General features: G+C 43.8%; 1 protein-coding gene across 1 annotated transcript; it reads right to left on the bottom strand.

Annotated features, from left to right (window-relative positions):
• Positions 1–41,988: 41,988 nt before the first annotated feature.
• Positions 41,989–141,167, bottom strand: PRDM6 (PR/SET domain 6). Its single transcript, XM_084881381.1, has 8 exons — positions 140,803–141,167; positions 139,703–140,291; positions 130,141–130,448; positions 74,455–74,582; positions 70,522–70,646; positions 58,445–58,787; positions 50,045–50,221; positions 41,989–43,059 (listed from the first exon to the last, which is right to left on the bottom strand). The coding sequence occupies exons 2-8, from the start codon at positions 140,274–140,276 to the stop codon at positions 42,945–42,947; spliced, it is 1,770 nt and encodes a 589-aa protein (XP_084737507.1). The 5' UTR covers positions 140,277–140,291; positions 140,803–141,167; the 3' UTR covers positions 41,989–42,944.
• Between the last annotated feature and the right edge of the window lie 3,012 nt (positions 141,168–144,179).

Genomic DNA, 144,179 nt, shown 5'->3' with positions numbered 1-144,179 from the left:
GGCTGCATTAAGAGCAGATTAGCCACCTGTAAAGAAAGCATTAATGAATTAGGAGACAGATTTGGGGAGATTAGAAAATAGCACAGACAGCTTAACAAAGAAATATAGAAATATGAAGTTAAGTTTAAGAAGCATGCAAAGCAAAAGTCCAGCATACATAACAGTTCTAGTAATATGGAATAGAAAAAATGGGGTCATGGAACTAAATTATTATAAGCCCTGAATAATTTTAATAGAACATTTGTTAGAATTATAGTTCAAAACTAGAGGGCACGCGTTTCAGTAGCAGTTAATGAAGAACATCAGGAGACTGAGAAGACAGCTCCCATAAAACGTTCAAGAATGCAGAGTCCCAGGTTGCCATTAGTCTTCATTTAGATAACTAAGATTATAAAACTAATTATCCTCACTCAGTTTGTAAGAAATGCAAAGAACTTTCCTGTGTTAAAGTTTCTTTTAGTATCTCCAAGGACCGATGATCTGTAACCTTGAAACATTGAATGTTTGTTTTAGGGAACTACATGTGTTGGATTGTTTGTAGTAGGGAATTCTTTGTTTACTTTAAATTGCATCCTATGTCATAGGAGGTTCTGACTATAGCTTCAGCCGTTTTGATGTTTCTCATTTTCATGTTAATTTAGGAGAAACACTCACGTTACCATTACTAGTTAACATTTTGAATAACCTCTGAAAAAACAGAAATATCTACAAAGGTAGGAGAAAAAAAATCACCCAAAGATACAACAACCCTCAGACTAAAAACATAGCATATGCACGGATAACCATACAGTCTCAAAATATATGAGACAAAAGAGACAGAACTGCAAGATGAAATTAATAAATGCACACTTCCAGTATGTGGGTTGTGTTTTTTATCCTCACCTGAGGATATCTTTCCCATTGATTTCTAGAGAGAGTGGAAGGGAGGAAGGAGATGGAGAGAGATGGAGAGATGAAGAGAGAGAGAGAGAGAGAGAGAGAGAGAGAGAGAGAGAGAGAGAGAGAGAGAGAGAGAGAAACATTGATGTGACAGAGACACATCGATTGGTTGCCTCCTATATGGGGATAGGGAACCTGCAACTAGGTACATGCTGAAATCGAACCCCCAACCATTCAATCAGCAGGCCGATGCTATAACCACTGAGCAACTGGCCAGGGCTCCAGTATGTTAATTTTAGCACATTTCTCTTAGAATCTGATAGACAAAGAAAGCAAAAAATTAGGAAGATATAGGATAGACCCATGGTTGGCATGTGGCTCTTTGGCCCCTTGAGTGTGGCTCTTCCACAAAATACCATGGCCTGGGTGAATCTATTTTGAAGAAGTGGTGTTAGAAAAAGTTTAAGTTTAAAAATTTGGCTCTCAAAAGAAATTTCAATCACTGTGCTGTTGATATTTGGCTCTGTTGACTAATGAGTTTGCCGACCACTGGGATAGACGAACAATTAGCAAGCTTGATCTAATGAGCATGTAGAGAGCCCTGTACCACCAATACTCGGCATTCCTTTCAAGGACACCTTTTTTACGAAAATTGACCAAACACTAAGCCACAAAGCAAGTGTCCAAAACACCAAACGATCATGATCAGTGCCATCCAATAGAAAGAGAGCGTGAACCTTGTAGGTAATTTGTGTTTCTAGCAGCCACATTTGAAAGTGTGAAAAGAAGCAGTTGAAATTAATTATAATGGTAGATCTTATTTTATCTAATGATCCAAATACTATTTCTTTTTCAAACTAAGTCTTAGAAACACAGCACTTCTCAATTTGAACCAGCCCTGTTTCAAGAGCTCATGAGCCACACGCTACTAATGACAGAGGTAATGGATAGAGCAGCCCCATGTCCCAGACACCACTGTCAGACCTCTATGGAATACAGTGGGAAATCAAAGGGTGGCTTAAATGATAACAAATCCTGGTGTTTGGAAGTTTCAATAACAAATATAAACGAACTGCAAATTCAGATGTTTGAAAAATTTCAGAAACGCTAAGTAATTCACAGCCAAAATCAAACAAAAATTATGAAATATTGAGAACGGAACAAAAATGAAAATATAAAATTTGGGGGATAAAATGGATAGCTTTCACTCTCCAGAGACAGGCATGTCACTTCCATGGGAACGTGGTGTCTGACACAAGTGGCTTTTCACATTCATGGGGAAGAACAGGCTGTTCGTTCAATGGCATTGGACAATTGGCTTTTTACACGGGGAACACATACATAATTGGGATCTATTTCACACCCAACACAGAAAATTAATTTTTGTGAGACAGTCAGAAAATCTTTCCACTTGGAAATGGGACAATCTCAACAAATGGCTTAAATTATGGATGAAAAATATTAAAGCAGGACAAAAGAAACTATCTCTAGCCAAAAATTACCTTCAATGACTACATCCTTATTTCTCCCATTATTATGTGTGATTGAGCAGGTAGATGAAAAGGGCTGTACGCTATAGGCTAGGAGGGATCTAGGACTTGTGAACAGGTAACAGAGAGGGAAGGGCTCAGTCCTTGGATCACCTGGAACTGAGTGTGTGGCCTCAGGCAAGAAACAGCCAGTCACTTAGTCTAGGTTTCCTGGTCAAGTGATAATAAGAATGCCTACTCTTCAAGGTGCTAGTAGAGATTTAAGTGGACCACGTCCATTAAGGGACTCAAAATTGTTGATTCATTTTCTATACAGTGGAAGGTCCAGAGTGCACTGAGGGCACCTGTCCCAGTGCCCGGCACTCCCTTGCAATACTGGGAGGCCTGAGGAGTCTCACAGGGGCACCGAGTACCCCAGGGCACTCTGTGATGGACTCAAGGTCAACACACTTTTTGCATCTTTTAGCTGATAGACCTTAGGGTAGTTAACATCTCTAATCTCAGTATCAATATCTGTAAGCAGGGTTAATGACAGGACCCATGTCTCAATAAGGTTCTGAGTTCCAGCAACAGACACCAACTCTGGCCAATGTGAGCAGAAAGGGGTTGTGTTACAGGTGTTGAGGCATCATAGATGCCCCAGGCTGCAGAGCCAGGAGCCATATCCCAAGTCATGCGTGAAACTGGTCCGAGGAGATGCCACTGCTCACCCCAGAGCTCGCCAGCTGCTCGCACTAGAACAGCTTCTGCTGCTGGGCCTGGCTGTGGCTCTCCTGACCAGGACACGGCCCATGCCTCTCTGGCCTGAGTTCTCCGGTCCAGCTCCAGGACAGGTACATGCGATGGATGGAGCCTGCACCACCTGTCTGCATCCTAGCTGCACAGGAGGCTGAGAAAGTACATTTTCAACATCTGTAGAGGGAGGAAACGGATCTCCGACATCACTCAGACCTCAGGCTGGGAAACGCTCCAAGCGAAAGGGAGTTCAGAGGTTTCACTGTGAGGATAAAATGAGCTCACGAATATGAAGCAGCAGCCCGGTGCAGGGCTGGGCTGGGAGGCTCACTGACAGCAAACGGGGCATGAGAGCATTTTTGGAAGCACAAGAAAGTAGTTTCTGACCAGGAAATGGGGGAGATGTGTTAGAAAAGTTCTTGTGCTCCTACCGGCCAAGTGAACCAATGTTCCCAGAGACTCTGAATAAAACATGAGGGACCTTGAATAACGCTGCACGGGGTAAGGTTAGGGAAGAAGTCACAGAGAGTCCTGTGCTTGGCTTTCTTTGGGAGGGGACTCATCTGGGATGAGCCGGCAGAGAGAAATCCTGTTTCTACCGGCCCCAGACGGCCAGGCAGATAGGATGACATGGCCGTTCTGAACACAAGAAGTATTCTCCTTATTCCTGTGAGTGTTCTTTTCAAAACAGAACTTACAAGATTTTTATGGAGATCCTTTTAGCAGAAACATGGAAGCTTCTGTAATTGAGCTTTTTGTTTTCTTTTTGGTGAAAGAATTGAATCCACAAAAAATGATACTTCTGCCCTAACCGGTTTGGCTCAGTGGATAGAGCGTGGGCCTATGAACTGAAAGGTTCCAGATTCGATTCTGGTCAAGGGCATGTATCTCGGTTGTGGGCACATCCCCAGTAGGAGGTGTGCAGGAGGCAGGTGATCAATGTTTCTCTCCCATCGATATTTCTAACTCTCTCTCCCTCTTCCTTCCTCTCTATAAAAAAAAAAAATCAATAAAATATATATATTTTTAAAATGATACTTCTTTCCAGATGCTGTTCTTTCTACAAATAAGCTTAAAGACACATTCACTAGAGACTTTTCACTGTCAGTTCTTCAAACACTCTCCTACATCACGAGGTAACAAAGATAGGGGCCCTTCAGGGTCACAGTGAAGGGTCATGTAGGTGTCTGTAATTTTTATTAAAATCCTTTCTGCCGAGACATATTTCTTCAACTCTGGTCTGATTTTCTGCAAATTCTGGGATTGAGCTTTCTATTAGACCATAGTAGGTTTAAGGGAGTTCTACTTTTCTGTTAGTTTCCTCAAAATCTGATGTGGAATTGCACGACCCAAAGAGGAGTCCAGCAAATATTATGTGCTTTGGCCATCTGTGTGCTGTGTCTGGGGTCACAGCCTGCACTCTGCATCCTGGGGCCTGGCCCATACACTCGGGCTGCGAGAGTGATTATCATTAAACACTATTTATTAAGCAGCGCTATGCTGGGGGCACTGGGCTATGTAAGTAAGTGGAGCAGTCACAGTGCACAGCCTTAGGGAGCTTACAGTCAAACCGGAAATGTTTCATAGCCAGCGCGCGCACTGGTGAGGCATAACCCTAAAAGCATCCACTCACACCACAGGGCCCGGCTTTTTTCCCAGCCAGTGGTTCACTCGTCTGCTTCCCAGGCTCTAGGCTGTCATTTAGAGGCAGCTAAACCCAAGCTCACTTAAAAGGACCATTCTGGGGGGGAAATTCATTAAAAATTCCTGTGCTAAATCAGCCCTTACCCCAGAATCTCCACAAGCCCAGTCATTTCCCTTCCACAAGATCCAGTGAGCTCCACGCAGGTTACCAAGGGGATGTCACATTGCCTCTCCGGTCCGGAAGCTCACAGAGGCACGCCCAGGTATCCTGGGTTGGAATAGAGGCCAATGGGGATAACACTGCAACACACGTCTTGATACGTAACACAGGACATGCAAATGAGCACCTGGAAGACAACACCTCATTCTGGCTTGTGGGGTCCAAAGAAGGCCTCAAGGGGAAGAGGGCATCTGAATGAGGTCTAGAAGTTGAATTGGGTCTCTGATGGGCAAGGACCAGGGCAGGGAGGCACTGCACACTTTGGGGTGGGGGCTGGAATAGTTGAGGGGAATGATGACTCCATGGGTCAGGGTGTGGAGCAACTCTCTCCCACAGGGCCTATTTCATCCACTTTAAGACCCTCAGCTCTGTGTGTTGGAGGCAGAATTGGGGTGCATTCCTTGCAGGGCCAGGAGTCAGCCCTGCTCGCCTTCATCCCGCTGCTCTTGCCTCTCCTTCTGTTTCATTTGGGAGACATTCCACCCCAGGAGCTCAGGAATGACAACTAGAATGGCCACAACCCAGCCTGCAGCAGAGCCAGACGAACAAAGACTTTGGGGATTGTTTAGAAATTCAAAACCATCCAGCCATCCCTGCCGCTCTCAGTCAGATGACCCAAAACAAGGTATGGCCGCACGCTATGAAACACGTGTGGTCATTTTCTCCCGTCCTGGGAGTCGACCGAGAGGCCTCTGGGGCTTGGCAGTGGCACTGACAGGAAGAGAAGCCTGTGTCAGCCTCAGGAAGTTTGGAGGGACCTCAAGGGGAGAGACAGCCCAGGCCCTGCCTTTAGTTGGAGAGCACGCAGTCCCACATCAGAGACAGCTGCTTCTCAGAGTGTCTCGGAGAGATCCGGTTCATACACCGATGTGTCTAGCCTGCTCCTGGAAGCTTCTCTTTAAGCTGCCCCTACCACAGGTTATGTCCCCTGTACTCTGTCCATTGATTTGGGGTCACACGTCCAGGAGGCACCTGACTGCCCTCCACTCCACACTGCCATCATCATCAAGGAAAAGGGAGACCTTAAGCAAGGGTCATCATGGAGGGGAGGAACTATCCGCTCTGCACCAAATTCCTACTAGTTATATCCTACAATTTCCTCTGCCCATGGTGATCTCAGAAGAAAGCACACGATCCTAGATACATGTTTCCACCAAAAGGAAGCTATTATTATCTCCCTCTTTTTCTTAAGAACAAGGCAAACGATGCCTTCGTCCAAAGGCTTTCACGACCTCACATACGAAACCAGCCAAGTTTGAAAGAAAACATTTCAGCTACATAAAGTGAGGCCTCTGCCGCGTGAGCAGCCAAGTTCAGGAAGGACCCATTCTTGGGCGAGTTACTCGAGATTCTCCCTGATCTTGCCGTCAGTCTGCAGTCTGCAGCATAACTCACAGTTCCTTTTTTAATGTGGGCACTTACTCCAACCAAACATGCTCGGCTTCTATCATGTGGTAACAGCACGTTTGGATTACAGTTACGCATGTTATTTAGAAAAAACTGGGTAGTGTTATTATAAATGAGATTCCTCTGGAAGCCTGGTAAGTTGTATAGTGTGATTTCATCTGTCCGCATAGGAAACTGAAACAATTCTACAGCTTTTGTGACATTCAATGAGGAGCTGAACCGAAACTGCTTGGAATTTTTTTAAAAAAATATATTTTATTGATTTTTTACAGAGAGGAAGGGAGAGGGATAGAGAGCTAGAAACGTTGATGAGAGAGAAACATCGACCAGCTGCCTCCTGCACACCCCCCACCGGGGATGTGCCCGCAACCAACATACATGCCCCTGACTGGAATCGAACCTGGGACTTTTCAGTCCACAGACTGACGCTCTACCCCTGAGCCAAACTGGTTTCGGCTGCTTGGAAATTATCTGGTTAAAAAACAAATTACATTTGGGGATTTGTTGTTATCATTGTTATGATTTAAAAAAAAATAATTATTCTGACTGGACTTGTTTCTTCAATCTCTACATTAAAACCCACACAGGAAGTTCTCCACCAGTGAATGTGCAATTCAGATCTGCTACCCAAGATTTTAACCATCAATAAGATTTTTCTTCCTTTGAGAAGTAAATGCATATGGATCATTTCATCTGGGACAGCAGGAACAGAAGTGGGCCTCTCATCATGTTTATAATATTAACTTTATACCCTTTAAGTAGTTAACTAAGTAAAAGTCTATGGCAGGTGAGTAGACAAAAATCAATCATTTAATTACTTTAACAGTCAAGTGCCCAGCCACATTGGATGAGTGAAAGAAAAGATTAAATCAAGTTTTTCCTTCACACTGTGAATATTGCATATTTACTATAGGAAATTACTATTAAAAAAAATCCATAATTCATACTCCCAAAGAGCAACAAGTTACAAGGTTAGTAAATTTGTGTTAGCTGTTCTCTACTCATGGTTATTGGGTTGTGGATGTTTGCAACCTGTATTCAAATTTTCACATTATGACTTAACATTACATGACAAATTTCCAAGCCTTTATTAATTCTTTTCACGTTTTATTTTAAAATACAAAATATTGCAAATAATTTACTTAAAGGCATTAGATTGTTTCCCTATTTTTTAAAAAATGGTATTGGACATGTTTGTGCATAAAGCTTCCTCCTTCTTTAGGATTTTCATTGAATACATTTTTCAAAAGTGAGAATACAATACTGATGTGTTTTTCATCTTATTATAAAACTGTTTAAAGTCCCTAATTATTTTATTTAAGTAGAATCACTATCCCTGCTATAGAGAGCACTCCCTCCTGTGCCGTAAGAGAAAAAATGATCTCAAGGTTACAATGTATAACTTCACAATTTCAGAGGCTTCTCTTTCCAAACTATCCCTACTTTCACATACTAATATGACTGCACTGTTCTTTTTCAAGTTCAGGATTCCAATATTCTGTTTCAGAATTAGCTAGGTTTCAATTCAGTGTCTCGTGTAAAGAAGAGAATTCATTAAAGACTTGAGGGGAGGAGGGAAGAGAGAGACAATTTCTCTTGGTGGTATTAGAGTATTATTTATGTGGTGGGCGCTGAGTGATTTTATTTTGATTTTGCACCATTGTGCTGCACAGTTCCCTGAGAGGGTGTGACAGGGGTATGGGAATGTCTGCGTGCACACATCTCACATCCGCGGGGCCATGTGAACAGAGCGGCGCCAGGGGCCCTGGGTGTCAGCTGGCTGCAGAAATCATGCTGCTGAGATTTACTTCCTGAGCGACTGTAACAGAGACTCCAGAGGGACAAATTCAAGAATGACTAGAAATTGTAGACCAGATCACACAACTGTCATAAAACTATCATCAGTTAATAAAACCAGGTTTAAAAAAAAAAGTTCACTTTTTTCCCCCCTTCAAAAAAAATATTGATGTTGGAGGTCTTTGGAACTTTATCTGATCCTCCTTCTGTCTGCTGCCTTTTTCATTTCCTGTTTCTTTCCTTTTTTTTTTTGCAGCTAGTGTAGATATTTAAAACAAGCTCCCAATGTGTTAAAAACAAATAGTCATTCCCTAAAAATAGTTGAGCGTCACTGTCCTCACTCCCAGGGCCTTGCTTCTGCGAACAAAAATGCAGTCGCCCGCCCCCGCCCCTCCTCCCCTCTGCTCCCACAGAAACCAGGCAGGGGAACATTTGTAGGAAGATGGCCAAGAATTAACATGAGACTATTCTGAATGGAAAGCAAATCTGTAGTAAGGATGAACGCAACAGTGTCTGCAAAATGCTTCCTCCGTGAGCTTGGTTTAAAAGCAAATCCTTATTTATGGCTCTGCGGAGAAAAATGAGGACACAGATAAGCCAGGATAGAAAATCTGTCTCTCTCTTCCACCCTCCCCTCCCACACACAATCACTCCAGCCTGTCTGTGCACCGCATTACCTAACAGCAAGATGATACTCAGGGGCCTCTCTGAGGCACCGAGAAAGGGGTGTCAGGTAGCAGGCTTCACACCATCAGCACCATGAGCACCAGCAGCACCAGCAGCAGTGCTATCAGCACCATCGGCACCATCGGAACTCTTAAACTCACAGACATTGAACAAGCCTACAATGTGGGACTTTCTGCATGACAGGTGAGGAAGGAGAGGTACAGGTACTACTGTGAGATCCCAGAAGAGGATCACACCTTGTGGGGCCCCCGATGGATGCCTATTTTAATCTAGACCTGGAACTTGCTAGCAGTGAGCTAGCTGGGGAGAGGGTAGAGAAAGAACATTCCAGTCCCAAGACCAGTGCCTTTAAAGATCCCAGGCCTGGTTGTCTGCAAACTGTTCAGAATGTCTGAGACAGAAGGGAGAGAGTATGAGATGAGCTGTAGAGGTCAGCAGAGATGACATCATGCAAAGGTCCCCCAAATCATAAGAGACCTTTGAACTTGATCCCAAGGGCAACAGGAAGCAATCAAGTAGATACGGGATGCAAGCAGGTTTGCACTTGGGGCCCCAGAGTACTTTGAAATAGTGGTTAAATTCTTTTTCGTCCTCGCATTTTCTTTGTTACCTTTTTCCTTCCCAAACAGGTATCTGACTGTGCTTGTAATTATTTTAGGAGAGTTGTTTACTTGCAGGGCAGTAAGAAGATACACCTCGCAAGAATTCTGGCTTTTATTTACAAAGGTTTAAGCACTTAGGAGAATGTGAGATTTGCAAAGGAAGTAGAAAGGGGTTGTAGGGAGAATGAGGATAGAGACATTGGCTTCCCTTCAGGTAGAAAAATATAGATACCTTTGGGGATGGGGAAGAGAAGAGAGTGTCAGTAGTGCATAGAATGGTGGGTACCTGGGGATAAAGTTGTAGCAGCAGCAGCAAGACCTTAGAGAGCTCCCGGAAGAGAAATAGAGACGTGGGCAAGGGTCATCCCAGAGAAGCCCTGTTGGATTCCTCTACAACCTTGACCACACAAGACCCTGGAAGCTTGGCAATTCCAGTATGTTCTATCTGCCCAGAAAGAAAGACCTTCAAAAAGCAAGAGAAAGGTGCTCCATGAGAAGTAAAGTGCTACTGTATTCCTCACACTGCTGATGTTGTGGACCATGATGCACCAGGGGGACATATGGGAAGGCTTAGCCTGGCTCCTGTGTGGAAATGGACTGGAAAAAGGCAGATGAAAGATGATAGCGGTGGCCTGTATCAGACTGATAGAAGTGAGAATGAAAAGAAGTAGATGGATCCGCAAAATATTTAGAAAATAGAAGAGCAACTACTTGGTGATGGGTTAGATGTGATGGTGAGTGAGATGGAGGATTCAAGGATGACTCCCAGGTTTCAGGCCTGAGCCACTGGGTGGGTGGTGGTGTAACATATGAGTCCGTTTCCTATAGTGACTGATGGAACACTTGTAGATTTTGCCACGAGGTTGTGCGGCAGTCATACAGGGGGTGGAATATTTTACCAATCGCTTATGAATAAAAAAGAAGTAAATGTTCCCAAAGGCAGAAACTGAAGCTAATAGTTAAGGATAGATAGTCTCAGATGTCAACACGTTGCTAGAGATACCACCAATCAAAGCCCTTTCCCTCCACTATCTCAGACACAGAAAATGAAATATCAGTGTTGAAAGAGGCCTCAGGAGTCCCATGGCTGGAAGGGTTCCCTCAAGCAGGAATCTTCTCTCAGCCTCTGCTTTTGCACTCCCAGCACCTCAGCATTTGAGATCTTTAAAATGACGCTACATATGGGATTCGTTCCAAATTATAAGAAAGTTCACCTTTTCTTACGTGGAAAACTGCTCCATGCACTTGCTGCTCCCAGTTTTGCCCTCTGGAAAGGAGCTGCACAGAAGGCCAATTCCTCTGTCACATTACACTTGAATGTTGCTGCCATGTTTTCTCCGTCTTCCTTACTCCACGCTAAAACTATTCTTCTCCTTCATCTATTCTTTTCACCGGTCAAGTAGTAACAGAAATAGAAACAAAGATGAGCTGCATGTTGTGAGTGCTGTAAGAAGTGGGGGTGTCTTCCCTGCTGAAAGAGGGTGTCTTTGTCCTCTGCCTGTTGAATGAAGATGATTCTGAAGTAATCAAAAGGAGGCAAAAAGGATGCTTGGAGCCCACCCCCTGTACAAGGATAGCCACCCCACCGTGACTGTGATGTGAATAAGAAATATTATACCTTTCTTGTGTGTTTAGTCATTCAGAATTTGTATTTGTCTTAACTCTTACAGAAATTGGTAGGGAATGTCACATGTGGCCAAAACAAAAACCTAAAATATGTGCCAATGGCTTAGCAGCCAGTTCTAGGAGTTCGAGAAGTGTTAGGAAGGGTCAAAATAATGGTACTTGTTGGCTACTCACTGGCTTTAGTGAGGTATTACAAGAAAGAGATCATCGCTTTGGAAGAACTGGCCAATTTTCAAGCAAGGTTGGAAGGACTAGAGAAAGTCAAGGGATCAAGGATAGAAATGTCAATTGTTTCCAAACCCCAAAGTATAAGAGATGAAATTAAATGCTTTGGTGATAAAGGCCCCAATATGACTTCCCAGTTGAACAAAGAGACTCAGTCCTATTGCAAAAACCAGATTAAAGGTATATTAACCAACATATTGTGGCCTGAACAAAACTGCTGAGAGAGAGAGAGAGAGACAGAGAGAGACAGAGAGAGAGAGAGAGAGAGAGAGAGAGAGAGAGAGAGAGAGAGAGAGAGAAGAAGAAGAAGAAGAAGAAGAAGAAGAAGAAGAAGAAGAAGAAACAGATGACAAAGAAAAGAAATATGAAGTTTTGAGAATAATATCTAAGTAAGAATTCTGAGTGTGGATACTACCACAAGTACCTGACTAAAGCAAATAGACTGGACATCTCCTAAATTTCTAAGAACTTTCCATTGCCAATGAAACTCTGAGTCTGGACCAAAAAACAAAAACTCTTGATTATTTAACCTTTAAAACATCCTTCAGGTCCCTGAACTTACACTGTCAGAAAGCAAAACAGCCTGTAAGAGAGACTCCTCAAGGCCCAGTTTAGGTGAGCTCTTAGAGGTTAATGGACAAGGAACATTTTCAGAGGATGGAGCCAGAGTGCTTAGGTGGAGAACAGTGAACAAGGGTTTCTCAAAGAAAGCGTGACCACGAGGAGCCCCATCTAGACCTGGTAGAAAGCATTATCCATCACCCAGAGATCCTGGGCTTTGAGCCAGATGCCGTCACTGGATGGGACTCAAAGTTATCTCCTTGGGAAAGAGGGGGGTATAGAGGAAGAAGGAAGTGGGTAAACTCGTGATCAGAATGATGGATCGTGGCAGAGACTGCTGTGTTCACCAAAACTTGTTCCCTTTCTTCCTGGGTATATTTCCCAGAATCCCTTGCATTTAGGTATGGCCACAGGGTTGAGTTCTTGACAATGGCATGTGAGTGGAAATGATGTATGTCACTTCCCTACTAAAGAGGTTCAGAAGAAAGGAGTCTCTCTCCTTATCTATCTGTCTATCTGTAGATAGAAGGCTGTTGGGTCCCTGAATAACTTCATGGAAGGCCATCTGATGGCAATATCTACCAGCAAGATGAAAACTTTAATTGACTTGGATCTCTGAAAATCCAGAGTTTTTTCTGTTGGTAGGTCTTACCTTCAGTAGACTTACTTGAACAGCAAATAGGTCTTACTTTAACAAACACAATGCATCATCTCACTTACTATGCATCTAGTAGATAGAGAAATTCAAGAAACTAAATCACATGTTTAGGAAGACTCACTAAGTAAGGAGGGCATCTAATGCTACAACTTATGTCTATCTGGCTTTTCATCACCTGCTATTCTGTTTCTCTCAGAGCAGGCTTCTCGGTGCTGTACCTCCTAGCTCTCCCTCCTCAGGATGTTCTTTGTTTGTCCACACTTTTTTCAGAACCGAGCACAGTAATTTATGTCATAATTAGATTAGGGATGAGTTGACCTAAATTATGTCTCCCTTCTGAAACCATCATCTAGTAAGCAGTCCAGGAACTCTCCAGTTACCACAGTGGCCACGCCTCAGCCAGGAACACTGACTTGAGTCAACCAGCACTTCCAGCCCTTCTCACCTCTGCAAACCCCTTCCACCAACTGGCACTTGAAACATTATTTTTAACCTAAGGGCAAGTATTTTAACCAGCCCTGTTTAATTTCTTCTTGGTAATTTCAGCCCAATGTTTTAGCCTGTCCACATTTTTCTTGAATCATCCAGATGATGGTCCAATCCGGGACCAACCCACACTTTTGAGAAAAGCAGTAACTTTGGATTCTTCCCATGACTTGTCACTGCGCTGAGGACTTTGTGTGCTCCCTTCAATTAAACCTTTCCTTGGGCCCACTTTGCAGATGCAGAATGGACGTTTTAGAGAGCGGAGCCCATCCTCAGCCCTAATCACGAGTGGTCTGAATTGGTAGTTAGTTATATGGCCACCTTTTCCCCTTAAAGTGGGAGAGAACTAGTATTTACTAAGCACATACTTTTTGCAAGGTGCTTTAGTCACCCCATCTCACTTAACCTCCACATCTGTCTATTGGCACAGTGAAACTTGGAGGGAATAATTTTAAGAGATTAGTATTATTTCAGGAGGGTCTGAATGTAGTAAAAGAGTATTTCTAAATAAGTAGTGGAGGCAGAAAAAAGCTAGTGAGGTATCTTGAGCCCAAACTAGCTAGGCTGGGAATCTATGAAACAAAGAGCTTTTCCCCTATGGACACTGAGTAAGTGCTCAATATTCTTTGTTAAATTGAGTAAATAGCCCTGGCCAGTGTGGCTCAGATGGTTGGGTGTCATCCATGCACGGAAGGGTTGCTGGTTAATTCCCAGTCAGGGCACATGCCCGGGTGTCAGGCTCGATCCTCTGTCATACTACTCTTCATTAGTCTCTCTCTCGTCTAGAAGACAGTGGAATTTAGAGGCTCCAAGGAGCAGTTAAGTACCTTCTTGTCTTTGCTTTGGAGGCTGAGATTAAAGCTGGCAGGGAACAATTAGAATGCAATTTTAGGAGCAGCCATTCACAGCCTACATCATACTTCCTGCTCACAAATCTACCAGCTGAGCTATTCACATGCTGTCATTTCAGGCAAAATTGTTTATACATCACATAATGCTAGTCTATGTTGTGTCTGTCGGAGCCCTGGCGAGGACTCCGTCCTGGATTGGATGGTTGGACCCAGGCACATGGTCAACACAAAACACGAGAGATCCATATTTGGGCATGAGTATGCCTTCAACACTAATGGGGTTTGGCACTCCCGTGGCCCTGGAAATCCAGCCCACAGATCAAGTCACACATCAGGGAAAATCAAAACAGAATTAAGTTGGCAACTATTTCTTTGCATAGACACAGGAGGCATTCTGAGTTAAGTCTGTGAAACCCTGTTTTTCATGTTCACATCAGCATTTGGGCATGGCCAAATGTTATCAGTGCCCTATTTTATACAACTTTTTCCCATGCACAGATGGAGGCCCAGATACAGACCCAAAGCATGGGAGCACATGACCCAATGGTACATTTTTTTCCCTAAAGAACTTTGAGATCACTGGATAAACACCCATCTGCCTACGACAGTTTACATATGTTCCTGCTCAGTGGAGGGGAATAAACAGGGTGGGGCCCGTGATTCTCAGAAGTAGAAGAACAAAGCACCAACTCTCGGGCTAGAATGCGGATTACTGGCTCCTCATTATCCTTGGCCTGGCCTTCCATGGACCCCGAAACTTGAACCTTCTCAGATGCAGCATCCATATTCCTTTTTGTGAACCCGAAATCTCAATCGTCATGATTAACTCTTTGTTTGCCTGATTCTCTTTCCTTCTGGTCTTAGCTACTGTGACCCTTTCTCTTTCATGCTCCACATTTCCAGACTCTAATCCCCCTCTGAGTTCCAGGTCACAGGTCACTTCCTAATGGAATCTCTCGCTCCTCTCTCTCTAACCTTGTAGCACGTCATGCCTCCATGAAGATGCGTGTCATCTTTACTCTGTGCCCAACTGTAACCTAAGAGGATTCCGGTGTTACTAGAGGGAGTGTTAGACAAAAGGAATGCAAAGTTCCAGGACCTGCTGGTGTCTCTGACTCCAGAGAGAAGAGTTTGTGCTTCTTGGTGCTCCGGATGCTCCCACCCTCTCCAGCATCTACCCTGCACCACCTTTTCCTAAAACATACACTTTCCCCCTCTTAGGTTTTGGAAGGGGGTGTGGGGAGATACTGATCTGGACTGGAAAAGGAAAAATAAAATAGGAGCAGCTCTGGAATGAAGCTGCAAGAGTTTTCTCCCTACCATCTGCTGGGCCTGAGGGCTTGCCTAGTGGCCAATTTAGAAAATGAAAGGATCAAGGCCACCCAGGGAGGGAGTGACTACAGATCTTAGATGAGACCAACACAGAGAGATTTTGGGCATTCCAGGAGAGCTAGAGAATCAGAGGCTGCTCAACTGCAGCTGCTTTAACTACATCAGAGGGCTTGAATGAGAACCTTAGATGGGAAGACCCTTTCCCTCCCCAGCGATGGGGAACAACGCCGATGGACACTTAAGTGGGAGATCTCTGGCTTCTCATATATTTCAAAGACTTCTTATCTAACTATACCCACACACATGTCCTGCCAGCTAAGCCCATTTCTTCATCCCGTGCTAACAGTATACTTAGGAGGTGAGGGTCTGATGAAGGGAAGGACTGGTATTCAGGCAGGTCCAGGATAAAAGTAATTTGGCTGGCCTTTGTCTCTGGTTCCTGGGAGGGAGCCTGACAGGAGGATCTGTTATTTGTGTGGGCTCCTCCACACCACATCCAAGTGTATGCCAATATGGTGGCTCAAGATGGGGCTGATGATGCCAGAAAGACCAAGCGTAAGATTAAAGGGTCGGGGCTTTGAGCCATGTGATATCAGCCCCATCAGTGAGGATGGGGACCGGATGTTGAGCCAGGTGGATAATGGTTTGCTCAGTCATACGTAGTGAAATGCTGGTCAGAATTCTGGACATGGGAGCCGGGGCAAGCTTCCCAGGTGGTCACTCTTCCATGTACTCGAGAGTGATGCTCACTGAGAACACAAACACTCTGCCTGACCTCATCCTGTCTGTCCTTTCTCTTGGCGGGTTCTGATTTTATCCTTATACTGTATAAGGATACTTGTACAGTATCTGTCTGTCCTTTCTCTTGGCGGGTTCTGCTTTTATCCCTATACTGTATAAGGATACTTGTACAGTATCTGTCTGTCCTTTCTCTTGGCGGGTTCTGCTTTTATCCCTATACTGTATAACACTGCAGTCCTAAGAAAAGCACTTTGCCGAGTTCTGTGAGTCATTCTAGAAAACTATCAAACCCGAGGAGGCAGTGGGAACCCTCTCATTTGTAGCCAGTTGATCAGAAGTGCAGTGTCTAAAGTGAGGGTAGTCTTGCGGAAGACTGTGCCCTGGACTGTGAAGCCTCACTCCAGGAAGAAATCATTGCTGTTAAGTCTCACTCCAGAGTAGATAGTCACAGGGCAAGATTGGGGACAGAATATTATTCCTAAATCTAGGGGCCTGAGTTTCTCATAAAAGAATCAGGACCCAAATAACAACTCCATGTTTCCATTTGTCAGAGGCCGGGCTGTGTCTGAAACACAGTGTGGTTCCCTGTTGTCACCAGTGCACAGTCTTAGTCTGTGCTTGTTGAATGAAGTAAATAGGTCTATGACTTTCATTAATTTTAATGTAATCAAAGTTTTCTAAAAAGCCACATGGCTTCTATGCTTGTTAAAAATAGAGTGGCAATATATACATCAAAATACTAACAATAGTTATTTCTGAGTAGAAGAGTTGGAATTTTCCAAAATACATGTTATTTTTTTTTTTTTTTTTGCTTGTTGCTTTGTTTACATAATGGTTTGCTTTAATAACCTATTAGATAAGGTTGGTTGGGGTCAGGTAGTGGCAAGTGTCTGGGAATAGAAGAATGTTTTCCAAAGGCTAACTAAGGCATTGGGCTCTTTCTAGCACTTCTTATGCATAACTTACGTAATAGCAATTTTCTCCTGTTGGTGTCAGGCTCGCTCTGTGATCTTGGACAAGTCATTTCACCACATGTTAAATTGGGGCTTAAGCAAGATGACTGCTAATATTTCTTTCCACACTAAAATTCTAAGTGCATATCTAAAGACTTAAGCTTATGGGCTCAGATCTCCAAAACATCCACAGATGTTGAGGTGAGGGAGAGGAGTTCTTGAATAGGTGAGCCCCTGTTGGGGACATTTGCATAAAGCTGATTTAGCAAGTGAAAAATGGGCTGTGACAGATTAATGCTGGGAGGCTTGATCTGCTCAGTATCTGGCCCACACAGCCTGGTCTGATCAGATCTTCAAAGTCATATGGTCCCTATTTGGTTTTACAATAAATAACTCAGACTTATGAGTTAGACATCAATTAATGAAATCATCTAGCTCAGAGGAGAGCAAGCCTTCGGGGCAGTCATCTTGGAAGCATAGACCATCCAGCAGTTTTGCCAACCCTGGGGCTTTTAGTCCTACCGGTGATAAAAATGGTAGGATTTCCCCCGATTCCAGATGACCTTTGCTCTGAAATATACCAAGAGCTGCCGTGGAGGTCAGGGAGGGATTGGCTCTCACAGACTTTACTGATGACAAAAGGCAATTCTAATTCTCCGCAGGGGTTGGACCCAGGAGTGGGAAGTATGGGGGGTCCGCAGGTAAAGGGCAAGAAACTGCTGATAAAACGAGGCTCACTTAACGTTTCCAGCCATCATGAGAGGCTAGAGGGAGGACTCCAGGTGGAATTGTTTTGGAAACAACTAAAGCAGCATCTTGAAGCATCATGTTTCTGGTTGAGAAAGAAAATATTGACGTGTTCAGATATATTGAGAACCAAACCCACCACGGGTCCTCAATAAATATCAAGCAATCAATCAATTCTCCAGCCACAGAGAAGCTTCCTGTTCCAAGCATGGAGTCATGGAAGGCAGCTTGGCCCGAGACCTAGCCCTTTTTTCCAAGTGATGTGGCTCCAAACTCCAGGAAAAGTTCTGGATGTTTTTTTTTTTTTTCTTCTTCTTCTTCTTTTTCCCACAATAACTGAAGGCACAATCCCTGGCAGCCCTGGCCACAGTGATTTCCGGATCAGGAAACCAAAGCTGTGACGTGCGGCTGTGCCCTGGTCAAGCTTTTACAGCCAATGCAAAGGGGATGGTTGATGGCCACCAGGAGGCTGTTTGCAAGTGGCTGTCCCTGTTTTCAGAAATGCTCTAAGTAAAAATGGATGTGATGTTGAAAATGAAAATCTATTGTTCTGTACACTCTAGTGGTGGAAGCACTTGCTGGAAGACAGCCATAAGTTGCATTTATCTGAGTTAATTTCACATCGTTCAGTGTGCTTCAAAGGTGCCGTTCTGCATTTTTTATTCAGTGATACATAGATTATAACTTTCACTTCTAAGTGTTGGGAAAGAGACCATGAAAAATACACCGTAATGGTTGACAAGCTACTAACAATTTTTCAGCATGGGCTATTGCAAAGACGAATACCACTGGAGCTGGAACATTTGGAGTTACTCACTTTGCAACTTGTAATACTGAGGTTTCCCCAAATGTGAAATCACTTCTGAGGGTTCCACTTTTTACGCTGCCCTTTAAAATGATGCATGTTTTAATGGTACCTTCCGCACATGATTTGAAAGACTGTTTCAGTTGTAACTTTATAGACCTTTGGATGGATCATTTGTCTTTGGAAAAGGGAACTAAAGTTATGTGATCGTGTATGGTTTGTATTTAATAGCCATGTATCAAATCTCTATATACTTCTTAGCATGGAGGGAGAGTGATGTGATATTAACTATGTGAGGGGTTTTTTCCTTTGCATTTTTTAGCCCTGTGATCCCGCGAGTGTCTCCCATTAGGACCATTAGCCACATGGCCCTCACTGGAGGGCAATTTCAGAGGGGATGGTGAACAAAGGGGCAACTTATGAGTTTTTCAATTCAAAAGCTGCTTATGCTTGAGTGACAGAAGAAGTGATTGTAATCAGACTGAACCAATCTCTCTGGGGCCCTATCCTTCACCTCCACCTAAAAAAGTGATCCCTAGAGTTGGAGGAAGAGAGAGAGAGAGAGAGAGAGAGAGAGAGAGAGAGAGAGAGAGAGAGAGAGAGAGAGAGAAAGACTGAGAGGTTCATGAATGGCCAGAAGGTGGGATTGGATACTTTGCCAGGATGAAGGATGGTTAACCAGGTATAGAGAATTGGGCTGGTTTTCCACTGGGGGTACCTAAAGGTGACTGACACCCCACAAAACTCCTTTCATCACCATGCCTCTGGAAAGCCAGCTAGATGGGATGCAGCCTTTAGTGGGATTGAGAGAGGGAAGAGAAAGAAATTGTCTAGGGTCCTGAGACCAGGGCAAGCAGCCACTGCAGCAAGAGATATGTCCTGGGGTTTCCATCCAAAGGCCTGATCATTCATTATAGCAGATGCCAACGTGAACGGTGCAGACAAGCTAACACCCAAAATACAAAGTGCATCTTAGCAGAAGCCAGAAAATATAAATACAAAAAGGTTTAAGCGACTCCCACCTCCTCAATATTTCACCCCCTGAACCAGATACCATGTTGCTAAGAAAGACTCTCTCACATCAACTCACATGCTTTATTGCCTAAGGAACATTCCCCCCAAACCTCCCCAGACACCTTGTTGCTAAGGTAGGCCCCTGGACCCAGAAGCCCTGTCAGGAGAAGGGGTTGTGGAATCCTCCAATCTGTAGCCAGTTGGTCAGAAGTGCAGGTGGCCTGGAGCCCCGAGTTTGCAGCTGGTCTAACCTTAAAATCACGGATCAAGTATTAGGATGGACTAGATTGTGTTTTGGCTGTCAGATGAAGAGAGACATGAAATCTAAGAACACAAGTCCATAGCCTGATTAAATTCCTCCTCCACCAGTGCAGTGTGAAATAAATATTTTCCTTATTGTCTTGCACAAACATAAACAGGGCAGGAAACAGAGACATCGTAAAACTTGACTTAGTTAAGGTCAAACACTAAAGGTTTGTCTGGGGAGCAGAAAGTCTCAGAAGGCTGGCCTGCAGTCTCAGCCCCACTACGCACTAGCCATTAATTAGGTGAGTCGTCTGGGCTTTTGAGACTGTTTTCTCATCTGTAAAGTGGGACTGATGCTACTCTACTTCACAGTGACTTGCACAGGGTCATGGTGAAGGTCAAATAAGAAAAAGTATGTGAATGGTCCTCTTAGGTATTTGAACTTTTTTTTTTTTTTTCAACAGAAACATGGAGAGGTCAGTTCCAAGAGCCAAAAAGAATACTGGGTGGCATGCACTTAAGTTATTCAAATGGTCTGTCCTCAAGATCTGGCATGCAAAAGCTCAGTTGAGATTTCAACTAATTTCTTAACTGGCATACAAGGAGAACGGTTGGTAGTTTGACCATTTTCGGTGTAAGATCTAAACCAGTAAGTGTAGAAAGCATAATGTCTCCTTCCCCCCAAATGCCAGGGAAAACCCCTTGAAATTGGTATTAGCCTACTTGTATTTCATTGGTGTTAACCTATTCGTGTTTGTTTTTATTTTACAAGGCTGATTTCTGAGTCCTTTTCTCCTTTTTCCTAACTAGTCCTTCCTATCAGAAGAATGTATTAAAAAGATGATGTCTAACCTAAATAAAAGATGTCAATCCTCTTACGTTTCATCTCATGGAAAGTAAGTTAGAGGCCAACAACCTACGAGATGCTGCAAAGAAACGGAACCATAAAAACGAGGACCTGGTGATGCATAAATACACTATGGGAGGGCATTTATGAATATGGAATTATTCAGGACTGGCCCCACGGCCTATGGGGCCCACACAGATGCATGCCTGGGAGAAACCAGTGTTTTCCTACAATTAGAAATATTACAAAACTGCTTCTTGCATGTGTAATCTTTATAATACATTTCATTTCATTTTACTATATAATGAAACTTTGGTACATACTAGTACATATTACTGTACTAGTAATTACAATAATCGCATTACAAGGGGTTTTCAAGAATGATTGGTCTACACACATTTCTTGTCTTAAATACTGACTTTGGAATCAGTATATCTCCATATAATATGGATCTCATTACATATTTTAATTGTCAATTCTTGCTAAGTTAAAGAAAAATTAAACATGAAAGAATCATGCGACCCTCTAAGGCAGCATCATCTTATCTATATTTATCTATCTTTGGCGAAGGCTATGATTCCAAATGCTTTTGGAAGTGAATATCCACACTAGGTTACAGACCTTTTGATGAGATTTGTACCTCCACTGCTAACCTGCTATTTCACGTTCAGCTAACCCAGTTCCAGGGCTCACACTGTATTTTCAAAATCCACAGGCACTTGGCTTCCAGAGGTGCTGGCTCCATGCGTGGAACAGAAGGTAAGGTGAGTAAGACATCAGACACACAAGTGAGGCCTGACATGGGCAGAGGTGTCTGATGTGAAAACCAATCCATTTTAATCACACCCCAAATTAGAAAGACCAACACGCCCTCCTTGGGAAGGGATAATGCTCACAGGAAGTCCAAAGATAATCGTAAACGGCCTCTTTGCTTTTGCTAACAGTCTCTGCAGACACACATGCATCTTTGGTGAGAACAGTTTTTGCAAGCGCAATGAAGAAATTATTATTGACATTTTCAACATGCAAAGTTGTGATAAAAATCCATTTTTCTGAGACCTTTCAGACTGTTTGCTCCTACACGCCAATTCCGGAATTAGAGAGTGGCTGTGACAGGTCTTCCCAGCCCGGGGGACACTTGAAGGAATGGAACTCCCACGGGTTTCCTACGTTGGCTGCTGGTGCAGAGGAGCTTCCCTATTAGAAGGTGGCAAGTGGACAACGATGGCAGGTGGTAGTGTTAACTTGGTTCCTGAAGTCATCACTCATGGCAAAAGCACAGAAGTTTCTTCTCCAGAAATGCAGAGGCTAGAATCCACCCACGGTGTCCCCTTGGGAACAGGTGTGCAGAGGACACCTGGTCCAGTGCTTCCTCACTGATGACATTTTACAAATAACTACTTAGAACGCAAGTTTCCACACTCTCTTCTGTGGAGCCCTAAGGGGCACGAAGGAGGCCGGTGGGTCCCTTTCCCCAAAACATTTCCACTGTCACCTGTTATATATATTGTGATATTTTAAAATATGTATATTTTTTATTGATTTCAGAGGGGAAGGAAGAGGGAGAGAGAGAGAGAAGTATCAATGATGAGAGAGAATCATTGTTTGGCTGCCTCCTTCACGACCCCCACCAGGGATTGAGCCCACAACCCGGCCATGGGCCCTAACCAGGAATCAATCAGTGACCTCCTGGTTCATAGGTTGACACTCAACCACTGGGCCATGTTGGCCAGGCTATATTGTGATTTTGTTTAAGATTTTCATGTTTCACAGGTTCCACTGTTTCAGGAAGTTTAAATTTTACTAATCTAAACTGCAGTCCTAACTATTAATTTTTTTCTCCTTCACTTGGACCTATGTAATTACCCCTTCCCCTTCCCCCCAGGTGATGCGTTTCAGAGGTTGGTGATGCATAGACGTGGAGAGAGTCCTTGAATCCATTTTCAACGGAGCCTTTTCACTTAATACTGTCTGGGCCGTGAATTATGTGAGAACAAACCAGAAACACCTGTGTGACCAGGCATTCCTTAAATGTCTGTCATTTCTCCCCTGACACGTCTCACTCTCGCCAAATACTACAAACCAATGATGTCCAATCGGTCTTCTGCATAGTTTTGATATCTCTGTCCTTGAGTTTCCTTCAAATAAGGTAAGTCTTGATAATGTGCAGTTAGCCTCCTTCGAATTTTCAATCCAAGAACTTCCTAGCCTTCCCTCCTGGCTGGTTGGAAACTTCCTTGTCAGCCCATTTTGGGTGGGAATTAGAGATATAAGAGCAATTGTCACAATTTTTCTAGGCTTGCATTTTTCTAGTCGTGGCTTTGCATTTTCCCCGCAGCAGGAATGATAAAGGTCTCTGCGCATGTACTCATGGCTCTGAGGGTTGGAGAGGGAGCCCAGCCATTGCTGGCCAGTTTTATGCCACTTTTGTCCTTCCGCTTCTAACACATAGCTCTGGGCGCATGAGGAGTCCTGTTCAATGTTATTATTCTACCGAGTGACCCCGGAGAGGCAGAAAACTCCCTGTGTACTTACAGGGGTGGGAATGTCCGGCCAGGCCTCAGGCTGTATTAGGATTGCAAAATCATTTGGTCTGGCCCTGCTGAGGCATTAGGGGTGAGGTAATTAAATGTTTGACCAAAGAGAGCAAGCTAATTTTTTAAGGTGATAATTTTGAATGGCCCGCGAATGATGTTATAAATATCCAAATGGCCTCTGGCAGCAAAAAGGTTCCCCATCCCTGGGAGGGGAGCGCTTCCCCCAGAGGAGACCCGTTCTCAGGAAGGAGACGCTCTCTGGCTTTAGTGAGGGACATCAGGCACTGCCCCTGAGCTCAGTCACCTACAGGACCCCCCACCCTTCCATTCCAAGAACATGCCATTCCAAACTACAGAGCGGAGCCCCTAGGAGCAGAGGCACGTTGATGTGACTGCCACAGCTCCTGAAGAGGAAAGTGTGGCCAGGCGGAGAAGGAGGGGTGCCGTCTTATCATCAAGGCTCCTTTGATGAAATCAAGCACACTTGACTGGCCGATGAACCTCCCAGGGCCACCCTCAGCACCAACAGGCACCCACTCCTGCTCTGTCTGAGAGCCTCCCAGAGCTGGAACTCACAGCACCCAGCATTGCTCAGGGCCCCCAGCTCAGCAAGGCCCCCCAAAGACAGGCCTCTACTCTAGCAAAGCCTGCAAGGCCCATGCTCCCGACCCTCGCAGGGACGGAGCTGACCCAGCTGTTCCCACCCACTGCGCCAAGCCCAGGGAACGCGTTCGGCTGGACGAGGTATTGGGTGTTTCTGTCGGCTTCTCAGGTTGACCCACTGACCAAACACGCTTCCCTGCCCCTGCTTGGGATCTTGCAAGTTTATAATCCATACAGAAGAAACGTTGTTATATAAACCTTGCCAAGACTATAGGCCTTTTAAATTCTCCACTAAGAAGCCAGAGAAATTTATGGCAGTGTTGCTGGATGGGGAGGGAGGCCAAGTAAACGCACGATGTTGATCTTAGGTCTGTTTAAACTTCTCGTGCCTCCTGGCACTTTAAGCAGTAGTGGAGAGAAATCATTTACTCATAGGTGCATTAAGCGTTTGGAAACGCAAGGGGACCGGGGAGCAACGTAATTGATGTGACATGTGTGGTCCCGGTCTGTGGAGGGCGGGATTTCCCGCCAGCCCTGCGGCCACGCCTGTCACGGTGGCACAAAGGCCCAACAGCACCTTCGCGGGGTAAATAGAGGGAATTACTCGAAGGCTCGATTTTCCTACCAGTGAAGTCTTGGTGCTTAACCAGGCCTCCCCCGGAGCCCCCACAAAAGGACACACAGCTTGGAAATGGGGCGAGTCATCCTGTAAGGAAGATCCGGTTGGCCCCAATATATAGTAAGCATGTGGCTTCTTAATGCAGATTTTCTCTGCTCCTTTGTCATTAGTTCTGGGTCCCCTCCTGCTTTCTGTGTCGGCAGTGACTGCAGGATTAGCCCCGGGCGGCACCCAAGTTCAGACCCTTTTAGGACAGGAGTGGGAAGAGAAGGATTTGAACCCTAAGGAGGAAAATCAGTTCTTAGCCCATGACTCGGCCTTCGTTTGCTCACCGCATGTCTTTGTGGGAGAATCTGAGAGTCAGTCCACATAGCACGCTTTCTGCCGGAGGCTGTACATCTCCGCGCTTCCCCAGGCGATGCTGCGGGAGCTCCTCTCCCGCCCGGAGCCGGACGTGCAATGAAGGAGCCTGTTTTCACGCTCCGGGTTACCTTGATTTAATACTCGACAAAACACAATCTGATATGAGAACTGGTAACGGACGAACACAGGACTCCAGTAAACAATCATATGAATGGAAGGTCCTGGCCGGCCGTGAGGCACAGCCTCCCTGGGAAGCCTGCTCACCGCGCCCCTGAGGCTCCCGGCTGCCGGACCTTTCTGGACGGGACGCCTATCCCTTCTCTCCCCTGCCCCCGCCATCTCCGCTTCAGCGCTCACTTGTGTGTAATCCGAGTATTTTATAGAAGGAACACTTGCTGGAGCTGAAACTGGAGGAAAATATGCCTCCATAGAATTTATAATGTAAGCACCCCACATGTCAGACTAGGATTTACTGGAGTAACATCTCCTAAGGGTCCTCCGTATCCTGACGACCACGATCAGTGACGGAGATCTTTACAAGGAAAAGAAAAGGATGCCTTAGAAATGTTTCCAAGCTGAAGAAAGCTGAACTTACTTAAAGGCGATAGGATTATTTATAGATACAAGGAAGAGAGAGAGAGAGAGAGAGAGAGAGAGAGAGAGAGAGAGAGAGAGAGAGAGAGAGAGAGAGAGACGCCTCGGCTCCTAATTCCCTGCAGCAGGAGTTACTTTCTTCTGCTCCCCATCCCCTCGTCCCCACCCTCCTCCCATTAAGTCTCTTGGGTTTGTGTATCTTTAATGCAGACACTTTCTTCGCTCAGGAAGTTATTCTCCTCACGCCTTGTGAGGTCTTGGAACAAAAATTAGTTGGGAAAGAAACAACTGCTCTTTCTCTGTCCAGAAAAAAAACACATCACATTGAATCATGTAGCTCAAAAAACATTTGTTTGGGGCAGGAAGGGGGGGGGGCGGGGAGAGATAGCATGGGGGGGGGGGGAAATGCAGTGGGAGGAGACGGGGGGGGGGAGGGGGGGGGAAAAAGGGGGCCCTGGGAGGAGACTCTCATTTCCTACATGTGTAATTGTTCTCTGTGGGGCATGCATGAGCCCGCGGTCACTGCCCGCAGACGTGGTGTGCAGAGGAACACAAGCAGCTGACTGGACCCAGCCTCTAAGTCAGGACGGTGCTTATGCAGGGGAGGGGGGTGGAGTCTCACTTTTTTGTCTAATTTCTTCACGTTAGGCCTCATGCTCACTCCCACAGCCCCCTCCCCACCCCAAACGTTCAGGCTTTTCTCAACAGCGCGCACACAAAATAATGGGTGACAAGTCCCTTTTGCGCTCAGAAAGTTCACGGCTCCGGCTCGCCCGGTGGAAGGCGGGGAAGCAGGGTTGGGGAAGGCCCTGTTTATTGGTCCATAAATCACGGTGGCCACATCTGACCCCGCTGCCAGGGTGCCTGGGGTCAAGGGAGCCTTTCGCGGCTCAGAAGCTCTGAGACTCCTCTCTTTGCAGGGCTCTTAATCAGCCCTCCGAAGGCAGAAACAACATCAAACAACCACGATGTCGGAGAAGGATTGGCGGCGTGAATGACTCAGCCTCTGCTTGAGAGAAAGAATGTCCTAGAGATTCCGTCCTGCAGTAAGCGATTTTCCTATTTGCAGGCGGATGGGGGTCTGACAAGGGAGAGAGAAGAGATCGTTCCAAATGATACAAATGATTGAAAAGCAAGAGCAACGAAGTAAATATCCACCCTCTGAGCGCTCTCCTCTTTGGTAATGGCTGCTTCTCGCCTCGCAGCTGCCTGCCCAGGTCAGATCCCAGATCTCTGTGCTTCAATATTTCTTATCTGTAAAATGATGATAATTACAGAGAAAAGACATGCACTGTGTTTGGAATAGCCAGGTATGTACTAAGTGCTCAGTACAAGTGAGCTATGATCATAACATCTGTCAAATGGCTAGTCTGAGACCTAGGCACTCGATGGAAACTGGCTTCCCTGCACACAGTTTTGAATTATCCAGGACAAACCAGTATAAATAATTACAAGAAAATGACTTTTGATGTCAATCAGATTTTGGGTTCAAATTCTAGCTTCTCCACTCACTAGTGATTTTAGACAAATTATTTTCAATGTGCCATGGTTTTCTTATCTTTAAACTAGATAACAATGCCTGTATCATAAGGTTGCTATGAGGAAATACTCAGCAACTCCATAGGAAAAGGTTTCATTGGATGGTGATGTCTGGGTTAGAAGCTGTCAGAAGCTAAAGCTACAGGCTCAGTGTTCCTTGGTCTGAGAAAACAAGCATGGACTGAACTCCCACTACCGGCAGGTGCTGGGTACTGAGCATTCAAAGGTGATTATCACACAGTCCTGCCTCAAGGAGCTTCATGTCTACGGAAGGAGACATGTAAGAAACATCAGTGTAATTCTCTGTGGCTCAGTATTGTCAAAGCATGCTCAGAAGACCAGATAAGACTCAAAAAACATCCTGTTTCCTGATTCACCTTTCTCCAAGTCTTCATTAAAGCTACGCCTGGACTTCACTTGGTCAAGGCAGGTTCCCTGAATGCCAAGCTCTTACACACTATGAAGGCACCCCGTGTTTCTCAGTTTCTAGCATTCACCAATATTCAATGGCCTGCTCATTACACTCCCTCTGACCTCAGCCCACTATTATTTCAGGGATGTATTAATCCATTCACTTGGAAAATACAGTATAAATCTTTTATACAGAAATATTTTATGCCCCCCCCCCCCAAGTTGCTCAAGGGTAAATGAACTGATTATGATGGTGACTTAAGTATTCTAGGACATCCTGGGGGCGAGTGTCTAGCCTCTGGTGTGAAAAACTTCTGTTTTTCAGATCATCTCTATTGAGTAAAGAATTTGAAAGCCCCCATATAAACCCTCACATATAAGGTCAAGTGATTTTCAGTAAAGGAACCAAGATCATTGAATGGAAAAAGGGTAGTCTTTTCAATAAACAGTACTGGGAAAACTGGATATCCACATGCAAAAGAGTAAACTTGAACCCTTATAACCATATATAAACATTAGATCAAAGACCTAAACATAAGAACGAAAGCTATAAAACTCTTAGAAGAAAACATAAAGAAAGCTTCCTGACACTGGATTTGGTGATGATTTCTTAGACATGACACAGGCAACAAAAGGAAAGAAATAGATAAAGTGGACTTCATTAAAATTTTCAAATTTTGTGTGTCAAAGGACACTATTAATAGAGTGAAAGGCAACCCAGAGAATGGGAGAAAATATTTGCAAGTCATATATCTGATAAAGGGTTAATATATAGAATATATCAAATTCTTATATCTCAACAACAAGAAAACTAACCTGACTTAAATATGAGCAAAGGGCCCTTGCTGGTGTTGATTATGGTTTTTACAAAAATCCAACTCTGTCCTCAGTAACCCTTATAGTCATAAAAGTGACACATGCACTGTTAAAATTACACATAAGGCTGTCATGGCTAACTTTCAGCTAACAGGATACAGTTATTCTTTATATTTGCATGTTGATATTTATAATAAATTTGTATTTTTCATCTTTGTTATATGTACCTTTTTATTTGTTAGGTGGCATGCAAGCACTTGTATGCCAGATACTGTTCCAAGGGAATACATTTAATCTTCAGACTGGTCCCAGCAGGCAGGTACTGTTACTTCTCTCTTTGTTTTATAACTGAGAAAACTGAGTTAAGGAGAGATTAAGTGTCTAGCTCATGGTCACATAATTCTTAAGTGTTGGATTTGAAATTTGAGCCCAGGTAATCTGGCTTGAGTCCATGAATAATTTGACCCCTGTTGCATTTTATTTCAAAGTGTCTCTCTCCCTCTCTCTCTCTCTCTCTCTCTCTCTCTCTCTCTCTCTCTCTCTCTCTCCCTCTCTCTCTCCCTCTCTCTCTCTCTCTGTCTCTCTCTCTCTCTTTCCCCCCCTCTCTCTTCCTCTCTCTCACTTTCTCTCTCTTTCACACATACACATACACACACACACTCCAATGTGGTACACTGAAGTACTAGACCAAGTAATAAAAATATATATTTTGTGTCCAGCCAGTGTACCTCAGTGTTGAGTATCAAACTATGAATCAGGAGGTCACAGTTTGATTCCTGGTCATGGCACATGCCCAGGTTGTGGGCTTGATCCCCACTAGGGGGTGTGCAGGAGGCAGCCAATCAATGGTTCTCTATCTTATCATTGCTGTTTCTCTCCCTCTCCCTCTCCCTTCTTCTTTGAAATCAATAAAAATATATTTTTAAAAAGTTGTTCTTCAAAATATAGTACCTTTAAAATATATATATGTATATGTGTGTATATGAATACATACACATATACATACATATTTTGGAATAATGTTATAAATTTAAATGATCACCAGACTCAAGTGAAAATATAAAGTATATATTATATGGGCTGGGGTGCGTAACAATGCAAGTATATGATGCCTGAAAATTATATTTTATAAGATCATCTACCCATTTATCCCTTATCTCTAGTTATGAAACACTAGGAGCCCAGGGTGCGATTCGAAATCGCCCGGCTCCGCCCACCCTCGAGTCATCCATCTGGCCCTGCCTTGCTCCCCGGCCCCACAGCAGCTGTGGCCTAGTCCAGCCCTGCCTCCCTCTCCAGCCCTTGAAGCAGCACAGCCACTGCTGATCAGGCCCTCCCCCAGCGCAGGCGCACGGAGGTCCCTGCTGCCCCCACCTTGACAACCTCCTGTCTGGTTGACCTGTTATAGAGTCCCAGTTAATTAGCATATTTATCTATTTTTTATATAAATATATTATTATATTATTAAACTTTATCATGTAGGGTTAGAAAACAACTCAAAGCCTTTCCCTTATTTTTAAAGGAAGCATAATAAACAGCCTTCCTGGAAAACCAACGAAGTACTTGTTAATACTCTCCATTAAGAAATGTCCAATCTCCTGCTAAGGGACGAGAGAGACAGAAAGTACAGAGGCCTCAGTTAACACATCACACTGCAGCCAATACACTTGTAAAGCCAGCTATGGATTTACTGGTTGATATCATGTTTGGCAAGAGAGCAGAACAAGCTATGGGAGAAGCTCCCCCTTCAAGTGGCACCGTGGGTGTTACGTCATAACGACGACAAAGTGTGGAGGAACAAGGACTTTCACGTTAGCAGGTGAAGAGCATAAATGCCAGAGCCAGAACGCTTCAACCCACACCCCAGCTTTGCTACCTGCTAGCAGCATGGCAGTGGGAATGGGACTGCCCCTCCCTGTGCCTCGGTCTCCTCGTGTATAAAAGTAACAACAGAAGCGCCTCAGAGCTGCTAAGAGGGTTAAGTAAATCAATAATGCCAAGCACGTAGGACAGTGCCTGGCAGAGGGCACCTGCCATATACATGCTTGTCAAATCAGTAACTAAAACGTGTGCTACGGATAATTCACCCTGCAGTTGGCTAAAACTGCTGCTGTCCAAGGCAGTGCATACATGCCCACATATGAGGGAGAACTGTGGGGTAGCTGTTGTTCTCATGAACACTGCAAGCGAATATCGTACAGAACAGACTTTTTTGGTTAATCATTACTTGGTGAGCTGTGACAGAAAAGGAAAGTTAGTTTGAGTATTGATTTAAGTCAATACTTAAACTACATGTGCACCAAAAATACAAGAGTAAAATTATGGTCCATTAGTAAATAAGTGTCAATTCATACCCAGCTTTATTCGCCAAGAACAGCCTCCAAATCTTAATCACATGTTGAAGGAAATAATGAAAATTTTAACTACAATCAACTCATGAGCACTGAACGTCGTTTCAGTGCACTGTGTAAAAGAGCAGTGAAATACAGGCCTGCCGGTTCTCCACACAGAGCCATCTACAACACAGCTACCCCATGGAACAAAGAATCACAAAATCTTCATGGCACACAACACACAATGCTGTTCACGTAGGGGGACCACTGGGGATTGGCTTGGCAGCACCGGAGAAGCTGGCAGGGCTCACACAGGGTCTGGGGGTTGGCTGGGTATCAGCTAAGTGTCTCTCCTCCTCCCAAGGCCCGTTCTCATGGCAATGAAAGAGGTACGAGAGAGCAAGCAGGAACACACAAGACCTCCCGAGGGCCGGGCTCGGAACTGGCACAGTCACTTCACACACTCCATTGACCAACAAGCTAAATGCCAGCTCCTAGCGGAGGTGTGGAGAAGCACTCCGCTAGTGTGGTCCAAATGCAAGCTCCCAGGGCAAAGAGTGAAAACAAGAGAGGCAACGGAAAGGGCCATTTCGTCACTTAAAAACACTCTCCTCTTCCCCCAACATTTATTCTCTGAGAAATGCAAAATGTACCTAAAATTGGTGGGCTATATTTTTATGAAGGGCTCATAATGCATTCTGATTCTATGATACATCCTACAATATCGTGAATTTTAAGTTTAAAACCATCATTTCTCAGTAAGACAAAACTGGAACGCACATGTCTAACTGCCAAGAGCTTTTCTGACACTTGATCATTTTTGTCATTTTTTTGGAGAAAAAAAAAATCAATGATGTAATATTGGATACATTTTAAAACCATAAACAAATGCTGCAGCAGAACAGGAAAAAATAACTTTCACAGCCACAGCACCCAGAGTGAGGGATTAGGAAACCAGCCTTCAACTCTCACATTAAAATTTCAAATTTCCAACTTTGAAACAGTGTACGCCCATCAGTTAGATTTCTGACACAATGCCCAATGAAATTTTCAGTGAAAAGATCCGTAATTCCTGGCTTTGTGTCTAACCTGAATGTCAAGGACTCTCTGACGAAGCCATCAGCTACCTGCTGCCCTTGCCAATATCTTAGAATTGGAAACTAAGCGTTTCTAAATTAAAACAAAGAAAGAGGAAAGGAACGGATGAGATGTGGAAACTGATCTATGACTCTAGCTATTCATCTTGGAGCCACATGATGAGATTACCTTTCAGGAAAATAATTTGGGGAAAGATTACAGATACCATCATCCCTATAGTTTATGTGGAAAAAAAATATGGTGACTTTTTAAATGTTTTATTTGTTGTTTAAAGCTTATAAGAACTCTTTTAAAATACTATACCTAAAATTGGCAGGATACACATATGCCCTTTGCCATTATGTTGTCTACACAAAATAAAAGTTTAAGAAAGAGGTAATCGCTAGCAAATGTCTGAAAAGCAGCTTGCCAACCCTGAGAGTCAGCAGAATACAGATTCTGTATAGATCCAGGCACTTAATTGACTCAAGAACAGTTATTAGGAAGGTAGTCATTTTGCACGTCAAAAGCCAAATGGAGAGCCTTGCTGACCAGTGAGAGTGAGAACAAATGCAATGACCTCAGTGGAGAGAATTCTCCAAAGTACACTTCATTGCCCACTCACTGTTTGCAAAATGCTGGGTCATAAACTGCATGGTGTATCAGTTTCCTACAGCTGCCCCAACAAGTTACCACGAACTTGGTGGCTAAATGCAATAGAAATTTATTATCTCACAGATCTGGAGGCTCTAGCAGTTTGAAATCAAGGTGTCAGCAGGGCCAGGCTCCCTCCAAAGGCTCTAGAGGAGGATCTTTCTCTGCCTTTCTTCGTTTCTGGGGGCTCCAGGCATTCCTTGGCTTGTGGCTACAGCACTCCAGTCTCTGCCCCTGTCTTCACATGGCCATGTCCTCATGAGTCTTTCTTCTGCATCTTATAAGGATACATCACTGGATTCAGGAGCTAATTGGGCAACCCAGGATGACCTCGAGATCCTTAATTATATCCACACAGTCCCTTTTCCAAAATAAGGTCACACTCATGGGTTCTGGGTGAACACTCAACGCACCACTGAGGGGAAGGAGTATGGTAAAACCCAGATGAGAATACAAACAGAAGCTTGAATTTTTTAAATTAAGGATATCAGAGATAAAGTAGATTATCTCATATAAAATGTGCCTGTGCAGGTGTGTGTGTGTGTGTGTGTGTACACTGACTACCTAAACTCAGGTAAAATTGAAGAAAAGATCTTGTAAGAGCAGTTCCCTCTCTATACAATATGGTGAGTTTGTGACTAAAAGTTCTGTTTTACTTGCTCTGATAGGTATTAAATAATTTATGACTGGGATTCCAAATAATTAGTATTCCCTTACATTTGTATGCATGCAATGCATAAATTCTATTACACACAGATCTGGTTTTAATTTGGGAATGGGAAAAAGAAACAATCTGGAATAACAGGTGGGAAAAATAATCCCTGCCTGGTTGTGTCACCCCTTTCAATGATAACGGAATGACCTCTCTAACTTATTGATTTGGCCTGGCTTTCTGTCTAGGTATCCATGACCTCAGACCCAGTCATAAACAGGAAAAGAAGCACCTATTCCGACCATGTCCCATTCATTTTTTATAGAAGCATCTCAGCACATAGACTTTATGAAAAGTATTTGTTTAGTGAGTGTGTCAATGAGTGATGAACAATAAATACAAGATGTCTTGAGAACATTAAAGCTGTTTAGAACTGTCCCAACCACAAGGCTGAAAACCAGAACCACCCCCCTGTCAGGCCCTGCCCTCCCCCCACCAAGTGGCACTGAACCGAATCTATATTCTGACCAGAGAACTGGAGACACAGGAGAATGGCCCCATGTGCACTCCCAGAGCACCCTTCCTTAAAGAGCCTCCAGAATGAGACCGTGTCCCATGGCTGCAGAGTCCTCCTCATTTCTAAAGGAGAGCCTCCCTTCTGATGTCATCGTTTTCTCGAGAAACGGTTGCATGTCATTCCTGGTCAATGGACTGCCAGGCGGTGCCACAGAGGAAGCAGGATCAAATTCAACTCCCTGTTTGCTCTGATAGGTATTAAATAATTTATGACCAGGATAAATCAGGTTGGCTGCTGACCCTGGCCATGCAGGGGAGTACACATCCTTATCAGAGCACTGCCCATTGTGCATGATCATGTTCCCGTGTCTTCCCCTGGAATGACCCGATGCTTAAGGAAAGGAGGAGCAATTCAAAAGTGGAGTATAAATCCCCAGACCAAAAAAGTTTATCTTCCAGTTGCCCAAAAGCCTTGGAGTCATCTTGACTTCTCTCTTTATATAACATCCCACACCCAACTCGTCAGTAAATCCTATCCATCTCTAAAATACACCCAAAATACACCTGAGCCTGTCCCACCATCAGCCTTGCAGAAGACATTGCCCTCTCCCACCTGTATCAGAAGCCCTCCTAACACCTCCCATCTGCAGCCCACATTTCCCTGGTCTATTCTCAGCACAGCAGATGGAAGGATGGTTTTCAATCATTATCAGGCCCACCTCTGCTCAAAGCCAGTTCCCCCACCTTCCTCAGAGGAAACAGCCCCGTTCTCATTGCAGCCTTCAAGGTTCTAATGGCCCAGCCACTCTCCCACCTACAGTTTCCCCGGCTCTCAATCTACAGTTTCCCTGGCTCTGAGTTCTCCCTGCTGTTCCTTGAAGCTCAAGCACTTTTTCTCAGAGTAGAGTAGAATGTTATGTTCTAACAGAACAAAAGGTAAACCAAACAGCTGACTCTGGCTTTCTCATTGAGTCTCATGGCTGTGGAATACTCTTAGAGCAGGAGCTTTCTGCTCTTCTCTGGGTCTTATGAGGGCCAGAGGTCAAATGTCAAGTCCACCCTGCAGCAGAACTGCGGCTGGGCCTCTGCATGGAAGTTTCCTTCAGAACAGACCAGACTCAGCCAAGCAAACGAGCATGCAAGCACAGGAGCAAGGCAAAAAGCAATTCAAACATACCTGAAGAAGCCATGGGGCTGAATTTCAACAGTCACTCTGATAGCGAGCGCTCTAAGCATTCTATTTTCCAACGTATGCTTTCCCAGGAAGAGTTTGTTGACTTCCTATTACCTAACCTGCACGCTAGAATCAAACAGTTGGACACGCAACCAACGTGGGACTGGAAAGAGATACCATCGGCAGATTAAGTCAGCATAGGAATGTTTTATTAATGAAATATATTTACATGCCTTGGTCAATTGTCTCTAAAAGTGTGCCTGTTTTTCATTTAAGCATAATGTAATCCCATAGATTCGATCATAAGAGTCCAGCTGCATGCATGATCTCATGGGTCCTTTGTAGTTTTTTTTTTTTTTTTTTTTAAATGTGTGTTTAATAAAGCTAAACAACATAAGCACATTGTTTCCCATTCTACCTGCAGGATAATCATTCTTGTCATACCGGTGACCCGTAGAGCCAGTGCCCTCCCACCCACAGTGAGCTTCTCCTCATTCTCTTGACTTATCGGAACTTTCCAAACCTCAGAAAACTAAAATAGAGCACTAACCATTTTATGTGGTAGGAAGATGAAGAGAGACATATTTCTATTCTAGTGGGGGACCACTTACAGTAGTTTAAATGAGTATATTAAGGTAATGTACACAATGCCTTGATAGCATCTAAATGTCACACTTCTATTAGCATACTATTCAGCTAGATTTGCCTTCCCCTAAATATAACAAACGGACTAGGGTACATCAGGTTTCCAAAATTGCTTTCCTTTTCTGAGCCCAAGTTTTCCTCCGGGTGAGTCACCACCTTGGCCTCTGCATCTGTACCAGGAGGAACCCTCTTCCTCAGAGTATAATTTCCCAGGAAAAGAATTATGCCTCTATTTCTGCTATTTCATCTCTCCACGTTGGAAGAAACCTGAGTATGTGTCCCAGCTTGTTCTCTGAAAGTGAAGTCTAAGAGGGTTGTTTTTCTCGTTAGAGAATGCTTGCAAGGGAACCAGCAGGGACTGTGAGTTGGTGGACATTTGGTCTGAAATGGCTGTTCTCATGGACATGTGGTGATCACCTGCTGTGACAGGATTTTTTTTTTTTATTTAGCTCCAAAGAGTTCTGCTGTAGAAATATATCTCCAGCTTGCTGAAGTTTATATCAAGATTGTTTTCAGTTGGGAGTGCTGTGCCAAGCATTGGGGGAGAAAGGCAGCAGCAGGGATGCTTCACAAGGCAGGAAACAGGAAATACCAACCGGAGCCCATCCTGTTTGACTGACAGGGAAAACGTGTTCATCCTTTTCACAAACAAATGTGCCCGTTAGAATCCAAATTCGGACAAAAGTAGCATACCATGTGGTGTCCATGACATGGTGAAGAGCTTCCTTCTAGTAAAGTCAGGTCGTAAAGAAATTTTGTGAACTAACTTTTTGAATGCATCTTACAAATAGTCTCATCTAGACTGCGCCTAAGACCTGGAACGGGCTCCTGGAGTGCCTCATTCATGGAACTGCATGACCTGTGCCTTGGTCAAACCAAACCTGACCCCAGGCTTTCTATCTCACCACTTTAAACCAGCAGGCAAACAGCATGAGCTTATAGTCTTAATGACACAACTACATAATTACTCCATTGATGCCCCAAAATGCCCTCATTTAGCCTTCAATCAGAACAAAGACAGACAACTGGATTCCACTTAGCCTTGTTTGGGATGCATCTTCACATGTCAATAGTGTTCAAACCTCGTTCTTCATTTTTGGCCACTGCCTAGCCTCACCTGCCTTCCTACCTGGTGCCATTTGTCTTAATGTGTGAGGATTTGCTTTCTTTTAATGTGGAATTTTAGCTATATAGTTAGAAAAATAAAAACAATTCCTGCCAACAATGGGGTGTTTGACACTCTGCTGTCCAGCCACACAGATTTGGAGATTACAAAATTGGCATCTATAAGGATGTATATTTTAAGAGTATTTTAGCGTTAAGGATAGCATGGTTTCCCCAAACACATTTTATAAGTAAATTACACTTGTTTTTATTTTTAAAAGCTCTCGTTCTCAGAAAATAAACTTTGAATAAGAAAGTATTTTCCCTTTGAAAAGTTACTACCATGTGGTTTTGGAGGGGGGGAAATAAAGAAGCGGCTAAGAGCAGATTAAGTATATATGCGAAAGGGGTAATGATAGTATCTTTGTCCCAGTAATTGAGGGTTAAGTGAAATAATCCCTGTGAAGCACTTAGAACAGTGCCTGACAGTAATTGCACTGTATACGCTGCCGCTGTTATCATCATCCCCCATCCACTCTGAGGGAATCCGCTCAGACTTCATTTTTCCATTAAAACGTATGCAACAGATACTTTCACAATTCTACATACAGTGGTGGCTTCTCAATATATAGGGACGATGACTGGATAGTTTTATGTCTTCGCTTTGTTTTCTGATTGACATTTTTATCATTGTTCATATTGATCTGATGCAACATCTGACATTCATTACTTAAAAGAAGAACCGAAATACATACTTTAAATGTTAATCACCACCATGGGTTACAGGCTAAACATCTGTAGCAAGGCTTCCACAGATAGAGCAATATTCTTTTCAGTTTGGCTCTCTGCTCAGTGATACCTGACAGCTGGTCTGGGCTTGCAGAATTTAATCTTGAGAAGGCCTGAAATGTGTGGCTCTTCCCGGGGCTCTGTCTGCTGTTTTGTGGTGGTTCGGAGACGTGCCAGTGACGGGAGAGCCTCAGACCCTTGGGGAGATAAGTACCCAAACATCTAGTCACTTCATCAAATGTCTCCAAACCTCTTCACTTTGAAAGGATCCTGACAAACAAATGACATTCCTGGGACTTGCTGTTACCACTTAGAGAAGCACAGCTCTCAGGATCTTTCAAGATTTGGTGTCAGAAATTCACAAAGGCTGTGGGAAATAAAATTAAATGCACAGGAAGAAAAGAAACAGAAGCTAACTTTTTAGAAAGTGTGCTTATTTCATTTATTTGTTGTTTCCTGGCCTGGTCTACTGCAGGCACATGTAGCCTTAATATGAGAATGACCGGTTTGCTCCAAGCTACCCACCGACCCCAGGCTGTCCTGAAAATGCCCTCCTTTGTGCCCTGTTCCCCATTTTAAACAACTCAACAGATACTGCATTTCACTTTTTAAATTCATGCAAAACAAATATATAAGGTGTGCCCCCAAAATGCATACACTCTAATAGCTGATAACTCACTTAATTTTCACTCCTTTTTAAGTTTAACTGATCTGAAATAGTGGGTAAAGCCAGACTAAGCTTTGGACAAAGAAAATTTGTAATAAAGTGCCGTAGACTCTTTTATGGGATACATGAAAGATAAAGTTTAGGGTTCAAAACTGGCAGCAGTCCACAAATTGAGGGCACACAAAATATTGAACGAAATGACTCGATGTTTTCGATTCCATTGCTTCGCGTTACCAGTCAACAGCGCCTGGGCCAGAACGGTCATCAGTTTGAAAACAGGCCTTGACCAAAAAAAACCCAAAAAACTGCACTTCCTTTTACATTTTGAAGGTGAACTGTATGTTAATAAACACTGACTTTATAATAATTCAAAGTGCGTACACATTTTTGGGGGGGATACCTTGTAGTAATAGCACGACTAGCAATTAAATACTAGTTGTTTGTTTGTTTTTACAAAAACAACTCCTTGTAACCAGTGACGAGCAATGAACTTTGCAATGATGCACCAGAGACCTGGGGTCTCAGAAGGCCATGCTGCTGAAGAGGAAGATCCTCCAGTTTTAGCACATAAAGAGCTTAAAAAGCCAAAACTTGACCAAACCTGCTATTGTTATTTTTTTAAAACATATTTTATTGATGTTTTACAGAGAGGAAGAGATAGGGAGAGAGAGTTAGAAACATCGATGAGAGTCATCAATCAGCTGCCTCTTGCACGCCCCCTACTGGGGAGCACCCACAACCAATGTACATGTCCTTGACAGGAATCAAACCTGGGACCTTTCAGTCCGCAGGCAGACTCTCTATCCACTGAGCCAAACCTGCTGTTTTTAAATCAAGGGCGAATACTCACTCTGTGCTCGCTGAAGCACCTGAGGGCAAAGTGGGCAGCCCCACCTCTGGGAGCACCACGGGCACACACCGGGGACTGGCGCATTGCCCAGAGCAGTCCCGGGAGGCTGCTCCTTCCCAGCCCCGTCCCCATTTCTTACCTTATCGCCGGAATAGGGTCATAAAACCCCTACAACCCTGGCCCTTATCCTAGCATCTTGATATTGTTGCTAAGAACCCATAGCCCAGGGAGTCAACCCAAACCAATCAAATCGTGCGTCTTAATTTGTTTTGAAATATGCTCCCTTCTGATCCTCAGCAGAGCGTACATCCCTCTGATCCCGCAGGAATCCCTGTCACTTCACCGAGACAATGGTCCTAGGACTAAGATACCCGTGCTACCAGCCTGCCACTGCCGGGAGAACGCGATTTCCTCACCAATAGTCACTTGAGTAATGCTGCTTCATAGCCAGCACCTAGAGTGGGGTCTTATACAAATCAAGAGTTCAGTCCATGTTACTTGAGTAAATTAATAAGACAATGAACCAACTGACTGATGGAAAAAACTGGAGGAGTGGGTACATGTTTGTAAATCTTTGCGTAGCTGGACTAGAATGAAGTTTTTCTAAGATGCAATCCAATAAGTTGTAAGCCCTGTGAAGATGAAGTGGTATCATAATCTTTTTCTATTATGAAAAAAAAAAGTTTCCCCCAAAAGGCTAACCCTTGCCTGAACATTCAGTAACTATCTACTAATTGAATCAAACTATTTAAATTATACAAGACTTAGTTTTATAGCTTTCATTACCCACACAGTAACTTTACAAAAGCATAGATACTGGGGGAAGTTAGCAGGGGTGGGGGGGAGAGAAAGTCATTTTCAACAATAAAAACAACCAAAATGAAATCATATGCATGTCCTGGGGGAAATCTTCAGCTTTGCTAAGATTATTGAGCTATTTTTATTTATTTATTTATTTTATTTTATTTTTTTTAATATATTTTATTGATTTTATACAGAGAGGAAGGGAGAGAGATAGAGAGTTAGAAACATCGATGAGAGAGAGTCATCGATCAGCTGCCTCTTGCACATCCCCTACTGGGGATATGCCCGCAACCAAGGTACATGCCCTTGACCGGAATCGAACCCGGGACCCTTCAGTCCCCAAGCTGACGCTCTATCCATTGAGCCAAACCGGTCCCGGCAATTGAGCTATTTTTAGAAATGTGATGTCTACAGCCCCTCCCCTCATCCTCTACATCTCCACTTTTATGTGACATTACCCTCTGGTTTAGACTCAGAGCTAGACCAACGAGCATGTGCTGTGATGGTAGGTCTTATTCTGGGGAGAAGAGGGAATCTGTCTCCATTGACCAAAAAGGGCGAAGAGATTGCTTCAAACTCTGTCTCCCTTTCTCGTCTTGGCTATCCTCCCCTTTCCTCAGTGACTCGGAGCATTTATTCTCTTTATGCCATGATTCATTAGAAAGTCGTTAAAAAGGGGGACTGGCAAACCTTTAGAAGTGCATTTTCTACCACCTTTTACAGTGTTCCAAGGGAATATCTGTCCATTTTACATAGAAAATGCTGAAGCAATTGTTGGGCGGTTTTAAGAAAAAAAAACCTCCTCACAACATACTTCAACTAAAAGCATTTGGGACTCCATGATCTCAGTACCTGCCTCAAGGCTCCGAGTCAATGTTCAGGGAAGGCCTGTCTCATGGACAGACGGCCTAGGCCAGTGGTCGGCAAACTGCGGCTCGAATTTTATTTGGCTCTGTTGACTAATGAGCTGGTCTAGGCCAGTGGTCAGCAAACTCATTAGTCAACAGAGACAAATATCAACAGTACAAAACGACTGAAATTTCTTTTGAGAGCCAAATTTTTAAACTTAAACTTCTCCTAATGCCACTTCTTCAAAATAGACTCGCCCAGGCCTTGGTATTTTGTGGAAGAGCCACACTCACGGGGCCAAAGAGCTGCACATGGCTCGTGAGCTGCGGTTTGCCGACCACCGGCCTAGACTGTTTGCTACCCCCTGGCAATGGCTCAGTAATGGGAAAGCTATGAATGTACCCTATTTTCTAAAATATTTTTCTAATCAAATTTGGTAGATGATACATGCCAAAACTTTCTCTTAGTAAAAGGAGAGAAACAAACTAACTGGATCCAAAGGCTAGGAGAATCTCTTGGTATAGAGGTTACTGCCACAGTAAGTGAAACTTGGGGATCAGATGGGAAAGCCGTTGGAGTGGAAGAGACTATTGCTATGAAATCCCTCCCCGGGCCAGATGTCAAGAGCAAAGTGAAGGCCTCCCCGTGCCTGCAGGGGGAGGAGCTCAGTGGGGTGCATCATGTTCAATTACGAAAGGGGGCGAATGACTGAACTAATTTTTCTCGCAGGAAAAACAATATTAGAAACACACAGGTGAATCCCTATTATTTAAAAAGGTACAACCAAGTGTTTTAACCTTAATAAATGGAACAGCTTGCTCATCTGTGCAGGCAGCCCATCTGTCACTGTCTCTCAGGTGTGGGTTGATATGGCTACATACTCTTTCCACCGTTCCCTTTGCTACACGTTGCTGGCAAATGCCTCCATCACTTCAGGGAAGGAGCAGCAAAATCAAAACACACCCCTCTGGAGCAGAGAGAAACCTTTCCATCAGCCACAGTCACAAGGCTTACTATTGCATGATAAGAAGCCAAGGAGAACCGGGAAGAAGTTGTAGGTAAACGACTTGAGAGTGGACATAGGAAGTCAGAATTTGTCACGGTCCTTTTGGGGGCCTATCATCACATACATGTAAATGACAAACACAACCAGGGGAGCCCTGTTTTACGCATTTTGAATTTGGCAGTGGTGCCAAGGGAAGCAAAATTAAAAGGGGAGGAGGATTTTCTGAGAGCCAAATACATGATGATCCATCAAACTGGACCAGGCAGTCTCCTTCCTTTCAGTGGTTATTTCAGTGATGTGTCTCACATTCTTGTTGAGAGAAGACAACGGGAGGCCTAAAAAGACAAGGAGATCCCCCAAAGGGCAATGTGTGTTATCAGGCATTCTAGAGGGAGCAGTTTTATCTGCACTGGCCATCAAGGTAGACTCAGCCTCTGAGAAGCTACTGTGAACAGTCAGAGGACAGAAGCCGCTGTTTCTTCCAGAAGTTGAATCATCTCATGGAAGATGATGCAATTTGCGGAACATCACTGTTGAATTACCAAAAGCCTCGCCGAAGTTAAACTTACTTTCCTAGCACTCAATCCAGGAATCGTGAAATTGTGTACCTCCTTCTCCCTTTCCGTGGCTCAGGGCTTAGAGAAGAGTATTACCCAGGGCCACAGGAGAATAAAAGGTTAATTTCCATTGATAAATCTAGCTTTTCCCCGGGCAGTCTGTTCGAACATAGTCCTCTCTGTGGCTCCTTCTCCTCTCAGCGTTTCCTGGTCTATGTTCCTTGTGCCTGTTTCTGCAGGAAAGCTCCCCGCACACCAGGAGGGTCTGTGAGGAAGGAAGATGACACTGCCTAGCAGGGCCCTGACAGTGGGGCCCGGCACTATTTTTCACGTATTCAACACTTCCACAGACACAAAGACAGCAACAAAAAAATTACATGAAGCCTAGTACCTTATATTCAGCCTCATACCGAAGAACTTTTATTTTTTTGTGGGTTTTTTTTAAGCTAAAATGTTACTGAAAACAAAATTTTCTCCACTAGCTGCTTCAGAACAATATACTGTATTATGAAGCTCCGCACATTGTACAGGTTTTTGAAACAGGACAAAGGAAGTCCCCCATTTTTTTTTTTTTCCTTGAACGTTGACACTTAAACCATATTTTCTTCCACTTCCGGGCTCTTCTGCATCAGGACAAGGGCTTTGGATGGAAGGAGCCACGTGACAACTGCATGAAGAGTGAGCGCGGAAAACACGGAATGGGATGCCTGGGGGGCTGAAAGTGGCACTGGCCGGGCGGATGCTCTTGCTTCTGCTTCCGCGGGCCCCACTGGGCCAGGCCGATCGGAAACAGCAGGAAGAAGGACTGTACAGTGGGTCCCCTTGGGTCATGCTACTAAAAAAAGGTGCAACGAGAAACAAGTCCCTGTGCATTCTTAGTCACAACTGTGGGCAGAAGAACCCATACGGCTCCTCCCTTTGGTATTAAATAACAGTTTAGAAAAGCTTTTTAGAAACAAAGCAAATACATGGCGGGACTGGGCGCGCGGGCCATCCCAGGTTAGCTGACCACTGAAATGAGTCCCATCCCTAGTCATAAATAAATAATCTCTTCCCCCGGTCTGACTTCCACGCCGGGATCGATATCTCTTAACATCTTACTTATTTTATTACTGCTTTTGGTTTTCTGGGACTGATTGAAAGTTGCTCCGAGGAAATCTTTGGTTTTGCTTAAGTGTCCGTGACATTTAATCATGACTCTCCTAGCAGTTTAATTCCAACCAGTCAATCAGTTAATCCACTTCGATTGATTCGGGGCTCTCAGTGATTGGCTTGCACTCGTTGGGCATCCGCTGGTGCCGGCTCAGCTGGGTGGCCTGCGTGAAGCTCCTCTCACACCTCTCGCACCTGGTGGAGGCAAGAGAGAAAATTGAGACCAGGGAGCGGGGCCCGCAGGGCGATGGGCGTCCTCTCATCCTGCCTAATCGGAACAGACACTCCAAAGTGGCTTCAGATTTCCCTGGCTCAAGAGGTTTAATTGGTGGCTCCTTCCAAGGCCCGGACGCCTGTGATGGGACAAAGCCCATCTGATGCAGAGCAGAAGGATCTGTCAATAGGCGGGGGAGGTGATTTCTCCAGAGGGCCCTGTCCTGCTGCAGCTCTGATCACTGTCAGTTCGGATAGATAAAGAACAAAAAGAGATTTTTTAGGAATGAGCCATCAAAGCAGCAGCTTGTCTCCAGTTTTCTGCTCCGTAACCCGAAAGAGAAATTGATGACAAATAAAATTTCACCTGCTGCTCATTTTAAAATTGGGAATTCGACTCCCCTCGAAACAGCAGCCAAAGGGCGAGCCTCTTGGCGTGTGGAAACCAGAGGAAGGAACCGTTAGTCTGCGGTGGTGAGGCGGGTGGTGAGGCGGGTGGTTGCTTTTGTGCAGAAGTTTGTTCTAGTATCACAGGCCAACTGAACTCAGGATTAGCACAGTGTCTGTGGTTGGGTCGGGGCTCAAAAAGCCTGAAACGGACCTATGATGGTGTGGGTTAAGAAGTTCACCTCTCCCCAAAGTACAGTCACAGAATATCCTTGTGGGCCATAATGAAGGGGTGGTGTGTCTGATGAGAAACCTGGTTTCACACTTCAAGACTATTTCCTCTTCTTAACAACAACAAAAAAAAGATTATAATCAAGGATCTGTGGGCCTGATCTATCTCCCAGGCATCACACATTATTAACTTGATGGCTATTCAGTCACACACACACACAACCCTAATGGTGCTTCTGGTTTTTCAGTGATGGTTGGTGTTACTGGCTGGTTGTCTATGATTGTACACACACACACACACACACACACACACACACACACTATGGCAGCAAGCTGGACCCAGTGACTTCCTGTCACTCCCCTACTTGCCTGGGCAGCCTGGAGCATTGGCTGGGCACTCTTTAGGGCATAATAGCTGCCTCAGCCATCCCCTTCATGCTCTCTCTTCAAACCTTTGAAGGAAAGATATTCAGGAGAGCTGCAGACAACTGTCCCTCTTTTCAACAACACTACCTTCAGCCCTAGGGTCCCTACATAATTGGGAATGTGGCAGAAATCATCATGAGAAAAGTCCAGATTGCCCTATCCTGTGCCCGAGTCTTGTTATCTGGTGAGCAGTCCCCTCTTTTTCCTTCCTTTTTAGTAAAGTATGCAAAATCCCCTGCCAGCGGAATAATCGCCTATAGAAATAGAACACGCCCATTCACCCTGGAGATTCTTGCACATTTATGGGTGGTGGGAGGCTGGCGCTCGACTATCAGGTGTGGCTTTTTCAAGGCCCCCTCTGCCAGCTGTGTGCGAGTAGCAGGGTGTAGAAGTTGTGTTTCTTTCAGGGAATATTCTTAGCAGCCTGTTCCACTGTTAAAAACTGCACTGTGATCTTGACAAATGTATAATGTCAGCTTTAATGTATCAGACCTATCAACTCAATGAAAATAACTCAGAAGTATTGACCAGCTAATGATTTTCGGTGTATTCATTAACGTCCATGGGCAGCTCATCCCCTCTCCGGAGCTCCTGAAGTGCTGATGACATGTTAGTGAATTGCTGATTGTTTATTAGAAAACTGATTAGTTCCTGGATTAGTGTGTCAAAATATACTACCTTTCACTGCTTGACAAACTTTCAAATTATTATACTCGCTTTTCTTATTTTATTTCAAAGCTCTAGAATCAATTTCGATGAGAGCAGAACAGTTGGAACAATTACGAGGCATGACAATTTACCTGGCTCATACTTTTGCACTTCTAACCTTGTGTATTAGAATATAAAGGAGGAAGTCTCATATTTTATAGAAGGCAAAAGTGTATGTGGATATGTAATATGTAAACATCCAGGTTGGACAAAGACATTAAAAGGAGAATTAGGCATTTCTCACATGTTTGCCTAAATGTCTCACAGATCTTTACTCACGGAACAGTTTGTGGAAACAGTCAGGAAATTTACAAAGTCAGATCTAGCCATCCCATGAGGCCATTACTGAAACTTCATCTTTAGTGCCATCTCCCCACAAGTGTGAGCAAAATCACACTCAGAACCAGGCTACTAGCAATATCTATGTGGTTTGGGAATTAGAAGAATACAATTTGTATTACTGAGGAAAAGAGCTAGATATAAAAAATATTTTTAAATAATGGAAGGACTTCAGTTTTACGTAGATCATCTTTAATCTTAGAAAATTTTCCTTCACAGGTTATTTTCATAGCTTAATAACACTCATCCGAAGGACAGATTCAATGCAAATCCCTAGGTTCTAGGAGGTCAGAGCTGGACGTCGGCTGGGCTGGCCCTTAACCCTGAACTATAATACAATCCCAGACGCATGACGGTGCATGGGTGCCTCTAAGCCTGGACTTCATGCAGGGGAGCAGAATGAGGAGGAGAAAGAGAGATGCAGGCAATGAGCTGGGAGCAAAGAAATGTTCTTGCACACGGGGTCCTCTTCCTTGTGGTTACGTCATAGCCTTGAAGGGGAACATCACAGGAACAGTGAAGTGGAAAGGCGTCCAAATAGTTCAGCAAAGAGAATGTCCCCAACTCTCTACCAGTACGGGTCTCTTAACTGGACTTGATTTCCTCTCATATTTGAGATCATTCTTTACTTACTGTGATGGTTGACTGGATTATAGGTACAGGGAGTTTAACAATTACCATCTGAAATTGACAGAGATGTAAAATAATGTCAAGTTCTGTTCCTTTCTGTGCCTCTACAACCTGTCAAAAAATACTTTATGAGCCAAACCAAACTGCACAGGGTTTCCTACATAGGATGTGCTCAATGAATTTTTACTGATGTGCGTTTTCAATTTGCTTTGATCTTGCCTTTTTCTGATTAGAGTATTGGCTGCTCTCTGGAATATCCTTTGATTTTCTAAAACACTGAGCCAAACTGTCTTTCCTTAAGGCAAAATGTAGTGATGAGGATGGCCCCTGCTTCTAACAGATGAAGAGAAGAGCCTCTCCTAGGACATGTCCCGGGCTCCCAGGCCCCCAGGCCCAGAGCCAGGCGGGAAGCAGCTCGTGGGGATCCTTCCAGGCAGAGCAACCTCCCTGGACATCCCTGACAACCTCCCTGACATCCTGCAAGACTGCGTGAGGTAACAGAGGAGGAGAAAGGATCTGTCATTGCAAAGAATACGTTTTAGACTGCCAACGTCCTTCTTTATTTCCTTCCTTTTCTCAATAAAGTGCTTGGCAATTGCTGTTAAATGATGTCTTGCTTTTGTTCCTCGTTCTCCGTAAACTTCCAGTCTCACAATACAAACCGAGAGCCAAGACCCTTAATGTCATCCTTGATATGCATTTTCCCCTACATGCTCCTTTATCTTTAAAATTCTCAGTCTCTAGTAGGTCAGCTACCTTGTGGGGCGGAGGCTTTCAGTGGGAATTCAGCCAGTCAGACTGAGGCAAAGCCTAGTATGTGACCGATCCCTTAGTGCCAAATCTTCTCCAGCCTTCTTTCTCTGGGTGGCAATCATCTTGATCTGCCTTCAAAAACCAAGTCGCAGCAGCAGATGTTAGAGGTTGGGAAGATGTGGCAGGTTCCATCTGGCCCAGCCCCTGGGAGTTCTGGGAAGGCCTTCTGGGCCCTGGGCGGGTGGGACAAGCGGGAGACTGAGCCATTTGGGGCATCTATTTGGAAGCCGCCCAACATGGAGAGTTTAGGGTTGTGTATCTTTTACAAGATTCTTTTCCTTCTTTGCAACATTGTTTAAGCCAATACCCATTAGTTGAAGTAGTAAAATTAACTGTTGTGGTGAAACCCATTTTATTGACTAATCTGCAAGGAAAGTTTTTTTGAATGTTTGTTTTATAAGCTTGTAAAAGGACATCTTCATAATATTTACAAATGTCCATGGGACGGAAATCCATGAGCTATGTTGGAAGATCCCCAAAACTTCCTTGGGATAGTTCAATCCTGACCGATCCGTTTGTATATACTTTAGTACTTGGCTCTCCACTTCCTAGAAGATGTCAAAACCTTGCACTTATAAAATAAGCGTACACTCAGTTCTCCCTCCAGGAATACATAGGATAAGTTTTAAAAAATGCCTGCAGCATGTAGCTAATCTTAATAAGAGTACTCATAGGAACAGAAGGAACTAAACACACACATAGAATCTAATCCACCCAACTCTGGCTATCCGCCTCCTTCCCCCCACATGAAAGGAGGTTATGGTCACAAAAGCATACATGCAGAAAGGAAGAAGATAAAATTGCTAAAGCCCTTCAAGAGAGTACCCTGATGAATTAAAAGTAAGTTAAAATGGCAACTCTATTGGAAACATGACAAAAACAGGATGTTAAAGAAAAAAAATTGAGTGGAGTCAACGAGGTTACACATAAGTAACACCTTAACATTAATAGAAATCTATTTCCCATTTTGACCCTGAAACCCCTTCAATTAATTACTAAAATCTATTTACACAGCAACAAGATAAAAATCAATCCGATCCTGGCACTGTGTCCGTCTGGCTGCCCTCTGCACTACGAGGGCCAGAAAGACTGTCAGTCCCGCGTCTCTTCTGAGAAGCTCTCTGGCTCAAAGGCTCTCAGGGAGAGGAGCCACGGTCACCTTCCACACCCAGAGCAGTGGGGAGGCCAGGGCCTGTGACTCCCTGAGGGTCAGGCCTGAGGGCCGTGCAGAGCCTACCTTGCAGGACACACAACAGGGAACTCTAGGGCTGTGCTAACCCATCTGGTCCTTAAGGAGACTTAAAAGACCTTTGGGCTAGCTCAGACCCAGACGTCACCGCGTGGCTGGCGTTAGTGCCGGCTCAATTTGAAAACCCATTCAGTCCCCTTGATCAGATGTCTTTACGCAGTGATCAAGCAGCACCCACATACAAAGATGAAAATTAAAACTATTTTTATTATCCATGTCATAAATTAAACCACAGTGGAAAACAGTGAAGGATGCCGAGTGAAGGTGGCTGATGCGTGGGGTGGTGAGTGAAGATGACAGCGTTTTAGGAGCTCCTCCCTCGCTGGCAGAACAGAGGTGGCAGGATCCTGGCCAGCAGGACTCCGCCACCCTAAGCCGAGCCCAGACACAGACTGAGCACCAGGGCAACCACCACGCCTGGAGGTCCCGAGGAGAAAGCCTGGGTAATGAGAGGCTGGAGAGGCTCCTTGGCTGATACTGAGCCGGGGGATTAGTCCTACTGCCTGAATCATTTCCTTTCGTGCCTGGCCTTGTCCTACAGAAGGTAAATAGGCTATCCATCTATGCCCTTTTTGTCTTCCTTCTTCACCAGAGGAAGCCACTATGGTAAGTTAGTAAAGAGAGATGTGAGAGGGTTGAACAGAAAAGAGTCCATTACACAGAGCAGGAAAGGCTTTGAGAGACCGACCAGCCATCCACACTACTCCACGGTCCCAAGCCATCCACCTGCCGGCTGGGCTACCAGAAACGCCTCTTTCCTTTGAATGCCTGGAAAACTCCTACGTATCCTTCAAAACACTTCTTAGAAATAAAACAAAACAGAAACAGACTCCAAGATGCACAGAACAAACTGATTGCTGCCGGGAGGAGGAGGTTTAGGGGGCTGGGTGTAAAGGTGAAGGGATTAAGAAGTACAAATAGGTGGTTTTGTAATAGTCACTGGGATGTGAAGTACAGCATCGGGAATGGAGTCAATAATATTGTCATAACTATGTATGGTGCCGGGTGAGCACTTGAAATATGAGAGGATGGGAAGAACTTTGTAGAGTACATGACTGCCTAACCACTCTGCTGTACATCTGAAACTAAAGCAAAATAACACTGAAAAGAAACTGTAATTGAAAAATAAAATTTGGGGGAAAAATACATTGATATCATCTCCCACAAACAAAATTGATTGCTCTACCTCTGCACTACCCTGAGACACTGTACATACACGTCTAATTGCATTTCACATTTGCATCTTTCACTCTATGTGGTAATACTTGTTCATCAATTGGGATTCCCCATAAACTATGAGGTTTTTAAAGGCTGGAGGGCTGAGCCTCATTCACCTTTGTATCTTTTATGCCTTGAAGGGCGTCCAGTACAAAAGAAGGTACTCAGTAAGTATCTGCCAAATGAATGAGCATGGACATTAATGAATGAATGAATGAATGAATGAATGAATGAGTGATGGGCCATCTTGCACAATTCAGATGTCCACTGCTTTCATGATTGTGCTATATCAAGAAACAAACTCTCTCTCTCTCTCAGCCAAAGCCCTTGGAATTTAGTCCCACTTCTTTCTATACTCCCTGAATCTTCAAGAACTCAGACATGCCCTATGTTTGGACTTTTATTTTTATTTTTTTTTTACCCACATGGTAATGCTGATCCAAAAGGCACACTGAAAATTGCAAGTTGGCTGCCATAATAGAGTCAAACCAAGAGAAGGGAAATAGTTCACCAGAATTTTATAGGGTTCAAGGTCCTCAAGAGATGTCCTAAATTGAGGCCACCTTGCTGATGGACATGGGGCTTGCGGATGGCCATAGGGTGGCACTCTGAAACTGAGCTCCCAGCTCCACTTCCAGAAGCATAGATCCACGGGAACTAGTAGAAAGAATCTTAACATGACTTACTCCCACTTCCTTATTTTACTGATTAGAAAACAGTCCCAGAAAGGTGGTCTTGTGTCTAAGGTTGAACAGCTTGAGTGAGGATCAATGTATAGGTTTCCTGACCTCATTTGGAAACATCAGCCACTAAACAAGTAGTTCCTTTTACAGCCTGGACGTTGACCTTCCAAATACGTAGCCTTCTCCACCCACTGGCTGAGCCGGGCAGCACCGATCCGCCTTGTCTGCCAGCTCTCGGAAAAGGCTAGGAGAAAGATGGGGTGAAAGGTCAGCCACCACTTACTTGAAGGGCTTTTCTCCAGTGTGGGTCCGGATGTGGTTGTTGAGGGTGGTGGCCCCGGCAAAGGCACGGCCACAGTAGCCGCACTTGAAAGGCCGGTCGCTGGAGTGAGTGACCACGTGGTTCCTCAGTTCTGAAGGCTGGGAGAAGGACTGGGAGCAGTGGCCGCACTGGTAAGGTCTGAAACAAGCAAACAACAAACAGACAGACTGCCTGGTCATTACTTTCCACGTGGGTCAGTGGACGTCAGGAACGTGAAACAAAGGCCACCACTTTCTGGTGACATTTTCTGTTTTGCATAGAACTTTAGCCACAAGTTCCCATGGCTTGTTGCCACTAGAACAAAATTCACAGAACTGCTGAGACATTAAGTCCCAAATGGTTGGGTATTTTTGTTTGTTTGTTTGTTTGTTTGTTTTTTTCTGGTATTAACTTTACCATTTCAAGCACCCCAACTTTCTTGTTTCTCTATCCCTTCCCCCAGGCCAATGTTAATGTACTTTTGGGGAGCATAGAGAGTACAGGCCTGATCAGCCAGCATCTTACAAGAGAAAATATGTAATTGTCTCTGATAATTCCATGGCACTTTTAACTTTTCAAGGGGGTTTAAAACCACTTACTTAGTTTAATCTTCACAATAATCACCTGGAACAGGGAAAGCCTCCTTCTTATCTCTGTCATTTCAGAAAACCGAGGATAAACTGTCCTCACAGGAAATAAGCTCTTGATGCCAAAGTCACTCTGGGGCAGTTGGACCTTATTCTAAGCACAGGAGCTTGTCTCTCCCCGCCCCCCCCCCCCCCAAATAATATTTCTCCGTTTGAGCCTTGTTCCTGAACTCCACTTCCCCCGGTTCATGTGGGAGAAGGGATAAGCCATCACAGTTCAGAAACCACGGGATGCCACTGTGACTACAATGCAAAAGCAAATGGATGGAAGTTGTGGCAAACGCCTGATAATTAGCAGGCCTGCCGGAGAACATGCTTTCCAGCTCCTGAGAATCAGATCAATTTTGGGTTTTCATAAAATAAATTAAAATTCTATCTTCTCTACAGAAGTTCTTCTGCTTACTTCAGCAAAAGCTGCCGAGTGATAGAAAACCTGGGCAGTTGTCACTGTCTGAGCTATTCCGTGTCATTCTTCGACAGGACTCCCATTTGTTTATCCACATTTTTGTTAGGAAGATGAAGAATCTGTCATGAGGGATATTAACAGCACTCATGAGCCCCAGTGTGTGGCCTGGACTTTCTGGCTACACATAGAAAGCCCATGGTGCAAGTGGACTTAATTGTTCTACCTTTAACAAACACTTAAGCTCCCACGACCAGAAACCAAACTGTGAGGCTGGGAGACAATGGTGACCGAGCATGTACAACAATTCAATTAAGTGCAAAATAAAGTGGACCCTCTCATTTGTCAAGCGAAGTGCTTAATTGTGGCTACTTGCCTCACTGAACACAAATACCATTATTTTACCAGACTTCAGCACGCTGAGCACTGATTGTAGAATTTTTTAGCTTGATTAATAGTCCAGGATTGATCAATAACTCAATACTATACAATTTTAATTACTTACACTTAGAAATCTATTTAACTGCTCTCAAACAGGTTTCAAAGAAATATGTAAGAGTCCTTGATAAGGAGTTTATCAATCTTGACAAACTGCGCACACATTTCATTATAATTATAAACTAATGCTTTGAAAGCCATTAAAGTTATATGTAGATGAAATGTCCTCCTGCCAAATCTCTTCTTTGTTATAACCATTAACTTTAAAGAGTTTTTTTTTTTTTTAAAGAAATCACTCTCTCAGGGGTGAATTTTTTAAATGTTATTGAAGATTATAAATAAAATAATACATTATTATATGCTATATCCACTGACAATTGATTTTTCTAATAGGAAAGGGACCATTAACATTTATTAGCCTCTGGTTATCTATTTTTAATAGCTATCACAATAAACAATAAGCCACTAAACAAAACCAATTAATCTTTTCTTTTTCTAACTCTGCTGTCAGAAGTTGGGGTAATTTATTTTCTATCGTCAGAAGTCAATCCATTCGTTTTATGTCAACGGTCCCAAAGATTTACAAAAATGACCACAGAGAGGCTTGGGTTGAATTCTTATATCAAGGTAATACATCCCAATGAAAGGCAAATGGGATCCCAACACATCACCTCTACCCAGCATCAGCCTGAGAGGAGTTTGTTACGCATCTAGTGACCAATGTAGGGCACAGCTTTTATTTATTTTTTAAATTTGTTATTGTTTAAAGTATTACATATAGTAGTACATATATATCTCCTTTATTTTTCCCCATTGATCTTCCCCCAGCTCCCCCACCCCCTATCACATGCCCTCATCCCTCCCCCCAGTGTCTTGTGTCCATTGGCCATGCTTATATGCATGCATACAAGTCCTTTGGTTGACCTCTTTCCCCTCACTCCCCAACACTCCCCGGCCTTCCCGCTGTAATGTGACAGTCTGATCAGTGCTTTACCGCCTCTGTATCTGGCACAGCTTTTAAAACGTTGCAGAATTTAGCTTAGCTGAATGAAAAGGTCTAGAACAGGAAAAATAGGAGAGGTAAGTGCTACTTTGGCCTCTGACTTCAATCAGCTGTGGGACTTGGACAAGTCACTCAGCTCCCCTGACTGTATTTTTTCACCTCTCACCTCTGGTAAGGGGGGAGAGGAGGGTGGACTGACCTAGACTCTCTCCTGCATCCTGTCACGCTCTGCTCCTGCTCTCAGAGGTGTGCCGCCTGCGATCTGTCCACGACACAGCTCACAGGAGACGGCACCAACAACATGATCTCCACCTACCATCATGTGCACTAGCCAGTTCCCTGTACGTAGAGCTTCCGTGTGTGTGTGTGTGTGTGTGTGTGTGTGTGTGTGTGTGCACGCGTAAACAGCTGCAAATCAGAGCAACAAGGAAACCTAGTGCCAGAATGTAGGACCAAACCTTATTGCAGTTGATCTCAAAAAATCAAGTGACAACCTTTCTTCTTAGGTACCTTAAGAAATAAGATTTTAGACTGTAAGGTCACATGCACCTGTACAGAAGTTGACTTTATGTAGAATTTAGAACTAAAATTTCTGCTCCAATTGCCAGTATAAAAACAGATTGTCTCTCTCAGCCTAGAAATCTACAGAAATTAGCCCTAAGAAAGCACAGAAGTTACATAGTGAGTCAACAAGATCCCTTCTTTACTTGGATTGGCAATATTTAAAAAAAGAAAAAAAGATAATGACTCAAAAAGTAATTTTAACACTGACTTCTCCTAGGCTTTCATCTAAGGATGCAGGAAAACTTTCAAGACAGAATGAAACCCTCAAGCCCAAACGCAGGGCCTAGAAAGCATCACTGCTGTAGAATCTCAAACCTCACAACTTCTTTGGAGACAGCTGGCCACAGGAGCTGAGACCCTGCATGCAAGTTCCCATGAGCATATCCTGATACCTCAGCTCTCAACTTACTGCTGGGGGATGCTAGGGACACAGGATCAATTGCCACTACTCAGCTTCTTATTCTGATGACTAACACTCCACCAACTTTTCAAAGATCTAGCCAAAAGGTAGGACTAAATATATTAAACTTTTGGACACAATCAAGTTCACCTCCGAAGTTCTGTCTCCCTTCAGTGAGTTGCACCAGAAGCAGCAAGGGAGAACCGACGTCGACAAATGCTGCGTTCAGCTTCACTCCTTCCAGAACCTTATGTCATTGAACAACTAAATGGGACTCTCCTTTCCAAGGCACTTTGATTCTTCCCAAGCCCTCATACACAGTCAGCACTTTATTATTCCCAAAACAAGCACAAAGGGACAACATCTTACAACCACGATGAGCTTATGGCTCTCGGACTACTTGAGGGCTGAGGGTTGGAATGTTACCAGCGGTGTTGTCCAGTGATGGAAATGTTCCGTATCTACACTGTCCAATATGGGGGCCACTTGCCACTTGAAATGTGTTAGGGCGACTGAGAAACCAAAGTATCGTTCTACTTACTTTGATTAATTTCAATTCAAACAGCCTCCTGTGGCTAGTTTCCACAGAGATAGCAAGCTTCATGAAAAACTAGAAAGTGTTCCATACTCAAAAATAACTAAAAGACAGACAAAGCCTGGGTCCATTTCTTTATTGTCTAAGATGGCTGGCCACATCTTAAGCAAAAAGAAGGCGGTGGGACAATTCTGTACGTCCCCTGGCATTCTCCGTAACTGGCAGCTCCTCTGCCAAAGACTCCTCCCTAAAATGTGCCATTCATTTACTTTGAGTCTGTAATTGATTCGGTGTACACATAGGAAAAGAATGAAACATATAACAACGTTAAGTGTGGTTTGGTTTAAAATATTATTAATTCTCCTTTGATTTTTTTTTTTTTCATGGCCTGAAAGCCTCCAGGACAAAAGTTGTTCAGTTGGGGCCACATCCTCTCCTTGCCCCGTTAGTCAGTCAGACCAAGTGCAAATCCCCAGAGACTTCAAAGGGAGCCTGCTGCTGGCTGTGCGGGGTGAGAAATGACCTGAGCTCTCTCTCCATGAGGAGGAAAAGGTTGCAGGGGAGCAGCAAAAGCGCAGAGCCAGAGGACCTGGAAAACATGGAATGCCAGAAAAAAGATAACCTTCACACTTGGGGGGAGGGGGGAGGGGAACACAAGAACACTGACACATTCCAAAGAAACCATTACGGTGATGGATTGGCTCCAGGCTCCTCCCACCAACAGCAACCTCTAGAGTCGTCTTCCCTTCTGGTACCAAGGCAGCCATAGACAAACAATGATACTCAAAACAAACACAAGTGTGGGCAGCGGATGATGCATCCAGGAGGTTAAAGGCAAACTCTTCCCATGTGACATAAACAACCAAAAAAAGAGAAAAGGAAAAGGATGCAAAATGAAGATGAGCATTAAAAATACACTTTCTGCAGGGGGGGGTGGGGGGGGGGTAGGAGGAGAACATATTTATCAGCAAATAATCCACGGTGATTGAAGGCTCTGCTTACCCCTTTCTGGAGCCCCCCCAATGGGACTGTTGAGAGTTTCTGCAGCAGAAAAACAGAAGAGAAAAGGGATTGCTAACTCCTGGTTCGAGCAAAAGTGAGTCCAGCTGCCCTGGCCTAGGTCAGAAGCTTATGTAAAACCCCACATGTTTATGAAGTTCCTGATTTAAATCCTAGTTGGTCTAGATTCCAACAGCTTCTTCCCTTTGAATTTACTTGGTGGGGGAGGGGGGGAGAGTCAGTTGACTGAGAGAAAGGAAGAAGGGATTTGGGGGCTTGTTTAATATTAACAGGGGGAGGGGGGGAATCAAGAAATAACAATTCTGTGGCTCTTCAGACCCTCATGAATGTGAATCTTTTTTCTGTGTTCAATGTAAATAACACGGTAGTAAAAATAAAAGCCGGTGATGCTGGCAGCCCTACGTTTCCTTGAGTCTCTTTTCTTTATATCAAGGCACAGATTTTTTTTATACCCCCTCACAAATATAGACACACAAAGTCTCTTTGATGAAGGTTGAAATGTCTTAGGTTTCAGGGCTAAATACTTAGTCTGTTGAGTGAAAAATCTTTTGGACCTAAGATTCAGCGGCCTGTTTCAAATTTGGACCCGTTTGAAACTCTAACCTGTTTACCTTCTGGCTTTGTCTTCTGCGTCTTCCTCTCTTGCCTGTGGTTCTAGCCAGATTTTCCTATCAAAATAAAAGTGTTTACGTTTTCCAAACCAATGGAAATGGGTTCTGACTGGTAAGTTCTAAGCTTTTTCACTGTCTCTGTCTGAACTGGCACAAATGGCCAAAGATGGAAAGCCACTTGATTTATGGTCACTCCCTCAAGAAAACATGGACATTCAGCACTTGTCATTCTCCACGTGGATAATAGAAAAGGTTCCAAATTTTGCAACCATCAGACACGAATTTGATGTTCCATTTCAGTTTTGTATATTTCTCTTATTTAGCACCTGTGGGGTTAAGAATTATGAATAGAATCTTTTACTTCCAAATTTGCTGGTACAAAGACAACATTCTAGGTTCTGGACCTGAAAGAAGCTATTCCAGTCCTACTGCTAAAGGCAAACCACGTCTCCAGAATGAGACCAGTGGGTCAAAGTGACTGGGCATCTCCTATGTTCCCTTTATTCTCAATAACCAACCCAGATGTAATGGAGTGATTCCAGCATATCATCATCATCATCATTTTGCCTATAAAGGGACTACATTTTTTGAATACCTAATTTTAACTTACTTATGAGTGACGGTGACCACCTCTCGTGCCACCAATAAAGCACAGGAACGTGAGCAGCAGAACACACTGTGTGAATAATCAGGTCCCCCTCTGGCTAACTACAAGGACACTGAGCACCTTTTCCCTCACCTCACCTGGGGTGGGAAGGCCTGGCCACAGCACACTTGGCATCTGAGCCAGAGATGCCCATCAGCGTCTAGCACAGGACAGGAGGCTCTTTGGACTTTTGCCAAGAACTCTAAATTAGCTTGGAATGAGCACTAACCCAACAGTCTTTCAAGGAAGTGTGTTTTGTCCACGTAAGTTTCCTGATTTATCAGGTACTCCTCTGACAGTTTACATAAACGTGTTACAAGTTATGACACCGTCATCTGCCAGGACAGACACCATAATGATTACACCTTACTATATACATGGTTTTCTAAGTGTGCCAGAGGCCAGTCCAAACAGTCTGTTTTGATATCTTCCTATTCACCGTGACATATTTTCATTGCTTTATGTGGCATTCAGCGTGGGATGATATTATACTCAAAGCTAAGCTTGCCACCCAGAAACTTTCAACTATCATTTCATTTTCACCTTGCACGTTCAGTGATGATAACAATGAATCTGTGCAAATAACAAATCTATCCATTCAGACTCACTCAATTAAAAAAAAAATAAGTTTATAATAACAAGATGCCCCTAAACTACTGATATGCTTTGCAAACTTTGAATACATATATCTTGAGGCTATATGGATACTCGCAAGGAAGGCAAACTTTTTTTAAAATCCTTTCTGAGCAAATGAAACATTTTCAAAACTTTTGTGCCCTCTCTAACGCCAAAAGTACTAATTCGCACCAAGTGAGGGTTGAGGCTCTCCTACTGAAGGTAAAGATTGTAAAGACACAGCTGCCTTACCAGGCTGAAAGTAAATGTTTCGTCATTAATTAGCTACATCAATGATCAATGCTAAGTAAGTGGTTTCCAGAATGGTGCAAATAAAAACATGTACACATGTAAGTGTGTCTATGGACCCTAAAATGATATTTTAGGAAAAGACCTACCCCATGTGCACCATGCCCACATCCTCCCTGCTGGGTTTCCTAGCATGTGTATATCCTACTGAGCTGGGAGGGAAGAGACTGGTGTACATTGTAAGGCAAGGAGGGCCATGTGGCTTACGGTTAATCCCGTGGCCCAATGAAGTAAATAACTCAGGAGTCCTGCTTCCTAGTCTCTTTTCCTACTTCCAAAAATTATTCCCTGCTTTTATACTGAAAGTAATTTTTGATGCTATTCTTAGCTATGTGAGGGTTAATCAAATTTCCACAGGCTGTGAAGAAGAGATAAAACACACTTTTTTTTCTCTTTGAATTAATTTGATTTTTGTCTTTTGCACTCCCAGCGATCAAGGCTGTCGAATAAACCAGTTTTGATTCATAAATAATAGTTCCATTATATCTACTATGCCACTCGTCAGAGTACCTGAAATTTTAATTCACTTGTTCAGCTAAATTTCATCCTCAGTTCATGGCCATAAAATTCTTTATTGACAAACTTTCAAACCAACTTTGACTCTGAGGTATCTAGTCCACATTTTTCTTCGGTGTGGATATTAGTTTATTGAATAAGTGGCATCTGTTTTCCTCCACATCACTAGCAGAGGAGGTATTTCCTTTTGACAGCTTTGCAGGATTTATGGGTTTGCATGCTCCGAAGAAAAATAGTACTAAGCAAAAAATTCCAATTCATTACCTCTTAGTACTTAATTAAGTTCCTACCCACGGCACACTGGAGGTGAACCCTGAAACGGCTGTGGCAGCAGCAGGGCGGCCGGGTGTATTATCTTTGGAAGACGAAGGAGATTCTAATTATCCCGACCTCATTTTTCCACCCGTGATATTCATAACCGTTCCTCCTATCTTGCTCCCCTTCAGACTCAAGCTGTTTGGAAAGCAAGCGCAGACTCCTCTTGAGACCACGGTTTGTGTGGCCCTTCTACGCAACCCGGGGTGGCCTACCACGCCTCTGACCTGCTGGATCGCAGACGCCTCTGATCCCAGGGTTCCCCCACGGGGTGGCTGGAGGAGGTGATTGGCACCTGTCAGGGAAGCAAGAAGGGGTTTTCCTAAGGAAACATACCACGAGCAGAGAAGTCAGGGTTACCTGTCGGGGTTCTGCGTGCACACGTGCATCTGCAGCAGGATCCTCTGCGTGAAGGTCTTGAAGCACTGCCCGCACTTCCAGAGGTGCCAGTCACTGAACTCCGAGTGCAGCTGGCTCGTGGACGTCGGGCTCGCCAGGACGCGCTGGTTTTTCACGTTGATTTGGTTAAACCCGGATTCGATGGACCCTGATTTATCCAGGAGAGAGAAGTTCCTGCTGCAGGGCGTCTGCGGGAACACCACAGAGCGCTGCTGGGTGGTGGGAGGGAGTTTGCTGCTCTTGCTGAAGGGCTGCAGGGCGTCTTGCCGGCACATGGCTTCCATGACCGTGGAGGGGACGTTTACTGGGAGAACAACAGTTTTACAGGATCAGTTTCAGTAGTCCTTACAATAAGCACAGTCACATGCACTTAAAAAACTCTTCTCAATCGACATTTTAAAACTTCACTTTTCTGGATTCAGAATGAACACAGTAGCAAAATTAATAGCTCATTCGCTGCTTGTTTATCATGCAACTATTACAGGCTCAGGATTGTTCATAGGTGGTCTTTGTCCTCACAGGGTTCACGTACGACTTTACACATAAGGACTCCCTCATGAGGCTCCACACTGCACCCCGAGTTTGGAGGGAGCTCAGATGTGAGGCACAGCAAGAGAGGGGAAGAGAACAGCAGGGACTGCCCAGAGAAGGTGGCCTTGAGCTGTTGCAGGGAAGGTAGATTCAGGCCTTCCAAGCAGACCCTGCCAGCAAAGGACAGGTCTTCAAGAAAAACTGGCTGAAGACATGAAGGGAATAATACAAAACGAAAGACATCTGGAGACCGAAGTCTAGCATGCTGGTAAGAGGGTGAGAGAGACACACTGACCAAGCAGGGCCATGAGCTCTCGACACTGTGGGAATAAGGCAGGGGGCGAGGAGGGCTAGACCTCAAACAACCTTTAAAGTCCAAAAAAATAAACAAATGACTTCAGGCCTAGAAAATAGATGCAAACTGTTTCTGAGCAGAAATAGCAAGGAAAAAACCAGTGTTCAGGGAGGGCTTGAGTGAGGCATGATTTACAGTCAGGGTGCCAAGGATAAAGTCAGAATGGAGGCAAGAGTATGAGCGCTTGCAACTTGGGCTTTGGAACTACAAAGACCCGGGTTCAAATCCTGTCTCTGCCTTTTATAGCTTGGTGATCTTAGGCAAAGTTAATAAATTTCTCTGTGCCTTAATTTCCCCATCTGCAAAACGAAGATAGTGGTAGTAATAAAAGCAATAGCACCATGGTTTACATTCCTGGGTGAGGTGATCTAGATTTTAACTCCAGTATTTACTAGCCTTGTGACCGAGGGCCAGTATGAAACACTGAAGTCCACATTTAGTCCTTGGTCAAATGGAAAATGGTCACCCAAAAGGGTGAGTGAGATAATGCACAGAGAGCCTTTGCTAAATGCCAGGGTTAGGACTCAACAGATGCTGGGCTCCAGGAGCCCTGGTTTCCTCCTCTTTACCCCCTTTTGTGAGGTTTAAGTGAGATCATGAAAATACTCATCAAAGGCCTACCATTAAAATAGCCAATTCTCATTATTTATAGAAGGAAAAGAGGCTAGAAGGAAGGAACCTGGCCCTAAACTGGGATAGTGGCAGTGGGGGTGAGGAAAGAACTAGAAGAAATGTTTTTTGGGGAGGGAAACCTAATATACTTGAAATTTGTTTTTCTTCTTGTAAGTTGTTATTGTGTTAAAAATATATATCATGTATCCACTGGTCAACCCACGGGTTCAGAAGTGATTAGAACCCCATATGCTTAAAAACTATTATCCTTTTTCTAAGTACCTACTGTGTCAATAAATGCATTTATTAGTTGTTTCAGGAGTCACAAAGATTAAAAACTGTAAGGAGATCAAGAGAAGGAAATTAGAGATCAAAAATTTTGAAAAGGTTGTTTGGCAAACAATCTTGGCAAAAAGATTGGTGATGAGAAGTAAACCGAGGCTGTTGGCCATAGTTCAAGGCCAATTGGAAGGAGATACATGAACGGGGAAGGGAGAGGGGAGGGGCTCTTATCCTTTCCAGCCACAGAGCACTGCTGAGGTCGCTACAGAGCATGAAGACACGAGCACACTCAACCATGCAGAGGAGCATGCCTGCAAGGAGCTCCGTGCTAGAGTGAACAGGCAGGTAGACACCATGTGTGGGGACACTAAGCACTCTTTAATTTAGAGCATTCTGTGTAATCCCATGTAAATTAGACAAATCCAACAAAAGGAACTGCTCTGCTCGCTTGATCCATCCTCTCCTGAGAAGGAAAAGGAAAGCAAGAGACTCGAAGGCCTGGAGACAGCCGAGAGTTTTCCTAGGTGGCCTTCTTGACCCTGAATGCACCTGAGACTCACAGGGAGATTTTTAACAAATTAGATCAGAATCACTTGGTAGATTCTGGGCACCTGCATTTCTAATGTACAATTGGGGCTGAGAACCAGTAATCGAATTCTACTTTCTCTTATTACAATTAAAAATAGCTCAAGTCCAAGAAGAGCCAATAACTTGCCCAGAGTCACACATTAGGTGATGGGCACAGCAGCGCCGGAAGCTTTAGCTCAGGGGTCCTCAAACTTTTTAAAGTGGGGGCCAGATCACGGTCCCTCAGAGAGCTGGAGGGCCGGACTATATGAACTACTAATTCCTACTGTAACACCTCGGCTGCGCTCACTGCCCAAAAAACCTGGTGGGCCGGATCAGACTCCTCTGCGGGCCGCCATGTGGCCCGCTGGCCGTAGTTTGAAGACCCCTGCTTAGCTTTTTGACTTCCAGGTAATTTTTTGCTGACCACACTCCTACACTGTCTCTGCTCACAAGCTGCTTCAAAAATAAAAAGGACATTTTATAGCCAATACATCTCACATGAACATATATCACATATACATATAAAAACATATATACCTATATGCACATACAAGTTTATGTACATGTGTTTTTTTTAATATTTATGTACAATTTCAACTTCTGGGGTAAAAGTGCATGATCAATATAAAATTTATCCATACATTTTAGACTTTCAAAAAATCTTTGATTGCACACAGGATGTTGTTTTGTTTTGTTTTTTAAAAAAAGGTATTGAACAATGAGGAGCAATGTTTTCTCCTATTTTGGCACTTTTTAAATAAAAAAAATAAAAGCAGCAGCATTGTCAGAGATGGGGGTAGAACTCATCCTGTGTAGCCCATTCATAACGAATCTGGGAGAGACACAGCACAGAGAAACCCACAAGCTTTCAGACAACACTGAGCTCCTGCGGGCTGGGAAACGCCCCACTAACAGGAAGGAAGGCACGGTGGGAACACGGTGGGATGAACATGTCATCAACATGCCTGCGAGCAGGAACTCGGCCAGAGCTTCACTGCTGGGAGGAAGGATATGATGCCTTCAGGGGGAAATAATTCAAATAACACTCTAAGTATAGGTTATAAATCCTGACTTCTCACCTACCCTCCTGAAAAGCAACCTACCAAATTAATTTTCAAAAATTGTTACAGTCACACAACCTTTATATTAAACTAATGAAGTTTTGTTAAGTTTAATGATCAATGTCAAAATGGTAATAAAGAAAAACTTCAACCAGTCTTTATAATAATCTCAGATTTATGAGATCTGGGTTAATGATAGTAATAGTAGTATTTAGGGAGTAAGAGTAGAAATGGGTGTAATGAAGTTCTTGTCTTATTTTTTCTTTTCTGGGACACCCCAAAACAAATGTAATATTTTTTTGAGATATAGGTAGCAATGCTTGCACCTTAGAGATTGACAAAGTATATTTTCTTCAGGACCTAAAGGACACAGAGATTACTCTTTCCTAATACCAGCCTGACTGGCTATAGCAATCAAAACCATTAACAAAAGGCAGGAAATTACCAGGAAAAAAAAAATAGGAATGAATTCAGAAAACACTCATCCCCACACAAGACAGTGCAGACAACTGCAAAAGGCCCAGAGATGACTGGCTGAAGGGACCGAGAGGATGAAGTGCTTTCTTCTTGAAGACACACCACCAGTAACATATCTTCAGTCTACAAAACAAAGATGAATGGGAAGACGGCAAGCTCTTAGAGCCCTGAAGGACATAGTAAGAATATAGAACATAAACTCATCAAATCCTGGAAAATTAAAACGTTGAGAGGCAAATTTAGGATCTGTAAAACAAAGTCCTGCTTTGCTCCCTTGTTTATTCATTCAATCCACAAGTAGTTACTGAGCATCTATCCCATGTCTGACTGCACATACAGGGGAATGAGAGAGCTATGGCCCCTAGCCTCCTGCCACTCAAACGAGAGAGAGAGAGAGAGAGAGAGAGAGAGAGAGAGAGAGAGAGAGAGAGAGAGAGAGAGAGAGAGAGAGAACAGATGTTGTTACAAATAAATATTTACACAGTTTCTAAAATTCCACTAATGGCAAGTTGCAAGTCATTCTCTGTAAGTCACTGTTCATTGTAAGACATCTTCCAGGTTCATAAAAAGTAAAATGTGACAAATACATCAATTTTAGAATTAATAATATAACAGCTGATACAAGTTTGATAAGCGCTATGAGAGAGAAGAAAGGGACAGGGACGAATCCATGTGGGTGTGAGGGATGGCTTCCCTAAGGCACTGACCTTGAAGGTGAGTCCTGAAGAGTACACATATCAGACAGGTGTGAAAAGAGGAAAAAGCAATTCGAGAAGATGAAACACCGGCAGCTTTGCCACAGAGTCTGTGTGTCATGCTGAGGTAAGAAGGTGCTCAGGAGCACGGAAGAAACCAAAAGAAGGCTAATGTGGCCAGAGAAAGCCGGGAGAGGGGCGGCAGCTGGGACTGGAAAGGAAGGCAGTGCAATCGCCAGTGCCTGTGGGGGCTGGGCAGGTGACAGAAGGAAGTGATGGGAGGCTAGTCGATACAATAGAGAATGCGGGGTTCTGCAGCAAACTCAATAGGGCAGAGCCAGTCTAATGATGCTTGACTCTAATTTTGTAAAACATTGTGAACCATGCAAAACATTTCTGAAGACTATGTGTGGCCCAAAGGCTATCATTCTAAAAATCTCGAGATTTATTATGAGAGTAATGGCAAGCCAAAAAAAAGAATGTAAAACTAGAGTGACCGTGTGAGGTGATCAGATTAATATATTAAATGCATCATCACTCTGAATTGTTAAATGAAAAAGTGAGGTGCAAAACAACGTATATAGTATGTTACTATTTGTATAAATAGGGGCAGGAGGCAGAGTGAGAGCCAGAGAAAGAATGGGAGAATATGATTGATGTTTATATGGGAAAAAATATGTTTGGAAAGACACCTAAAAATCTGTCAATTGATGACTTCTTGGAAGGAGAATTATATAAGCCCATGGTCCTTCTGGATTTTGATCTATGTAACCAAACTACCTATTAACAAAGCAAGTAAACTGAGACAATAAAATAAGCAAATCAACAAAAAACTTCACTTTGGCTGCTGTAATACTGAAAGAAGGGCATTGTGACACGCAAGAGGCGACTGCAGCAGTCCAGACGAGAGCTGGTGGTGACGCTGACCAGGGCGGGGGCAGCAGAAATTAAAAGAAATGTGTTTAAGAATATACAACCACCCAGCCGGCATGGCTCAGTGGTTGAGCATGGACCTATGAACCAGGAGGTCACAGTTCGATTCCCAGTCAGAGCACATGCCCAGATTGTAGGCTCAATCCCCAGAGCAGGAGGTAGCTGATCAATGATTTTCTCTCATCATTGATGTTTCTACCTCTCTCCCCCTCTCCCTTCCTCTCTAAAATAAATAAAAATATCTTTTTTTAAGAAAATAAAGAATATACAACCAACAGGACATGATGACTGACTGGATAGAAGGGTGAAGAAGGGCAACTGGATGAGTGAGAGTTACTGAGCTGGGGAAGAGGCAGCTGGTGGGAGTGAAACTGGGTTCAGATCTATATGTTTAGTTGGAGACATCTGTAAGATATGCCAGTGAAGATGTGGAGTAGACTGTTGGACTTGAGTCTGGGCTCAGTGGAGAAGTCTGGACGGGAAATATAAGCCTAGGAGTGCCTGTCTCAAGTCAGTTCCCTGGGAAACAGACTCTGAACTGGACATTTGGAGCTTCATGTGCAGTTGACTGGGGAATGCTCCTGAATCAACACCTCCCGGGGGTGAGGCAGAGGAGAATCTATTGAGAATGGAGATGGGCAGGTCTGGGGCCGGGAAAGTCCTTCAGTTGTCCTGCCTTGAGACAAGGGAACCATCCTGAATACTCGGTTCAGTACTGTCTGTAGACATGGGCTCTGGGAAGAGAGCATGACCAAGGTAAAGTGGCCCTCAGGCTAAGTGATTCCTGGAGTCACACTCCCCTGAAGGCTGTCAGCCCTCCACTCCCGGGAATGGGGCCGTGCATACCTCACCTTGTGCTAAGGGTGGGGTGTGGGAGGCCAAGCCTCCCCTGACAGCGGATTCCCTGTGCTTGTTGTCATTTCTCTGTATGGGTGTGTGTTTGTGAGCGGCCTACTGGAGTCCTACGTAGACTCAGAGGAATCCCAACAGGGTGACCCCTCCTCGCTTCTTCCGTAGGTTTTTCCACGTCTGGGCCAACTTTTATACCCATTTCCTGGCCCAGAATGTCCGCACCTGGCAGGTGGAACCAAACCAAGCCACTCCATTCCTTAGTGAGGGCTGCTTCGTCGAGTGTGGTATTCTCTTCTCACCCATCGGTTCAAGGAGGACAGGTCCCTGGTCTGTTGGCTCGAGGTTAACATTTTTCTAGTCCTCACTCAGGGACAAAATGTAACTTCGGGTTCTGGATTTATGTAAGGAGTCCAACTCCAGCTTCCCACGGTATCAGGGGAACAGCACTCTCCTGAGTTCCCTGCCCACTCCTGCCTCCAGGCTCCCAGCTCTGGCAGCTCACAGGGCGGCCGCATGATGCTCTGTGTTGTAGTTGTGGGCTTATGTGCTTCCCCTAGGCCAGTCATCTACAAACTGTGGCTCTCGAGCCACATGCAACTCTTTGGCCCCTTGAGTGTGGCTCTTCCACAAAATACCACGTGCAGGCATGCACGTACAGTGCGATTGAAACTTCGTGGCCCAAGCACAGAAGTCGGTTTTCGGCTCTCAAAAGAAATTTCAATCATTGTCCTGTGGATAGTTGGCTCTGTTGACTCATGAGTTTGCTGACCACTGTCCCAGACTGAGTCCTTAAGGAGAGGGTCTGCGTGTGTGCACCCCATCACCCTACTTCCCATAGGCCCTTGCTCAAGGATGTTCTTGTTGGATGGAACTTCACTGCAATCTCCTCCATGTTTATGGACATAAAGCTTAAATAGGGCCTTCTTTATCCCGGGCCAAGGTTTTTCATTATCAGAGGGACAGTGAGTGTGGGGTGCACTATGCAGGGGTGCCCCATTTTACTCGGTGCACTACACAGGGGTGCCCCTTTTTACTCTCTGCTCTTTAGAATCAAAAGAAAAAGGCCGGCCTCCCAGAGGCAGAGTTCACTCCGGTGCCAGCAACTCCCGCGTTGCCCTCCAGTCTCACATTCTGCCACCTCAGCTCCGTGGGCCGCGGCAGGAAAAGCAGCAGGAAGACGTGTTTGACATTTATTCCCAGGCTTTTTTTTTTTTTTTTAATTTCCTCTGAAATGAATATGAACACGCCGTGGTCTTTACACTCTGCAGGAGCTAATCCCCAGCTGGAAGCTGGGGCACCTCGCTCCTTTTCGCGGATGCAATCTGTCGACATGGGCGCTCCTGCAGGCTCTCCCGCGGGCCACGCGGAGGGCTCTCCCGCTGGAGCCCCGTTACATCTGAAACAATGGCTTTTTCAAAAGAAAACAGCACAGGGATTGCTTCCAGAACCCAAACGCCTGTGTGAAACGCCGCCTTCTCTTTGAGGCGAGGCGGCTTTCAGTGGCTTGTCCGGGCAGAGCGTGTGCCCCACGGCTCCACGGCCACGGCCGGGGGGGCGGTTACTGGAGCCTGAGCCCACCGCACACGCTCCGTAGGAAATGTGTACTTTCCATGTTGAAAGAACCATGGGAAGAAAATGATATTTTTATAAATGAAAGTGCTTAACAAGTACTATTCACTAAGCAGAATCAGATTTTTTCCTTTCATGTCTTGGGCCAAGTATCAGTTTCATTAACAAAAGAAAAATCTGGCTGAAATATTTAATCCCCCAATACTTAATGGCAATAAGATTCTCCATTTCTAATCCAGGGAGCATGTATTAATTGTGTGCCGTGTGCACAGCACTTTGAGGAGGCTTTGTGGAGGTATTTTGTCAAGGAAATTTTTGGTGGGAAGTTTTTTAAAAAAACAAAACAGTTTTTTAAATTGACTTGAGAGAGAGGAAGGAAGGAAGAGAGACAGAGAGAGAAACTCCATATGTTGTTCCACTTATTTATGCATTCATTGGTTGATTCTTGTATGTGCCCTGACTGGGGGCTGCACCCACAACCTTGGCATATAGGGACAATGCCTTCACCGAGTCATCCCGCCAGGGCGAGAAGCCTTTTATAAGGCCATTCATTTATTTTGTGGCTAGCTCAAAATAAAAATTGTCTTAGATATGCTGATCCAGTTGAGATTAAATTTCTCAGGGCTGAGGAAGCTTATCTGTCACATTAGCTGCCCGGGCCCTTTCTCACGTTTGTGCTTTTAACAGAGTGTTTCCTCGGTGCAGAATAAGGAGTCCTCAGTATTAGCATTCCCAGATCCCTCACTGAGTCACATGGAATGAGAATCCCATCTTCGGGTTAGAGTCCAAGTCATATATCTTATCGCCCTCACACTCTCCGATGCAGCTTTCTGCTGGTTTCTTGGGTGGCCCGTTACATGACAGATGTATGACTTTGAGACAGGAACTGAAATAAGATTCCTATAATAACCTTAGGGGGAAAAGGGATTGTCACTGTTGAGCATTTTAGTCAGTGACTTAATTCCTTTTAAACTTCCCTCCGCCCTCCGTTAGAGCTTAAACTCGACCCAGAAGAGCTGCTTAGTTTACCTACTGAATCCACAATACTTCAAGCTGCTGTGGTTTTGTGAGTTCTCTTCCGAGGATTTCAGGTGCTAAATGATATAACATATGCCCTGGTAGAGTTTATTCAATACTCTAGGCAGCAAAGCTCCATCCGGGTTGGACTCTAGGAGAAGGAAGAACTGAAAAGCAAAGCAAATGGTGTTTCCAGAAAGCACATTTTTGAGTGGTATTGAATCTGAAGACCACAAGGTACGCTCTCAGACACCGATTTCCAGGTGGCTGTGAACAGTACACAGGAACCCTCCAGCCCATCCTCTAATTCCCTCTCATCATGTGACAATGCCATCAGGCAGAAGCAATGTGTGACTTCCGCCCAAAGATCCATGTCAGCGGTAAAAAATGCATCCCCCTAAGTCATCGCTCCACAGCAGTTTTCCCTTCTAGCTAAATCACTCAGTAAATGGCCACTCCATCCTTCCCTTGGCTCAGACCAAAGCCTTGGGATTGTCTTGACTCCTTTCTTTCTTACTCAGCATTCAAGGTTATTGGCCCAAGGAACAAAAGGTTTCAGGTTCAATTCCTGGGTTGCAGGTTCGATCCCCAGCCCTGGTCGGGGCACGAGTGAGAAGCACCTAGGCCATGGGTCTCTCTCACATCTATGTTTTACTTTCTCTTCCCCCCCCTCCCACTCTAAAAAATAAAAAAAGATAATGGAAAAATATCCCCAAGTGAGGTTTAACAAATAAAAATATATCCAGAATCCAACCACTTCTTGCCACCTCCACCACGTCTGCACTGCTCCACACCACATCATCTCTCCCCTGAATTCCTGCTCCACCCTCACGTCTCACTGTCTCCACGCAGTAGCCAGAGTCATCCTGTTACAACTTCACTCTTCCGCTCAAAACTCTGCAATGGCCTACATGGTAAAATATAGGGTCCAGACAGTGGCCTCCTGGGCTCTATAAGCCCCATCTCTCCCCAGTATCTACGTTAACTTCCCTCCATCTCTCTCACTCCCGAACACCTGTGCCAACCTCTGTGATGCTCTCCCAACAAGCCAGGAACAGCCCTATCTCAGGGGCCTTGCCCTCCTAGACAGCCTGCCTTGAACACTCTTCTCCCCAGTAACACGTGCCTTCTTCTTTCACCTCCTTATGTCTCATCCTAAAGGTCACATTTCCAGGAGGACCTACCCCGATCACTCTCTAAAACTGTGATTCCCAACTTCTGGCACGCCCTGCCCCTTCTCTGTCTTGTTATCGCACACTTACCACCACCTGACAAACTATTCATTAGCTCATTTGTTTGTTCATAATCTGTCTCCTTCCACAGGAAGGTAAGTTCCACGAAGGCAGGAATTCTTGTCTATTTTGTCCACTTCTGTATTTGCAGCAACAAGAAAAACAGTGGCCTATATTAGGGGTTCAGTAAATATCTGAACAATGAATAAATGAATGAATGAGCAAACAAATGGCTAGTCGGACTATGGGCTATGTACTTTCGAATGCTAGGCTTTGCTATTTATTCCTCGATAATCTTCAACACACATATTATAATAACATCTTCAGAGTTTGTAGCAGGTTTTATTAGAGGACTTCTGGAATCCTTTTGGATCAAATGCCAAACTTCAGAAACTGAGGTTATGTCAAGGCTCTACGTACAGACAGGCCCACGCCAGCAGGTCGGGTTGGGGTGGGGGGTTGGGGGTCTGATACTGGTACTATTTCTGTCCAGGGACCTAGCGCTAGTGCTAGGGAAGCTGGGGTGATTCTGGGACAAGAGCGCATACTGGCCTCCATGTCCCTATCTGCCTCTAACACCAACCACACACTCCTGTCCAACACTGAGATTTTCTTTTATGCAAACACACACTCCCTCAAACAGAGGTATCGCTGCAGGAAAGAAACTTTCCAGTGGAAATCTGGGAAGACAGAGGAATGTACTATATGTCCAAAGATTCGTGTTTTGATTTGAGATTGGTTTTGGGTTCAAGTAGAAATGGAATGTTGATAGTAATAGTCTTCTGAGGATTCTATTTTTCACAAAGAAAATAAAGGCAATGTGGAAAAGAAATACCTGATCATCAGCATTTTGTTCATTAGTAATGTGAACATTTTTATTTTATTTTTTGGAGTGTGTGGGTGAGAGAGAGAAAGTTAAGTAGAGAAGGATAAAGCAACATCAAACTTGTTTTCAAAATAATGTCTCTTGAATAAATTTATTCTCTTGGCTTCTTTTTTCTGTTGCATATCTCAAAGGATCAGTTCACAGATTAGTCAGTTTTGGGACAAGAAAGAAAATAGCATCACTGAAACCAGTGTTTCTCACTGAAGGTCATCAGAATTACCCAATTCTGTTTCAAATACTGAAAACCACCTTTAAATATTTTCCAAAGAATGATAAAGCACAGCTATAGAGTTTAAGTGAAGATTGCTGCAAGTTTGCATCTGCTTAGATATTAGATTATTTTTAAGAAGATAATGGCTGCCACGGCAAGAAGAATAGAAGAACATCACATGCTTCACTTAGTCTAAGATGGGCAGAGGGACACAGGTTCCTCAGTCACAAGTCTACAACGTTTAGCATCTTTCTCCCTGCAGTGGCCTCTTAGGAGGAAGCACACCCCATGGACTGGTGGGGGGCTCCTCCTGCTGAGCGGACCCTGCTTTCTCATCCTCCCGTTTCTACAGGGAGAGTGACGCAGCAGGACTGCACGTCCCTTGGGAGCAGAAGTTGTACCTTCCGAGGCTCTCTGTAACCCCGCCAGGTGGCAAGCACAGAGCCAGACACACAGTAGGCGCTCAGTAAGCCCCAGCTGCCTGAACACTGCTGCCGGCGATGATGTAAAACTCTGGCGTACGTTTGGACACGGTGAACAGGCACAGAAGGATTGCCCTGTACAAGGTAAGACGCCCTGTGAAGAAGCCAAGGGCACCCGGGGAAAAGGAAGTGATGGAACAGACCGTGCACGTGTGTGTCGTATTCGCAGAGGGAACCGCACATTTCAGAGGAGTTTCAATCAACACTCTTAAAACGTCAGCTTTACAACAGGGATTTTTGAGGCATAAATTTAGAGCTAAAATAAATTCTTACAGTTTTCATCCTGGGCAATGCATTGTAAGGGGATCCCAAAGAAAGACGTATAGCTGTCATTGTACCACACCAGAAGCTCGGTGCCCCTGGGGATATCTATACAGGCTCGGTAGAATATATTCGACCTATTCAAAACAAAAGAAAACCCAGCTTAGTAACACGTAGCACTCATGTGCCCCCATCCACATTCTCATTGCCCCCCAAAAAGTCCTGCCCATCTCCACCTACACAGTTCATGCTCCTAATAAAACCAGCACCCACCTGATCATTCCCAGCAGCCAATGAAAGCTTGTAACCCAGTATGATAAACAGCTCACAGTTTATTTCCACAGGGTCCCTTCCTACAGCGTCTTGGCTGAGGAGACTGATATTTGGCCCAGGAGACAGCAAAAAGGAAGAGTTCATTTAAAAAAAAAAAAAAAAAAGAAAGAATTCCATCTCACACTGATGAGAAAATTCTCTCTCTTGGCAAACTGCAGACACTGGTGCCTCAGCCTTGTATATAAATTAACACTATTGATTTCTTATTTGAAGGAAAAGCATTACGTGTATTTGTGCGACTTGGCATCGGGAGTTCTCGAATTTGTAATAAAATTAAACAGCTCTGCGATGTAAGGATTGAGAGAAATAAAAGTGTCTCCCCGCCACCCCCAACCGCCTTCCTTCTGAAGTTAGATGCAGCGAAAGAGAAACCCCCTCTTCTGAGAAATGGATGGCAATTCAATAAGTACAAGAGGAGCCCTTGACTCCAGTGGAAAGATTACACTCTGAAATGACAGAGTGGAGGTACCAAGAAAGAAACATTATTTTACGCAGCTCTGGTACTGTAAAGAAAAATCTGCAGATTTTTTTTAAAAAATGAGACCGCAACTGGTTTCCTCAATGAAGAATTGCTGCAAACATTGGCCTCCGGTTCCAGATAAAAGTGCTGTGGGTTGGTGGGCCTTAGATGTAGCCTTTCTGTAAGGAATGGGCTGCAGCAGGCAATTTGTCCCCGGTACAGCACTGCAGACAGAAGGCGAGTCCTCCGCCACATTTTTCATAGCAGTGAGATATGCACTTGTCAACATATTTTGTCACCACAAAGTGGCTCTTGGCAATAGGATCATAAAGATCAATAAAAAAGTGCAGATTCTCAATATTTTACTTGCAGCTGCAAAAGTTTCATTTATCTTGTTATTTTCCTCACTTGCTGCCATTCTGTCTCACGAGGGCACTGCTAGCTAAGCAGAATGTTTTTCCCCAGCATTCTATGAATATCTGACAAAAACTCCAGCCGGTTGTCTGGCCCTCACGACTACCCTTCCTCCCTCTGCATCCCTGAGCGCTGTGCATTTTATTAATTCTTTCCACTGCTACATAAAAAAAAAAAAAAAAAAAAAAAAAAAATCAAAATTGGAGCCGAGCTATAAATCACTGGCATCTCCTAACTTGAGAAAAATTGAGTCTACTTTGTACTTCACCCTTGTAACATTTCATCTCTCGGTTTGGCTTCCCTTAATATAAACACAGCGCCCGGCAAATGAATGTGCTAAAACCAAATGACACACTTTGCCGCTGAAAGAGCAGAACTGTTTTCGAGCGATGGGTGGTCCTCGGAGGCACGGAGTCGGCCGAGAGGAAAGGGGGGGGGGAAATGTGTAAGCGTACACCGTTCCTTACAAGCGGGCAGAGCTTCCAAAACTCGCAGAAATCTCTGCATGCTGAAGCACATCAAAGGGATTTTTCCCTTTTCAGATAATATTTCCTTTGCTGACATGTATTTAGTATTGTGGTTGGATGACTCATAAAGATAGCTCCGTGGCGTCCCCACACAGTTGAAGCAGAGCATATGCCAACAAACATTATTGTCAGCCTCAAAATAAAAACAAAACGTTCAGCTCAGGGTCAATCAATCAAGGCGCTTTGAAGAAAATTCCATTTAGATATTACAAATCATAACAGAACGAATCTAAACCAGCTGACTCTCTGTGAAGAGGACATTCATGTACAATAAAAATTAGGCTGGCTCTTCGGGGTCCAACTTTTCTATTTTCTTACTCTTGGACGTGGTCACCGGTGATGGATGCCAGTGTTTCTTTCTTTCTTTTTTTTTTTTTTTTAAATTGTGTTTTTGTAGCTCGTTTTATAAAGATCTGAAGTAATCGAAAACAGATCGGCAGGGCAGAGAGAACTCGGGAGTTGAAGCGCCCTCAAGAAAGGGGAGCTGTAAAATCCACTTACTATTGACAGCAGAGTAATGACTTACTCAGGCCCACCTTCCTGTCCGGGCTTTCTCGTTCGCCCGGATCCCGACTCTGCCTCCAGAGCTCCCGGAGTGCTCGTTACAGGGCCAGCCAAACTACCCCCTGCTGAATGGACTGGTGCACTCTTTACGAATTCTCTGGCTGCGAGTTTCAGAAAACCTTCATACAGAAATGCAGCCTCCATAAAGATGGGCAAGACCTGGACACAGCAGGGTACGGGACTACTGCCGTGCACTGTTCCATGTGACCCTTATATTGGAAGGTTGAGGACAAATATGCGATACCTTAATCAATAAAGAAATAAAAAAAGAAAAAAAGAAAGAACTAACTGCACAGGAAACCAAGGCAGGGCCAAGTCACACGCTGCCCAAACACGCTCCTTTTGGGTCGGAGACCTTCAGAGAGCGAGCCAGAGTTGTGCAGCCTTTAACCTCTACGGGGCATAAAGCCCTTTCTCTCTCTCTTTTTTTTAAAGGCTTTGTTAAAAAAAAAAAAAAAAAAAGGAAAGGAAAGGAAAATAAAGAGCCACAGGCAGGACTCCAAGTTGCCATGCTCAGGGCCTCCTGCTTTGATGTGTCAATGGTGCCTAATAAAGTTAAACAGTTGCTTCTGATTCTAAAGGGAGCATGGCTGTTTATAGCTGAGGTCATGTATTTATATGGCACATGTTTTCGAGGGAACTCTGAGAAGAGAAGTCTGAGGAGTGGTAGGGCTTTTTTCCTATGTGATTGCTTGTCTTCACGCCAGCCTTCTTTAGCACTACCCGAGAAGCTTGGCCAACAGGTGCACTGAGCAGATGTGGCTCAGCATCTGCTTCTCAGCAACACCTCTACCCCCCTTCCCCCACCCCTGCCCCCCGCAGAGGCTCCCCTGTGAGACTCTGAGAAATGGGGGTGGCTCCACCTTGTCTTTGGGCAAACAGCTCGGAAACCAGGGGCCTCCCTGTGCTCTGGAACCGCCTCACCTCCTGAGACACGCTCTGAATCGTCCCAGGACCAAAGTCCAGTGGGCTGGCACCTGTCCAGGGATCAGGAGAGGTCACGCTGTCTCCGGTGCTGTTGCTGAGTGCAATGGGTTTGGAAAAGCAGCCTTGGGAAGGCTGAGGGACCTTGGTTTCCCAGGCCTCGGTGCAAATAAAACTGTTCTTCCGGGGAGAAGGCCTGAAGGTGACTGAAAGCGAGGGGTCGGGGGCTCGATCTGCACATCTCTGTGTGCGTGCCCACACTTCCGCGCAGGGACTCCGTCCGTCCGTGGGTGTGCTGGGCTTGAAGTTCAGGCAAGGATGTGGAAATGACTATACCACGTGCACTGAGTGAAAGAGGCCTGCTACTACCCTGTTTCCCCGAAAATAAGACAGTGTCTTATATTAATTTTTTCTCCCAAAGTTGCGCTAGGTCTTATTTTCAGGGGATATCTTATCTTTCCATGCGCTAGGTCTTATTTTCGGAGGATGTCTTATTTTCGGGGAAACACGGGTAGGATCTTTACTCCTGAATTCTCATGCAATTACTGTTGCAAGAACTAAGATTTCAGAAACCTAGCAAAAAATAAAAATTTCTGCCAGTCCTTGCAGAGGTCCTGCAAAAATCCCTGCAGAATTGTTTCAAAGCTAGCAGCAAAGCCTGAATGCATATATGCAAGCCCAAGGGCTTCTGCTCCGTAAGTGGGAAATCGAGGTATACTTTACCTGTACTGAACTACTGTTAGATTCTGTTCTCCGCAGTGCCTTGCACATCGGATATACCTCATCCAGCTCGACTTACTAGGTTCCCCACCATCAATAAAGTGCTGTAGTGTCCCATCTTGGTCATATATCTAGAGAAGAGGTCAGAAGGTCAAGTAGTTAGAATGAATCATCAGCAATCATTTTTCCCTGCTTCCCTCGGTGTCTTTATGTGTCGGCTGCAGAAATTTATCGTCCTCCGCTTTGCTAGCGCTTATTGACGCTCATGGAAACTCAACCAGAATAACAGGGACATATTTTTCAATGATGCAAGTCAATCACACTCTCCTTATCAAGCCAATCTCCCCTGTGTTAAACATAGTTGTGGTATCTCAAGGATGTGAGGGACCATGTTTCCCAAAGAATATTTAACCTATTTTGACAGGCTACGCTTAAGTAATGAGCTGCCGGGAAAACAGAGCCAGCTGAGAGGAGCGGCCACACGGACATGGCTGGAACATCCACCCTGCAGGCCCCCGGGCTCCAGCACACAACTGCCCGAAGGCATTCAGAGGCAGTAACCGTCCGCCCTGCAGGCTGGGTGACACCCCACGGGAGGCAGATGGAGAGCTATGGAGCTGTACCAGCACTGGTCAGATAGATTCTGATGTGGATGAAATAAATGGACCCTCACCTCGCGGAAGATGTAGGACTGCAACTGTTTGGGCCTGAAACTATTTGGAGAGGAGTCATCAAAAAAGAGAGACCCTCGAAAAGGAAAAGGAAAAAATGCTGTTTCCTATGGATTCAATCGTCTCAGTTGAGGGTGGTTTAAGTAACAAATGCCTTGGGTCGTCATCTCAAAGAGATTTTTCTTTCAACACCGCATTCAAAGAAATGGAATCTGCTTCAAGCCAGGCAATACGCATGGGACAAAAAGTCTTATGCAAAACCAGTAGCCAACCGGGCACAGGTAGAGTCAGTGCTGACAGCAGAGGCGGGCGCTTCCAGAAGCCAGGTCAGCCCTGGGAACCTGGGAGGATGAGGTCTCTATAGGAGTGGGAGGTCAGGGGTTACATATGGACAGCAATTCTAGGTCATTCTCTGACCGAGGGGAATCCAGGAAGCAAGTGGCACAGTGCTCAGAAGGACCATTGAAACTGGACCTTTTTAAATACAATCAGTGGTGGGATCTGACAGAGCAGCCCCAGAGCATCCTAAGAAATCATGTCTCTTACTCTTGCCAATCAGCTTTTCCACTTCTTCCAAGTAGTCATAGAGAACAAGTCTTACGGAGAGCCTCACTGGATACATTAGGTCTTAAAATTATTATGGTTATTCACATTAATTTAGCTCAGTATTTCTATTCTGGGAATCAAAGGGCTTAGTGATGACAGTCCACCCCCCCCACCCCCCACCCCCCCGCCCCGTTTGTTTTTTTTAATCACCATTTTAAAACAGCTGGTTTTTTGGTTGGGTTTGTTTTTTGTTTGGTTTTTTTTTTTTTGTTTTTTTTGTTTTTTTTGGTTTTGCTTTTCTTGAACTCAGTTTTCCACCCCAATCTTTCCACTAATTTATCCCACAAATAAAAGAGAGAGAGCAATCTAATAAAGACAATTGTTTAAGAAGTTATGACGGCATAGGATGCCAAAGTGGTCGCAGCTGATAATCATTATAGCCAAGGGGAATGAATAAATCCCTAGATTACATAATATTTCAAATGAATAACTTCTTCAAATTCCTGGTTTGGAGATGGCGGGAGAGAATGGAATCATTTCGGGGGGGGGGGGAGGGGGGGAGATACATCTGCTACACGAGCAATCTGACAACAGACTTGGTATTGAGGTTAGATGGCACTGTAGTTATTTCATGTTTTGTTTTTGTTTTTGTTTTAAGAAGCTGGTTCAAAGAGTGAAGGTCTCAACCCTGAGCCTGCTGCTGACAGCCCATGAACACAGAACAAGGCCATCGGCTCCTTAAACGCCACTGTTTATCCATCACGGAGCCAAAAATGCTGATGGCCCAGCCCTCTGCCCTGTCCTTTCCCCAGGAACAAACAAGCCTTCCAAGAGGACTGCTGGGGAACATAATTATGAAGCATTTTGAGAAATTCAATTCTCCTCTGTACTTCTAGCCAACATCACCGACAGCAAGGAGAATTATCAACATTTACATGTAGTGGATGCTACCTTCTGTGTTAGCTCATCTGAACACGACACTGGCCCGTCAGTCTTGCAAATAAGTACAGCATGAAAGGTGTGCCCTCCTACACTCTTGTTTCAACATTAATTTCCTTAAATGTTGACTGCAGGAGTCCTACAACTTTTGTCTGCCCAATGAAACAGCTGCTTGCCTTGGAGAAAAGTAGAGCGCTATTGGTCAGACATTATTAAAAAACGGCACAATGTAGAACATGGCATGAGGTTGAGCCTCCCTATCTTCAGCTAATACTGATATCAAACTGTTTCACAGGAAGCTGTGATGAAGATCCCGCACACCTAATTAGAGCCCATAATCGTGCAGCCAATCAGAGTTGAGGAAACTCATTTGATCTTGATTGATCCTCTTCCTGCCCTCAGCGCCCCACCTCCCCCAGGTCCAGCTATCACTCAAGCCAGTTGGATTTGCCTCTTAAACTTTTCACGTACTTCCATCTCTCCCTCCCCAGTTAGCTTCCTTGCTCACAGAAGTATTGCAATAGTCTCTTAACTGGTCTCTGTCTACAGCTTCCCCAGGCCTCCTCCAACCTCTTCTCTAAATGTAGCCAGAGTGATCTTTCGGGACATAAATCTAATGGCCTCCATATCACCCAACTCTCCCCCAAATAAAAAGCTTCATAAATGTCATAAAACGTCAAGTCATAACCAAGTTTATTCACAGTATGTGAGGAGCTCCTCATGCTCCTGTGGCTAGCACCTCCTATCAGTTACCCAGAGAGGCCAAACATGTATGCTTCTGCATTTGGCTCAAGATAATCTTGGGTCATATCTGTTAAGAGTTAACATTTAAACTCGGTGTTTCTTAAGAGAAACAATGGACCAGAAGGCACTGATGCCTATTTCTGTTCATTCCTCTAGTTAAAGGAGAATAACATTGGGAACACATCTAAATGGGAGTGCTAAATGGGAATTAAGGACGACTTCTCAAAAAGGCTCTAGGTACTAATTTGGGCCCTATCATTATTCTCCATCACCAGCTCAATTTTGTTTCCTTTGAAGAGCTCAGTTTAGAGAGAGAGAGAGAGAGAGAGAGAGAGAGAGAGAGAGAGAGAGAAAGAGAGAGTAAAATTCTGCATGTAACTAAATCATACAAGGACACTGTGCCTTACCCATCGACTGTACCAGAAAGGGGATGTCCTGCCTCCCAGGTGAAAGGGGAAATGTTCCAACAAATTTCAGTCTAGAGTAGCAGCAACAATTTCAAGTTCAGGAAGCCCTTGGAGGTTGCATTAACATCTACATTTGTTTGACACTAAAGGGAAATTTGAAGTTCAAGACTGAATAGGTCTAAAAATGTAAAGATTTAAGGAGATAAATTAATGCCAAAACCAAGAGTTATTTTGTATTTATTGCCTTTCAGAAGATTTTAAATAAGCAGAAAAATATTAGAAGCCATATTCAAAGTGTGTAGACAATCCCCTTAGGACCTACAAATGCATGAAAGGTAAGAAATGTTATTCATTCAAATAGTGAGAATGAAGGCAAAGAGTTAGTGTAGATTAGGGAAAGATCTGTTCTGAAAGAATGCTTGAATTCAGCACATTTTTTTAATGAAAACTGGATTTTATCCTGAATGAACATAACCAAAATTTTGAGTTGACAATGACTCAACAATTTCACATCTAGAAAATTACTCCAAAGAAATTCTGATATGTGTGCCTGAGGAGACAAGTTCAAGGGCATTCTCTGTTGCACTGTTCATTACAGTGAATGATGGGTATCATCACAAGAATAAATAGTGGCTTACTTATTCAGTGCAATAGTATAAAGAACTTAAAATGGCTGAACTAGATCTGTATTATATTAATATTCAGTTCATATAAATATCAAAAAATATACATTGACTGAGAAAATCAGGTTGCATATAATACCATTTGTTAACATTCCAAAATGTACAAAATAACACTATTAATAGCCTACCTTATAATAGTGTATACTGTGATATACAGATAGCCATCTATCTATCTATCTATCTATATATCTATCTATCTATATACATACTATAAAGTTCTGAAAAGGCACCCTGGAAGGATTCCTGATAACGTCCTCATAGAACTGGCTTATTGGAAAGAAGAGAGTGGAGTAAAGGGAAGTAACACTTTATCTGAAATGCTTCATTTTTCCTAAAAAATAAAAATAAGAAATTCCTGAGCAAATTTGGAAAAATGTTAACACTTACTTTTCTGGTGGCCTATATATTGGCTTTGTATATTATACTTCCTGCTTTTTGGTGTGTGTTTTTCCCAAAAATAAAAATAAAAAATTTAAAAAAGAAAACCTAGCCATTTCTTTCTTGGTAGATTAGTTTTTTGCATGTGTTGTTAAAATAAAGAAGCTGACTATATTACTCAAGATTAAAAACTATACCTATCTTGTGCTCTGGGGAAAATAGTTGTGATACATATCACTACATTATCAACCACTGGTTTCTTTTGTGATTGCTGCTGTTGATACTTTAAAGCCACTCTTTTGGGTCTGTACTTTCCCTTTTATCTTGTTATCAATGGGAGCAGAAACATAAGTAACAGGAAAGAGATAAATTTTACCATGTTAAGGGGATTTTTAAAGTTTTCAATTCAATCATACTTATTGGGATGTGACATATGTGGTTGAAATAACAATAACAAATTTTCCCTCATTACAAACCATATGTGGCATTAACTGGACACCACCAGGCAAAAGACATGTTTTATTGCAATCCTGGATATTAAGAAGCACCACTCTTTCCCACGATCTTATTTTCCTAGAACAAGAATCTACTTTAAATGAGAACAGCATGAGCAAAATATGCACCAACGTTGTATCTTATAAACCCTGGTCATGAGTGGCCTGTCCATGGCTCTGTCATTTATGAATGCTGCCAACTTACATTAACAATAATAATAATCATGGAGACAGTGTGAGCCAGAGACCGACTTGGGCCTATTTTAACATAATAGCAAGAAAACCATCTTTGAATGATAAGAATTCATGTATGTTGGTGTCTCTGAGCAATCTGTTTCTCTAAAGTCAGATCTGCAGACTAGTGGCTCCCAGGCTGAATTTGGGCAATTGACCAACATTGCTTTTCCTCCACTTATATGCATAGCCAATGGACACTGGCAATAGAGTGGTGAAGACTGGGAGTGGGGGGTGGGGGGAGGGGCTGGGCAGAGGAGATTAAAGGAGGGGAAAATGTATTGCTGATATCTGTAATACTGTCAATCAAAATACATATATATTTAAAATTTTTGAAAATTTTACCTATTTTCTCATTTTTTCTTGAGAAAAAAAAAATCAAAATATGGGCACCTGCCTCTTGTCTGGCAATCATCCACTGAAGCTGAGAAAAAGTGGACTCTATTTTGTTGTTGTTAATCCTTACCCAAGGATATTTTTTTCCAGTGATTTTCAGACAGAGTAGAAAGGAGGGAGAGAGGGAGGGGGAGGGAGGGAAGGAGATATATAGATCAAGGTGAAAGCAGCACATTGATTAGCTGCCTCCCAACCAAAGCAGGGGATGGAACCTGCAACCCAGATACATATCCTTGACCAGGAATCAAGCCTGAGACCCTTTGGTAGGTGGGCTGCGGCTCTAACCACTGAGACACCAGCTGGCGCAAAATGGTCCCCTTAGATTGGCTGTGTGCTTTTCCAGTTTTCTATACTCCCTACCACTCCCTACAGTCTTACACGCTTCTCAGTAATTCACTTACCTGCTTGGCCTCTTTCAGCATCTAAGTGTGTGATCCCAGCGTAAAGGAATTACTGCTCCCCTGAATGAGTCTGGTACAGCAGGACCCCTTTCCAGAGGAACCGTTTGAACTGATAGCTTGGAAACACTGCGAACATTCATCGCTCCTGTGCTGCCCGAAGCCATCCTTGACTGAGAGCAAGCTTTCTGTGCTTGTTTTCAGGGAGCGGAGGGCAGAGAAAAGCATGCGTTTCTTTCATTTTTACCAGCGCAGGCTTTCAATGATCTTTTCAAGCAAGGGATCCCATTTTATGCAAAGAAGTCTAAAATGCAATTCCACTCTAACAACATAAGACGTTGCCCTGGCCTGCTATAAAAACAGAAAGTAAGTTTCCTGGTCCACTATAAAGATGGATAAAAAGCAAGTCCACGGGGAACACGCAGCCAGACTGGCGAACCTCACCCTTGCTCTGTGAGGTGGCTCCTGGGGCCTCGGCAGGGGCCTGCAGTGAACTGAGGGACCCTGTTTGAAAACCACAGGCAGCGCACTTCCTCCAGCAGGTAGACCTCCGTGAAGAGGTCAGTCACCAGTTCTTCCGCCAGAACGCGGAGTGCCTTGGCCACAATTAGAGCCTCAGAAAATCAGATTTGGAAAGGACCTCACAGACCATCTGTTCCAACCTCACTGGCTTACACATAAGGAAATGGGGTCTCCAAAAGTTGGTGACTGAGACAAAGCAAGAGTACTGGGGCTGGCTGAGGCCTAGTCTCCAGGCGTCCTCACACCCCTCCATCCCTCTGCCTTCCCATCAGAAGTGTGCCGAGGCCGCTCTCAGCTCAGGCAATCCTGCAAACACCAGAAGAGAGTCAGTGGTCTTAATGAAAGGGACTTGAATTGTAACTAAAACAGTCATCTGTTCCTTCCAGAACCTGGGTCCCTGAATTTTGGCATGAGAGAGAGAAGAAAAAAAAAAAAAGGTTTTATATGAAGATAATTAGTCAGTTTTTGGGGAGCAGGAAGGCATCCCAGGCTCCCTCTCTGATGGTTCCACGTGTTGGGTGCCCCTGTGCCAAGGCCCCAGGCACCAGCACTGGGTCTTGTGCTAAAATGCCAGCCTTCTTCAGCTTTGCTGAGCAGCTACCACGAGGGAGCACATTTTATGGCCAAACATCTAACACAGGGCCCAGCATGTAAGAGGAACTCAAAACATGTTGAAGTGAACTGAACTGAATCTCCACAATACTCCTTCAGCTTCTTAGAGAGCTCAGATTTTATTCCAAGCTTGCGAAGAAATCACCACTGAAGGCGATTAAAACTTAATTCTACTAGTAAGAGCTCACATCCAGGAGAATATGACATCCTCCTTATAAGAATCTAACTTCTTATAATTCTATGAAATGCAAGGGTGAATTTTGTAAGAGGATTAAAATGTATTAAACAATTACCACAGACACCGGCTGAGGAGAGGGCTTTGGGGGTTTTCCGGTTTAGACCTGAGGACCTGGGGCTGATGGGGCCTCTCACTGCACATGGAGGATCTGGGGAGGAACAGATGCAAAGATGGTTTCTCAGACTTCTTCCCCGTTCTCCACCCCGTACCTTCATATGGCCCACCTCTCTGTAAAATTCAGAAAATTAGGGTTTCAATAACGGAGTGCATTAGTCATCTGAGAACCTCAGTGGGGATGGATAATTGAGTTCCTGTGAGCTTCCTGTCGGGAGGTACAATACACTGTGACCTGTGGATAGCAGTGAGCCACCACCTTGTTTTGACTGTGAAAGGTTAAAACCAGAATGTCTCTGTTGCTAAATAAAAAGGTTTTACTTTTACTAGTGTGACTGTTAGTGACAGCTTAAGTGTCACCCGTGAAAACACGTGAGAGAAGTGAACAGAGAGGACAGAGCGCAGAGGGGAAGGGCACACGTGTGAGTGTCAGTCCCATACCTGTGAGTTACAATCGTGGCTCCCCCTCAGGCGGCCGTCTGAGTTGGGGCAGGTACATAATCTCTTGAGGAAGCTAGACAGTCTTTGAAAAGGAATGGGGCTGAGGACTGTCAAACGACTGGTAGGAAAATCAGATGAGCTAGTACCTACAGAGGACTAGAGGGCACTGGGCACACAGTAAGAGTCCAAAGAGCACCAGCCATCCCGTGGGCCATCACTGTAACTACACGGGAAATGCCAGCCCAGCACCATCTACTAGCCTGCACGGGGACACTGACCACAGGGCAATATGTGCAGCGTATGCAAACTCCCTGCTGCTACAGTTACCAGACTGTAAGCTCACCGAAAGCAGAAATGCCTTTCAAATATTTTTTAAAACTTATCCATAGCTACCTTACATAAGGATGTGTATATACCAGGAAATCAACTTCAGTTGAGAAGGAGAGGAGAAAAAAAAAAAATGGGGGATGACATCAGGGAGGTGTAGGAGTAAACCAGTCATTCTAATTTACATTTTTATTTCTCAGATGAGTCTATCAAAAAATAAGACAAAACATTTAAAATACTGGGTGAATGTGAATACGATCTAGAAAATAGTAAAGAAGCATTTCTTCAGTCCTGCATTTTCCATTACCTAAACTTCAATCAGTCTTCTGTGACCACAGTGTTACAAAAACATCATCCAAGAGACACGGGCTCCCAGCACGCCTTTAAGAGCATTCCGGGAGCATGCCCGTAACTAATGGGTGCTTATTACAAGTGTTCTAAGGACTTACGGCTTGAGAACCCCAAAGCCCTCTCCCTGAATGCCACCGATTACGCAGGGTTGCCTGACCTCTGAGACCACTGGCATTTCTGGGCAGAGGAGGTCCAACTTACAGTGCCTCATTCCTACATGAGCAAGGGACATGTCACGGTAGGCAAGCTGTGTGTGTGATCTGGTGTGCCTGGATGAGGAGTGGGGCACACTTGTGGACGGCAGCCGGAGCATCAGATCCACAGAGATCCCTGTGAGGGGTTTCCAGGAGCTGCTTCCCAAGCTAGAGAGGGAGACAGCAAGAACACTACCATGGTCTCCTAACCCAGTGGTTGGCAAACTGCGGCTCGCGAGCCACGTGTGGCTCTTTGGCCCCATGAGGTTGGCTCTTCCACAAAATACCACGGCCTAGGTGAGCCTGTTTTGAAGAAGTGGCATTAGAAGAAGTTTAGGTTGAAAAAATTTGGCTCTCAAATGAAATTTCAATCTTTGAACTGTTGATATTTGGCTCTGTTGACTAATGAGTTTGCTGACCACAGTCCTAACTGCTTTACTTCGAACCTTTCCAATCAAGCAAATCAAGGCTTGAGAAGACAGAACCCAAACAACGCTTTAAAAATGAGTGAAACCATTTGTCCCCACCTTAACACAAAGAAAGCAAGCCCTGGCCGGGGGACTCACTTGTAGCATCATCCTCTACATCAAAAGGTGGAAGGTTCGGTTCCTGGACAAGGCACATGCCTAGGTTACAGGTTCCATCCCCGGCTGGGGTGCATACTGAAGGCAACCGAACAATGTTTCTCTCTCACATCAATGTTTCTTTCTCTCTCTAAAATCAATTTTTAAAAAATATCCTTGGGTGAGGAGGAAGGAAGAGAAGAAGGAAAGGAAAGAGAAAGGGAGGGAGGGAGGGAGAGAGTGAGAGAGAGAGGGAGAGAAGAAAGGAAGGAGGGAGGGAGGATATCAGGTCATACACAATTTTGTAGGATTTTAGTTTATAAAATACTTCCATAGGCTTGTTTGAGCCTTCTACTGACCTCAAAACAAGCTGGGACATTATCTGTCTCACAGGTGAGAAACCTTGGCTACAAGGTTAAATGACTTGCCCACAGTCAGACAGTCCATGAGTGTGACAAGGAAGAAGCCCTCCGGAATCACAGGCTGTCGTATTATTGCTATTTTCATCACATCCCAGTTGTCCTATCAGAGAGAAATAGTACAGCTTTTTCTCTAAAAGCATCTCAAATTCTCCAAAGGAGGGCCATAAAAATGTTCATAATGATTAATAATGGCATTTATAAAGCAAGCCTATTTTCAGAGTAAATGTCAATTTAGTGAGAATTACTTAATCTGTCAGTAAAATTTACACGAAGCAACCATGCCCATGGATCAAGATACAAGTCCCCAGTGCTGTATTAAACCATTCTCCTTCCACTGGCAATTGGCCGGGATGGCCGGGAACATCAAAAGCCAGGTGAGGCAAAAGTTTGTAGAAGATGATGCATATTTCACAAGAAAAGCTTCTTCCTTAAAGCAAATTCCAGCTACTGAGGCCCTATATACTTGTGTTCAGTTTTCCAACTTCTTTCTCCGGCATATAATACTATAGGTATTTTTCTTCATTTCAATCATTTCTTTTTCTGCCCTCCATTAGAATTAATCTATTTTTGTTGTTATTTCTTATAAGAAAACTCTTCCCTCTTCCTTTGGTTTGGACTGTTTGGGAATGCTTGGAATGGCAAGATTTTGAAACGAGGCTTCAAAGGGCAAGTAATAAACGCCCCATAAAATAAATGAGTAATGGTTATATACACCGTCGCGGTATTTTCAGTAACGCTGATAGAAAGCTATATACTGTACTTTGTCAATTCACATTCATCAAGTCCCAGAAATATTAGAAAATCATTAGAGGTTTATGTTGAGCTTGCAGATAATATGAACATATAAGTCAAGACTGAATTATGGTCATCAGAAAAACAGTTGAAAAGTGTCAATAAACTGTAAAACACCCCTGGTGGGGATCGCGAGGCCTGCAGGGGAGTGCCAGCCTCGTGAAGACATGGAAACGGGTATTTTGGTCACCCTGTGGGTCGGAGACTGGTATGTGTCGGGCTAGCAGGAGAGACGGGGTGACTAGGATTCCGGCCCGGAGATCTGGGAGTCCCACTTATCTCCGGGGACGCCAGCAGCCATCAATGCGAAGCCTGCCATCCATCAACCTGGGGTCCTCTTCAGACATCCTCTGCCTGTGGATCAGAGGAAGACTTGGGGGGAATTAGGCTTCCATTATCAGGATTTTGTCTGCGATCTGAACGAGCCACTGAACCTTTAACTTCTCACTTGGCAGAAGCCCCGATGCTGGAAAAGTCCTGACAGTCCATTCATTTTGCTCCATCCCGGAGCCAGCTGATGTCTGACTGGTGAGACCCGCCCTCTTTGATGTTGTACTCTTCCGAGAGCGCCCTGCTGGGGGGAAAATTTTGTCCGTCCAAATGAAAGAGAAATATTTCTGCATCCAGCTGCTAGCTGTGACATGTTTGCCATTTTTCAGGGCACTGGCGAGCTGCCATCCACAGGCGCGGCGGCGGCAGACCTCTTTCCCTCTCCTCCGCGGCAGCAGTGATACCCGCAGTGCATGACCGTCTCCATGTCCACACAACAGCAACACGGAGAAGGAAAATGCTGCTAACCCTGCCCTGCGAAGAACAGCCCCAGAAAGAGTTTCACGTGGCCGTGCCCTTTTTTAGCATCCTCATCCATGTCTTTCCCAAACTCCAAAATTCTTCGACAGAACTCACCCATTTAAATGTTGCTTCTATTAGGTTTACTAAAATTCCAGTTTTTAAAGTAACCAACAGGAAGTCCCGACTTCTAGTAAATACATTTACAAATGAAATGAATTTGGAGCCTGTGCAGACTTATTTCATATGTACCGAGTCCACACTTAAAAATGGACATTTGGCCAAAACCAATTTGGCTCAGTGGACAAAGTGTCGGACTGTGGACTGAGGGGTCCCAGGTTCGATTCTGGTCAAGGGCACATACATTGGTTGTGAGAACACCCCCAGTGGGGGGCATGCAGGAGGCAGCTGATCGATGTTTCTAACTCTCTATCCCTCTCCCTTCCTCTCTGTAAAAAAGTCAATAAAAAATATTTTTTTTAAAATGGACATTTGTTCAGGGGAGAGAAGTCTGAGTAAATGAAGAAAAAACTGGAAGCTTGAATAAATATTAAGATCTAAGTAATGAATAAAGCCTTATCTTCTCGTATTTATTAAGTTCAGGGTTGGGGAAAGAGGCTTATAAAGATTGCTGCCGTGAACTGTGTGACAAAGACAGCTCATGTTGTTACCATGTTTTTCTGCATACACTGAGATGAATGAGTAAATGCAAGTAAAACACCCCAGTTCCCAATGAGCCTCCCTCTCCCTCCCCCTTCTGGTCTCTTTTCTCTCATTTTCATTCTTTCTGGGCTGGAAAGGGATCAGGGGCACTAGACCTCAGCATACCGCGTCAGAGCATCCTGCACTGACTGACTAGCAGAAATGCACCATCCCTTTTCACATGGGTAAAGGTGAGTTGTGAAAAAAAGTAAACAACAAAAACATGCTGTATGAGAGAAAGTATCAATCTTGGGAAATCAACCACAGGGAAATCTGAGTGAACAGGTTCCTCCATTTGAAAAAACAAAACCTTCATTTTCCACCAAACAGGAAAGGGGAACATTTTGTTAAAAACTAGAAAATTACCAGGGTGAGCTGATGGGATGTGCACGTTATTCATAATAGTATACCAAATAGTTCTGCACTGGAGAACTATAAAATAACACACTAAAGTTAGTTCACACTCTGTGGCACACACTCGAATTCTCAATGGTTCATGCAATGCATCTGTTTAACCCTCACTGTAGCGGAAACTTCCAGTTTATAAATTCTAGGTAAGACCATAAAGACCTTGGTGAAAAATGTTACTGGTTTTACACTTCAACGTGGGAGCTAAGGAAGAACACGGTGTCCAAGAAGCAGCTTGGACCAGAGACTAGGTGCAAACTGCTATGTAGACAGCAATCGTATTAAATACTTACATGGTAGTTAGAAGGAATATCCCTGAAAAACCAGACAGAGGCGGCTTCCATGTATGTGCAGACACACACACCATGCCCTAGAACTCACCCGTGTTTTTTTAGTTAGAACTTTCTGAAGACACAAAATATTTGTCCCAATGAAGTAATGGTTTCCTATGGTTTTACTCTCTTTTCAGAGCAGTCTACCGCTTTATTTCTTCGCTGAAATGTGTCACTCTTTAAATTATTATGTTTTCCTAAGCCTACGACATTCTTTTCCTAACCACACCAATAAAGTGTGATTGTCAGACACGCTTTATTAGAGGGAAAGTGACCATCTGTCCAGGGCACAAAACATATTTTCACATCTTAAATTTAGGAGACATTCCTTACGTCAAGTCGAGTCGCTCATTTCCCGATTTATACCTTCCTGCCCAGGATCCCAGGACAATGATAGAGACACGACGAACCCTCAGATTCACAGGGCAGAGTGTGAGCGTCTGAGGGTGACAACTGGCCCAGACCAGGCATGGTCCCGAGGGAGAGCCCCGAAGTTGCTCTCCTCCCAACACAACTGCTTACAGGAAAAAACAAAACAAAACAAACAAACAAAAACAATGAAATGCAGTTTGTCCTGGAACAAGAGACATGGGGCAGAAATGGATTTGGGCTTCTCTGAAGCATTTTTCTTGAAGGAAGGGTTGCACAGTTGTACAGAGGACTGAACAAACACACTCGCTTGCCATAGGTCTCCTCCCTATCAAAATACAGAAGGTGAAGTACCAAGGATAGAAAGTGACAGCAGCAATGGTGAGCCTGGAAGGTAGACGCCTGCCCTCCCAGACAGCACTCTTTCAACAAACATTTCATAAGCAGCTCCTATGTGCCAGCCACTCTGCTAAATGCAGGGCATTAAAAACTTAAGACCCAGTCCCTACCCTCCAATAATTTATAGCTCAGTAGGAGAGATACACACATAAATCAGAAGACATTTATTCTAGCACCACAATCTGTAGATTTTCCCCACTCATATTTTTTATATTTGATGTCTAGAATTGGATTACTAGGTGTGGGAAGGGTAATCCATTATAATTTTATAAAAAGAACAACAGAACATAACGAGTTAAGACTAGTTACTTAAACAAATTCTGGACTGTGAAGGCAGCATTAAACAAACACTTGATTAAAATCTGCCAGACTATAACCTCAATGAGGGCAAACATAAAATCTGTCTTATTTGTCACAGTATCCCTAGCAATTAGCACAGAGCTTAGCTCACTAGAGGTACCTTTAAAAAATGAAAGGATGGGTAAGTAGATGGAAGGACGGAAAGTCACAAGGATACAGATGAAAGGATTTAATAACTTCTAGGTACCCAAGCCTTAAGGGCTGGACCATGTCTATCTACTCTCTGGGCAGGTCAACACAGCCGGGCAGAGTTGGAAGTCCAATTGGGAGAATTTTAAGGGATGCGACAGTACTTGAAGAAGTATGCTTTGGCTTACTGGCTAAAATTAATACTTATTTTTTCCAGTTCCTTGGTTTACTTCTCCCCAGGTTTATTAAGGTATAATTAACAAATAAAATTGTAAAATATTTGAAGTGTACATCATGGTGATTTGCTATGTAAAAGGATCACTCCTACATATTATTAACACATCCCTCACCTTCCCATATTTATCTTTTAGAACACTTCAGTTTCTTTACAAACGTCTCTGAAGAGTTGAGTCCACTGCAAAGCAGTTGGATGGAGACTTCAGGTAATGGCAAGGCCAGAGGCTACTCGGAGACTGGCACACACCTGCCTCTCTGCCAATGTTGGTCCCAACTCCCCAAATTGCCCCTTGCGGAGGGTTACTGTTGCTCCTCCTGGTCTTCCCTGTGGGTGCCTCTCTTTCTCCCCTCCATCCTGCTTTAGTCCTTCTCCAGGGGCCCAGTGCTCACTTGCACCAGGATCCCAGGAGCTGAGATTTACTTCCAGCCGGGAACCTAGGTCAAGATGCTACTCCCAGAAAGAGCATTTACATTTTGAACTTTTCCTTCAAGTGAGGCTTGAATGGGGGGGGGGGGGGGGGAGGGCATCATGCCCTTTGAAAGAAATTCAAAGAACCATGACAAGTGCTGAGGTCATCCTGGGAGGACGAATGACCATCCTGGGACTTCCTATGGCACACATGGTCCATTTGGGTCCTCGGACAGCTGCAGGCTGAGGCTCTGACTATGTCCCTGCTGTTCAGGACAAGAGGACAAGCCTCCTCAGCAGGTGGGCTCAGGGGAGAAGGTGGGGGATTCTGGTGACAGGGCAACCCCAGCGCCTCCTGCAGAAGAGCTTTCTGCGAATCCTCTCCAGGGGATGCCAGCCGGGCCAATCCACGAAGAGCCTCAAATGTGGGCCTTTGAAGTGATTTTCAAATGCAGTTATACATACGATCACAGACAGACTGACAGGATTAAAAGGGGGCCTTCTTTGCACACTCCCATCGTGGGCCCTTTGACTGGACCACACTGCCTGACGTGAGCCATAAATTAACATTCTTATAAATCCTGTAATTAACTTATGAATAGCACAATTATATGTTTCTGATATTAAAAGCATTAAGTTGTTAAAGGTAAACATTTAAAGTATACCCCTGTTTTTATAACCCTGTTTGGGTATTTTTCCCCCCCATTTTCCCATATATCAAGGGCCTTGAGAAGCGGAAGTGGCCCAGGCATCTCCTCAGCCCTGGTCTGGGCTTGTTGATAAAGCTCCCTTCACACGGTTGGGCCAGAGGGCTGGCAAGTGTGCAGCCAGCACTGGCACACGGTGCTTCCTCACAGAGAGACGGTCCTGTGTTCCTGAACAGGCAGTCAAGTCCACAAGGCATGATTCCCCGGAAATCCAAGCAGGAGACCCAGCAAACCATGAATGTCTGGGGCGTGAGGTTTGCAAATCCTCTGGTTAGCAGAGGAAAGACTAATGTCAACACCAACGAAAGGCAACCACCTAATTACCACACTGTTATAACCTGTACACTTCCTCGTTTTTAGACAAGACTTCGAATTCACTTCTTTCCCCAGGAAGCACCTATTGGCAGAAAGAGACCTCTTACACTGGCATCCACAGAGAGGTTTCAGACAGGGCCACGAACACCCTGAAATTCAAGAAAATGATATATGTATATCTAAGTCCATAGATTTCAGTAGATTCTCGAAGGGAGTGTGTTCACACATGCATTCGTGCATGCACACATGCACACACACATGCACACATGTACACATGCACACATGTACACATGCAAAATTCCACACATTCACAGAGAAGGGCAGTTTCTTTGGCCTCTGACTTGGTCTCATTTTCATGTCCTCCTCTTTGGAGCCAGAAACCCTGAGCTTCCTATGCTCCTTTTACCATATTTTCACTTTGTATTTGATTGCAATTGTTCTGATGTGTTGGTTATGCCTACATCTCTGACCATATTTCCAGGACCACTGGAATGGAGTTTTTTTGGTGATTTATTTCATAATGCTGATATTTTTAGGTTAGACATCCTGTGAGTGGGCCAGATCACGTCGGGCAGCTCAATGTTTCAGTGTTGTGGACATTAACCACTGCCTATTCTGGGTTTAGTGAGTCAATAGTTATTAATACTCCAAAGAGTTCCCATTCAGCTTTGATCAAACCCTTGATGGCACCATTTTTTCCTACTAAAAAAAAAAAAGTATATAATCACATTTAATCAGTCCTTCCAAAAGAATCATTTGCTTTGTAAGCTATAAAGGTTTTATAAATGAAAGCATTGTTTACCTTTCTCTGGTTCATTCCTTTATATTAGTCATTGGTAGATGAGCTACAAATAAGGAATCCTGGGTTCTAATTCTGGCTTGGGCAGTGCTAACTTTGTGACGTAGGTAAGCCACTTTATCCTACTCTGCATGTCCTAGGATGTGAAGTATGGATATCCTATCTAATAAAGAGGGAATATGCTAATTGACCCTCATACCTTCACAAAAATGGTGGTGCCCACAGCCAATAAGGAGGGAATATGCTAATTGACTGTCCTGCCCTTACAGATGGTGGCACCCACAGCCACAAGATGGCAGCGCTCAGTCCCCTCAGCCCCGCTCGGGTGGCAGGTATACAAGGCCGGTCCGGCCCCCAGGTGGGCTCGGCCACTCTGCATGCCTGCCTCTGGAATTTCCCCCCCCACCCCCCATCTCCTTAGCCACCCAGCCTCCCAGGACTTGCCCCAGGCACAGGCAAGCCTCAGATGGAGGCTGCCAGTACTTGGAGCTCTGACTGGTGTGTTCAATGGTTAGGGTGCCATCCAGAGCACTAAAGGGTAGAGGGTTCAATTCCCAGTCAAGGGCATGTAAATAAATAATAATACTGCAATGCCCAATAAGGAGGGGCAGAATAACATAACTGTAAAATCACATACTTTTTCATTAGAACTGTGCAAATTTAATTATAATTTATGTCTTCCAACCTACAGTGTATAACTCTATACTCTATAATAAACTCAAGAATAAACTCTTGCCCTGGCCACTGTGACTTAGTTGGTTGAGCATTATCCCACACACCAAAAGGTCACCAATTTGATTCCTGGTCAGGGCACATGCCTGGGCTGCAGGTTTGATCCCAGTAGGGGGTGTGCAAGAGACAGCTGGTAGATGTTTCTTTTTCACAGCAATGTTTCCCTCTCCTTCTCTCTTTCTCTCTCAAATCAATAGAAACATACTTAAAAAAAAAAAAAAAAAGAAAAAAAGAAAGAAAAAAAAACCTCTTAAGCTAACTATATTTTTAAAATCCCATGTAATTGTAAGTGAAATCAATTGTACAAATGTGGAATGTATACACTTGGATTTCAGAGAAATGGAGACATGGTATTGGAGCAGAATCAGGCAGCCTGGGTCTGAATCTTGGATTCAGCCATTAGGAGCCGTGTCATCCTGGGCAAAACACTTATCTCATTTGTAAGATGAGAAAGATGTTAATGCATCTTCAAAGGGCTTTTGTGAGATGAAATGAAATAGTGCATGTGTCTGACACATAGAAAGTGCTCAATAAATAACACCATTATTATTGCTTTTTACTGGTGGGTTTCAATATTTCTGAAAAACAAAGTACAAAAGAAAATGGCAAGAGCATTTTCATTCCTGGGCTGTGTGTGTCAAGTGGGATTGGCCAGAGCAGGAATCAAATCTCAGCTGCGTGACCTTCAGCATGTTACTTAATATCTCCAGTTCGTTTTCTGATGCGTAAAAAGAGAATAATCATCCCAGAGGCTGTGCAAGGATTTACAGAAATAAGGCATATAAAGAGTGAAGGATAGTGACTAAGACACAGCTACAAAAGAGAATTTCTAGGAAATAAGAATCACTCTAGTTCAGTGATCCTGTATTGTAAATACTAAAAGTGTCAAATAATAACAAATTCTAAAAAACTCTATACAATTGTTTTGAAATAAAAATATAAATGCCAAGGTATTTGATAATGTTTAAAATATGAATTGAGGTACATTGAAATTTGAAAATAAATTTCTTAGTCATCTCAGTTTTATCTCATTGGCTCACATTGGATTTCGTTTTAAGTTAAAATAATAGTTTAAAGAGAAAAAATAATATTAGTCCTATATCCTCAAAACAATCAGAATTTTATAAATGTATATGTGTGTGTGTGTGTATGTATACACACACACACACATATATATATGGTGTCCCCAAAAATGTATACACACTTTGAATAATAATTCTAATGTTTCTTTCTTTTCAGGTGTTTAACCCATTGGAATTAATCATTATTCAAAGTGTGTATACATTCTTATTTTTGGGACACACTGTATATATGTGTATGTGTATGTACGTGGATTTTTAAAGATTTTTTTAAAAAACAATTCTAAGTTTGGCATATAATTACTCAAAACTGGGTCATTAAAAAAAAGTAAAATCATGAGAAGCTTTACAGAATTTATACTTTTCTCTCTTAATAGGGTAACTTGCAGAAGTAGCCCTAAAAATAATTGATTTTATTTTTATAAAAATGTTTAAGTTAGAATCTGAGGTTCAATTTGAAAGAAGGGGCATGTCTGATGAGATATTAGGCCAATAAATAACTTCAGAAACAATCATACCTATAACTATAATTTATTTCAGAACTAACACCTTGCCTTCCCTCGATTCGTAAACCATTTACAAAGTCCCAGCAAGAGTAAATGCAATAACATTTCCATGCGCCAAAGGGAGGATTGCATACAAAGATTGTCTCATTCATAAAACCCATTTTTCAGAACTTTGCTCTCATTAGAAAGCAAAATGATGTATGTAGCCTTATGAAGATATCTGCCACTTTTTTAGTAGTTAAGAGTATTTTTGTTCTAGAAACCACTTTTGAATTTCTTTTTCCATAAATTAAATACATGTCAAATTCTAAAGGGCATAATTAAAACCCAATATCTTTTTACTTAAATAATTTTGTCTCACTTAGACATTGCATAAATCTTGGCTAGTTTGTACATTTTTGCTTTCAAGGATGTAATGCAACCATTGGAGCTGTTACATCATGTAAATAGATTTCAAAGATGGTATTAATATAAAAACTATATCACATAACCCTAAAAATTTAAGATAGCTGCCAGAGTAATAACCAGATCATTTTTCCAAACAAATATATATTTCATCATGTCGTTTTGAACTTTTTCTGAACTTTTTTTTTTTTTTTAAGAAAGAAAACTACAATTGAGACCAAATGTTTTGTGAAAGAAAATACAGGCAAGCCGATTTGGCTAAGCATAGACAATTTCAAGTTACAGATATTATTGTATCTTAGAACTTAACTATTTTTTTTTTCACAAGCCACAGTAATTATTAAATAATTATGATCTGAAGTTATGTCACTTAGGAGGTCTATGAGCTTGTAACAGTGCTTAGAATGTTTTTTGAATGGTTTGACATCAGCTATGACCACCAATTGCACAGTTCCCTTAAAAAAAAAGTATATGCAGAGTTTACTGCAGTTTGCAATAAGAGCTATAATTATGTCAGCATCTTTTTAGAAACAAATTATAAAAATGAAGTCAATTATTTTTTAGGGCTAATTCTGGTTGTTGTTACAAGGGTAATTATAAAAACTAATATTGTTATTGAGTTAGAGAAAAGTACAAATTCTATGGTACTTCTCATGGTTTTACTCCCTTGGTTTTATAACCCAGTTTTGAGTACTTTATCTCAAATGCAAACTATTCCTGCAGCATCCTTTTTTTCCTAACCCTAACCCTAACCCTTCCTCCTTCCAGATCATCCTCCCCATCACCCCACCCAACCATCAGGCTCCTTTCTCTCCTATTCAATTCAACTCATGTTGGTTCCAAATCTCTGTCATCTTTCAAGTCTACTCTATGCATTTAACAACCCAAAGTCCTGAAGTCCCCACGTTTTAAGGACCAGTTGCATCAATCATTACATTCAAAACAGGAGATGCAGTGACTTGATAAAGTTAAGTCACCAGGGTTCGCACAGCCTGCACACACTGAGTGATGCCTATTTCACCAAAGATAGGTTCAGCCGGTGTCAATCAAGAATCCATTCTCCAAATACCCATTCAAGAATGGCAAAGGCCCTAGGACCCACACTCTCCTCTCTCTCAAGCTCACCATGCAGAAAAACACAAAAATTATGGAGGGGGAGAGGGGATGGATGCGAATCTAAAAACACCATGGCAAGACCTAGCTTTCAATCAGTATTATCTGTAAATTCAAGCAATATTCCTCCTGGATTGTGACGGGGAAAAAAAAAAAAAAAAAAAAAAAAAAAAAAAAAAAAGTGGCTTTCAGAACCTACCCAGTGATTCCATACTTTAAAGCTGATTTGGGCCGAAACCGGTTTGGCTCAGTGGTAGAGCGTCGGTCTGTGGACTGAAAGGTCCCAGGTTCGATTCCGGTCAAGGGCATGTACCTTGGTTGCAGGCACATCCCCGGTAGGGGGTGTGCAAGAGGCAGCTGGTCAATGTTACTCTCTCATCCACGTTTCTAGCTCTCTATCTCTCTCCCTTCCTCTCTGTAAAAAATCAATAAAATATATTTTTTTAAAATAAAAAATAAGAAAAATAGAACTGATTTGGGCCAGGTTGGGTCTCTAGTTGGAGAGAATAACAACAAGCCGTCCTTTTAATTATTTGTCAAAGAAGTGCACATTTATTATTAGCATTTTTATTCACTTAAAAAATGACCCAGTATATTTTAAAAAGCAGGTGGAGGGGTAAACCAAACACGTGTCTGATACGCCCAAATCCTGAACATTCTGACGATGTCGGCTTTGCTTTAAGAAAACTGTTCACAGTTCTCAAAGCAGCCAGCTTCCCCAGAGCCCTAAAGCACGGCTCGAATGGAACAGACTCAGAGTATCTATAACATTTCAAACGCGCTACTGTGTGCTGCCGGGCTTACCTGTGTGTACACACAGATAAGGAGAGGAGACGATACCGTCGCTTAACCATCTGGGCTGAAAGTAAATGAGTAAATGTTCATGGGCGTGTGATAAGATAACCCGCCCACTATCAGAGCCATTCCTGACATTTGGGTTTTCATATCTGCCTTTTCCTTCTAAAGTGCATTTCACACTTCCCTCAACTTGGTGCAATCGCCAACAACTACTGCTTCTTTTTTGGACTTAGGATTCCAGAGCATGTCAGATGCTGAACCAATATTCACTGTGCTCTAATTTTTTTTAAGTTACTAGACTAGGAAAAACTGGGGCCTACAAAGTGTTTTGTGTTTTGTTTTTTTTTAATCTTTGGCCATATAATCATGTACGGGGAAAAAAATATTTAATTATAGAAAACCATGTGGGCCACCATCCAGTTCCCTCTCCATATTTGAAACCTGGAGTAGGCAGGATTTCCCTGACCTCAGCATTCACATAAATTATTTTAGCTTTCTCTTTACACTATCTGTACCATTATGCATTGAATATTCTTCTTTAAATTAATTTTTCAGGTTAGCCTCAGCATGAGCAATAATACTTACAAAATTGTGGGTTTGATGGACTACATGCAAGTAATTTCAAGCTCTGTGGATCTCCTGGTTTGTACATTCGTAAGTAAAATGTCAGAGTCATGTTAAAAGTCTTCTAAATTAAAAAAAAATTTGATCATCGCAGGATTCCTAGAGTGATTTGCAGAGTCACCTCACGCAGTACATCAGAGCAGAACCAGGTCCAGACCTCAGGGTTCTGGACTCCCAATTTAGGCCCCTTCATCCTCATTCTACCCGCACACAAACGTTCTGGGGACAGGGAAATGAGAATCCTGGGAAATGACAGCACATGAGTTTCTAGTGATTACGTTTGCCAGGGATGGTTCCAAAGATGCACCATATATCACAGCCATCCATTCATCTATGTCACAGATGGGAAACTGAAGCACGAAGAGAAGTAACTTGCACAAGATTATGGGGTTATGTAGAAAGTGGTAGAGCTCAAATTGGAGCCACAGAAGCCTGGCTGCAGCACGTGGACTTTTATCACAGCAACATGCTATGAATTTGGGGTGCCTCTCAGCTGCTAGGGCTCCCATGCACACTTTGCTGGCAGAACTATGAGCATGTGAGGAGAGCAGAGGGAACAGAGAGAGAGAGAACACCAAAAAATAGTATCAAAAAGAATGGCGGCTAGAAAATTATAAGGAAACAGAACAAATATAGATTCTCTTGCTTAAGTTTAGCATAAGTAAAATCAGCAATATCCAGTGCTATTTTTAATTGTACTACAAGCAACTGGAGGAAAAAATCCAAATAACATTACATACCCACCCTCTTCCCCACACACAAAAAAAAATTTTTAAAAAATAACCAAAATGTCCCCAAATAGAGTCACCTGTACTAAAATATATTTGTAATCTATTATATTTACTAGTTAATTAAATAGTTTCTAGCTAGGTAGTTTTTGTTTTTTACATTTTCATTCTTTGTACAAAACAGAAAATAATTTACAAACACAATGACTAGCCTCCTAGGTATCTACACTGTAAAACAGTTCAGTGGATTGGGTGAATAATTTTGTATTTCTACTGCCATTCTTAGCCAATGTGAATCCTATACCCACATTAAAACAGGGCAGAAATAAAATAGAAGTGGTGTGATTCACGTTAGGCCTCCGCAGTTCACGTTATAACATGCCAAAAAATACATTCAATGTTGAATTAGTCTTATGATCATAGTCTTAAAATTTGTAAATGCAACGATTTCCAAAAGGAGATAAAAGTCTGAATTCAGAGTAGGATGAGGCTGGAAATACAGCTTTATATTGAAGTCTTCCCGGAAAGTCTCACTGGAAACCTAGTCAAGGCCACTTCAGGAACCTCTGCAAACCCCATGCATGTCTAGCGGAACAGTGAGACTTGGTCAAACAAAAAAGTTTCATTTTTATTTTAAGACCTTAGACCATCTGAAATATAATTTTAATACTTGGATTTCCTTTACTTACGGAGAATGAAAATAAAAATTAAAAAAAAAAACAAAAAAACATTCCACGGCAGTGTGACAGTTAACAAAACAAACAAATGAACCCCTAAAATAATTATGTTGACCTCGGCTGTCCAAATAGATTGGTCTGGTTATTTTAATATTTGTGTAACACAGATAAATATGTATGGTTGGGGGTGGGGGTGTGAATGTTCATGAATAGAGTCCTAGGAATTTAAAATTCTATCCAAAATTCAGCAGTTTGCCATGACTTAATAAGTTTGATAATGAGACACAGAGACTTTAATTCTTAAAGCATTTGTTTTATTTCAAAGCCGTCAGGGGTGATTAATCAGCATTAGTAATAGTTTAGTGGCTTAGAAATGGTTCCTGGGGCTCTGGACTAGGGAGTTAAAGGTAGCTTGGGGAAATGCTGCATTTCCAACATCTCATCTATAGCAACCATTCATGGACACACCCTGAAGTGTTCTTAAATGCACAGGCCTTAAGATTAAAGCTAATCTGCAACCCCGGCCATTGCACAGAGTGGAGCCACCTCAGGGAGAAACCTCGGCATTCACTCTGGCAGCCAGGGGTGCCTGCTGTGTTTTGGTTTTGTTTGGGGAAACAGCCTTAGCTATTTCAGGATGGTGAGTTTCACAACCCAATCTGCCTTGAAGACTTTCCACTAACACTGGTATCTGAGTTAATGATTTCTAAGCCTTCATCAGACAGGATGAGAAAAACAGTTTACATGCACCTAGGCCAATGTGGCTTCATTGGTGTTCATATAAATATAACACTTTGCATTTGTATAGGACTTCAATGTTTTCAAAATACTTTCATATTTTTAACTCCAGTATGGTTTCCAGTCTATGTAAACCATTTAACAATGGCTAATTCTGGGATGACCGCGATCTTTACATCAAGACAACCACAAAAATTTATTTTCAGAAAAAGCTTAATTACTTACGGAGAACAGGGATTTGGGTTTTTGGGGGTTTTTTTTCTTAAAGAATATTTTTTTGCCCCCTTTAGGCATTTACGTTGAAAGATCTGGCTGTCCTTATTGCCTATGAAAGCTGAATGTGTTAATCACTGCAGGTTAAATGTGCCTGTAATGTGATCATCTTCTTAAAGCCCTATCTCTGCCCTAGCCAGTGTTGCAAAAATGGTTAGAGCATCAGCCCTGTGTACCCAAGGGTCATGGTTCGATTCTCCATCAAGGTCAAGGGCATGCGAAGGCAACCAATCAATGTGTCTCTTTCACATTCAATGTTTCTCTCCCTCCCTTCCACTTTCTCTAAAAATCAATTTAAAAAATATCCTAGGGTTAGGATTAACAAAAGAAAAAAAATAACAACACTTTTATATAACATTTTATCATACAACTGTGCATGCTGAATAGTACTACAGATGAACCAATGAATTGCAATATATTCAAATAATTAATTCCTGGGATCTAAACCACATACCATTTAGCATAAGTCTTATACTAGAAATGATTGGTGGAGATATGAAATAATTTCTATGTGTTCACAGTTATTCAGACTTAATTTCATTTAATTAATCTATTTTATGACAAACACATGAAAAATTTCAGTTCCTTTCAAAAATAAATCCAAACATGCCCATAAATTAGCTTTCTGTGTTTCCAACTGTAATTTCAAATATATATAAATTAAAATGTTTTCTAAACAGATTGCAGGGATATAACATCTAAATCCATCTTCTTACACCAATGCATATTTTGTTCACTAACTGTAACAACTCCCTTCATTAAAGTAAGCTTAATCTATTCTCTTGAAATTAACATGTACAATTTTTATTCCATTTCTTCTAGATGCTAATTTGAAGTACTAGAATAAAGATCTCAACTGAAAAAACTTAACTGACTTTGAATGCATCCACATTCTTTTAGTGTTAAAATCTCCAATAATTAAAGCCAGTACAATTGTTTAAAAAAAAGAGAGAACAAGGAATCAAAATTCAGTGGTAAATTCATGCTAGAAAAAAATATTATATGAACCCCACATTAATTTTTCAGATACATTTTGAGTTTTTACAAGGGGAAAGAGATAACAGCTTGGCTGACAATATGAGAAAGGTATCTTATAATAGGACAAAGTGACTTTGAGTTGTTGGAACTATTTATACAGAAGTGACCCAAAAGTTTGTAAAATGATCCTTAACTGGTTTGATTAAAAGAGGGTAATTAATAAATGGCAAGACAGAATGAAAAGTTCATTGTGGCATTTGATCAACCACCCAAGAAGTTAAATCAATAGTTTTCTGTTTAATTTCACTATTTGTTTTTCCATTTGAGCTGCCAATTTTTTGTTTTTTTGTTTTTTGCATGCTATGGGGGGGGGGGGGAGAAACTTTCCCTCTTTTTTTTCTTTTGATTGATAAACATCACAGATTTTTGTTTCAGTCCAATTGAACTTTTTCAAGATGATCCTCTCACTCGCTGTCACACTTGTTGGTGAAGCCATTATTCCATCAAAACTCTTTAAACAGCCACCCCTCCCGTTTTTTAACTGCTCTGACAAGAACACCATAAACAGTTCACATCACCCCTGACCTTCAGGGTGTAGATCATCTTGTCAACATGTAAACAAACACACTATTTGGCTGTATTTTAATAGATTTTGTAAATATCAAGATCCAATTTATCAAAAGGTTTGCCCTCAGTGACAGCTCTGAAATTTGGATTGTATTTGCAATGCTAATTCTGACTTTTAATGAAAAAGAATATTTTGGTTGTGTTTTGTCCTTTTGTCTCCTCCCCCCACCCTCTCAAGGATGTGAGTAAACTACCAGAACTATTTTTTCCTCTTTCCTATGGCAGAAGCTTTGACTCTGATTCCATCTCAAAAGAGAAGAAGACTTGTACTAGCAAATGTGGTTATTTTTCTCAGAGGAGAAACACACAAGTGTGTATAGAAAAGATTTATATGAGATTCCTACTACTCTCTCCTAAGTTTGGCAAAATTCATAACCTAGAATAATAAGGGTACCTTGTTTTAAATGGAAAAGGAGGTGACGACAAAGGAGAACACCATTTCTGCAATCAAGTAATTTTCGTTTTGATTCCACATTCACAGCCGTCTCGCTGGCTTTGAATCTTCCTTTCAAAACATAAAATGTGTCATCAATATTAATGTGCCCTCTTTCCTCACAAGGCCCTTTCTTAGGGAGATAAGTACAGGTAACCTGTACACTTCATGGGCAAGGAGAATTGGATGGACAAAGGGTTCTGTTCATCAGGAAATGGTCTTCTAGATAATGTTTGTGAAAGGTAACATGTAAGGTTTACCAAACTTCAACAACGTAAAGATATAACATCTATAGCTTAGCAAAACAGGGGGGAAAATAACAAAAAGTGAATACTACATCTGGGAGCAAAATGTTTCAATGAACAATGAAAACCTCTATGATAATAAGACAATGGCAAGGGTCTGTAATAGATACTGACCTGCACAGACACATGTGTACGTGTGTGCATATGTGTGTGTGTACATAGACAGCCACAGTTTTATCATTAGAAATCATCCTTGGAAACTGTCTTGATTAGCACATTTCTCTGAGTCTGGGCCAACCACTCAGCCCAAAACTCTGATGCATTTAGAAACATTCAAAGCTTCTTGAAATGTCAACACACTTTGAGAGTGCTCAACCAGAGATATGGGATGATATACCTACTCTTGTGAAAAACTAAACAAGGAAACCCATTAGAAGGTACTTACAGAACATCCAACATTTAGAAACTTCTCTTTGATACAAGTTAGAAAGAGGAAACAAACAAAAAAAACCCACATAACTCATTGTTGCTTGGACAGAGGAATTTGTTTAGCCTTATGTGAAGGCTGAGCCAGCAATAATTCTAATTCTGAGGGCCTGAGGTGTTTCTCCACATTTATGCACTCCATGTGTTAATGAATGGCATTTTCAGCGCTGAAAAGACCACAATGTAGGAAGTTAGCTCGGGTAATAAACAAAGGAAATTTGGATCTCTCTACATGAACTTTTTCAAGATGATCTAGAGACATGGAAGCATGGAACAGACTGACGAATCTCAAAGGGAATGGGAGAGGGGAGGACAGGAAGAGGTAAATCAAAGAATTTATGTACATATATGCATAACCCATGGACACAGACAATAGTGCAGCAGGCCTAGGGGAGGGTTGGAGAGGGTCAAAGGGGAGAAAGAGGGAGAGATATATATACTGTAATAGTTTGAACAATAAAGAAAAATATTTTTTAAAAGAGAACACTTAGAAAATAATTTGCATCCATTAAATAGCTTATGCATAAGCTCTCTATTTCTCTAATGGTAATTAAAGGGGAAGGAGGACACAATTATTATGCCTTTCCTACACAAATGATATTTCAAAGTATCCAACTGATGTCAGACCCCTTCCAGCTGATAAGGGAGCACAGAAGAAATGACAGAATCCAAAAACATCTATTTTGCAATCCCTAATGAAATAATTGAGTCCAGCCATGGTCATCAACTGATGCTAACACTAGAGAAGAAAGGTGCATGAGAACTAGGCTCTTCAGGGTGCCAAGGACCAGTTACCTGTTGGTTATAAGGAGAAAAGAAAGACTTTATGCTGGAACAACCAGGCTGTCACCTGGACCACACAGATACACCTTGCTGATGCGAACAGTGGGACAGCTAGCTATGATGAAGCCCACCAGGTGATACAATATGATGAACATGGTCCCTTCCGTGAAGTATTCTTGCCAAAAAAGTTGATCGTGAATCTAATTGAAGGATATTTTTTACAATTGTAAAAAGGGAAACTGAAAATGGACTGAATATCCGATGGATGGATTATTGCTAATTTTGTGAGGTACAATTAAGTACAATGGACTTTTTTGTGTGTGGAGCTGTATGCTGAAGTACTTAGCTGTATACATGATGCCTAAATACTTCAGCAAAGCATAAATAGATTTTTAAAAAGTAAAGTAGGACATCAAGAAAGCTAATGTGCACACATTATGACTATACTTTTACAGTGTTGAACACTGACATATGCTAGTAAATTTCAGGTCTGCTCACTGCATACCAAAAAATGGTAACTGTGAGGAGAAGGTATGCAATTTAGTTTGGCTATAGTAATAATTTCACTTACATAATTACACAATATGTTGCACATATTGAATATACAATTTTTATTTTTAAATATGCAAATATATTCTTAAAAAGAAAGGGATACTATAAGAAGAACACATACTTTGGGATGAGACATGCCCAAATTGGAAATAATAATGATAGCTAATATTTATTTATAGACTGCTTGTTCTGTACTAGGCACTGTCCTAAGTGTATTAACTCATTTGATCCTCAAAAAATATAGTATTGTTATGTCCATTTTGCCTTTCAGGCATCTGAGACACAGAAAGGCTAAGCAACTCACTCAACACCCTTATATTAGGGAACAAGGCTGAGATGCAAACCTAAATCATCCTCTATGCAAAACATTTAACATTGCACAAGGCACTAAAACAATCTTTCAATATCGAAAAATAATTCCTCTCATCATTGTTCATTCAGCAAATATTTATCAAAAGTTGAGGATATACATTTGAGTCAGACATGACCTTTGATCCCACGTTGCTTTTATTCAGTCTACTGAGAAAGACAGATATTAAAATTTATGACTACAATACATCATGATGTTTAATAGATTTAGCCTCTCAGGGCCTCAGTTTTTGATGTATAAAATGGAACTAATTAAACTACCCTCAAAGGGATGATTCGAGGATTTAGATGGATAATGTGTGCAAAGTATACAGAACAATGCCTGGCACACAGCAAATGCTGTTAATATTAAGAATGAGGCTCGTTTAACAAAATAAACAGAGTATAGTAGCAGCAAATACTGTATGTTACTAAGAATGAAAAAAATACACGTGCAACTTTACCGCCACAAAGCTTCTCAGACGATCTCTTGGGAGAATTACTAACTGCTTATTGACTATCATTTGGCTCAAATGCAATTTTTAATCTCTTAATACTATAAACACTTCAATGGAACACATAGACTTTATCCTTTAAACAATATCCTTAAATAAATGAGAGCATGTAAGTAAAGCCATTACAAAAAAAAAGACCCCTCCCCCCCCATGCCTGATTGTAATCCAAAAACATTTGTGCACTGCTGTGTATTAAGAAATTACTTATTCCCCATGCTTGAGGGTTTCCTGATTCTTCAAGATGTGTTTCAGGGCTAAGTGCTGGTGAGAAAGAGATAAAGAGAGGAGGAGACGGAAAAGGAGGGCAGGAGGGAGGGAGGGTGAGCGGGCAGGCTGCAGCCAGTTCAGATGCTATTTTTATAAACTAGAATTGCTTAAGTTTGAAATGCTGGGTTTTCTGATTCTTTCTGGCTTAGATCCTAAGTGAAAAAGAACTTCATACTCTAAAATTTTTTATGCAACATAGGGAAGAATACATTTACAGAGAACCTACGATGTGACAACCAACATCCTATGAAATTTAGATAACTAATCAAAGTTAGGTAAGATCTGTATTCCTCACTTTACAAATGAGAAAATGGACGCTAAGGAAAATGAAAAGTGACTTTTCCAACATCACACAAAGCACAGTGAGGCTCTGAAGTGACCTGCCTGGTTCCTAAGGCCTTATTCATGATGTTATCCCCACACAGGTCCTTCCTTAGCGCATGATGGCTCATTCTTAGCACAGCCCTAAGAGAAAGAAAGATGCTTGGGAAGGTCACACAATCAGCTTTATTTAATGTCTTCAAACGCTGTTGTGCTTGCTTGGAATACAAGGTGTTTTCCAGACACCTAGAGTCAGTGGCTTTGGAGTAGACCTACAGCTCTAAAGCCCACCTCAGGAGGTTCTTATTCCACTTTATCAATGATAATCTGTATGCCACGTCCTGGGTTTGATGTGATCCTACATTGCTCTACAGCAACATATTTCCTGAGGAAGCTCTTAGAATATCATTTCTCTAAAAATTCTCATTTAATATCAAAATCCTTTCATTCATCAATCTTTCCAGGCACATATTTAAAAGTTAACAAACCTTGAAAAGATTAAGTCTCAGAACTAACAATGTTTTTATTTTTGTAACCCCAAATAAGTCGTCGCTTCTCCATTTTCTGGATCTTTTACCCTCAAGCTTACAGTTCTAAGAATTGGATATGAGAACTTTTTCTCAACCTCTTGATTTTTTTTCCTTTCACCTCAACTGTCAGATTTTTCCAGTGTGTCCAGTGAAAAGCAGTAAAAGAAAGTGAGTTTTGAAAGTAGGGCGAGGTCTTTGTATACATTTTTCACTTAAATTTGCTAACTTTTTCCCCCCCCAAAACAACAGAAATAGTGAACATTTGCCAACTTTCCTTACACCAATCAAAGAAAATATTTTGTGTCTGTCACATTATAAAACATAAAAATTTTATTAATGATTATGATCAATACAATAACTCTAGGGAGACTAGGATCAGTTGAGTAGCTAAAAGGTTTCTTTCTTGGTAACCAAGCTAGGGACAGGTGGAAACCTTTGGAAATTCTTGTTATTGGCTAGAAATAGTCTCCTTAAAATTGATCTTATTCCTACATCCTAAGAAAAATGTAGAAATATGTATCACCTGTTGTCTAGGAGGTATATCTTGCTTAAACAGACAAAACTTGGTTAAAATGAAATTCAAGAACTGGTAATGTCTTAAAAGAACTGGGCTGGTTCTGAGAGTGTGTTCAAACCCAGGGATGGTGGTGGCTGACAGCCCGGAGAAAATGTTCATCCAAACAGTAGTGGTCCACTGGTCACTGCCAGGCTTCTTGGCCCTTCGTAACTACAGAGATGCTGCATTGACACTTCACCAGAAAAATCACGGTCGACAATGCGGGTCAACAACTCCCTCCTTTCAGACTTTTCAGCAGTCACCCACCTCTTTTGACATTACACGCCAAGCAAGCCATATAGTGATTGCCACAAATGTGATCTAACTAAAGGAATTCTGGTCTCTCCTTCTGCCTTTATTGGTACTCCCTACCCCCTCTCAGATGAATGAAGATAACTGGGCCTCGTTATGCAGAAATAAGAGTGAAAAGCTGAAATGAATGTGTAAGATTTCTTTGCATGTTGGTTCCTTATTCCAAGAACTTGTCTGCTATCCCACTTAGTCCCTACTTCCTATTACTGAGATGTAAGTATTTAGGATCTTAAAATAATATCTGGTCAGCTGTAAATGAACTATTACATCCTTTTCCTCCTCCCCCAATACACACATAAGAAAAACAGAATAAACATACAGAGATAGGATGCTTTATGCTGACATCGTCCTGAAAATGAGCACATGCATGCTGTTCTCCAAGACTTCTGAGAAAGGACATTCACAATTTCTCTCTGGCCCCTGCACCTTCAGAGCAGGAAACCCCCTCTCTCTTCTGTGAGACCATATTTGGGAAACTATCTCTTTTTCAGATGTCTGAAACCAAAAATACCTCTCTTCTAACTTTCAAGTCTTTCCTACTGGAAATCATTTTTAAAAAGGCCCAAGAAGTGGAGGAGGAAGTGAATATTCTGAATATCAGGTACCTTATTTCCTAAGCCAAAATGCAATTTCTCCCAACCAAGAGTATCCAACTAGCTTATGTTCTGTTTTAAGTCTATTAAGCACATCCATAGAGTAAGATTGGAGGAGGGACCATGTCAAATAGGCTTTGAATTTCTGGCAAATGGCTCACTGTATATTTCATTTCAAAGGCCTAATTATGTCTGCATAAATAAACTGTGCTACGCAGCTTGATGCATGGCCATTTGTCATATTAAAACAATGGCATCCAAAATAAATCCCCATTAACATTGTTTAACTTTAATGCTTTGGGGTGTTTGCTACTCAAATGATTAAAAAAATGGAGTGATTTATGATACCACAATTTAAATGAGGCACCAAAACAAATAGACTGTGACTCACTAAGACCTAAAATACACTACAAGCCCAGCTGGATTAGCAGTGCAAAAGACACCCACAGCCGAAGAGTCCCTGTGTGTGTGTGTGTGTGTGTGTGTGTGTGTAAGGATTGAGTAAGGTACTGGGAGAGTTTTCAGGAAAAAAAAAAAAAAGCAATGCCAAGTTTTAAAGAAATGTTTTATAAGTTGCTCACACTCAGTCTCCAGGGAAATACTTGTAAATGATGAGGTTCTGGCATCAAACCGTTGGGGTACACAAAATAGGAACGGGAAAAAAATAAAAATTTTCACAGATCTGGATGGAAAAGCATTGATCCTTCTCTCCCCCCACCCCCACCCCCCCCACCCCCCCACCCCCGCCGTTTCATTTTTCTCTTTTAGAAAACTGCAGGTAGAATATCTCTTTTTATATGAAGAAAAAATACAGAGCTTAAAGACACATCCTTTCAGAGGTCATGGCTCAGTCTTCAAAAGTAAAACACGCTGCATAGGCCAGGAAATTAATAAATGGCAGAGTTGTCTAACTCTCCAGACTTCCCTGGTCTTAACCATAAATTTTCCGGATGCAGCAATGTCTTGGTTTTTACTGCTGTCAGCCCTGTCCACTTTCCTCCTGAGTAGAGCCGTTTCAATCCCTGATCTCTGTCCCACCTAAATCAAGGCAGTGCGACTGCCAAAATCAGCAAAGTCTCTGAATTAGACACTGTATCTGTGAAAGACCCAAATCATTGCATTGAATGCCAGCTCTAAGTTGGGCTTTTGTCTTCAAAGGCAGATTGGGATAAATGCATCTACCAAGGGAGTAATAACATTTTTTTGCCTTAGCCCCTGAGAAACAAACTTCCTGTAAATACTTCCATAAAAATACTTTGAGGTCTTTTAAAACAAAGCACCATATGAAGTGTGTCTAAACAGCACAAAAGTAAACTGAAATTTGGCAACATTCTAATAATGTGAATGGCTAACATGGACAATTTAAGATAAAATCATTTCTTTCCATTTTGGTCGGAATTATCCTGCTGACCATCTATGCTGAAATAACAAGATCAGCCCTTCATGTTGTGCTGCATAAACAGTCACAAACGCAAAGAATGTTGGTGTGTTTGTGCAGGATAACTGCAGCATGGAACAGAGATGCGCCACCCAACAGGCCTTCAACATAAAGAAGCGGCTGCCCAACCAGGCGGGTCCATCTCCAAGGCGGGCCCGCCCAGGCCAGTCACACTGTGCCAGGGATCCCTTCCTCCCTGACCTTGCTCATTCCACTCTAGTGAGTTTTGCTTAATGGCTGTAATCCACTCCAAACCACGATTTCTCCAGTTTTTCCAAAATATTAAAATATCCTAGCTCTTTCTTTCCACACCCAAACTTCAGCTATCTCTCCCTTTCTTCTCCATGTTATTCCTTTTTAAGTTACCCTGTAACAAGAACTCATCTGAGACAAGAAACTAGACTAAAGGCAGCCAGAAAGCCAGATCAGAAATCAGGTGGCATATTTTAGGGTGTATATCAAATGGGCCTAAAGTCTCAAGCTTTATTAGAGTGGTAATCAAGCTTGCATAGAGGAGAAAGCGAACACATGCCCACTGCAGCATCCATATGAATATGGGAAGAGAATGAAGCACAATAAAAATGAAAATAATACACCCAATTGTAAAATATTTTCCCTGCAAACTTGGACCCCAAGGATCTTAAAAATAATTGGCCAAGTGTATTTATTTTGGATTCATTTTGCTTACCCGTGAAATACAACCACCTATAGAACCTGGCCATTTCATTATCTCTGCTAAAAACACAATATCCAAAATGCTCAAACCAGATGAAAAAATTCAGTAGCCAGCTACCTGGTTCCCATCATCCTTGTTCCCTGTAATGGGGGCTGAGAGCTTTTGAACTGACCACACAGGTGACTTCCCAGACCTCCAAAGCATATTTTCCTAAAATTGAGTCAAAAGGCCCAAATCGTGAATCATCGGCGTCATGTGCCTCAGAAAGCATAACTGAGGTTCTGTATTAAAAGCCACTAATACAAAAAAGGGAGGGACACATAAATGGTTTATAATAGAAAAGACCACAGCGTAGATAAGGGATCAGGGAAACACTCATCCACTCAGAGGAATGTAAACTGATACAACCCTTCTAAAGGCAAATTAGGCAAAATAAAAGCTGTATAAACATTTCAACTCAGAAATACAAAAATTAAACCAGGAAAACAGTAATAGATGAACAACAACAAAAAAAAGCTATAGGGATTCTAATAGAGTATTATCCATGCTAGGGAACAGTTTTTTTTTGTTTGTTTTGTTTTGCTTTGTTTTTATTGAATGGTTTTAAAAAGAGAAAAAGGGAAAGAAAGAGAAACACTGACTTGCTTTTCCACTTATTTATGCATTCATTGGTTAATTCTTATACGTGCCCTAACCAGGGGATCAAACCAACAGCCTTGGGATATCAGGATGATGCTCTAACCAACTGAGCTACCCACCGAGGGCATCAGGGAACAATTTAAACAAGATAAATACCAAAATTAGAGCATACCCATATGCTGAAATACTAGGCAGCCACTAAACTTATAGTAAAGAATATTTAGTCATATCAAAAATGTTCACAGGATTTTAGAATTTGTCTATTAAAAAGTTCACTGCCATATGAAAAGACTAGAATGAAGTACAATGAAACTACTAACTGTCAATACTTCTAAGCAGAGAGATCATAGATGATTTCTTCCTACTTCCTTACATATTCTGTTTTAGTGGATTTTTAAATATATATATTTTTATTGCTTTTAAAGAGGAAGGGAGAGGGAGAGAGATAGAAACATCAATCATTGACTGGCTGCCTCCTGCACATCCCCTACTGGGGACTGAGCCCACAACCCAGGCATCGGCTCTTGACCAGAATGGGACCTGGGACCCTTCAGTCCACAGGATGACGCTCTATCCACTGAGCCAAACCAGTTAAGGCCATGCTCTCAGTTTAAACACTTTTTTTTTTTTTGCCAAGAAACAATAACTACAGATATGATACAAATAGACAGAGTAGTTTTAATATAAAGTTCTCAATAGAAAGCATTGAAAACATCCCTAACAAGGAATAATCACTGGGATGAAAGTGAGTGATTGTAGGAAAAGTCATATATCTCAATCCTCATCCATACAAGAAGTCCCATTTTGATGAAATCCAATAAATAAAGGATTCACATTTGTAAAATAAATAAACGAAGGCAGTGGTCAGCAAATTCATTAGTCAACAGAGCCAAATATCAACAGTATCATTGAAATTTCTTTTGAGGGCCAAATTTTTTAACTTAAACTTCTTCTAATGCCTCTTCTTCAAAATAGACTTGCCCAGGCCGTGGTATTTTGTGAAACAGCTACTCTCAAGGGGCCAAAGAGTCAAATGTGGCTCGTGAGCCACAGTTTGCCGACCAGGGAACTAAGGAATAGCTTACTCCTCTACTAAAAACTTCATTCCAAAGATGTCTTAAGTATCTCCTTTGTACGGGGTTCTCAAAGCTATTTGTCCATCAGAATCAGCAATAGCGCTTTTATTAAATGCAGACCATGAGACTACATCCTGATGATACTGATTCAGTAGGTTAGAGGGGAGACTCAAGAGTTCTCATTTCTAAAAAAATCCTCCCTATTGAACTCTTATAGAATAATAAAGACCTAAGAGGTAATTCAACAAAATGCAATGTAAAAATCTTGTTTCAACTGTTATTCAAACAAATCAATTCCTAAAAGATGGAGGAGGGGAGGGGCTATGAAAGGAGATGATACTACCATTGCTAACATTACTAGATATGATGATGGTATTGTGGTTACGTGCTATTTTTTATCTGTATGTTTTTTTAAAGTTTTGTTGATTTTTAGAAAGAGAGAAAGGAGAGAGATGGAAATATTGATGAGAGAGAAACATCCGTTGGCTGCCTCCTGCATGCCCCCTACTGGGGACCAAGCCTGCAACTGGGGCATGTGCCCTGACTGGGAATCCACCCAGTGATCTCTTGGTTCTTGGGTCCATGCTCCATCACTGAGCCACACCGACCTGACTTACCTGTATCTTTTAATCTAAAGTTTCTGCAGATAAAATACTATAGTGTCAGGGAATTACTTAAAATAGTCCAACAACAACAACAATAAAGATGAAATAAAAGCGAACCAAACAAACAAACAAAAAAAAGGAAAGAACAGAAGAAAGAGAATGAAAAGAAAAATTATTTGAGATACATGCTGAATACAAGAGGATTTATTATACTATATCTCTCTACTTATTTTACTCTACTGCTTATATTTTAAATTCTATAAAATGTTAGAGGAGTGGGGGAAGGTGTTCTAGTAGTTTGGAAACCCGTGCTCTAGTGGTTTAAAGATATTTGGTTTATAAAACTGGACCAAAAAGTAAGTTTTCAGAGTCCTCTCTCCTATATAAAGTAAGGAATTTTTCATTTTTAGAATTATCATTTTCAAAACATTAGTGAGTTACTGTTTATAAGCAGCAATTCACAGATCCTTAAAACAGCCCTGGTAAGCCCAAAAGTTTTAAAAAAGAAAGGGGGCCGAAGCCAATTTGGCTCAGTGGTAGAGCGTCGGTCTGCGGACTGAAAGGTCCCGGGTTCGATTCCGGTCAAGGGCATGTACATTGGTTGCGGGCACATCCCCGGTAGGGGGTGTGCAAGGGGCAACTGGTCGTTGTTTCGCTCTCATCGACGTTTCTATTGTAGCTCTCTATCTCTCTCTCCCTTCCTCTCTGTAAAAAATCAATAAAATATATTTTAAAAAAGAAAGGGGGAGTCCATATTCAATAAATACCTACTATTTTATCATATATTACCTTACCCATTACCATAACCACATAGGAGAGAAATAATTTCCAATATTCAGAAGCCAAAATTATAATGGAAAACTATAAACAACATAGATGCTAAATGTCTAACAATAAGGAAACAAAAAGTTAAGCAAATTATGACTCATTCATTTGGTGGACAATATATTGAATAGTGTGATTACAAAATGTTAATGATACTAGGGCATGTTTAGGTAGCAATTTAAGTTTTAAAAAATTTCAGCATAATACACAAATATACATATATATTTTTTTTTAGAAAAAATACATTTAAAATTTTAGAGTTCGTCACCAGGTAGTAGACTATGCAATTTTTAAATTTCGTTCTGTATTTTCTGAATTTTTGTTAGTAAACACCAATTACCTATTTACTAAGAAAAAAAACAAACAAACAGTTTAATAGAGAAGCCCAGCATTACACAACTAATCAGCTACTCCCCACAGACCGAGACTGTGGCCTCCCGACTATCATGTATGACACTGCCTCCAGATCATGGGACAGTATCACATCGTGGTAACATCACATCCATTCTGCAAACAAGCACAGAGCATCGGGCAACCATGTCAAGACAACACTACTCAGACATAACACATCCCAGCACCAAAACAGTACCTAGACTAGTTTTAGATACTGCACATTTATTTCTGTTTAGAATTTTCCATTTTCATCTTCTCAAAACATCCACCTCGAAGACTTTCTAAGAGCCACTTTAAATCTTTTTTTTTTTTTTTTTTTTTTGGAGCAAGGTGATCTGAAAATAAATAAACCAACCCCTTTTTTAAAATGAAAGATACTCAAAACTCACCAATAACTCTTTTCAAGATATCTAATGTGTACTTAGTATTGTAGGAGAAATAGTGAGGGCTTTTTTGCCTTTAAAATTTTTAACTCAACTTAAAATTGTCAAATGAAATAAATTTTAATATATAAAATGTTTAAACCTTGTATAAAGCTCTGGAATAAAACTGAGCTGACTTAACTTGGTAGTGTAACCTTATAGATATACATTGATTTAAATGTCTTAACTTGCTCCCTGGAATTCCTTTCTGTTGCTTAATTTCCAAACAAGAGATAGTAATGCTAGTCTTAAAGGGATGAATCATCAGGGAAGGGGCTGACACCGCTGACAATGTAGTTCTAAAAACAGAAACTATAGATGGTCAGAGAAGGAAGTTTGGAAACATCAGCTGAGGGTCTGAAGCATGTCTTGGGAGGCCACCCAAGGACTCCAGCTTTCCTTGGAGTCCCAGGCCCGAAGCTCTAAGCTGCAGCCCAGGAACAGATGCATTCCTCCAATTCCGAGAGGGGGCAGGGCCAGGCATCGCCCCAGGAGCTGTGGCCACTGCAGCGGGAGTGATGCTGCAGCAGAGGAAGCAGCCGGGGGCCCTGAAGGTGGCAGGACTGGAACCCGCACGTGGGGGGTGCCCCGGAGCTCCGGCTGCCCCAGCTGCTCTCAGCGCCTCTCCCCCTCGTAGCTCTCTCTCTCCACCTTCTCACATACACACTCATCCTTTTGCCCAGGTCTTCTCTACTTCCAACCTTTATCATCCATTTTGTTCTCACTTCTTTTTTTTAAAATCTCTCATCTTGTTCTTCCCTATGCTAATCTGGACTCACTTTAAAATTTGCGTTCCTTCATATTCTTGTCAGCTGAAAGGTTAGGTCAGGTTTTAGGTTATTTTCTCTCTCCCATGTCTTGATGTGTAGGAGACAGTAGCAGCTCATGCTACCCACCACATGTTAGCCACTCAGTATGCTATACAAATGTTTCTGGAAGTGGCATATAAATACCCTCCCTCCAATCTTTCAATTCTGTGCTCCTATATAACTGGGATTTCTAGATTTCTGTTTGGGGTTTTTTCTGTTGTATTTGCACATCTCTGTATGGTTTGTTGAAAGACTACATACAGGCAGAGACAATAAGGTCCCCAACTCTTTTTTTTAAAATATATTTTATTGATTTCTTACAGAGCGGAAGGGAGAGAGATAGAGAGCCAGAAATGTCGATGAGAGAGAAACATTGACCAGTCGCCTCTTGCACAACCCCCACCGGGGATGTGCCCGCAACCAACGTACATGCCCTTGACCAGAATCGAACCTGGGACCCTTCAGTCCACAGACCGACACTCTACCACTGAGCCAAACCGGTTTCGGCTAGGTCCCCAACTCTTAATATGACACAATCATCCGTCACAAAGCATAAGATACTCCTCTTTGTTCCAACAGAAGATTATATAACAGTGTGTGGCCCTACCACTGTCACCATCAGGAAAAAAAAAAGTTTCTAACACAGAGGACTGTTATCTACCTGAGAGAGGTTCCCATTCCCCTTTCGAGCATTATTCTGTTCCCACTATCCTCTCCTCCTCCTTTAACCATCTAATTAGATGATATGTGGAGTTACAGACCAATCTAAGACCTTACAACATTGGGGTGCTGTGTTCCCCCAATGACAGCTCATGTGTAAGACGAGCTGTGCTTTAGTCACTGACGTTCTCTGGGGAGCTGCGATGCCTCCAGCTTTCTCAGAATCGTTACAGTCTGAACGAAGGCCGGATCTCAGCTGGCAGTGAACCTCCCATTACCTCTGGCTATACCAGCTGAAATACCATCTGCTGAATCAAACCCGTGTCCTCTTCACCTGCCACCAGCCCTCCCCAAGTCACCCTTCTAGCAATTATGTTGTAGGTTCCTCTTTGCACTTCAGCTCTCAACTCTCCCATCAGTTTTCAAGAAGCTGATCAAGGTGCCTTCCTGGTTCTTCAGCCTCCTTTCTTACTGTCACCCCCTGAGGGGGACCCACAAACCAAGCCGGCTTTTTAAACAAAAAGGACTTCCTTGCTCCTCCTCTGGGCCTCTGTATGGCTATTCTTCCCACCTTAAATTCCAGCTCTCCTCCTGTCCCACGTACTCTCATCCCTGAAAAACGTGTGTGCAAACCGGCCTGGAGTGGCCTCAGGTGACGGTCCTCCCTGCGGCTCCTCCCTTCATTCTTCAGTTATCCCTCTGGGTTTTCCCAGTCAGGTGTCTAACATTCATACCCATCCTGCCTGTGCTTCATCTCAAAATCTTCCTCAGGTAGTTGATGTCTTCTTTATAGACTGTAAGCTTCTCTCAGGCACAGACTGTGTCTTTCTAACCCAACACTATATCCTTCAGCGACCCTGTATATAGCGTCCGGCACTATATACAAGTAAGAGGAACTTATCAAATCTAGGTGGAATGAGCGGATGAACAGCTCTCCTCAGTCCCATGGCAAACACCTCCAGAACCGGGACTGCCTCCACCCATACCTGACACACCTCCACAGCTTCGGGCCCGGGGCTCAGCCGGACAGTCACCACGCATGGGACTTCACGTTCATCCCCCCTGCGACACGCTCCACAGTTACTTTTAATAAAACTCCTCGCTCTGGCAACTTCAGCAAGATTTTAAATAGTGCTTCTATCATTAGAGATCGTATGTCAGCAGGGGGACGCGGAGAGAAATCCACCCCTGACTCCAGCCGAGAGGAGAGGTGGCAGCACACCAAAAGGCAACCCACCTCATTTCTTGCCGGTTCTCTATGCCTTCCTAACGGGCCCCTACAGCGTCCGTTTTAAACTTTCCAGACTCACACGTGCTGCCATCCACAGTCAAGAGCATGAAGTTTTCCACTGTGCCAGGCCCCTGAGCAGAGTTTTCAGAAGTAAAAAGTCACCACCACTCTTCTCCCTTAGCCAGGGGAAAAAATGACAAAGAACAACAACACAAAAGACAAAGATACCTCAAATGACCCACTGCCTTCTACCTTGGCCTTGTGACGTTAGCCATAGCGCCTTAGCTGAGACTGCCTGGGTGTGTTTACTGCTCTCTTCCAGTCCCCACCCACCTTACCAGGAGCCCTAAGACTGTTAAAGGTTGCATAACTTTAGAGTGGCTTTGGACATGGCTCCCAAGTTAAATGGACTGTTGCAATACTGGACATCCCGGGAGCCCTGGGGGGAGGGGGGAAGGCATCAGAAAGAAGGCGCCTTTGTTCATGAAAGCCAGGAGCAAACCCGGCTGGCGTGGTGGACCTATGAACCAGGAGGTCACTGCTTGATTCTCAGTCAGGGCACATGCCCGGGTTGTGGGCTCAATCCCTGAGGTGGGGCGTTCAGGAGGCAGCCGATCAATGATTGTCTCTTATCATTGATGTTTCTATCTCCCTCTCCCTTCCTCTCTGAAATCAATAAAAAAAAAAAAAAAAATTTTAAAAAAAGCGAGGGGCAAGACAAGAGTCTCACAACAGAACGTGGTAGCGGGGAAACCAGTTTGTTTGAGGTACGGAACACAGGAATTTGCCAGCTCCACAGAAGTGAAATAAATTAGGGAGAACAAGGAAATTACTGGCTGGGAGACAGAGTTATTATGAAAAGCTGATTTCACTGTCCAAAAATGTTAGCCTGCATTTATTCTCAAAATTATCCAAATATTTCAGCAATTATCTATTTATATGCTTGTTTTCTGGACATTTCCTTACTGTTTCTCTCCAGCCTTTTATAAAGTGTGAAAGTGATTTGCTTTTGAAACCATTTCCTCCCTTTCATCACAGTTGCAAGGCCTAGTTTATCGCCCTCCTGGATCCACAAAGATCTGCACTTGGAAAAGGGTTTCAACTGGCCTGAAGCAAAATGTCCTGGAATAGGGGGAGAAAAAAATGTTTCCTTCACTTTGCTACATAATTAAGTTTGATTTGCATACTTATGCCCTCCAATAGCCACTGTGGACAGTGGTCCAAAAGTGCTTTTAAAAGATGTTTCCACTCAGCTGGTGTGCTCAGTGGTTAGAGTCAACCCATGAGCCAGGAGGTCATTGGTTTGATTCTCAGTCAAGGCACACGCCTGAGTTGCAGGCTCAATCCCCAATGAGGGGCGTGCAAGAGGCATCTGATCTATGCTTCTCTCCCATTGACATTTCTCTCTATCCCTCTCCCTCCCTCTCTAACAATCAATAAAAACACACATATATTTTTTTTAAATATGTTTTCGTTTCCTTGGAGAATTCCAGAACTTGAATACACGATGTGCAAAGATACGAAGCAACTCTCTCCGTTGGAACCCAGCTCGATATTACCTTGGCTACGCATTGCTTGCAGACCAACTCCTCTCTGTTTTGTACATTACAGCAAACAAAGCTCATCATAATGAGCACATGAGTCATGCGCATGGAGGTGACTTGTAATTCAAATTGAATTAACTGTAAATGCAAGCAACTGGGGAAAAATTAAGGCCTTATGTTCAGCGCTGTCGCTACATTTGTTAGGGATTTCATCACTGTGTGGAGGCGGTCGGTTCCAGGCAAACGTCTGGACAGATGGAAAGCTCCCCCAGAGCACACGGGTCAGAAGAGGCAGTCCCCGGCCTTCCTTCCGAGGAAGGGCAGGCCGCCTCCTGGCCCCAGCTGCCCGGCTCACTCACACCAGCCGACAGAGCCTCCTGCATGTCAGAGGCCGCAGCTACAGAATCAGTGCGCGGGTTGTGAAACCTCTTATAGACTGGAAAGTGATGGACAAATGTTTGCTGTTGCTTTTTGTATTATGGTCGTTTGTATAAAGTGAGTTTCTCTGTGCTATTTCTTCCTGCAGGTATTTGGCAAGCATGGCCCAATACGCTCAGGATATCAAATGATTAGTAATATGTCCCAAGTAAGGAGAGAGGGAGAGAGGGAGGGTCAACACGAATGTTCAAAAATGGAATTCATCCCTATTAAGCATATATAGCTAATACATTGTTATAGCATATAGCTAATCATTTTATTGGTTATACAATCCAAGAATTTTCTGTATGGGGACAGTGTTTATAATTTTATGAGACAAACAGCATGTTTTCATCTGTATATTAAAAGAAAACACTAGCGGCAATAAGAATGACACCAAATTAATTACATAGCTCATTTTGCTTTTCCTTTTAAAATATTTTTCTGTTTTCCAAGTTCCCTTTTATAATTATCTTTAACCCTTGTCATCATAAAAAAAATAAATAAATAAATAATGCAAGAGAATAAGGGAGATGCCCCACTCGGGGAAGAGGAGGTGAGTGAGGTTTTTGACAGAAGATTTAGGTGAGTCAGACCAAGCAGCCCTCTCTTTGGGGAAGGATTCCAGGATGGGCCACAACTGGAACACAGAATGACCTCATGATTAACAGATTCCAGCACATTTAGGAGTGGTGACATCATTCCAAAGCCACTCTCCTACTGCCTCACTGCCACATTCACCATGTGGACAGCAGTGGGGACTGTGCCGCTTACTAGCAGAGGAGGGGAATGAGATGAGCCACCCAAACCATTCCCAACTGCAGGTGGGGCAAAAGTAGGCCTACAGTTATGAATACACAAGGCACATGGTTTATTCCTATATAATTATTTATTAATTACTGTATTGTTTTCGTTTGAACAACTGTAAACCTACTTTTGCCACACCCTGTACATGACTTTTAATCCACGTTCAACCTGCAGATCCAATCCATAGAAATTCATGGAACTAGAGACGTATTAGCCCTTCTCTAGTCCAAGCTCGGGTTACCCACACTCCCCAGCTGGCCTCAAATAGTCCCATAGATTTAAATAACAGCTACAGGTTCACAACTCCTGATTTCTCCAGCCACCTCCTGTCCTTTGAGTTCCTCCTAAGAGTGTCCATCCTTTCCGCCCTCCCCACAACAGACTGTCCTCCACACAGCACCCAGAGTGAACAATTAGATCTACATTACTCAGAATAAGTGCTGAATCTCTCGAACGGTCTAACTTATCTGAGCTTATCTGCCCCGCCACACTCCTCTGAAGCTTGGCTTCTGGCATGCTGGCCTCTCTGCCAGTCACAAGGCTCGTTCCTTTTCCCATCAGGTCTCTCCTCAGTTATCACCTCAATAAAATTGTCAAATTTGGCCAATAAAAATATAGGAAGCCCACTCAAGGTTGAATGATATATAAATAATAAAGTGTTTTTTAAGTCTAAGTATGTCCCAAGTATGAGCTTACCAACTGAGGCGCAATGTCAAGTGATAAAGCAGAAGTTTCACAGCTGTCAGGGGGTAGATTAAAGGAAATGTGGAAAGCGTAGTGAAAACTGGGATTAGTCCAAAATGAACTATTGGCTGATGTGACTCTAAAAAGGCAGAAGATAAAGGGTGACCACAGTAAGAAGGGCAAGCCTTCCTGGTCACGAGCAGGTCACACACCCCCAAAAAAGAAGCAGGGCAGGCTAGATCACAGCAGTGGACAGTGGTGAGACATTGGAAAACTTACAGACTACAAATCACAATCAACAGGAAGGAGTATCCAGGGCCTCTCTATACGCTACAAGACTGCACAGAGGGGCTGGAGGAGGGCAGATATGAATGCAGCATCCAAGTTTGTGGGTCAGGGTATAATCTGGTTTTGTAAAATATTCTTAGGTTACCATTTAAGTGAAAACTCCAGATACCATAACAGAAATGATTACAATATGAAGTAAGTATATGTTAAGGAAAATATTCATTTTAGTCTATGTTTTTCTTCTTTATGACACGTTTTGGTATTTGTGTTTATTTTTTTATCAAAAATTTTCTAAATGCAGACTATCACTAGGAATTCTTGATTTTCATGGTGTCAACATTGACACATAGTCAGGATTTATGTATATGTTAGGAAAAATGTTCATTTTAGTCTATGTTTTTCTTCTTTATGACACGTTTTGGTATTTGTGTTTATTTTTTTATCAAAAATTTTCTAAATGCAGACTATCACTAGGAATTCTTGATTTTCATGGTGTCAACATTGACACATAGTCAGGATTTATGTATATGTTAGGAAAAATGTTCATTTTAGTCTATGTTTTTCTTCTTTATGACACGTTTTGGTATTTGTGTTTATTTTTTTATCAAAAATTTTCTAAATGCAGACTATCACTAGGAATTCTTGATTTTCATGGTGTCAACATTGACACATAGTCAGGATTTCTATGATGTACTATTACATCAGCATTCACTGGTACACACCCAGCTGCGCACCCCTTTTTATGGACAGTGGCAACTGTTGATTTGTTGTCATTTAACATTTATTCACAAGCCACGATATGCTAGGCATGTTCTATTCAGAATTCAGCATCTAGTGCCATACCCACCTGATGAACTGCTCCTGATCTGAGGTCTATGATCAAAAGACCTTACGGCTCAGGGCTTCCTCATGGTTTTTTCAGGTGTGACTAAGTTTGAAAGTCAGTTCTCTGTAGTGAGAATTAAGAGTGAGTGCAGCCAAACCCGGTTTGGCTCAATGGATAGAGCGTCAGCCTGTGGACTGAAAGGCCCCAGGTTCAATTCCGGTCAAGGGCATGTACCTTGGTTGGGGGCACATCTCCAGAAGGGGGTGTGCAAGAGGCAGCTGATCGATGGTTCTCTCTCATCGATGTTTCTAACTCTCTATCCCTCTCTCTTTCTCTCTGTAAAAAATCAATAAAATATATATTTTTTAAAAAGTGAGTTCACTTTCTGAAATCTTGCACCTCTAGGAAATGTTCATGTGCCCAGTATGTGTACTTGCCCTTGTTGGCCCCCATTAGAAATGTAGTTTTAGAAATTAAAGCCAGAGTTTAAACAATAAAGAATTTAAATTTAAAAAGAAAAGAAATTAAAGCCATCCAATGACTCTTTTTACATCCATGTTGCATGGTATCCCTTTAATACATAATTTGTCTTACTGATAAGCAGTGCTAAAAAAGAAAAAAATGTGCATTTAAGTATTAGCTAAGCCTGATTTTGTGGTAATTAAGTCCAAAATGGGTTTCATGGCCTCCTGAGTATAATCTTTGGTTTTAACAGACAAGAAATGCAATTATTTATGACTATCTGCACAGTCCTCAAGAGACTTAAAAATTACTGTTAAAATTCCAATTGAAAAAGTAAAATCTCTCTGGTTGCACAGAAGTCATAAATAGTGTTTATGACTATTTGCCTAATAGTCCAGTACAACTCCTCTTTACACATGGGGAAATAGAGGCACAAAGAAAAGACTGAAGCCTCACAACCAGATAAATTAATGTCTTCCTACCTAGAAAAGCACTTCAAAAAGATCTGATCCTTTTTGCTAACAACTTCATGTGCAAAAAAAGAAAACAAGTATTTCCTCCTTCCTCCCTGCGGGCCATTAAAAACTCCCTGAAGACTCCAGAAAGGCTCTGGTCTTATTAAAGACACGCTATAAAACTTACAAACAATATCGGTACAAGTGTTTCTATGATATCAGTGGGCTCTGCAGACTGTTAATGAAATTTCCCACCAGGAAAAATACAGAGAGGGGAGAACAGGACTAGACACAAAATTAAAATATATTCATGGGCGAGCCAAATTCAAACATTTGCAGGAGATCCTATGAAGACTGTCCCATAGGTTGCTGCTTTAAAAATGTGTTTTGCAGTATCAAGGAAATAAGTGTGGATATCTTTTACCAAAACTATGACTCAATGAAATAATATGTATTATATTACTTAGTCATCTCTTTAAGGGCCATTATAAAAACCATCAACAATGGTTATCACTGGTTTATATTTTCATATAGTTTGAATTCTTATGATGAGCATTCTTTTTTTATTGCTTTTAGATAGAGAGGATGGAGGGGAGAGAGAAGGGAGGGAGAGAGGGAGGAAAACATTGATTTGCTGTTCTACTTATTTATGCATTCATTGGTTGATTCTTATATGTACCCTGTCTATGTACTGTACCCACAACCTTGGTGTATCAGGACAATGCTCTAACCAACTGAGCCACCAGGCCAGGGCCAATAAGCTTTAATTATTTTTAATATAAAAGTTCATTTCTACCATTTTAAATCTTAATAATTAGTTTCCCACCTCATAGATTATGCAGGTAAAGTTTTAAATTGCAATAAATTGAAATTAAGTGCTTTCCTCAATAGCAAAATATTTTCTGAAACTCTTTCCCCCAGGTAATATTTGTGCATTTTTTAATCACAAATGAAGTTTAATATTAGTTTGGGACAAACACAACAGATTCTGAAAGCAATGAACTCGAACCTAGGGTTATCTATCATACCGGATTTTACATGAATATCTGAGAATTTAATTCTGTTACTTTTGTGGTAAACCTTAATATTCCCAAGTGTGCTAACAACACTTAGGTCTTGGTGCTTTACAAGACACTGAAAACATGACTTGATTACATTTCATTTGATTCCAATTAAAAAGCACTTAAGAAGTTTCTACTGAATTAGATTACACTGAATGTTTCTATAGAAAACACTTCATTATCTGAGGCAGCTTTAATTGAAAATGATCACAGAGAGTGAAAAACACTGTTCATTTTAATAAAATGGGCTAAACCCCATATCATTTCACAATGGCATGCAGGAGATTTTGGTTTATTAAATAAATGTACAAGGGTGCTGGCAAAAAACATCTCTAAAACAGAGTGCTTCATTCAGTCCACACAAGACAAATCAAGTCACATGGCTTTTAAGTCTTAACAGAAACCAGAAATACTGCCCCCCCCCAAAAAAAAATTAATAATAATGAGGAGATAATATCAAGACAAGTGGAAATAATGCCTTTCCATTGAATGTTTAAGCAGTGAATTTTACAATTGATTAAAAATGAAAACAACTTCAGAACAACCATAGTCAAATAAAAATGCAGGGTGCCACCAAACACAGCCTTTCTCTTTTTAACCAAAGGAATACCTTGAAATCAAATTATTATATAAAAATCAGTACAAACTAAAATTTTTGGCCTTCCCAACAGTGTTAAGCAATTTTTTAAAATGTTATTATTTTCAAGCCCTAGTCTGAGATCCAAGAATGGAAAATTATGATTAAAAAGAAAAAGATGATTAAAAGTAAATGCCTAAAGTCGGTTATTTTGTACTAAGCATAAACTGCTAGCTCTCACTGGACAGAAATCTGTATACACATGTGGCATGCCCATCTCTGATACTGCAGGAATAAAGACAACTCTGTGGTTTGTGGTTAGTGATTAAGTACCAAGTGAGCTCGTGAGTGTTCTTGTATAGGAAAAACTGCAACATTTTGAACGTTTCACACTTGTAACAATGTCTTTATTATGCCTTCCAGAATTAATTGACCTAAAATCCAGCGACTCCAAGATATATCTGCTGGATAATTAGAACTCTAAGGACCAACAAATAAAACGCATTATTGACTTCTAGATCTTCAATCAAACAAATATTTACAGCCACAATTTGCAAAAATAATTTCCTTTTAGGTTGGCATCATCTCAAAAATCTGTGCTACTGATCTAAAGCATATCAGGATCATCAGCACCCTCCTCCAAAATTAAGACTGAGATGTAAAAACAACACTGCATCCTTTAGCACAACTTGCACCTACCCTCCCAGCCTGGGTGGGTCTCCCGTGAAAACTCATTATTTTTAAGCTTCTTTGAAAGTCTGTCTGACCTTGAGACCAAGAACAGCAGGGAGGATAAGGAATAGTGACCTGCTTTAGTGACCAGTAGCTATAGATATCAGAGAATGTGTTTGTTGTCAATGATCGTTGCTGAGATCTGTCTATACCACACGGGAACAATCAATTTTGTAAATGATTGCAATAATCAAGGAAATTGCCTAATTTATAAATCCTTGCATACAGCATCTTAATGGATTCCTCCATTTTAATGCTGATGCCTTCAGAGCTAAATGAATTGTTGTCCAGGCTGTCATTACACGAAATGATAAAAACATCCCGTCTGGTGGGGAAACCACATCTCATGGATATTCAGACTCTCAGCCCATAATCACTCATTAGTGACTTCCATGAAAGTTTCATACCGCTGAGCCTCAGCAAGAGCGTTAAGAGCCGGCTCGAGTCTGTGCTCTCGAGTCCGAAATCCCTGCTTTCGTTTCAGAATCTGAACAAATTACATCCCCCTGAACTGAAATGCACTGGTTGTGTCCCCAGTTCTGACAGCCCCATGTTGTCCAAGTTGATCCTTTTTTCCTGGGCTGCTTTTTTGTTTTGTTTTGTTTTACTTTTTTACACCACCCACACCTCAGCGTCAGCAGGTTCGGCCACTCTCAACTTCCACACGGATGATTGCGGATGCATCCAAGCAAATGGGTGACGCCCCACCCTCGCGCTCCTGCTCACGGGTAAACCTGCAGAGGGCCCGTGGAAACCGAGGCTGCACACTTAGCTCCCGCCCTGAGCCCGCCGCACGCACGTAGATTGCTCTCTTCAGTTAAACCCTGGCCAATTGATTCCAGCCAATAGTGTGCTGTCAGTACTTTACTTACTGCTCAATCTCACTAACCTGACATTTATGGTGCACTGATTGGCCTCTGTCAGTGGTGCTGGTTGTAAATTCACTTTGAAAAGCTTTGTGTTAACAGCCTTCAACCAGGCTCCAAGAAGAGTACGAACAGGCAGCCTGACAATTGCTCGACCTCCTGCCCTTATTACAGTGAGTAAATCAGGGTTTGAGCCATTAGGCTGGAGCCTGGGGCCTACACAAAAAGGATTGACATGACGAAAGGTCAACCTCTGTCACACATGTGTAACAATTTGGATAATGGAATTCTGTAACTTATCTGAGTGAGGTGGCAAATGCTTACAAGGAAAAGTATATTCTGCTCTGGCTTCTCTGGCTTTTATGCTAAGTAGTTATACCGGAGTCTGTATTTCTTGTGTAAATACACAAGGAATGCCTGAACGCACGAAATCTTGGGAGTACATACGATTCTTACAAAGAAAGGAAGAAAAAGACAGAGCAAGGCAGTCTAAAAGCGGTTCTGTGCACGGACTTTAAAACGGCAAAACATTCCCCCTGCACTATCAACGCAGCGCATCCACTCTCTGAGAAAAGAGAATTTTGATAACTGTGGAAGAGATTCCTCAGCTAGCTGCTAGGCAGTTTTCGTATTTATTTTTTTAAAACCCATCGTATTATACTCCAACTGCAAGTGATTTCTAGATAACAATAAATTTACTCCAATAATTAAAACTGCCTTAATTGGCACTGAACTATAAAGACTCCCCTGCAGGCTTCTCAGACCCAGTGTTGCCATAATCACATTTTCACCAGATCGCTTGCTGCCATGCAATCATGGGGGCGGGCGGGGGGGGGGGGGGGGGGGGTACCCCATCTATCCGGGAACATCTGAGACTCTAATTGAATTTCTCTACCCTACTTTTAAGTCAGTCTGGAAAAAAAAATTTTTTTTTATTATATGCTGTAAGAAAATATGCAGTCAAGAAATACTTTGAATTATTTTCTTTATGTGGATAAATGCTATCAATAAAAGAAGAAATCTGTAAACAATAGATAAACTGAACTGACTAATGAGATACAGAACATATCACTCTTTATAAAGCATTTGCAAATAATGCACTGTAGCGTCACGTGCATATCTGGATGAAACCTCACTAGCATGAGAATTTCCAAATGGCTATTATAATTATTATTATTATTATTTTTTTTTTTTTTTTTTTTTTTTTTTTTTAGCAGAGTCGTTTTGGGACTTAGAAAACCAAGGTGGCACTGTCCAGGGGGATGCATAAGTTAAAAGGAATGAGACTTAACATGGTTCCTCTCAAAGCCAAATTAAGTATCAAGTTTTGATTTTTAACACAATGCTGGAAACCATTCCAACAGGCAGCAGATGGTTTTACAGTTTATGTAAAACTACAAAATGCTCACACTCTATCAAATGGGCACCACTATAAAAGGCATCTTCAAATCAAATGAGGCAAAACCAAAGAGATATACCAGCTGTCACCCTGCATAATTTAAAACTTAATAGTAACATTACTATGGTTTATTTTTAAGGAGAAATTATTTGGATTTCATAAAACTGACACATTCAAAACCAAGCTGACAAGCAGTCTAGTGTATTAAGTGATAAATTACTGAGAAACACAATTTTTACTTCACTATAACGGTGACAGCCACATAATTCTATCCCCCTGGTGTTTTGATGAGTCAAGCCAAATTGAGCCAAATCTATAAAGCAAAATATGGAGTATATAGTTACAGTACTATCACTGGAACAATTTTTTAAATGATTTTAATTTGATTTTAAAATTATTTTAATTTAAAATAATTAGTTTGTTTCAACATCTAAATCCATACAAATGGGTACAGTACTATAAATGGAATTGGGTCATTTATAGAAACATAAAATATGTTTAAAATATAAAATCAATTCATTTCCTTCTAGTACCAATTACCTATGATGGTTTTGAAATATAAACATGCAGCAATGTGTAATATATTTTTAATATTGGTTTTCATTAAAGTCTTTTGACCTAACTTAAATGTTAATGATGAAAAATAGACCATTTGCTTAAAAGCAAAACTCTTATTAAATCTAAAATATTATGGCACAACATCAAACCACAAAGAGAACCATATTATGTTATCCCTTTTGATTTTCTGAAGAAAAATAATGGAAGTGTCCACATAGTACAAGTGAAAATGAGACACTCAAATTTACTCAGGCAAAGGGAAAACAGGTTCTGTAAAATTAAATCCCTTTCTAGTACCTTGACTGTAATCCTAACTAGTCATTACATTAGTTCAATTAGCAGAATAATTTTTTTAGGGTGAAAATAAGTACAATTTATTTTGTCATCATTGCTAAAATTTCTTGTCAAATAAGACTTTGAATTGAAAGGCCCAAGTAATTCTGGCCTATCTTAAGCTGTAACTATTTTAAACTTCCGTATTTTATTCCAGTAGAATTTTAAGTATACAGTGTACATTCCTCAGGTCCAGCCATATTAAATTCTGATGTTAAACAGAGAGGGGAAACCATGTGCAACTAGATTAATTTATCTCAAAGGGAAAAGAGCACATTAATAATTGAGATAATGTTTTCATAAATGTTGGAATCAAATGTGCCTTTTCACCTCTTTATTAGAAAACACATTAGGATAAAATTATCTCACTCTCATCAATAAGACCTAATTGCTGAGAAAGACTATGTTTTCTTTGCAAAACATTCAGAAAGATTTTTCCCATTACGTCCAAAGAGCTAGAAATATGTCATGCATTCAAGTCTTGTTGGAATAAATGTACGTAAGCAAGGCAAGTGATTATTTAATCCATCCTGTAATGTTTTTGTTTTAAACTATCTAAATTTATTATTAGAACATATTAAAATTCTGATTTTTTAAAAAAACTGGCCAAAAAAATATTAATAATTTGGCTTTTAGCTTATTAATCTCCTTAAATTACAAAAAAAAATACTGTCACTTATTGCTAAAAAAAGAAAAACTCTCAGAACTTCCCATAAAGACTCACAAAAGACAAAACATATTAAAGGTAACAGAATGATATTGAACTTTCTTTAAATCGCTATATTCTTAAAAACCAAGATTATACACAAAGACGTTAGCACACTTACAAACTAATCAAACAAGTTCTCCATAGCTGATGTATGTTAAATATTAAAAAGTCATTTTTCTACAAAGAAAATATAGCTTTTAATTATTATACAAAAGAAGTAACAAAGGTGAATCTGATGTTTTCTCTAATAAGCCTTCATGTGTATAATAAAGTACAACCATACTAAAAACAATGAACTGTAAACCGAAACAAAAATCCATCATCTACTTGGAAACAGTGACGGGAAAAGATTAGCAATCCATTTATTGTACTGAAATAAAGATAAGTAACCCTGGTAAGATCCATCAGGACCTGAGTATTGAACTCTAAATATAAAGACATTTCTTCATCAGCAAGTGACTTGAAAAAAATGTGAGAAAGAAAAACGATTCCAGTTGACTTTTAAAATAAAATAGTCATGATTCAACTGCTTTTAATTTTTTTTAAAGATCTGCTTTATGTCAATGTGATATTCTGGAAGATATCTAAAAGAGTGTGTTTTTAAAATGGATAATTTTTACATGAGTCACACAATAAATAATTATTGCCAAAATTTCCTATAGACCTTCAGTGTATTCCAATTACTGATTCTTTCTAAATATAAATAATAAAATGATTAAAATTTTTCACAACTGAATTAGGTTTGAAAGGAAAGAATAAAATTTAAGGAACAATCCAACATTTAGAATCTTCTGTTATAAATATAACTTAATTCAAATAGTCACATTTCATAAAAATAATAAATCACAATGCTTAAAAATAAATGATACTAATAAAAATCTGAAACCTATTAAAGAGCTTTTTCTTACCAACAGACATCGACTCTAAGTTCCCTGGCCCCAGTCAGTTACATTTTACATGATCCCTCAGGAGACTGATACATTTCATGGCTGCATTTAATATCCCTTCAATCTCCTAAACGTGTGTTATTCTAACTGTTCCTACAGATGATAAAAACAAATAGACTGCCCTGACTTGGGAGAAGGGACCTGTAGATCATTAATGCATACACCAAGCAACTCATTTTTACAACACAGAACCACTTCTATGCATCACCACCCCCAACACACTCAGCTCACACAAACAACGGGTAAAACTCACTTTATGTCTATTGAAGTATCAACAACAACAAAACCTAATTAAATTTCCCAGTCTCTTTACTAAAACAGAATTTAAACTTCATCGAGTACAAGTAAAGGTAATAAAAGAAAGGCTCCATGTTTTTAGTTTATTATATATCAACCATGTTCCACATGCATAGTGGTCTCCTGACAACATCCCAATCATCCACAGCCATTTAGGGGGGAAAACACACACACACACACACACACACACACACACAAAAAAAAAAAAAAAAAAAAAAAAAAAAAAAACCTTAAAACTATAGGATTTTTTTTTTCTTCATGTTTATGGATTTGTCCCCTGGCACTCTAACCCCAAGTCATCAAAGGGCAATAATGTTCACTTTTTAACAGTCTCAGATAGAGCAAATCTGTACCACTGAACAACTGCTTCATAATTTCCTCAGAAAAGTATTGGCAGATCTTTAACTGTATGGTATTAGAGTACCAAATGACACCACTGGAATATGAAAACTGACCAGAAGTGTTTTTATAAACTTTAAACCACATTGGAGGTTACAATTAATTAGAAACAAAAAACAACTGGGGAATATTATGAAACCAGATGCTTTATTTTCCACTTGTCATTTTTTTTTTTCTGTCCAAAAGTTCTAACTTCTAACGTGCCTCTAATGTACCATACCAACCCATTTTCTCCTGCCTTCTTTTCCTATAAAAACTTCTGTTAAAAAGAGAAAAAGCACTATTTGGTAAAATAAATATGCCCAACTATTTTTTCCCCCTCATTTAAGAATCTTATTCAGAAGGACTAAATTTCACTTTAGAAGTGAAATAAAACCTGGGAGCCAGGCACAGGGCACCAGTAGATAACTGCAGGAAACTTAGCTCATACCCTATGCAAGCATGTCAAACTCATGGCTCTTGGGCTGCAGACCTCATTTAAATAAATGAGGCCTGTGAGCCTTTAGTTTGACATGCTTGCCCTATAGCATATGTAGCTCATATCCCCTATTTGGTCATCTTGGGGTGTTGGGCTGTGAGCTCATACTCTAAGCTCCTCCCCATCCATGGAAGCTTTGGGGCACAGGCCTCAATATCCCACTGCCAAGTCATGTAAGGGTTCTGGAGGCTGGGTCCCCTAATATTTGTTATACCCTGCTTTTCACAATACAGTATCTCCAGGGCTGACATAGTGCTGGGCAGAATGAGGGCTCAGCAAAAAATATGACTGGGTTATTGAGTCCCATGAGTTTTAGTTAGTGAATAGGAGGCAGCTCACAGTGAAAATAATCATCTTGACTGGCCACTGAGCCAAGTGTGAGGGGCAAGCTGCTGTAGAAATGACCCATTAATGGAGCCCTAAGGTCCATGCCAACTTGGCCACTGACATCTCAGAAACTTCCTTTTCTGGCTATTCGCACTCCATTATATTGCCTGGCCTCGGTCAGGCAAGATGCTAGAAGTCTTAACCTGAAGAGTAAGCATCTTGTATCTCATAAGTAACTCCAGGGGTGGGAGGTGGCTAACTAGTGGGGGCATGGCCTACAGGCTAAGGGTCTATCTCTGCAGGAGTGGACCTCAATAACCAACCAGGACGCTTCGGGAGAAAGCTTTGGTTAACCTTTTTCAAAGAGATGGTTTATTTTTAAATAATAGGGTCAGGTAAGATTGTGCTATTGAAGCATTGTCTTCAACTGGGTTATTGTCACAAAGTGTCCCTGTGTTTTAATTTTTTATTTTCTTGAAGACTGCATCACTGTACTGCAAAGGAGAACAGAGAAGAACTGGAACTTGCGATTTCTGATTCAGAGACTACAATTTCCTCACTGCGGGAACTTTGAAAAAGTTATGAATGAAACATGTTGCAGTCTCTCAGATTCGGTGTTTACAAAATTGTTTTTATCTCACAAAAATGAGCTTGACTCTTTTCCCCCTATTTATGCTTATGTTCCTTTTTGCCCAGTCCTCAACAACACACTGCAAGAGCTTAGAATGGGACAAAAAGTTCACCCAGCTCACACCCCCAAGGGCCAAGCCCTCTGCTCCACCTCCTCAGCTGGTTTCTCTTTCTCTCAAGAAGCCAGGATATCAAAGACCAAATCCATCTCAGCTGCAACCGAAGCTCCTTAAGGGATTCCACCCTGGGAAACCTGCAGGCCCTGTGTCCCTGGCTTGGTTGCCTTTGTGTCAGGAGGAGCACCTCGCATCATTACAGCACAGGGTGCAAACACCAGGCATTTACGTGACCAGAGACGTCTATTCTCCACTATCCTAGAAAACAAGGGACGTTCTCCCCGAAGTTGCCACCCTCCAAGGGCCAGACTCTCGGCGGCCCCAACTCTCCGGCTCCGTGAGGTTGCGGGCGGGCAGACTTACCTCCCAGAGATGCTGCGTGTTTCTCACCGCGCCGGCCTGCACCTTCTCCGGGGGCAGGAGGACGCCCTGGAAGGGCCCGATCCAGGTCCCCTGCTGGATCCTCTGCGCCGCGCAGATGCCGTAGGCCAGGCCGGGCACGGTGCTGGTGCACAGGCACACCTCGCGCGGCAGGTCCCGCAGCCACTCGGGCACCTCGGGCGGGGGCGCGGCGGCCGCGGCGCTGCCCGTGCTCACCAGCCGACGCAGCGAGTGCAGCGGCCCGTGCATGGGGCACTCTCCGTGGCGGTTGTCCGCGCACATGTCGCAACCTGCCGGGGACACGCGGGAGGGAGGGAGGGAAGAGGGAGGAAGGAGAGGTTAACTCAGCAGCTCTAGCGGCCCACCCTGGGGTACATTCCCGACACCAAAGCATCCCCACCCCAGGAGCCACCTGCAGGGGAGGGAGGTGAAGGCGCGAGGGCGCGGAGGCTCCTGGGAGCAGGGGAAGAGGGGAACCCACATCGCCCCATTGGAATTCGCTTTACCCAAAGCCGCCTGGTATCGGGTCAGAACCCCCCCCCTCCCCCCGGGGACCCCTAAATGCCTTCCGAGCCCGGTGTGGGCGGTGGCGGCGCTGTGGTCTCAGCTGGACCGACGGTTCGCGCCTTCTTCTCCCTCCCGGCTTCTAGCTCCCCCCCCCCCCCCCTCTCCCCTCCGCCTCCAGGTCCCTCAGAGCCTCCCGGCTCCCGCGAGCGAGTTCTCTCCATCAGGTGTTTCCAGTGGTGTGGATTGTACCAGGAAGAAAAAGCCCGAGGCGGAAAGCCCGTCTCTGGCCGGTTTGCTATATCTAGGGGAGATTCTTACAGGGGTCGCCTGGAGACATGGGGCTCGCCACTTTTGACGGGGATAGGAGACACTTTAAAAGTCCCCAGTGCAGGGGGGTTGGGGGTTGGTAAGGTATGTACACATATAATATCTTAATAAAAAAATTTAAAAGAAGTTACTAGTGCAGGTGGGCAGTGCCATTCCCACTCCTCTGGCCCCACGCCCCCACTCCAGCGCCCCAGGGGCAGAGCCTGCGCCCCAGACACAGCCCCCACCCACCCACCCCGGGGCGGGGGGAGCGCGGGGTCCCCTAGCGCCTGGCAGCGCCCACTCTCCGCGCTGCAGCCCGGCGGGCGGGGGCTGATGGGGGGAGGAGGGATGTTCCCGGCAGGTTAGGGGAGCCCATGCTCGCGTGCCCGCTCTTCCCAGAAGCCAAAAAGAAACAAAATAGCAAATGTAACGAGATCGATCGGGTAATGAATGGGTCTTTAACGATCAGTACGCAGGTTCCATGGAGAGGGCCCCCACGCCTGCCCAGACGGCGGACGCCCCGGCCAAATGCTACCATCCTTCCTGCCTCAGACGATGCGAGTTGTTGTGAAGCTGTCTCTCTCCGATGTCCCCCAGCTCGCAGGGACCCCCCACCCCGGGGCCCGGGCTGTAGACACCCAGGGTGCTTCCACTCAAACTGGAGGTAAGAGGCTGGGCGGCCGCGCGGGGAGCAGGGCCTGCGGCGACCGTGCTGTCGGAGCGCAGCGCCCTCCGGGTTATTAATGGGCCTGGCGGAGCCGCCGTGTCTGCGCCCCAGCCCAGCAGACCTGCCTGGGGAGACAGCCTCCTAGGCGCCCGCTGGCCAGACCCGCCCTCCCGGGCCCAGCCTCCTTGGGGAGCAGAGGCGCCCCCAGCCATGGAGCCCTGGGGCCCTGGGCCTGATAGTGAGCCAGTACCCACAGGGGAAAGGTGCTGGGTGGGAGGTGGCCCTGGGGGTTTCTCTGGGCTGGGCTTTGGTCGTAGCCAGTGCTGATGGATCACACGGGGTGTGCCATCTTCATGCTAAAACAGACAAAAACAAAACAAAACAAAACAAAACGCTCAAGGAACTAGTGGCAAAGGGAGTCACTGAAGAACTTTCCAGGAAGGAACGCTTCCTCAAACCCAGCATTGTAAGGGAACCCTGGTTTTGCCATTGGCTTCACAGCCTGCTGAGGGTAGACTATGCCAGCATCCTATCTCAGGGAAAGAAGGACCCAGTCAGTTCTGCTTCTCCTGGTTCAGCTACTCCACTTCTCCCCAGAGAGCCCAGGGGATAAAAGGACCTCGGAGTGCAGCTTCTTGGAGGTGTCCCGGGCCCCTCAAGTGAAAAACAACCACCTGTTTCTGCAGGGAGTGATGTGTCCACGCCACTGGGCCAACATCACACAAAGCCCCCCTCATCCAGCAACATAAACTAATGTAAAAAGACGGTGTCCGGCTCTGCTTTTGACCTTAGGGCCTGGATAGAAGGCATTCTCATTCTCCACACATCAACCCTTCCAGAACACATGCACTTCACACACCCTCTCGAGATTCTGACCGTGAAAATAAAAACTTCTAAATAAAGGGGGAATGAAAAGAAAAACAAAAGTGCCAACTATGTTCCAGGCACCTACCTATCTTAACCCAAACAATCGCCCTCTTGTCCAGATGTCATGATTCCCATTTTGCAGATGAAGCAATTGAGCAGTGTAACTTGATCATGGATCAGAAACTAGAAACTGGTAGAGAAAGATTCACTATCAGGTCTGCCTGACTCCAAAGCCTCCAAAACTACAGAGATTTAGGAAGACTAATGAGAGCTGGGAGAATTTTATGTCCAAACTCAATCAATAGGATTATTTCACTGAAATCACTCTTTGGGGGCCACAAAATCGCCGATTGAATTCCAGACATTTCTCTCCCTCTTTCCCACACCCTTCAGTTTTGGGATAAAGTAAGAGAATAAATTGGAAAGTAAATAGATATTGCCCATAATTTTCAGTTTTGGTATCTAACTTCAGAGATGGCCTTTCATCACCTTAGCAAAAATAGCTTAAAACAAATGACTAAACAAATGCAATATATCCATAAATAAATCACCCCCAGTTTTTTATTAACTGACTGTCCCTTTCTGATTGGCTCAATGAAACAGGCTGAGAAGCCAAAGTGTTTAGTACTCATTCCCCTAACAGTACACAGTAGGGATTCTGTCAAGTTCCAATAGCTCCACAACATGGAACGTCTCACCAACTATATCAGTAATAACGTAAGGAGCAAAAGTACTAACTTCAGCCACAACCCCTCCCCCCCCCCAAACAAGCACAATCTTAATATTTGTTATACATGATACACAGTCCTTTCTTTAAGAAGTCCTCTAAGGCTCTCTCTTCAACTTAAGTTTCATTGTCTCCGGGGGAGGTTGGAAAAAAACTTAGTAGCATTTGCAGAGGGAAAAGCTGAGGCTCTCCCAGTACTTAGAAGGTGACAATGTTTGCCGGGACCGGTTTAGCTCAATGGATAGAGCGTCGGCTTGGGGACTGAAGGGACCCGGGTTCGATTCCAGTCAAGGACATGTACCTTGGTTGCGGGCATATCCCCAGTAGGGGGTGTGCAAGAGGCAACTGATCAATGACTCTCTCTCATCGATGTTTCTAACTCTCTATCTCTCTCCCTTCCTCTCTGTACAAAATCAATAAAATATATTTAAATAGAAGATGACAATGTTTAGGTCCACAGGAGAGTAGGCAAGGCCAGTCCACTGTAACTAGTTCACCCAGCATGAGTCTTCTGAATTTATAAACCACTTTGTGCTTTAGCAAAATATTCTGTCAGAAAAGTTGACCAATTGCAGCAAAATACTTTATATTCTAATGTTACTGGGTTGTTGTTGTTTTAACATACCAGCTCTGTCATTGAAAACATTTGGTTTCTGACTTATGTCTTGGAGTCCCAAAGAGGCTTAAGGATGTTTAAAACAAGTAAATTATTACTAGGGGTTGACAAACGTGGCACAAGTAGACAAACATTCTAGCAGTGTTTTCTAGACAGCAAGCCATGAACACCTACATGAAAAGGTTTGAGGGAGAAGTGAGCTAAATGCCCAAATCTATCTATCTATCTATCTATCTATCTATCTATCTATCTATCTATCTATGTATCATCTATCTCTTTCTTTCTCTCTCTTCCTCTCTCTCTCACACACACTACATATATTACACACAGCATTCCATGCCAAGCAATCCATAATACAAGCCTATTTGAATTCATAAAGAGGGGGTAAATAAAGGTTCTTACTTTCTCTTAAAATCAGGGTAAGCTTTCTACAAGTTCATAGTTATTAATCATAAAGGGTTTTCTATAACTGTGAGAAATATAATAATACCCTCTGAAATGCCATTTTAGTATCAGAAATATAAGCAATCGTGCTCGCTTTTCTATCTTGAATAGGTCTGTGAAGGCCCTTGCTACGGGTTTCTGAATAAGGGAATGAGGTGTTACTAAGTTACAGACTCCCTCACCTCCTGGCTTCAGGAGGCCAGGCCAAGGGGAGTGAGGAGCAGACTTTCACTCTTCATTTCATAGCCTTTGTATGGTTTGGATGTTTTACTTTTGTAATTGAAAATAAATCTATATGGGGGGGGGGGGGGAACAGGCCATAGGGTTTTGGTTTAGGTATTTTCATTTTTTGTTGTTTTAGGAAAAGTAAAATATAAAACCTTTTGGACTTCATTTTAGTGTCTGGAGAGGCCAAAGACCTGTGTGGGCAAAAGGGAGCTTGGACACCCCCCCCCCTCCCCCAAGCCCAGGCACAGGCAGCCTCCATTGATCCTCTGGAAAGGGAACCAAGGAGCAGGTGAAAATCTGTCCCCACTGCCTCCCCCACAAAGGCAGAGGTAACTGCAGGACTGTGAATCCTCCCCAACCACCACGGAGGCCGCTGCCCTCAGTCTTGCAGGCCCAGGGCAGTGGGGGCAGCACCCATTGATCCCTGCTTGATGGCTCTTCCCCAGGATTGCCGCCTGCTGGCAAGCCTCTAGTGTGCTCTGGGTGTGGCAACGGAGGGAATAGTTGCTGCATTTTGGGGAGGCTGGCCGCAGGGACAGAGAGCAGTCCCAGCTGGGTAGCTGGTAACCTCCTGCACCAGAGTTCACATCCAGACAGCACTCTCTCCGGCCCTCCAGCAGCAACTGGTTAAGGGCAGCAACTGGTTATGGGCGAAGTATGCAGGGAGCAGTGGGGCTGCGACCTGGAGCCCCCCAACCCAGTGTGCATTTTGAAGGCCTCACCCTCTTCCTACCAGCACAGGGCTTTTTTGCAAGGCCACAGAAGTCCGGAGACCCTTCCTAGGCCTTGTTCTCCTCCACCCGGCAGGGGTCTTCCAGGCTCCTCAGCAGATCCGGAGGCCAGTGAGTTAGCCCAGCCACCAGAAAGGGATCCGGTTGTGGCTGGGCCCTAGGGGAAGCCCAGCTGCCATCGAACCTACTGGAGGACTCTCTGGAGGCGAGTTTAAAGCTCCTGGCCAAGTTCAGATGGAGGCTTGGGTTTTCCAAGCTCAGCCTGGCTGAGGCTGGGCCGGCCAGCTGGACCCTGGGGCCAAGGGAGAGAGAGACAAAATGGGAAGGGAAAGAAAGAGGGAAAGAGGAAATGTGGATTTTACTAGTCTCCCCACACCTGTATTTATAAATGAAGTGGGGGCGCCCATGTGTGCGGTGAGAGAATATTGCATGGAGATAAACCGCGCAGCGCTGCCCCTGCGAAGCCGCCATATACCAGGCGGAGATGATGAATAGGAGGCGCGAGAAGAGATCGAAGCGGGTCTGGGCTGGCTCCACTCGCTCCTACAAAACTATAGGGCAATTAATTGTGGCTTGTCCCCTCATCCTTCATCTCCTGGTGGCACATATCGATGGAGATTACTGCTGATGGACCATTTTATCACCTTAAATAAACAGTCGCCACCTCTTCTAACCTCAATCTAATATATGGCTCTATGTTCAGTTTCAGGGCGCGAGATAAGGAATGATGTAAAATAACTAAATCATGCGTGTTATGGGGTGGGATTGGGCCTGCACACAGAAAAGAGGGGAAAGAGAAAAGGGAACTATGAAACACCCAAACCCACACACTGATGCCCATCCTCCCTCCCGCCAGGGACCAGGTCTGGAGTCTAAGCCACTAGCTGGCCATGGGCAGCTGGGACTCAGGAGTGCAGAGGGTGCCTTGTGGCAGAAAAGCTTGCTGGTGGGTGACTCGGCCCCGGACGCTTTCTAAACGGGACCCATTCTTTTCCCCAACTGGGTGGGAAGAGATTAGGGAATGTCAGAAAATACTCACTCATCTCTACCTCTTACCCTGACTCCCAAACAGACAAAACAGTGTTGGGTGCAGATTTCTCTCTCTCTCCCCCCTGGACACTCTCCCCAAACTCTTGGAAAGGGTGGCACTACCAACGGGAAAGCCTTGGGCCCTTGCTGTTCCTGGTGCTGTTCCCTGGGTAGCAGGACTCCGCTGACCCAGGAGGGGACGGAGACCTTCTGCTGGGAAAGCTGCAGAATGTCCTGGTACAAGAAACTGGGTGGGGTCCTTAGCGCTAGTCTGGTACAGAAGAGAGCAGCGCCCAAAAAAGGTATGCCAAGTTAGCCGGCCCAGCCTGGCCACACAAACACAGATCCCAGGCGCAGCCCCGGGGCTCTTTCCACCTTCCAAGAAGTAGTGACAGGGTTTCAAGCAAGGCACCGGAACCTGAGAAGAGGCCACTGACACAGCCTGGGGGAACCAGTGGCTTCAGGCAACCCAGCAGCAATGAGGGCAGGAAGACAAGAAGAGGAAGGAAGGGTCCCACCCCCCAATTATACCACACACTGCCCCACCGGACTTTACAGAGATGAAAGAAGAGGCAGCTAAGCATTCAGAGCTTCGGTGGAAAGTGTGCGTCAACCCTAGAATAAATGGGATACATGGAGTTGGATATCAGACATATAATGGAACAGCTCCGTCACCTAGCTTGCATGGTTTCTGCTGCTTTTAAATCTTTTTGGGGGGAGGGGGGAGGGGGAGGGAAAGAGAGCTAGAAGACCTTGCGCTATGGCCTTTGCCATAGATGCCAATAAAGTTTCATGGTGAGACTACTGTTACTGATTCACATGCCTTAGTGGGTTGCTGATCCCAGGCAAACTGTTACTCTTCTGTGGGGATTAGAGAAGTGAGGAGGTCCCTTTCCGAGCCTTGTAAGAAAAAGAGAAAAACTATACTCAATGCAAAGTGGTCTCCTCGCAGCGTTCTTTTAGAAAATGGCAAAAGATGGAATGGAAAACTGGGGATCTCTCTCGGTCATAAATGAATGGGTGTTTCCCTTTGCCCTGCCTCTCACCTCCCCCACCCCCATACCCACCCAAATACACCTGGGCAAGTAACAAATATACCAACTTCCCCAGCCTAGGGAAACAGTCTCCCATCCTTTGCATTTCTGATCGTTGAGCCCCTAGTTAGATTAAACTCAATTACTTCCCACTTCATCTTTGTAAAACACATCCTCTGGTTTAAAACAAATGCCTCTGCTTGCCCAGAAAGGAGACTTGGTCTCCCAGCATTACACAGAGCGACGACCCCTGCTATTTTCTTTCTCAACTGCCCTTTAATTAGGGAGCAATGTGAAGTGTGACTCTAGTAGGACGGTCTGACTTCCTTTTCCCCTCCATCTTTTCTCATGCACTTTGCATATTAAAGCGATCCATTAGACTCCAAAGGATATACCAAAAGACTAACACAATAGAATTTAAATAAATCATACTTCCTTTCCTCCGGCCATAGGGGGAAAAAAGTTAGCTAGGCAGTAAAGTGATTCAAAGAACCATATATTAATTAGGGACCTAACCCAATTCTTCCTCTGGTGAGAATACAGTGAATCTCAAGACCGAATTGTAAACAGTATAGGAAGCTCCACACACAGCCAGGGCTTCGGAGCAGGTTGCCCGGTGTCTTTCCCGGCACTGTTTTCGTTCAGAAGAGAAACTGTGAGCTCCGTGAAGCACTGTCAGCCCACAGTGGCTACACTTACACTTAGCGGTAAGAAATGCCTTTTCCAAAGAAAAATATTTTTAACTCACACTAAAAAAAAAAAAAAAAAAAAAAAAAAAATGCTTTGTAAGCTACACATTCAAATTCAGTAGGAGAGAAATATTTTTAAAAACCCATTAAGACAATATAATTGTTAAATATTTTCTGCAACTCTGAAATGCAAGCATCTGTGGAAGCCCTCCTTCTAAACCAGTACTTTGCCTCCAGCTTCTATGGAGGAAAAGAGTAAAGGCAACTGCTCTTTTTGTTAGTAATAATGATCTCCATTAGACCAATTACCGCCCTCCATTATGAAAAGATTAATACAACTTTAACCACCAGGCTCATGCCTCGTGCTTTTTCATCAAAGTACTGACTTTGGGAGCCCTTCTAATAATTACAACCAGGAGGGATTTTGCTTGTACAACGAATTAAAAAGTTCACGGAATGGTAGCCATTCTCCAAGAAGGGACTTATTAAAAATAGAATAATAACAAATGGTTGTGATTCTCACACAGAGGCTAGATGAAGGAATGAAAGGAAGAAAATGGTAAGTGCTGATCTTTCAAATCCTGTATTGCTTTCCATCTGACTCTCTAAACCTGATGTAATGTTCTCTCCCGAGGTCTCTGGATGTATATTTAGTACTGAACACGTTAGGTGTAAACAGAACCCAACTTCTGAAGTTACCAAAAAGAATCGGATATAAAGCAATACACCATGCTTGGTCTTCATGGAGAGCCTTGCTTCAAAACCTCAAAATGGAACCATACTTGGGACGAGCGTTTGAAATTATGAATACAGGAACCGAAGCTGGACGAGACCTGAAGTTTAATTCGGTAATTGCTATTTCGTTGGGGGACAAGGAGAGCGAGCTTCTTAAACTAGATTACTGTCACCCCATTTTTACAAGTAGCCAAGCCATCAAACGCGGCTATGGATTGCGAACGTCTGAAGGGGTCAAGGAGAATGTGGGGTCCGCATGGAACAACTCTGTCCTGAAGGCGGAGAATTTCTCACTAAGCAGCTGGCATTTTGCTTTTCTAAATAAATGGCAGACCTAAGAATAATGCCTGCCTGCTGGAGAAACTGACCCAGAATTATCCAAAACTCCTAATCCCGGGAGGCCAGGCCAGCCAGCAGCGCCCGGCCGCTCCCGAGTCCTAGACAATCCTGCAGCCCGAAAACGAACTGGCAGTTAACCCCAAGAAGCAGGACAGAGAGGAGAAGCGAGCCCTGGAACCCACGCTCCCCACAAAACTCCGTGTCCCTATCTTGTCCCCCTCCCCACCACACCCCACCCCCAGAGCCAGGCCAGCTGGTTCTTGGGACTCCCCGTCGCGCGCTGCCTGGAGCCGGCCGTCCCGGGCGCCGTCCCGCGGGGAGGACGGGGATCGGAAAGCACGGGCCCTCGGGCGACTCCAGTCCTCCGGACTTGGGGCTGCGGAGCAGAGGATGAGCGGAAAGGGAAGAGGTAACCCCGAGGTGCCAGCCGGGAACCCCCATCCCTTCTCCGTCCTCCTCTAACGGCGGCAGGAAACCTTTGGAGCCCCGGGAGGCGCGGGCCCGCCGCCTGGACCGGTCCGCCACCCGGGGTCCCTCTCGTCCGTCCGACCCGCCTCCCCGACGGGCGCCCGCCCCGGACGGCGCCGGCGCCCCGGGAGCGCGGGCTGCGGCTACTACGTACGGTTGTTGGGGTCGCTGGTGTGCTGGTGGAGCGGGATGATCTCCATGCGCTGCTGGCCGTACAGGTAATAGTCCAGCTCCTCCGCGCTGCAGCGGAAGCGCGGGGCGCCCCGGCCGTCCCCGCCGCCGCACTGGGAGGGCCCCGGGCCCGCGGCGGCGCCCAGGCACAGGTCCTTGTGGGGCAGCGGCTCCGCGGCCACGGCGGCGGCCAGGGGCGCGAACACCGGCAGCTGCGCCACGGGCAGCGCCGACAGACCCGCCAGCGCGGCGGCGGCGGCGGCGGCGGCGGCGCAGGAGGAGGCGGAGGAGGCCGAGGTGGAGGAGGAGGAGGCCGGGGTGGAGGCGGCGGAGGAGAGCGAGGCGGGCCGCGGGCGCAGACTGTCCGGCGGGGGCTCCGCGCGCTCCGGCGGCGGCGGCGGCTGGAGAGGCTGCGGCGCGCCCAGGGGCCCCGCGGCCCCGCCGCCCTTGAGAGGGCCGCCGCCGCCGCCGTGCGGGAAGAGGTGCTGCCAGTGCTGCAGATAGGCGGGGTCCACTTTGAGGAAGGCCGAGCCGCCGGGCTCTCCGGGCTTCAGCATGTCCGATGCCTCACGCTGGGAGGGGGCAGAGGGGCAGAGAGGAGGGTGCGTGTGAGCCGGGCCCCGAGCCTGTGCTGCGAGAGGGGCGGGCGGGACAGCCGCCGAGACCCCGGAGCGGGAGCCGCACGCAGCCCTTGGCGTAGCCGGCAGCAGCCCGCCCGGTTCGGCGGCTCCTTCCTCCCAACTCCGCCGGGGCGCAAAGTTTACTCGGAGGCCGCCGCGCCGCGAGCCGGGCGCAGGATCCACGCCGCCCGGCCTCACAGCTGGAGGCGCACGCCCGGCTCCCACCCCGCACCGCCCGAGCCCGGAGCCCGGAGCCGAGGCGCGTCCCCGCAGAGCTCGGCTGAGAGACGCGGCCGCCGCCCCCGGAGCCAACCCCGGCCGGAGTGGCGCGGCGTCCGAGCCGCTCCGGCCCCGGCGCTAGGAGGCGGGTCAGCCTCGCCCCCCGCCTTCGCCCCCGCCAGGGACCTCCGGCCTCCCATCCCGGGGGCCCCGGACACTCAGCCCCGCGGGAGCCTCGTCTTACCTGGAAACTCGGAGCCGCCGGCGGCGGGTGCGCGGGTGCGTGTGTCTCGGGAACCCCGTGCGGGAGCGCGTGCACCCCGGGGCGCTACATGCCCCTGGCGGCGCGGGAGGGGAGACCCGAGGGCCGGCCGCGAGCGCGGCTACGGAGGCCGCGGGGGGCGCGGGCAGCGAGCGGAGCCGCGCGTGGGACGGAGCCCCGGCGGGCGGTTGCGCTCGGCCGGCCGCTGCGCCCGGGCTGCTTGGCTCCGCGCTCTGGCAGCCTCCCGGCTGGACACGTGGGTTTTACGACAGCACCAAACACAAGGGTGTGTGTATGCGTGTGTGTGCGTGTGTGTGCGTGTGTGTGTGTGTGTGTGTGTGTGTGTGTGTGTGTGTGAGAGAGAGAGAGAGAGAGAGAGAGAGAGAGAGAGAGAGAGAGAGAGAGAGAGAGGGAGAGAGAGAGAGAGAGAGATGGGGTGGCGTGGCGGGGGAGGGGTGGGGGGAGAAGGGAAGGGGCGGGAGGCAGGCCAGGAGAACGAAGGGGAGGGAAGAAGGAAGTTCTAACTCGGCTGGGTCCACAGACTGCCCGTGCGCCTTTCCTGCACGGATGCCTCCTCCGTTGCTGTCCCACCTCCGACTTCATTTTTTTTGGGGGGGGGGGGAACGGGGGGGTGTGACGTCTCCGCGCCTGTTGTCTCTTTCTGCCCCTGATGTGTCTTTTCTAGGTACCGCGCTCCGCCCCGATGGGAACGCGGAGACCGGAATGATCTCCGCACGCGCGCGGGGGTCCGCGTCCGGAAGGCGGCTTCGGCCGGGCCGGTGAGCCCATTCCCGGGACGGGGTCTGAGCTGTGGCCGGGCTCCGTGTCCCGAGGGGTGCTGCTGGGTCCAGCGTCCACGAACCCGCAGAGCAACTTCCCACACAAACCGGGAGGTGGGGGCGGGGCGGGTTGCACGGGGGAATGAGCCCTGGTCCCCAGCGGAGGAGGCCGGCTGTGAGGAGCTGGGATACCGGAGACGGCGGGTCTCCAAGGGGCGGCGGGTCCTGCGGGGCTGGAGCCCGGCCGCCGGCCTAGGAGGCGGCTGCGGCGGACGGAGTCCCACGTGCCCAGCGCTCAGCCCACTCGCGCTCGAGTTGTCTTCCTGGGGGTCTCGCTCCTCCTCCTCCTCCTCGTTGGATCTGAGGCAAGTATCCAGAGCTCTGTCTATTACAACTGCCCCGGGACCGGCGGGAGGCTGGTCCTCTTTTGGGTGCCAGGGACTGCGGGGGTGGGGGTGAGGGGTGCATAGATCTCTAGCCCCAAAACCTAGCGGGCGGAGGGGCAGCGTGGAAGCACAGTCCCAACCCACCACCGTGCCCACCCAGCGCCTCGGTCCACGCCCGCTCATCCCATCCCCGTGCAGCCTCACACAAATGAGTACACCCCACCCCACCCCCAATTCTTCCAGGCAGTGGCAGCACTCGCTGGGCGCTTCCTCCTCCTCTCCCCCCCCCCCCCCCCCCCCCGCTGGAGTTCTGTACACACCTCTGAGAAATGGCATTTGTCTTTGTCCAACTTATTTCACACCCGCCGCTCTAAGCAGTTACCAGCCACCCTGTCCTGCGCTCCGCTCGCTTCTTTCTGTCTCTCTGAGCCTGGGAAACGCGCTGTTTGGACTTGGTCCGGCTCTCACGCAAGAAGCCTCTATGCCCTTCGGAACGGGGTTGGACTGAAAATGTTTTAACTGGCGTGGTAGCGACAAGGCCATCAGTCATCCCTGGACAGATGGATAGTCCCCAGGTCGAAGGCAGACCCCACGAGGGAAAGCCCGCGGCGCCGCGGACATGGAGGCGCACCGGGCGGCGGGCTCCCTGGGCTTCATCGGACCGAGAGGATGGAGCTCCGGGCGGGCCCCTTTCAATGAATCTGCTCCCAGAACTGCAGTGGCTGTTGGGCCACCAGAGAGGAGGGACAAACTCTCTCTCTTTCTCACACTCTCCAGGTTCACAGCGGAGAAACGGAGACTATTCTGTTCTCGGAAAGACCAGGAACACCGGAGGGGGGGTTGGGGGGGATGGGAGCTTAGATTCTGGGGCAGCGCCCCGCTGCCTTCTTGTTTCTGCCCAAGCCGGCTGTTTAATGAGTGCTCGCCCCCCCCCCCCCCCCCACTGTCCACCCCCAAACACACTTGAAAATCTCGGGAACTTGAGGAACTAGTGATAAGCAACTGCTTCCCAGGCCTCATGCTGTGGGCGCCCCGGCATCCTTAGCGGACCGGTGGGTGAGCACTTCCCACGCGCCAGGCATGGGTAGGCGCCTCCAGAGCGTGTAGTCTGCCCATCCACGGGGGGGGGGGGGAGGCATTATCATCAACCCCAACACTCCGAGGGGGGCACTGAGGCTCGGCAAGGTTAGGTAGGTTACCTAGGTCACGTCACTAGTGAGTGATGGAGGCAGACCCAAACCCTGGTCAGGGAGGCTCCGAGTACACTTTCCTGCTCACCCTAGCCAAGCCTCTGCCCGGACAGACACCAGGGGGGCCTGGAGGCTCCCCTTTTTTTGCTGGAGAAGAGCCTGTAGCGGAGCCTTCTTGCCCATTGTGTGGTGTTCCAGAACTGCCAGTTCCAGGACTCTCCGTGGCCCCTGGCGAAAGCGGGTCTCGGAGACCGGAGGCTTTAGGGAGCTCGTGTGCAGGAGGTGGGCCAGAGTTCTATGGGGCGCTCAGAAGGTGGGGAATCCAGGAGCTCACGAGTAAGGAAGCTGTGGAGGGGAGTGTAACTGGGGCCCGAACATCCTCAGCGCCTTTCCAGTGACCACCCAGACAAGAGGCAGCGGGCTTGGCCGGCGGAGTTCTGCGCTCTCTTCCCCCACTCCACCCTGCACTGCTGAGGGCTGCCCCGACGCACCCCACTCACCCCCACCCCGCAGATCCTGGGCTGGCTCGGTCACCGCCGGCCTGGCAGTCTCAGGGGTTCTTAGGAAGTGAGCCCACGGACCATCAGGACATGCACCCCTCAAATCTGCTGGCCTTTTCCTTCCTTAGAGGGCGACCGCGGAAACAAATCATTTCGACCACTTAGGAAGCGATCAAACCTTTATAAAAATCCATCGCTCCCCAATCGATGAGTGAATATTTGCTGGGAATTTGTTCCAGAGGAATAAGTAAGGAGTGAGAGTGTATTGAATGCAAACGTGGGGGACACGGTGGTGTTTTTCTTCATTGATTAATGCCTCTAAAATAAAACAGGTGGGAAGAGGTGCCAGCATCGATAAATTATCCAAATTCATCATTTTCCCCAGCAATTTCTTCCCCCCCCCCCCGCCCGAAAAATTATCCTAGGAAGCCCATTGTACCCTCAGCCCGGAGGGAAGGCGGGAGCTGGAGGTCAGAGCTGGGAGGAAGGGGCGGGAAGGAGCAG

This window comes from Pipistrellus hanaki (assembly GCF_964339955.1).
Source record: "Pipistrellus hanaki genome assembly, chromosome: 4".
Taxonomy (NCBI): Eukaryota; Metazoa; Chordata; class Mammalia; order Chiroptera; family Vespertilionidae; genus Pipistrellus; species Pipistrellus hanaki.
Note: the sequence above shows the minus strand (reverse complement) of the source record. Positions and strands in the feature narration are given on the sequence as shown.

Bases quoted from the DNA above. Each gene is read 5' to 3' on its own strand.
- PRDM6 (XM_084881381.1), bottom strand. From the start codon at position 140,276: ATGCTGAAGCCCGGAGAGCCCGGCGGCTCGGCCTTCCTCAAAGTGGAC. The intron at 130,449-139,702 runs GTACGTAGTAGC...TGTCCCCGGCAG, and splicing joins CACCAGCGACCCCAACAACC to GTTGCGACATGTGCGCGGAC. The intron at 70,647-74,454 runs GTAAAGTATACC...TGTTTTGAATAG, and splicing joins CTAACAGTAGTTCAGTACAG to GTCGAATATATTCTACCGAG.